General features: G+C 38.5%; 5 protein-coding genes and 1 non-coding gene across 8 annotated transcripts; 2 read left to right on the forward strand and 4 right to left on the reverse strand.

Moving 5' to 3' along the window:
- Positions 1-7,168: 7,168 nt before the first annotated feature.
- LOC134676829 (O-acyltransferase like protein-like) lies at positions 7,169-51,483 on the forward strand. The gene is made up of 13 exons (XM_063535213.1): positions 7,169-7,279; positions 23,438-23,586; positions 23,997-24,167; positions 24,675-24,831; positions 25,240-25,342; positions 28,247-28,334; positions 43,696-43,862; positions 44,933-45,118; positions 46,052-46,231; positions 46,586-46,736; positions 49,150-49,330; positions 49,754-49,896; positions 51,221-51,483. The coding sequence occupies exons 1-13, from the start codon at positions 7,213-7,215 to the stop codon at positions 51,425-51,427; spliced, it is 1,950 nt and encodes a 649-aa protein (XP_063391283.1). The 5' UTR covers positions 7,169-7,212; the 3' UTR covers positions 51,428-51,483.
- Positions 51,484-56,200: 4,717 nt separating this feature from the next.
- LOC134676817 (cleavage and polyadenylation specificity factor subunit 1) lies at positions 56,201-90,745 on the reverse strand. Its single transcript, XM_063535202.1, has 29 exons — positions 90,386-90,745; positions 89,948-90,168; positions 89,556-89,729; positions 89,050-89,213; positions 87,872-88,011; positions 87,261-87,371; positions 86,494-86,675; positions 85,577-85,721; positions 84,075-84,262; positions 82,679-82,880; positions 82,084-82,199; positions 81,595-81,733; positions 80,426-80,565; positions 79,585-79,701; positions 75,659-75,799; positions 74,811-75,002; positions 73,397-73,579; positions 69,298-69,451; positions 68,178-68,356; positions 67,445-67,659; positions 66,788-66,934; positions 66,245-66,317; positions 65,764-65,916; positions 65,055-65,249; positions 64,113-64,227; positions 61,654-61,770; positions 60,534-60,663; positions 58,295-58,403; positions 56,201-56,327 (listed from the first exon to the last, which is right to left on the reverse strand). Exons 1-29 carry the CDS (start codon positions 90,546-90,548, stop codon positions 56,247-56,249), a joined length of 4,386 nt encoding a protein of 1,461 aa, XP_063391272.1. The 5' UTR covers positions 90,549-90,745; the 3' UTR covers positions 56,201-56,246.
- Positions 90,746-91,397: 652 nt separating this feature from the next.
- LOC134676840 (MIP18 family protein galla-1) lies at positions 91,398-96,258 on the reverse strand. Of its 2 annotated transcripts, XM_063535231.1 has the most exons (3): positions 96,038-96,258; positions 95,693-95,956; positions 93,900-94,149 (listed from the first exon to the last, which is right to left on the reverse strand). In XM_063535231.1, exons 1-3 carry the CDS (start codon positions 96,180-96,182, stop codon positions 94,052-94,054), a joined length of 507 nt encoding a protein of 168 aa, XP_063391301.1. In that variant the 5' UTR covers positions 96,183-96,258; the 3' UTR covers positions 93,900-94,051. The 2 variants fall into 2 exon arrangements, with proteins under 2 accessions (XP_063391294.1, XP_063391301.1); XM_063535224.1 differs by lacking the exon at positions 96,038-96,258 and having other exon boundaries at positions 91,398-94,149; positions 95,693-95,834.
- Positions 96,259-97,650: 1,392 nt separating this feature from the next.
- LOC134676857 (small ribosomal subunit protein uS17) lies at positions 97,651-100,398 on the reverse strand. Of its 2 annotated transcripts, none has more exons than XM_063535249.1 (4): positions 100,320-100,398; positions 99,356-99,472; positions 98,246-98,451; positions 97,651-97,795 (listed from the first exon to the last, which is right to left on the reverse strand). In XM_063535249.1, the coding sequence occupies exons 1-4, from the start codon at positions 100,329-100,331 to the stop codon at positions 97,672-97,674; spliced, it is 459 nt and encodes a 152-aa protein (XP_063391319.1). In that variant the 5' UTR covers positions 100,332-100,398; the 3' UTR covers positions 97,651-97,671. The 2 variants fall into 2 exon arrangements, with proteins under 2 accessions (XP_063391319.1, XP_063391312.1); XM_063535242.1 differs by lacking the exon at positions 99,356-99,472 and adding an exon at positions 99,519-99,647 and having other exon boundaries at positions 100,320-100,360.
- A 2,818-nt stretch (positions 100,399-103,216) lies between these two features.
- LOC134676945 (S phase cyclin A-associated protein in the endoplasmic reticulum) lies at positions 103,217-121,676 on the forward strand. Its single transcript, XM_063535327.1, has 15 exons — positions 103,217-103,533; positions 105,266-105,432; positions 105,536-108,262; positions 108,359-108,530; positions 108,673-108,748; positions 110,590-110,692; positions 111,012-111,101; positions 111,333-111,491; positions 111,791-111,961; positions 113,226-113,387; positions 114,175-114,302; positions 115,224-115,815; positions 116,384-116,493; positions 116,965-117,085; positions 121,513-121,676. The coding sequence occupies exons 1-15, from the start codon at positions 103,449-103,451 to the stop codon at positions 121,657-121,659; spliced, it is 5,010 nt and encodes a 1,669-aa protein (XP_063391397.1). The 5' UTR covers positions 103,217-103,448; the 3' UTR covers positions 121,660-121,676.
- Trnak-cuu (transfer RNA lysine (anticodon CUU)) lies at positions 112,517-112,589 on the reverse strand. Its single transcript has one exon. It is a non-coding gene; the product is annotated as a tRNA-Lys (tRNA).
- Positions 121,677-123,437: the final 1,761 nt, after the last annotated feature.

Below are 123,437 nucleotides of genomic sequence, written 5' to 3' on the forward strand. Positions count from 1 at the left end.
GGTAGTTCGTACAGTGGGCATACCAAACGCACTATTGCCTGCAGAATTAAAGACCACATCGCTGCGGTCAAGAACAACGACGCTCACAAGTCAGCTATTGCTCAGTGTCACCTTGAGTCGAGTATAAGTCACTGGATCGAGCTGCATAGTCCCAAGGTCATTTCGACAGCACGCCACTATATACCAAGATTGGTAAGAGAAGCCTTAATTCACAAATACAATCGTGAAGATGGGTTTTTAAACTGTCAAATGTGTGGAATCTTGTGATTTGTTTGACTAAAAAACAACCAGTGACATCCGAATCAAACTCGCGTAGTGACACTGTGAGTGTAGTGTGCTTGGATAGACCAACAAGTGTGAACGTGATTGGACCAACGAGTGTTAATCCCTCGTATGCTTAGACACGGATCCGTGCGCGTGAATTTAAATGCAAAACGTTTACTTTCAAAATGATTAAATGAATAAATAACATCTTATTATAATATTTTTTTGTTTTATTCATTTACCCCCTTTTTATAAAACTCTACGGGCTTGATTTAGTTTAATTATGTTTTATCCCTTTCTTTGTTGTTATATTTTATTTACTACTTATTCGTTTAAATTTTATACATTTTCTTTGTGCTAGTTTTTATACGCGCCGTGCTGAATAAATGCTGGTCCTCGTACTCGCATTATACTCAAGGCATTAGTCTTAAATACTAAGTAGGTAATACAGATTACAGATTTATTTCAGATCTTTTTGAGGATCGGCCTAGGCCGATATGGCTTCACATTTCACAAGCACGCCTCCTCCCGTGTTTGTAAAGCTAAACCGGTCTAAGCCGATCGCCAAAAAGATCTGAAATAAATGTATAATGTATATTTTAGTATTTAAGACTAATTCCTTGAGAATAATAACGAGGACCACCAGCATTATTCAGCACGGCGCGTATAAAAACTAGAGATCTGAAAGAAATGTTTTAGTAAATGCGACAAAGTAAGTCATAGTACAATTGAACAAGAATGGTATTGTACTAAACAAGCTTCATAGTTGAAATGATTAAACAATTAAGATTCAAATTGAACAATATCTTAGTTCAGGCTAATAAGATGCATAAGTCGATGTAATCACGTTCTTAGTTGAACTTATTTAGGTCAAATAGTTAATACAGTAATTCTTCATGTTAACATTGATTTACATCTTAGTTGAAATGATTAAACAATTAAGATTCAAATTGACCAATATCTTAGTTCAGGCTAATACGCCATAAGTCGGTGTAATCATGTTCTTAGTTGAACTTATTTGGGTCAAATAGTTAATACAGTAATTCTTCATGTTAACATTGATTTACATCTTAGTTAAACTAACTTGTTTGTTTTCATTATCAAGCCCTTAGTTGATCTTACTAGGATCAATTAGTTAGCATAATTATTTTTCGTGTAAATATTGAACAAGATCTCAATTGGTTCAGTTACCTAACAATAGTAATAGCAATCAGAATTACCTTGTTTGATGTGTTTAAGTTCTTGTTAGGCTCGTATGGAATCAAGATGCTTGATTACGGCCATCAAGATATTGATAGGGCCAACCAAATTTTTTTTAGAGTGTAACAAAACGCGTCTGTTACGATCAGCACAGATATGGCCGCTAGGTGCCGACAGCGCGACGCGCGGGTTATGGCTTTCCCCAAAATTGGGGTGGGACGGATGTACTTTTAGCTACCTGCAGCAAAGCGACGAAATCGCGGAGTGAGTCACGCCTGGTATGGGGACCCCCAAAATTTATTGATGTTTTTCTATTTTTGTGTGAAAATCTTAATGCGGTTTACAGAATAGACCTACTTACCAAGTTTCAACAGTATAGTTCTTATAGTTTCGGAAAAAAGTGGCTGTGACATACAGATGGACAGACAGACATGACGAATTCGTAAGGGTTCCGTTTTTTGCCATTTGGCTACAGCTCCCTAAAAATCGTTATGCACAAAAAGTGTGAGTGTGTTGATCGTCAATATTTCTCACCTCAACAAAATGACAGAGTTATTTGAAAGGCCCTTGGACAAAACTTCTCATTATTTTAACCAAACAGCGCCTGTCGCCTGAATTTATTGTCTGCAGTCAAATCCTCCAGTTAATGCGGATTAAATTGATGAGGCGTTATAAATTATAACTGTGCATAAAATTAAATTAAACGATTTACGAGTATGACATTCAGACAATACAGTGCACTAATACAATATAATAAATACAATGAAACACAATACATTAATTAATTATATACATTAAGCTAATCAATTTAATATTTATTAGGTAATTAATTAAATACGTGCCGATTTTTCAGTAAAATCCCATTGTATTTAAAATAATCGGCCAAATGCGTGTCGGACTAGAGTACTAGGCTCTGTACCATCAAGCAAATGTTTACATTCATGCGTAATTTTTACTTTTGAAGACATTTGCCCAGACTTTGCAGTTTATGTATTTAGTAGAAATAAAACAAAAATTAGAAAAGTTCTTATGTTATAGGCCTCTTACTTTTTCATTTTAGTTTTACTATAGCTACAACAGAAATACATATTTTAGTAGCAGTAGAGCGAGCTGACAAACATAATATCGTAAAAACCACAAAAAAAATCATTTTTTATGTTTGACCTCTTAGTAAGGTCTTTAATAAATAGTCCGGGATTTAATACTTATAATTTATTTATTTATTATTTATTTGCTAACATATGAATAAATTCGATTAGATAAAAGTTTAAATATAGTCTCTTGCGAAAAAACCAGCTGTTTAGTATGGCCAAGGTCAAAAAGATGTTTTCTTAAAAACTGTGTCACTAAGCTTGCTAAAACCGAGGTGCGGGCTGCGTGACACTGCGCAACTTTTACTTCGGTTTATTAGCTTAGTTGAAGGTAAAAGATGAGCCGTAATATTGAGGTAACACCGTCACTCGAACCTTAAGGCGAGTAGTAATTTCCACAGCTGGTGGGGCATTCCACGAGACTGTCGCTTACATAACGCAATTCTTCTAATACTTCTGGAAATGCTGAGTAAGCGATATTGGGTCAGGTAATATTTCATGACTTGGCTAACAAATTGGCAGTATATTCTCGAGGTTCACGTATTTTATTGAGGTAGCTGCCATACAAGGCAAAAGGGTTATGTAAGCGACACTCTCGTGGAATGCCCCTGGTTCGATTCCAGCTTGAGCACTGGAGGCCTTGGGTCACTTTTTATTTCATATATGATATTTAAGTGAGTATATCAGTTTTATTTTTCATTTTATTTTATTAATTTTCACCAACTATTGTTGACATCGATACATTTAAAACGTACAAGCTAATACATGAAGGGAGTGATGTCACAATCACTTACAGGCAAAACACCGCATGAAAACATATATAAGTAAACAACTAGAGAAATATCTAAATTAAACTTATTTTCTAATTATTTATGTTTTAGGAAATATTTTCGGACAGATGTTATAAATTTATTTAGTGGGTCATAGTGCATATCCGCCTTGTCACTGCAGCCATTAGTTTTGTAAAATGCTAAACTGTAAGTAAGTATAAACTTATAGCAACTAAATGCAAGAGGAGAAAGAATACACACTATAGCACACTACAGAATGCTAATACTTACATCCTATTAAAATAATAGGACCCTATTAAAATCGCATATTGTCTGGCTTATACCAATATCATAATATTGTTATTGAAAGTCAAACGTTTCGAAGGCTCAAAGCCACGAAAGGTTTTATAATTACTGCTCAAAGTGCTCTTAATTGTTTGAGTTTACTTAGAAGCAATAGAAGCTGACAATAACCAAACTTTCAAACATGAAAACAACTTCATAATTAAATTAAGTAATATCTTATACTCGTAGCCATTTCAGAATGAACTTTACGATCTCATCAACATTTATTATATTTTCTTCAACATTGAAATTAAATAATTATGCTCTTTTATTAGCGTAGTTAGTCCTAAACATATACCTACTTTAGTTTGTTACTATCACGTTGTTAAGGTTAACCGCTTAAGCCGCGGTTAAAGTCGCTCTTTTCGCGCACTTCTTGACATTATCATAGCGCTCGTCTGCTAACTACTAACGCGTTCCAGAGACTGGCATGTGAAATGTGAATAATATTTTCATTCCGCTATACACGGTGTAACATGAGTAAACCGAATAATTTTAACAGCGTATTCCTGATCATATTTAGAGACAAAAATGTCCTATAAACTTTTTTGATATTCGCCTAGTTTCAGAGATATTATTAATTAAAAAAAAACACAAGTTTTTATTGTTACATAATGTAAAAGGCCTTTTTGATGGTGATGTTGCTGCTATGGGACGTAGTCTAAATATCCTCATTGATAGATGTCAAACAGTGACAAGTAACACTGCAAAAAGTCCGTTCAACGAAAAAAAAACGTAAAAATTAATTTTAAGTGACAAGTTTACCAATAACATTTATTTTTTATGTACAAATACATTCAAATAATTGAAAAAAACAATACAAAAAATTTTTTTTTTTTGGCGGAATTGACCTAAACTCATATTACATTTTTTACTTTTTTTTGAGCTCAGAAATGCGTGGTTAAAATTATTCGGTTTCCTCATGTTTCACCGTGTATTCCTGACATATCATTTTATTTCAATCTCTACACTGTCAATTACATAATAATAATAACGCTGACGGCTTCCCAATAATGTTATTCCGTTTTCATAAATATTGTATTTTGAATTGCTGAGTTTTTAACTATTAATGGAAAAAGAAGGCCCTAAAAGAAGAGGAAATTATTGAAATTGTGTTTGTTATAAATCGATATAATTAAATGCTCACTAACTATTTTTTCCTTCATATTATAAATTATGCTTTAGAATTGGTTACTTTTTTCTGAGATTTAGTCGTTAGTGTGATGAAGATACCTCCTCATCATCATCATCATCTTAGCCATAAGACGTCCAATACTGAACATAGGCCTCCCCCTTGGACCTCCATTCGTACCGGTTGGAAGCGACCCGCATCCAGCGTCTTCCGGCGGCCTTAACAACAAGATGGACGGACGACCTTGAAGTTACCTACTTACCTAAAATTCTCAAATCTGAGATGGGGCTCAGCTGGTATTTATTAGCGACACCATATTAGTTTCCTAAAAAAGTCGGTCCCCTTGTTCATGAGAGGCGGGTCGATATTCACGGTAGCGATAATAAAAATAATGTACGTAACATTTTATAAAAAATGTTTAACTAACAATAATAACTGCATTTATTGTATTCCCGTATGAATAAACTTTTATAAGTTAACAGAACAAGGCAAAAAAGGTTTATGTCCTTTACCTTAAAATACAAGACCCGTAACCCTTTTCTAATACGTAGGTGGTAGTAAGTATAACTAGAATCCAATATTTAAAAACATATTTTGCATGTATCAATACAACATTTACCTACAGTCACAACGTATGGTGACACGAAACAACATAGCAACATTTAATAATACAACAGGCACAACAGCCAATACCTGGGAAAATATTATATTATAATAATCTTAAAATATATGTATAACTATTTTGCCTCATAATGCCTCAGGCAACTAAACAAAAGTTCAAAGCCCCCTGGTAAGTATTGGCTGATATTAAATTCCCCTTTCAAAGTATTTTTCTCGAGAATCGAGATCATAATTTTGAAAGCTTCTAGATAAATTATTATTTGTGATATATTTAATATCTTGTGATGAAACTAAGTAGAAGCTTTCTTTTATATAGATAAGAGACTAACTGAAGTCTGAATACAAAATAATCTAGATACCTACTTACCCAAGTGGTTCTAAACAAAAATATATTTATCAAAAACAGACCGGTTTCTTTGAAGATAAACAGTCATGTACCTACTTCTTTCCCCAAAATCAGATTATTGAAGATTTTAACAACTGTTAAATTATTTTTATTTCTGAATAATATTACCTACACTAATTTATACAGTGAATCTAAAGATTCATCGAAATTCATTCATCGAAAAGACAAATATATAACTTAGGAACTAATATATATATCTATGAATAATACTAAATTAAAACTAAGAACCCTAAATATATGTAAAATAAAACAAGGAATATAAAACTACTAAAAGAGGCCTCCCCGCGATACCCCCGGTGCAAAGGTGCCCATCACACTCGCTGTGTTACAAAAAATATTACACAGTTGGTTCGTAATATTAAGTATTGGCTGTTATCACAATCAAGACGTAATCAACATACATTCACCACCAAGAGATGGTCTTAATATTCCCGAATAACGGCCACATTCACAAACAATTTCTTTCTTGGAATGAAGTATGCCTTTCGATGAATGCCTTTTACACAGCAAAATTCAACAGAATCCCGCACCCCGAAGCACCTTTAATAAAGCTTTGTAGCATCAGAGCGGCGGCTATTGGTTCCGTAGTTTGGATTTATTTCATACCTGCTACCTAAATGCAGCCATGACGAGGCATATTCCAGGTTGTACTGGATTAATTTGTTTTGGTTCAGTCAACGGTAAAAATATGGGTGTAGACAACTTACTCAAAAATATGTCCCATAGTTCTTAATTCACTGACATAAGAGTCATATTTTTGAAATGATTTGTACACCCATATTTTTACCGTTGACTGTCCACAGGTTTTACACAAATTAGTTTACGTAGACAAATGTATTACGGGAATTTTGAGCGAGTTTCCAAATGTATGGCGCGGGCAGAATCTTGTTGAAAATTAATGAAAGTTAAAAATCCTTTCCCCTTCCTAAAAAGGTCCCTTGATTATAGGGTTTCTATTATAAAACATGAAGCGTAGATTATTTCTAATCACAATTTTAGTTCATATCATGACTGCGCATAACACGTGGTATCAAAAAGTGCAGCCGGCCTAGCCAAGGTTACAATCGCTATCGCTTCGTCAACGAAAAGCGTCATGTCTCTCTATCACTCTTCCATATTAGCGCGACAGTGACAGTTGCGTTTCGATCGTTACGGAGCGTAAGCGATTGGCATCTTGGCTACGCGGCCAGGTATCCTTTCATGCGCTATAATCGCGCGCCTAAAAATACACTAGATTATTTACAGTTCATATGAAATATTGACTTTTGACCTTGTAAAGTTTCGGAAATGTGTAAGTTTCCACCACCCAACGTTTCGCTGGCTGACTCTAGGCCGCGCGGCCAGCCAGTCGCTTCGAGCGCGGGCAGTCGATAGTTTGCCAAAATGCGGTGGTTCATAGCAGTGTTTTGTTTAGTGAATCTCGTCGTTGGTCAGAATAGTACTAATGAGGGTAAGCCTTATTTTTTAATTGACTGAACGATCGTCCGACCAAAACATCAATTAGAAGATTTGAGATTGAGATTAGAAAGTTTGATACTGAATCTGGAATAAAATAAATTGCTCATTCAAACGAGTTTTCAAGTGCTTTTATTGAATTTGCCATTTGTTCGAGCGTTGTTTGTACGTCGTTTGCCGGCTTTGCTGCAAGTTAAACCAGTCAATAAAGCGATTGAGCTGCCAATTAGCTTCCCGTTCGCCGAATTAGGATTTAACAGTTAATAATGCTTGTTTTACTGACATATTATTATTTAATACCCAGATATACCCGGCTCTGGTAAACGAGAACAAATCGTGTACCTGTTAACAAAATATATATCGACGATGAGCTCCTCTTATATCTTGACTACTAGCAACCGGAGATCAGGCTTACGCTGGTCTGCTAGAAGCCAACTGATCTATTAGCTTTATGAATTCCGGGGCCCGGACGGATAGCACCCCTAATCGTACATTATGTCCCAAACTACCGACCCCCTGCCTTCAGCAGATCCGTTACACTTATAGTCACATTACGTATGATGGGGGTCACGTTTATCACGGAGATAACAGCATCCGTCTCGTTCTAACCTGTTTATCGCATCACTTTATTTAATGAGAATATTTCCATGATTCAACCTCGTGATGGATTCCCGGTTAACGTGATCGGGCTGCTAAGGGTGGTATTCTACCTGTCCAATTTCTTTGTCCGATGTGTACTTTGTCTCACGTTTTGCTCAATGAGAGAGTGAGGCGCATTGACATTGGACCAAGATATTGGACAGATGGAATACCACTCTAACCGACGTGTTTCTATCTAGCTCGCGTCTTACCCACATTAAAATTATTTCTACACATCTCGCTCGCACTAACATGTCAGTTCGAGCGAGATGCATAGAAAGTAAGTGAACGTATCACGCTAGCGTTTATGTCAGTGCCAAACTGGTGGTAGCCGTACAGGAGCCGGATTCGGAGTTAACAATTTGTTATGGTTTTGAACTCGTTTTGATACGACTTTGTAGATCGCTCACGCTGATTGGTGCATGGGAAATGACATGAAAGTCATGTAGGTAGTATCAAAACTAGTTAAAAACCATAAAACAATTGTTTAATCTGAATTGGACTCCTAGAAGCTAAAAACTAATTCAAATAAAGAAGCCATGTTTATTTTGAATTAACCTTATTTTGATACTATACAGGGTGATTCAGGAGACGTGAGCAGGACTAACACTGCGCATTTCGTAAATTATAAGGAACTGTTTCGTATCAGTATTAGTGAGTTTAACGTTACCCATATAACCATTCCAGTCGCAGAATCATCAAAGTGGTAACTAAATGTCAGATGTGTCGTAACAGAGTCCACACAATGTGTCTAGAATTGTTTCGAAACAAAGTGTCGTCGCCGTGTGTACACTTTTCCGTAACAAGGTGTCGACACATTTGTGTGCACTTTGCGTGCGGTTTGCGACTAAATCTGACAGAAAATTTGTGACAGCAAATGTCAATATAAAATACCTCTTGAAAACCAAGGTTTGTCAAACTACTATTAGTGTCTCGTGTGCTCGTAAGTAATTCTAGTAAGTCATCATGGGCGATGCAAATGAAAACCATATAAACACCCAACACCCGTCAACCTTTTACAGAAAAGTTTTTAAAGAAATGCAATAAGCTACTTAGGTCAGCCAACGAATGCTCCAAAACGTTGTAGAGGGAAATGCTCGGAACACAATTTTTGACTCTGTAACTTGGTTTGGACAAGTTAGGAGGTGAACATATCAAAAGTCCCCGGCCGTAGCCCTTGAGCAGGGGGAAGAGAGGGGGCTTTGATGGTCCCATTTTCCGGTTTTTCGATTATATCTCGGAAACTATGCATCTTAGCGACATGGCCACTTATACAAAATGAAAGTTAATTTAATTTGTTACAAGTTTATTCAATCAATTTTTTCGATATGTTGAATAGTTTTTGAGATATCCGCTCTTGAAAGTTTATTTAGGGCTCTCAATATTATCTTGATATATCTACATCAGTGAAGGTGCTAGGCCGTGTATGGTATCGTTTTCGTATAAATCTGGGTTGCTGAATCCATTTAAGGTATCACATTGACACCATTCCACAAAATTAAAAAAAATCTTTTTAGGGTTCCGTACCTCAAAAGCAAAAAACGGAATCCTTATAGGATCACTCGTGCGTCTGTATGTCTGTCCGTCTGAATACACAAAATAGTTCTTTACCTATAGATGACAGGAAAACCTATTAGAAATGTGCAGTTAAGCGCGCGTCGGACTTAATGTACGGAACCCTTAATACGCTCGTCCGACTCGCACTTGGCCGGTTTTTTTTAAACTCCTCTTGACGCTTAACCGCTGAACCGATTTCGTTGAAATTTGGTATAGAAATAGTTTGCGTCCCGGAACAGGACATAGGATAGATCTTATAACCAAGCAACCTTTTGAAGGTGTGAAAAGTGGCGTGGAAATTTGTACGGGAAATCAATAACCGCTGAACCGATTTATATTAAATTTGGGATGGTCTACATCTTTGATTTAGTTAAAAATGATAAAAAAAACATGACTTCAAACCTAAACTTAAACAGTATTAACTTCAAGAAGTCAATTCTGAATTCCCCCCTACACCTCATTTCACACCTTTAAAGGATGATTTTTGAGATAACTTTTTATGTCCTGTCTCGGGACTCAAAATATATGTGTACTAAATTTAAATTAAAACTGTTCAGCAGTTTAAGCGTGAAGAGGAGTTTAAAAGAAAGTAAGTTTATATGTTTTTACTTTGGAATGGTGTCAATGTGATACCATAACTAAATTTGGTACTGCGCATTTATACGAAAACGATACCAAACATGGCCTCGTAGCTTTACTGTTGTAGAAGTCAAAATAAAATTGAGAGCCCTAAATTCTTATTACTTGACCAAACTTGTGTAGAAGGAAAAGGAAAAATAAAAGTCTTCGGCAGGAATATAAACACAAATATATATTTTTTTTTTGCGTTACTATTTCAATCATCAAATATAAACATACCTTGATTATATTATTCTAGTGAGATCCTCATAGATAAACAAAAACATTTACTTAAAAAATTACAAGGTCGAAATGTCACGGAACTTGTGAGAGTAATATGTGAAAAATAAAAACTTTTATGACAAAAAAATCTGGACACAATTTAAGAAGCATCCAATTGCGTCGAGGAATCATCTGTATTTTTGCTTGTTTCATTACCTCCTCGCTTCTTTTTTTGTCCTTTGTATTCTGTAGCAATTTGTTAGATCTGAAAATAAAGATAACTTGCGTCGTCACGGATGTCGATTTATAGGTTTTAGGGAGTGCAGAATTCGAAAACTATGATCATTTTATATTCCAAGATGGCGGCTACGCATTTTGTCATAAAAGTCGTCATGGATATCGTTTTATAGGTTTTAGGGAGTGCAGAATTCGAAAATGATGACCATTTTGGATTCCAAGATGTCTGCCGTGCACTTTGTCATATAAGCCGTCATAGATGTTGATTTATAGGTGTTAGGAAAAGCAGATTTCGAAAATGATGACCATGACCAACAAAACGACATCCATATCGACTTTTAACATAGTGCATGGCCGCCATCTTGGATTCCAAAATAGTTATTATTTTCGAAATCTGCGCTCCCTAAAACCTATAAAACGACATCCATGACGACTTTTATGACATAGTGCATGGCCGCCATCTTGGAATCCAAAATGGTCATCATTTTCTAAATCTGCGCCCCCCAAAACCTATAAAACGACACCCATGACGACTTTTATGACATAGTGCATGGCCGCCATTTTGGATTCCAAAATGGCCATCATTTTCGAAATCTGCGTCCCCTAAAACCTATAAAACGACATCCATGACGACTTTTATGACATAGTGCATGGCCGCCATCTTGGAATCCAAAATGGTCATCGTTTTCGAAATCTGCGCCCCCTAAATCCTATAAAACGACACCCATGACGACTTATATGACATAGTGCATGGCCACCATTTTGGAATCCAAAATGGTCATCATTTTCTAAATCTGCGCCCCCCAAAACCTATAAAACGACACCCATGACGACTTTTATGGCATAGTGCATGGCCGCCATTTTGGATTCCAAAATGGTCATCATTTTCAAAATTGGAGCCCCCCAAAACCTATAAAACGACATCCATGACGACTTTTATGACATAGTGCATGGCCGCCATTTTGGATTCCAAAATGGTCATCATTTTCGAAATCTGCGCCCCCCAAAACCTATAAAACGACACCCATGACGACTTTTATGACATAGTGCATGGCCGCCATTTTGGATTCCAAAATGGCCATCATTTTCGAAATCTGCGTCCCCTAAAACCTATAAAACGACATCCATGACGACTTTTATGACATAGTGCATGGCCGCCATCTTGGAATCCAAAATGGTCATCGTTTTCGAAATCTGCGCCCCCTAAATCCTATAAAACGACACCCATGACGACTTATATGACATAGTGCATGGCCACCATTTTGGAATCCAAAATGGTCATCATTTTCTAAATCTGCGCCCCCCAAAACCTATAAAACGACACCCATGACGACTTTTATGGCATAGTGCATGGCCGCCATTTTGGATTCCAAAATGGTCATCATTTTCAAAATTGGAGCCCCCCAAAACCTATAAAACGACATCCATGACGACTTTTATGACATAGTGCATGGCCGCCATTTTGGATTCCAAAATGGTCATCATTTTCGAAATCTGCGCCCCCCAAAACCTATAAAACGACACCCATGACGACTTTTATGACATAGTGCATGGCCGCCATTCTGGATTACAAAATGGTCATCATTTTCTAAATCGGGGCCCCCTAAAACCCATAAAACGACATCCATGACGAATTTTATGACATAGTGCATGGCCGCCATTTTGGAATCGAAAATGGTTATCATTTTCGAAATCTGCGCCCCCCAAAACCTATAAAACGACACCCATGACGACTTTTATGACATAGTGCATGGCCGCCATTCTGGATTCCAAAATGGTCATCATTTTCTAAATCTGCGCCCCCCAAAACATATAAAACGACACCCATGACGACTTTTATGACATAGTGCATGGCCGCCATTCTGGATTCCAAAATGGTCATCATTTTCTAAATCTGCGCCCCCCAAAACCTATAAAACGACACCCATGACGACTTTTATGACATAGTGCATGGCCGCCATTCTGGATTCCAAAATGGTCATCATTTTCTAAATCTGCGCCCCCCAAAACCTATAAAACGACATCCATGACGACTTTTATGACATAGTGCATGGCCACCATTTTGGAATCCAAAATGGTCATCATTTTCTAAATCTGCGCCCCCCAAAACCTATAAAACGACACCCATGACGACTTTTATGACATAGTGCATGGCCGCCATTTTGGATTCCAAAATGGCCATCATTTTCGAAATCTGCGTCCCCTAAAACCTATAAAACGACATCCATGACGACTTTTATGACATAGTGCATGGCCGCCATCTTGGAATCCAAAATGGTCATCGTTTTCGAAATCTGCGCCCCCTAAATCCTATAAAACGACACCCATGACGACTTATATGACATAGTGCATGGCCACCATTTTGGAATCCAAAATGGTCATCATTTTCTAAATCTGCGCCCCCCAAAACCTATAAAACGACACCCATGACGACTTTTATGGCATAGTGCATGGCCGCCATTTTGGATTCCAAAATGGTCATCATTTTCAAAATTGGAGCCCCCCAAAACCTATAAAACGACATCCATGACGACTTTTATGACATAGTGCATGGCCGCAATTTTGGATTCCAAAATGGACATCATTTTCGAAATCTGCGCCCCCCAAAACCTATAAAACGACACCCATGACGACTTTTATGACATAGTGCATGGCCGCCATTCTGGATTACAAAATGGTCATCATTTTCTAAATCGGGGCCCCCTAAAACCCATAAAACGACATCCATGACGAATTTTATGACATAGTGCATGGCCGCCATTTTGGAATCGAAAATGGTTATCATTTTCGAAATCTGCGCCCCCCAAAACCTATAAAACGACACCCATGACGACTTTTATGACATAGTGCATGGCCGCCATTCTGGATTCCAAAATGGTCATCATTTTCCAAATCTGCGCCCCCCAAAACCTATAAAACGACACCCATGACGACTTTTATGACATAGTGCATGGCCGCCATTCTGGATTCCAAAATGGTCATCATTTTCTAAATCTGCGCCCCCCAAAACCTATAAAACGACATCCATGACGACTTTTATGACATAGTGCATGGCCGCCATCTTGGAATCCAAAATGGTCATCATTTTTGAAATCTGCGCCCCCCAAAACCTATAAAATGACACCCATGACGACTTTTATGACATAGTGCATGGCCGCCATATTGGATTTCAAAATGGTCATCATTTTCTAAATCGGGGCCCCCTAAAACCTATAAAACGACATCCATGACGACTTTTATGACATAGTGCATGGCCGCCATCTTGGAATCCAAAATGGTCATCATTTTTGAAATCTGCGCCTCCTAAAACCTATAAAACGACACCCATGACGACTTTTATGGCATAGTGCATGGCCGCCATTTTGGACTCCAAAATGGTCATCATTTTCAAAATTGGGGCCCCCTAAAACGTATAAAACAACATCCATGACGACTTTTATGACACAGTGCATGGCGGCCATTTTGGATTCCAAAATGGTCATCATTTTCGAAATCGGCACTCCCTAAAAGCTATAAATCGACACCCATCTCGACTTTTATGACAAAGTGTTTGGCTACCATCTGCATGCAAGACATTTCTATTATTTTTACGTACATAAATGGCCCCCTGTCAACTTCCAACCGAGATTTAATCGATAATTTATTCGATTAATGTTCAGATTAATTCAATTTCAATCTATGTTAGGTCGACTAAACTAATCGTGATTAAAATTTGAGAATTAACTTTTTTTATTCCATTAATTAGTCGAATAAACAGTTAATCTATTAAGTCCCATCTCTGACCACGGCATTTTTACACTTTGAGAATATCTGAAAACAAATGAACACAAGGAGCCATTTTGCAAATCCAATAACTTTGTTATTACTTTTGACAGCGCGTGTCATGTGTCTACACAGAGTCGACACAAAGTCGAAACATTTGCGACTACTTTGTGACTGCAATATTTCTCAGCCTTAAACCATATTTATACATCATAATTAACAAGTTTCGTAGTATGTAAAGCGTTATTTCTGTTATTTAAGTATAGTATACGCATCGAAGTACTAAAAATACATCAAATAATATATTTATGAACACAGGCACTGAGAAGTAAACAATTGCATTTCCGGCTAAACTAAAACAATTTGGTGGCGCGTTGATTATATTACACTTAGTTTATCAAATCACTCGAGCAGTTTAATTCCCCATAATAATTTAAGTCCTATTGTAATATAAATGCAAACAATATATAATTACGTCTTGTAATCCGTTTTAGAGATGGCGTATTAATGTCACTTATTTTTATTTAACTATTTTTCCATCTGACAGTTTCCATTTGACAGGAACAAAATGAACGAATGAACGAATGATTTTGGCATAAAGTAGTCGCAAACTAGTAACAATGTGTGCACACGGCGACCACACTTTATGTCACTTTGTGTCATGTGTCGACCCTTCCCCATTTCTGGTAACTGTGTCGACACGGCGACGACTCTGCGACTGGAATTGTGACCGAAACAGACGGTGTCGACACAAGATGTGTCTACACCGCGTCGTAACGGCGACTGGAAATGGTTGTATGGGTAATTTAGTAGTCGTGTTGAAAAAAAAAGTTATTAATTTATTTACGACATGCATGGTCACCCTAAAATTAGAATACCAAACTACCGATATTCTGTGTCAAATTGAATGTCATCACTGTCATCGCGGTCTGGTTACTTTTGAAAACTCGTATCTCACCAAGTTTGACAGTTCATTTTCTTCGTAATCAAAATTACCACCATTACGGTAAAAGAGGTTTTATGTTTATTAATTAGGTTTTGTAGGGTGACCAAGATTGTAGAGAATTAAATTTGCCCTCATCAAAAAGTAAAAAAATACGAAAAAGTGTGGTTGTTTCACCTAAATACTCCGGTGATCGATCAATTATCAGTTACTGAGTGTGTAGGATTAGTCCTGCTCACGTCTCATGAATCACCCTGTATATCTTTGGCTATTAGTCATCTATGGGCAGTATTCTACCTGTCCAACTTCGTCCAATATGTATTTTGTCTAACATTTTCCTTAATGAGAGAGTGAGACGCAATGACATTGGCCCAAGATATTGGACAGATGGAATACCACCCTTAGCCACCGCCAGTTCACCAGCAGCATAGGCTATGTAGTTTATTTCATTTCCAGTTAATTGTGTTAACTGTAAATATGATTTTTAATGACCTCAAATACCTATATAAAATTATCGACTACAATAGAGCATTTCACTTAGTATACATGCCGATTACGACATATCCTTGATACCATTCACAAATAATATACTTAATATGCTCATGAATTAATTTTGATAGTGTTCTTGAGGATTGACGTCACAATAAAGTTACTTAAAAGGGCAAGTAAAATGCAATCAGCAAGGCCAATTGGACGTGTTGTTGTCTTCGAGATCAGTACCTACAAATATTTAAAAAAAAATTACTCGTATTGGTCATTTGCTTCAAGCCATCATATATCTACCATAAACCGACTATGGTTATTGTAATTTCTTTACGTGAAATGTTGTTTTAAGACAGACATCTTAATTTTGTATACATGGTGTAACATGAGGAAACCGAATAATTTTAACAGCGAATTCCTGATAGATGTCAAAAAGTGACAAGTAACACTTTGCAAAAAGTAGGTTTTCCGCAAAAAAATGGAAAAATCAATTTTAAGTGACAAGTTTACTTAGTTTAGTAAGTATTTTTTATGTACTTACAAATACATTAAAAAAATTGGAAAAACAAAATAATTTTTTTTTTACGAAATTGACCTAAACTCATATTAAATTTTTTCCTTCTTTTGACCTCAGAAATGCGTGGTTAAAATTATTCGGTTTCCTCATGTTACACCATGTATGATAACTCGATTGTTTATGCACAAGTCACTGTCATCGATATTTTCCAATTCATAATCGCGCGCACTTATTCCGTAGTTGCAACTGTTGTTGTCACCGTTGTCACCGCTGTCAATTTCCTTCAGAATTGATTAACTCAATCAATCTTTTCCCGGCATCCTGCCACTCTAATTAAGGGTTAACTCAATTAAACGTCGGGCTGTGGCCACCAATCAAATTATAAAATAAAACAGCACGAATCTATATTATATTTTAACTGCACAAAAATCATAAAAATATTGACATGGCCAAACTACGGAAAATAAACATCTTGATATAGCGGAAGCAGTTATAAAGTTGATCCAAATTTTTTTTATTAAGCTATGAGCTTCATCACATATGTTCCTTGAGTAATTCTAAGCATTTCAAGCCTGGGAGGCAATAAGAAATGTGTGTCTACTCGGATTTGTAATGGATTCAAACTTTCAACCCCTTTTTAACCCTGTTAGGGATGACTTTTACAAAACGCTGAAATTACTTTTCCTGTCTTTTAATAATATTCCTAAATACAAAGATTCAAGTCCCGCGTTCGAAAATTTTTTTGATATCCATACAAACTTTCAACCCCTTTTTCACCACCTAAGGGGATGAATTTTCAAAAACGCTGAAATTAGTTTTCTTGTATTTTAATAATATATCGTTTTACGAAGTTTCAAATTCCTAGCTTAAAATAAAACTTGAACCCCATACAAACTTTCATCCCCTTTTTAACCCCCTTAGGGGTTGAATTTCTTAAAATCGCTTCTTATCTCTTGTACACTTTATAAATGTAATCTAGTCTGCAAATTTCAACTTTCTATCTTTTGTAGTTTCGGCTCCGCGTAGCAAAAATCTCCAACCAAATTTTTCACCTTTTTACGTTTTTCTTGTAAAATTACTATGAAACTGAAAAAAACAAATATCAGCAATGAATTCTACGTCTTTGGTTTATACGAAAATGATACCAAACTTGCCCTAGTACCCACCAGGATCAGAATAGATTTTTTTAAAGATGACGGGTGGCGGCCGTATTTTCACAGATGATGTAGGTACCTATTTCTATTGCCGCTATAACACCAAATACTAACAAAATAAAATAAATATTTATGTAAATTTGAAATCACGTTTGTAGTATGGGAGCCGCCGCACGTTTGTAGTATACTACAAACGTGATTTTTTGGCGTAATGGTAACCCTTTGTGCGCGATTCCGACTCGCACTTGGCCGATTTTTAGAACATACATACCTAATGCATTTTGAACAGCTTAAAATTGACAGCTCTCTTGTGGCATCGCCATCACATCATGTGCCCATCAATATTAGCATTAAATAAATCGAATACCATTGACCATGCCATTAGGAAATCACTAAACGATTTTATCTATCATGCATTGTTATTATATACTTACCTATAATTATAATACATTTACTGTACTGCACCATAATGGTAACATTCCATTTCTTACCGCAGCTGCACTACTGGTACTGAACGCGTCGGTGTTATTGTCAATTCCATAGTAAAATGAACAGTAGTGCAGCTGCGGTTAGAAATGGAATGTTACAAGGATCATCTTTACCGTCGGTAGGTACTCTAATGAGTTCTACACTTGAAAGACGCGCTTAGTGCTTAGGTGAACATAGGTCAGTAATTAATAACCAATCACGTACTAAAACGATTTATTTGCCGCGTATCTAATGTCATTCTTCAAGATTAATATTGTAACCTATGACAATAAAGTAATATATTATGTTGGCAATAAATTAAATGCTATTTTCGTATCATCAAAATACAATAGGTACCTCGGGAAATACCTAAAAATGATCATCAAAATGCACTCGCATCCAGCATAGGTCCATTACAAAGTCCACCAAATACAATTTTATAGGTATTAAAATATTAGGAAGAAATTTGGTACCTACCTACGAAAGTTAGACCTACCTTTGAAATTGATAGTTCATGCGTGCGCCACAGTGCTCCTTAAGTTAGGCAAAATCCCTTTCGTCTGTGCCTACTTTTTCCGCTGGATTACCCCATCGCTTAGATTAGAGCATTTAATAACCGGAGTCGCCTTTAAGAGCTTACCCCTCTGTCGTAAACCTAGCACGATTGAGCAAACTTTGTATGAACTGACGTTTATCTGACATGGCTATTTGTACGTTACCTACAAACCATGTACAAATAGCCATACATTTGACGTACCCCTCCCCCACAGAAACCGGCAGACTGTTTTGTACAGAAAATGACAGCCAAGGCGTCTCCAGTTACTAAATGCTCTACGCCCCATCGGAAATCATAGAAACCTACAATTTGCATGTATCGGTTTCGTAACGATATTCAATATTGACGAATGTTCCAAAAACAATAACCTTGTCCGAGCTTGCTCGACGCGTCCTCGACGTTGAGACAGCTACATTCACCGCACTTATAAATATAATTATATGAGATAAACAAACAAGGTAAAGCTTCTCGTTGTCTGATTCCGGGAATCTTGAGGAAAAATGGGAAATTACAGGGCCATCAGTTCAAACAAAGCTACTAATATACCTACAAGCAGGAAATCGGTGTTGATATTGTTACCATCATGTTGTGGTCATTTGTGACAACTGAGCCACCTACTCGTATTTATCTCCAATTATTTACAGTAGTAATTAGTATTATGTTTTTGGTAAAAAAATACATTTTTGATACAAGATTTTCTCGCTGACTGTACTTTTCTTAACTTAGGCTTCAAGTAATCGAGACAATTCTAAAAACCCCAAACACAAACACTATGGGCACTATCAAAGTCAGAAGAGCAGGAGGCTATAGAATGAAAGACATACAAAATATGGTAGGGCCAAGAGCAGGAGGCTAGAATGAAGAAACATACAAAATAAGGTAGTGCCAAACTAAACATTATGAAACACGCGGCTTGTTATCAGAGCGTCTTGTTGTTCAATAGTCTGCCGTTACAATATAAAACTATTACCAACCATCGCGTTTGCAATGCAAGACTAGAGGAGTTCCTTTTAGAAAAATGTTATTATTCTGTAATAGATTTTATAAATGATAAAAATAATTAGTTATGTATTTTTGTCTTGTATGTATAATATATCCCATGGGCCTAATGCTGTTTGGGAACTTCACACCTTTTGAATTTCTTCGCGGATGTATGCATGTTTTCTCACTTCCGTTACCGAAATAAATATCATTTTTATCTTTATCACTAGGATCAATATCAAATGATATTTATTTCATTCATAAGTTCCAAAAAACTGATTGGAACGAGCCAGGATTTGAACGTGAGACCTCGGGATTGATAGTCGGACGTCAGATCCACACGGCCACCACAGCTTACTAACGTAACCTTGTTATTAATTACCCATTACTGATTTATACATCTGCCAGAACATTCTTTTAAAACGTATGTTGACGCGTTCAAATGTTATGTTATTTAAGTAGGTAGGTAAATGTAGTGTTCATGATAGGGTCCCTTTGTTTCCCATAAAGTTTTAAGTCATAATGTATTGTTTGTCATATTATCGTTAGTTATAAAACTGAAACCGTTATCTTTTCAGGATTTTCGTAAAGTTATTCTATAGATAGGTTAGGTTTAGTTTTTTTTTATGGCAATATTGAAAAATACGCGTTTCTGAGAAAAACCAATTATGACTAACGAAAATTCGGACAAACAATATATTATGACTTAAAACTATTTGGGAAACAATTGAGACCTGTTTATGATCAGGTAAATTTTATATAGTCCTTGTTTTGAATTTAAAATCACGAAAGATACTATCACCTACTAAATTATCACATTTTGAACCACGGCCAAGGCCTGCAAAATTGCACTTGCGTAAATGCCAGATAGTGGTCCTTGCGAAAGCGCCGTCGCGGACCGCCGCGGCTTACGACACCGCATTCCCATTCATTTATTAATTCTACAAATTATAACTATTATCATTAAACTTTAATAACAACTGTATCTGCCAACTAATAAAAAAACCGGACAAGTGCGAGATGGACTCGCCCACCGAGGGTTTCGTACTTTTTAGTATTTGTTGTTATAGCGGCAACAGAAATACATCATCCGTGAAAATTTCAATTGTCTAGCTGTCACGGTTCGTGAGATACAGCTTGATGACAGACGGACGGACGGACGGACGGACGGATGGACGGACAGCGGAGTCTTAGTAATAGGGTCCCGTTTTACCCTTTGGGTACGGAACCCTAACAAGCGGCCCAGCCAAGGCGACAATCGCCTGCGCTTAGCCATCTAATTTTTGTTTCTTTCGCTTCATCATCATCATCATCATCTCAGCCATAAGACGTCCACTGCTGAACATAGGCCTCCCCCTTTTTTGGGGGGTGAATGCCATAATCGCCACGCTTGGCAGGCGGGTTGGCGATCGCAGTCGAGTACACCGAATTTGAGGGACGCTGCTGCCCGTCCACCGGTGGTCTTGGACGTGGTTTTTAAGGACATACCCGGGTCCTGGACGCAGTTTAAGGACATACCCGGGTCCGGGTTCTTTCGCTTTGTGTTTCTCTATCAATTTCAGTCTTCCATATTTGTGATAGAGACAGTTGCGTTTCGTTCGCTACGTAGCGTTAGCGATTGGCATGTTGTCTACGGTGCCTTTTCTGGAATTTGTCTCAATTTATGTCTTATTGTTTTAGATCAAATTTGTCTCTTTATTTTACGGTTGGCATGAGCTCAAAAGGTGACCCAACAGATAGGGATAGAAAAAAAGAACTGTGTCCCAACTGCAGTTTGTACGAGACTGCTGCTCACCGACTGAATGCCGACGATGGAGTTAGCCGTAGGCTTTGTCGTACTAGATTTTTCGTTGTTTTTTAATTAATTTTGTTATAGTACTTGTTTCAACTATTTTCTGAGCTAGCCTTTACACGCGGCTTGATCAATATTAAGTTTTTCTACATATTCCTTACATAATTAAATGAAATAATTAATAAATACTAAATAACGCTATATTTTCCTTGAAGACGGTACCTATACCTATGTTTAGTGTTTACAGGTTGTTGAAACAATGATGTGGTTCCGGTAACAAAACCTTGTGCAATACAAGTGAATGAACTGCATTGAACTATTGTATTGACAACTAGGTGTTGTGTTTATTTATTGTATATTGATATTTAGAAAGTATACCTATGTCACCTTAATAAGTAATAACCCCTTTTTAGAGAAACCGCGTTTTCTAACACTATAAGTATTCTGTTTTTACGGTATCATTACATAATCTAGTACCTAGGTAAAGTAACTATAAACTACCCAGCACATATAAAACAGTCATTGGAAGATCAGTGTTATTTGTTTTTTGCAGAATAATATTGTAATCTAATTAATGAGTTTTCCAATAGTTGATACCGTGCTGTACTTGCGCGTAGCTCAACAATTTAAAAAATAACTTTACTAATCGTACATTATTAATTACTAAAAGTACTCTATTTAATAAAACCGTCACAGAATTAAACATCTGTATACTGTGTTTTTGTGTTAATCATTTGGTATTGGTTCGTATTTTCCTAGAATGTATTCCATTCAAAAAGCATATTTGGTCGGGTGGCGTTAATATTGGTTGATATTTTCCTAGAAATATTACATTCAATAAGCACCTAAAATACTTTCTTTCTGGGAAAATGGTAAGCAATGTAAGCATACACAAAAGTAAAAGCAATAAAAAGAAAAACTTAAGGTGCCATAGGTTCACAGAGAGCGGAGTTTTTGCATAATTTTAATTAGCTAGCAATTTTGAGGATTTTCTCTAGAAACTTCATCGATTCAGATCCTGATTTTTAGGGTTCCGTACCCATAAAACATGCGTGATTTTTTTCCCATTTTTTGCATAATGGTACAGAAAACGCACGCACAATGTCTAAAACGCACTACATATATTAGTAACAATATATGCACAAAAGCTAAAAATATGAAAACTGCTTCTAAAAATGCGCATATATTTATTTTTGAGCGAACTCATCGATTCCTTTTTTCATCGTCAAAACTTATAACAAATAAAATTTTAACAATATGATAATCATAATCATTTATTCGATGCAATCCATGGTGTATCCACGGTCGCGAGCACGCACATCCAATGGGATACGAGTGAGAGTGAAAGAAGAGCATGAACCTACGAGGCGTTAATTAAATTACAATCCCGGAATTTTCACCCAAATATTACAAACGTTACACGAATTTGTCTGTAATTATGTACCCACATATTGCATTTTTCCCCTATCGGATGTTGAAGAGGAGTAGAGTATAATACTATGAAGCAACTAGGTAAGCATTAGGCTTACTTAGGATGTGTTGAAACGCGTTTCGAATGGCAGGTTTGCTTACAACGCTGTTGAAAGTGCAAAAATGCCTTACGCAGCAGGCTCAGCTTAAACTTGTTTGTATCATGCTCAAGTGTGCAAATAAAATAAGGAGTGCCGATTGGAACAGGATTGACTGTGACATGCAAACGGGTAGATAAACAGAGTTTAATAGAGATCATTGTATTTCTTTATAGGATTTAACTGCTTTAGACTGAATAAAACCGTCATTAAAATTACGCTCATAAAATACGGTTTCGTAACTACTTAAAAATACTGCCCCACATTCCTAGGGATTATAATGCCGTCTCTAGGTACTACTGAATATAAGTTCAGTCAATACAACGCCAAATAAATGTTTTATTTTCCGCCGATTATCATAAACTTAATGACAATATTTGTACGCATGCTACAGAACTTAATATAAACGGGTTTATCAGGCCAATTAATCTTTATAACAAGGTAAAAAATAAGAAATAATTAGATTGACATCCAATGGAAGTAAACATAAAAATTGTCACAAAGTTTTTCCGCCATAGCGTTTTCAACCTACACCAAACAATTAAGACTGCCGATGGCTAATAATTCTGCGGTTCTGTTCCTGCGAGTGGCAACTTCACGCTGCTTAACTACAATCACCTGTAATTACCTGTATTAACGTACGTTGCCTTCACTAGATGGCGCCCACGAATTCGATTACTACTCCATGCCCGTGCTCTCCGAGCTGGACGACTTTGACCTCTGCCTGCGGAACCCTGAGGCGGTGTACTGTATCGTCGACATGGAGCTGATGGAGGATGAGACACCGCTTTATCAGTTCATCAAGGTCAGTACTATCTTTAATATAAGGGCCCATGCCCAGGACCCCATCCTCAGGGGGCCCCAAAGTACAGACAGTAAGAGTATATTTGATTAGCCATAATAAATAGAAGATCATAGTAGAAAAATGTTAGTTTAATTAGCGTTCTGTAGTTTCCAAAAGGGCCCCAAATTCTTATGCGCACAAGGGCCCCACCATAGTTTAAGACGGCCCTGATCAAGGTACAATATAAAAGTTTTATTGCGGAGCTGCTAAAAAAGTTGCCATTGAGAAGTGCCATAATTTGCTGATTACATACCTACATGATTAAAATTCATGCTTCGCTTTTCAAGTGTAGACAACAATGTTCTCTAAGATTTTGTCGTAAAAGAAAGAAAAAAATCCTAAAAGTAAAATAAGCTGTTATTCTTCCCCAGAACTTCTCAATGAACATTGCAAAGCACTACAAGCACTCGAAGCTCCACCGCGGGGTCTGCGCGAATCAGCACTGCGGTCTCAACCTCACTCATGCCGCAGGAGGAGAGTCCGCCGAAATGGCCCTGAGGGACTGTCTTAACGCCTCCATACACCGAGGCTACGGCCTGCAGGTAGGTCTGCACTGACCAACACCGTGGACTCAACCTCACCCATGGTATAATAATATACTCCGCCTGGTACTCTCTTCACGTCTTTTCGTGATCACGTGACTGACACAAGCCTACGTCATCATGCGAGAGGGCTATATGATAATATACGATAGCGCTATATATATAGCGGCCATGTTATTGTGACGTCGGCTTGTGTCACTCTGGGAAGAGAAGACCATGTTTTATTAGACTATGACCTCTCCAGCCAGGAAACTCCAGCAAATAGCCCTGAGGGAGGCTGTGGCCTGCAGATAGGCCAGCGCTAACAAGCACTTGCTAGAGTGGTTAGTGAGGAGAACCTCAGAAATGGGGCTCCTTATCTAAAAGACTGCCTGAACCCATCCGGGATATGGGACTGAAGGCTAATCACTATATATATGTATCCAAAACGTACGTTTCTGTCGTCCGCAACATGATCTGTTTTGAATTTAATCTTTTAAATGTCTTTTAAAAGTTTTTAAATGTCAGGTGGAAACCCTGTCCGTGCGTTACTGCAAGACGCAATCCGACAGCTTGCCCATAGACGTGCTGGACTGGGTGGTCGGCGCCATCCTGTTGGTCGTGCTCCTGACCAACCTGGCCTGCACCGCGTGGTACTTCCTTTGGCCTAGCGAACAACTCGAAAGTGAGTATTCAGAACATTGCAATACATTTTAAGTTGCATCTATAATTTAAATGGCAGAGTCGCAATTTTGTGTAAGTCCAATAGGTTTTCCATGTATGCAAGTCGCACTAAATAAATATCCAGGTTAAAAAAATGGACAATTAAAAAGATTGCGGTCTGAAAAATTTAATTTGTTCATTTCATCACCGCAGCTTTTAAAGGCTCTCTTTATTCTTCAAAAACTGATAAGAAAATTGCAATTTATCCACAAGGGAATAACGTAAAACATGGAAGATATTTCGATTAGTTGAAATTTCCCCGCATAGTGCAACGTGTGTTTTAAGTAGGAGAAAAGCTTGTAGTCATACAATTATTAGTATTAGAATGGATATCGGACTAATTAATCTAATTATGAATTTCTTTTACTAGATAACAAATTCGTGATGGCATTCTGCGTGCAGAAGAACTGGAAAGCGCTGAAGAAAGGAGGCAACGCCGACGGCGGCGTGTTCAAGTGCTTCCAGGCCATGAGGTGAGATTGGTTGTACGTTGTACCTACATTTCATTAATACGAAAGTGGACGTCCGCGAGCAAATGCTTTTCCATACAAACGTGGACCTTATTTCCCTCTCTGGAAATTAACATTATTGAAAATAATTTGACTCAATTTCATGTAGGTACTCGTATATCAGTCACAGCTTGCCCCTTCGTTTTATTTTTCGTGGTTTTATTATTGATTATTATACGAGATTGTGCTCCAAGCATTTAATAAAAAAATGTATGGAATTTTTGCTCCCATTTCTCATAATATACGTAGATACATCAAAATATGTAAAAATATTTTCCATAATGTCAATATCCAGAAAGGTAAAATGGGGACTACGTTTGTAAGGAGAATCGCACGTCCCCTTTCCTCTTAAAAAGCTTAAGCACCACAATCACAACATACACACTAAACACAGCTGTACTCAGATTCAAAAGAGTAAAAACATATATGAGTAATTAAATATTTAAAAAACCCTTACGCAAAAAATACTAAATAATATAGGTATTTGATGAAATACGAGTAGGAACTCGCTCGCTAGCGTAAATTGACTCTCTCTAGTTCTGAATACGACATAGTACGTGTTATTAATAAAACTGAACAACCTGCTGAAGAATCTAAGCACTCACATTCTTTTTCATCTCTCCTGTTCGGAAAGTTTACCTTTCATAAGCTGATAACCGGGTGGAAAATTGCATTTCCCACCCTAGGGTGGGAATTTTGTTTTTTTTTTTTTACTTCGAGCAACGGCTAACAGCAATATATGCCATAATATAAGCTCTCATTCTCATATCAGCTTCAGCATGACTGAAATTGGCGCCTTTTATATTTTCAAGTGATTCGAGTGACTTATAGTTATGTGGTTTACCTATATATCTGTTAATAATTTGTTCTAAAGAATTATACTTACCAATAATAAAATTTTCTCGTGTTTGACTTTCCTCATAGTCGAAATGAAAAGTAGAGTGTTTAACTCGGGTAAAAGTAACCATCTCACCCTCGAACTATTGGCGCTCTCTCTTCGTTGTAGCGCCAAAATACCTCGGGTGAAATGGTTCACTTTCCACCCTTGGTTAACAATCTACTATATCTAAATACCTACCCGTATTCCTAGAAATGTTTTTCGATGAAAATCCGCATTGTATTGTTCAATTTGTGATATCGCACCTTATAACCACACCAGCGCGTTTCGGGGAACTAGGTTTAACCGGGAAAAAATGTTTTCACTTGAACGGATTTTTAAGGTAGCGTATATTTGGATTTGCGGAATAAAACCAGTACCTACAAGCGTGTACAAAAGAGACAATTCGCCGGTGATATCAACATTGACACTTTTATAAAAACATTGGAACAGTCTGGCTCCAATCAGAATTGTAAATAAAATAGCAAATGCGAATTTCTTTTTTAAAGTGATTCTGTTTAACTGCACCGATTCTACCCCTCGAGCGTTCTTGCATTTTTATCTATTTTTCCTCTCACTCAACCGAGACAATTAACTTAGGTACCCAGAAAACTTGTTGCTTTTTTATTTTTCGTGTTAACATAATTGCCTGTTATTTTTAATTGTGTGTTATTTTTAGTGGGTATGTTTATAGGGCTTTATACATTTAAAATTAAAAGGTTTCAGCTTTGACATGGGTATTTGTACAGTCAACAACAGAGCTATGAATACAGGCAAAGTGCCAAAAATATGTAGGTATACACGACCTTAATGTACAGGCAATAAAGTACTGTATACATATTTTTGACACTTTGCCTGTATTCATAGCTCTGTTGTTGACTGTACTTTACGTACAAATCATGTAGAAATAGCAATACATTTGACGTCCCCTCTCCCGCAAAAATCGGAAGACTATTCGTACGGAGAATGACAGTCATGACGTCTCCAGTTACTAAACGCTCTAAGGGTTTTAATAATTAGGTACGTTTTAAAGTAATTCATGAGAAAAAGTTATACACACATAACTAATAATCAGTCGGATACATTAAAACTGATTTATTCTAACTTTCAGTATTTACGTTTGTGGATTAAGACCCTTAGTATATTAGCTGGTATCAAAGCCCTAGTTTCACTTTGGATTACGTCTGCGAAATTTGGCGTTTGCTTTTAATTAGGTTAATAGCCAGCAGTCAAACGCTTCTCACTAGTTACTGATTTAGCGTATTTAGTCTGTAATTAAACGTAACATACTACAGTCATTATTGGTGATATAGTGCAGAAATTAACTTCGCCAACACATTTCATAATGATCGATAATTGATAATATATATAATGTAGGAGTGACGTGTTTGCAGTGAATATAATATTAACAGCAGAACTACGTACGAATTTATTTAAAAGTTCTGAAAAATAAAATGGAATGTATGTTGTATGTATAATGCTGCGTGCGTGAGTTCCGACTTCGAAAATAAATAAATAAGAATAAATGATACGTAATATTTTATTTTAGAGACATTAGCGTTTCTTTTGCTACGGCGCAAACGATTGGCATTGGACTAGGCCCACAATTCTAGTTTAAGTTAGAATTACAGTTTTATATTAAATCGATGTAACAATGAGATATTTATGAACTGTCATATTGCATTGTGGGATTTCATTAAACGATCATTTTTTTCGTGTTTTATTGATGTTTAGGACAACAGCAGCCGTAAATAAAAGTTTTACATATGAATGCTTACATAAAAGATGGCCAATAAAGGATGACTCACGTTAGACCGGGCCGTGTCCGGGCCGGAGCTCTCGGTGCATCGTTTTCTATGGAAAGCATCACGTGATCACCCGTCATGTCATAGAAAACTAAGCGCCGGAAGCTCCGGCCCGGACACGGCCCGGGCTAACGTGAATCATCCTTTACAGTTATCCACATTAGGTACTTATTAATTTTGTCTCAGATTCTACACGATGGTGATGATCTTGGGGCTGCACTCCATGATCTTCATCGGCTACGGCTACACCGCGAACCCGGAGTTCATTGAACAAGTAAGTTGCATTTGGATATTTTATCGATTTAGATATTGCTAACTTGCAATATTAAATCATTTACGTTTACGGAACAATAGGTACCTACATAATATTGTTCCAGCCGGAACCAAATAGAAGCCAATACGTAGAGGTAGAGACTCTTTCAAAAATTATTGAAAAAGCAGTCTGCGATCAACTCACAAAGTACTTGGAGGTAAACAATCTACTACCGTGTACGCAGTCAGGTTTTCGGAGCAAACACGGAACGGCCACGGCATTGGCCAAGGTCACAGATGACATCATTACAGCGACAGACAGGGGTATGGGATCTGTCCTCGTCCTACTGGATTTTTCCCGCGCATTTGACTGCCTTAACCCGACACTGCTGCTCTCTAAAATGGATTACTATGGCGTGAGCGCATCTTCATGTACATGGTTTCAATCATTCCTCACAGGTCGAAAACAGTACGTAGAAATACCAACGGAACAAGGCAAGTTGATAAAATCGAGAACGGAAATAATCAACCGCGGCACACCGCAGGGATCAATTTTGAGTCCGTTGCTCTTCATTCTGTACACAGCTGATATGATTAGTAACCTAAAACACTGCAACGTACACTTATACGCAGATGACACGCAATTATATCATTCATTTGATCCAAAAAATCTGAATGAGTCCCTTAATAAGATAAACGAAGACTTACTAGCTATAGCAAAGTGGTCGCAGAAAAACAATCTTGTGTTAAACCCATCGAAGTCACAGTATATAGTTCTAGGAAATAAATGGCAGCGCGCAGCTATTAAAGAACAGAACCCAAGCGTACAAATTGGTAACGAGCCTATCACCCAAGTCGAAAGTACAAAAAATCTGGGTCTCGTTTTGGACGGCGAGCTGCGTTATGTAGAGCATGTTAATTTAAAAATCCGTAATGCCTACTACCGACTCAAGGTACTATATAATATCCGGAAATACCTATCAGTCAAAGTGAGAGAGATACTAGTGGAATCGCTGGTACTCTCTCATTTTAACTACGCAGATGTGGTGTACGGGCCAAGACTGTTAGCAGAAACTAAAAAAGCTATACAACGCGTACAAAATGCATGTATTCGCTTCTGTTATGAGGTGCCTAAACGAGCACACATCACCCCATTTCTTAATGACAAGAAACTACTAAACATGGAGAACCGTAGGCATCAACATTTGGCTTATACAGTTAGAAAGGTTTTGGATCTCCAGGAGCCCTACTATCTATATGAAAAGCTAAAATGGATAAAAGACACACGCACTAGGTCGCTAAGAAGCTGCACTAAACTTGCTATCCCTAAACATAAAACAGCATTCTTTAGAGGGAGTTTTAAATTTGCTGCTGCCAAAGTGTGGAATGACTTGCCTCCACCTCTCCGTGAGCCTATGCCGCTGTTTAAATACAAATGTTTAGTACACGCTCACTTATTAGACAAACAGAGTGGAACTTTCCCTCCCTACTAAAGTTTTTAACCACGTAAGTGTCCACACATCACATACACATAGACAAACGTACAATCCCCGCCTCCACACACAGGCATATATATATATATATAAATATAAATATTATACACACACACACACACACACACACACACACACGCACACACACACACACACACACACACACGCCGACATACAAACATAATCGCGAGCATGTGTATTCTCATAATATTATTTTCCATTTATTATAAATCCAGTGTTGCAATATAGTATGACTGTTACTTCTAAGTGTACAATGTAAGCAAGCGTATCATTTTTTCTCTCATGTCAATTCAACTTTTTAATATTTTTTAATATATTACTGTTAACTTGTAACTTATCTGCTAAAATCAATAGGTAATGTTAAATACATTCGAAATGTTAGTAGTAAAATTTTAAATGTTAGTAGTAAAATTTAAACGAGCACCAAAGTACTGAATTTGTCATAAAACTCATAAATTATGTAACATTCTCCGACCGTCCTTAGTCTGGGACCGGTCTGAAAACCAGCGCCGGGCATCTAGGCCTGGCACACGCTGAGACTGGAACCCTTTGCCTAATACAAAAATCTTCTCACCTTTTGCTCTGTATAATTTGATAATTTAACGGTTGTATTTTATTATGTAAGTAATTCTAACTCTATGTTATTTTCATGTATGTGGCAATAAACCATTCTTATTCTTATTCTTATTCTTATTCTTTCGACATTTTAGTGAATACCTACATATTAGTTCTTTTAGCATAATTGTAATTTGGGATGAAAATTGAAATTTTGATTATAGTCGGTTTAATTATTTTTGCTTGATATATGTACGTAATCGAAAACAATTTCCACCTTTCCGGTACATTTCAAACTGTTTAGTGAAGTCGTTTTTTTTTCTATTATAGATTATTTGCAATACATAGCTATGTCGCGGCTTATACAGACTTACGTAGCTGTTATTGATGTAATTAAGTTAAGTACATCTAACCCATATGTAGTTTTTAATAGGCCGGCCGGCAATCAGCTCAAAATGAGCTTTGACATTTTACCTGAACGTGCAAACATACTTACTCATACCAGTCGTATCACTTGTGTACCTAACAAGTCAGAAGAGAATAAAACAGTTTGAAAATAAAACAGCCAACACTCGTAATAACGCTTCGAGTGTCTATTACAAAATATACTCCTAAAGTACAGAATACAATAAAATACAAACGTTCGCTTGAAAAAGCCATAAATTACCCGACGCTCCCGGAAATCCAGGAAACGATTGGAAATTGCTAACAATTAATCATGGAGCTTCCTCTCGATGCAGCGTGTTCACACGATAATTGCTGCGCTGTTTTGTTTTAACGGCGGTCAGCAGTATTGCAGATTATAAACGTAGATACGCCACACCCTCGAAAATGATTCCCGATTTATTATAATTATCTGCGCGGTCCACTCTCAGCGAGTTAAGAAAACGCGCGCACGTCTGTCGTGCGTCGTGCGGTTAAAACCCGCGCCATCTCCATATCTACCGTCGAATGTTTGCCGCGGCGCGCTATTATGCTTTCTATTAGAGTTATTATCAATATCCATAAGCTTATTTATTATACCATATATAGGATTATACAATATTTGCTCGTCCGTTTCACTGTTACATAGTTCAGTTGGAACTATATACCTACACTTGGGCCCATGTTATCTAATTGTTTATATATAAGCTGTTTAAAAAAAATGTGGTTAATGAAATCCAATCCCTGAGCAATGCCGCAGCAAGTCGAAGGAAAAGGCAAGTGAAATGGCGTAAGAGCGCAGTGGGCGCTCGCTCGGGCACTGGACCGGTTACCGACATACTGCCCTTGCGGCCACACAGCGAGCGGTCTGCTCCGCGGACCTACTTGATTTACTTAGAAACTAAAAATGTAATACATCGTAGGCAAATGACAATCAATGCGCCCCGCTCGCTCTAAAGTACATGATGTGGAAGTATTAAGTATTAAAAAGTTACGCTTATTTTGTATGGCCGTAATATTGACACTGACCATAAATAGTCACAATTTCTAGCCAATTATAGAACAGCATTATAATTCAAATTAGTATTCGCTCCGGCGACTTTGGGACAGTTGATAATAATTTTCAACCGTCCCAAAGTCGCCGGGCGACATCATCACACTATTCTACAATTATTGTAGAATAGTGTGATGATGTCGCCCTATAATTTTAATTACAGTTCACATTTCTCCCACGCTTGTATTTCCACTACACACTTCGCATCTAAAGTATAACCAACCTAGTCGCTGTCGTTGTGGCCCGACACGCTAATCGGTGTGGAGTTCCACACCGATTAACCGAGTGGTCGAAACGAAATGTCGTTTACATCATTGCATTTTCGTAATCATTCACGATTTTCTGCCTCTCGATTCCTATTGAGTTTTCGTTTGTAAAAAATAAACTATTTAGGTACTTTAGTTACTTTGCACTACTCTACAGTAATATTATTGACTGAGTAGGTAACATATCACCTATTAGGGCTTTTCGTAAAGAAATTGTTGACCTAGTAACATAGTTATTTACGAGTAGGTAGTTAGTAAAAAATATATAATGGAAAATATTCAAGTAGAACTAGGCAAACTGTATTATTGCTTACAACTTCATTTTCGTCAAAATGGAAGTCAGAATTTAGTCAGATTTGACCGAGTAAAAACCTACTCCGCGCGTGTGTGCTCACGCCTCATGTGGCGTGAGCACACACAACGTTCGTTCGTTTCGTTGTCATGACAACGTAGTTTCAAATTCTCCCATTCTTGACTTTAGGTTGGTAATTGGTAAGTATTACTAGGTAATGGTAGTAATGATTGGTTTATTGCACAAGTAGGTATCATAATACCTATCGTTTATTGCAGTCAATAAAATAGTCATGCTCGCTTGCGCTCGCTCGCTCGGTCTTCTATAGTCATCATCATCATCTCAGCCATAAGACGTCCACTGCTGAACATAGGCCTCCCCCTTAAGGGGGGTGAATGCCATAATCGCCACGCTTGGCAGGCGGGTTGGCGATCGCAGTCGAGTACACCGAATTTGAGGGACGCTGCTGCCCGTCCACCGGTGGTCTTGGACGTGGTTTAAGGACATACACGGGTCCGGCCTTCTATAGTACACTCGGCAAACAAACTCTTATTTCCCGACTCTAATTGGTTTTACCTAAATTAAGGTACATCATAAGGTACTTACTTAAAAATTAAAGCTTCTTCTTACAACAAATAATATGCTAAGAAAATAATTAAAACTAAACTGTTGTCCTAAAAATTAACAAACTAAGTTAGGGCTACAAAGAAAACGGTAAACGTCGAAGAGTCTGGAGCAAATACAATGTATTATACTTTTATAGATGCTGTTACTTTAAATTAACTTAGCACTGGAGTATACAAGTTATACAAAGTTTAACTACAGAAACATGACAATATAAATATAATTACCAGTTTCTTGATTCTTATTTTAGTAAACGCCGCTAGAAGGTTTACTTACATTTTTTAGATCTAAATGCAAATTATATAAAGCATTTATTACAACAATCATATGTAATACATAGGCAAAGGGTTAGGTAATATGGGTAGGGTAGAAAAGTGGTTTCAATCGATGTGTGGAAGGGCGGCACCGTCGTCGAACCCAAGCCACCTGGCGGTGGACTTAAACCGGTGGCGTGTGCAAATTTAATTATTTTATTTTAGAAGTGAGAAGGAGGAAGACTGGGCTCTGGAATTGTAGTTTTATCCAGGTCCCTGTCCTTTAACGACTATCGTCGAATACGTAATAGATCACATTAAGGTACTGTTTGTAAAAATATTGCGGACTGATAATGGTCTGTTGAACAAATTGTTCGCCTACAGTGCCCGCGCCGCGAACTTCTTGCTACACCAAACTTTGTAATGAACTTCAATACAGTTTTTAAATATAGGTAACTAACAAACAACAAAACAAGCAATATTTTCTGTTAAAAGTAACATAGACATTCCACAAGGAAAACTATTTATATCTCTTGATAGTCTAGTTTAGATGGCCTTTTAACTTTTGGATTGCATTGACTTTGACACAATTATTTTATTGCTTATTTATTGTAACCTATGTAAATAGACCTTTATTATTTCTCTTGGTTATGTAGAAAAAAAATTTATTCATTAAAACACGCTAGACCGGGCCGGGGCCGGGCCGAAGCTTCCGGCATTTCGTTTTCTATGTAGCTAGGGTTCTAAGTGACAAAAAAAGGTCGAACCTTTGTTTTCTTGATTAAAGCATGAAACTTGACACAGTTGTTCCTTATATCAAAACAAGCCGATTTCGATCGGTAGCCCGAAGGAGCCTCCCCTCTGGTGCCCGAGAGGGGGGGGGTCAATGTACCGCTCCGCCCGGCTTCATTCTTAAAATTCTAACAGGCCCCGTTTAGCTAATAGGTCATATTTGGTATCAATTTCGGATAAATCAATAACGTAGAATTCATTTCTGGTATAAAAATTTAGCAATTTGTAGAAAAAATTAAAAAAAAACTCATAGTATCTAATTTTTCAAGTGTAATTTTTGTTTCTTATTTATTGTCAAAATTAAACTGCCTGGTTTTTCTACATTAAAAAAATATGATGATAAAGCCTATTTAATGCAGATTTTAATAACATAACTTTTACATACCTTTATTTAGAGGAAATCGCATAAAAAAAACTTTTATCGTCTCGCGCCGGTGAATATCTTTTTACTGACATCGGCATCGATATAGACAACATCCAAAGTACACACTCTGGAGGCCGATTAAAAGTATTGTTTATTGTTGTAGATCCTATTATAAAGATAGAAAAGCGTACAATTATTTTTTTATGTATCGTTCAGTGAAAAAAGGGACCTTGGAACAAATTATCACAGAGCCTCGCGTTTGTATAGAAGCATACTCGTATTTAGTTAGTGCCAACCACTCCATGGACTCCATGGTCGCTGTTCTCAATATGGGATATTACTGCAATGTTCTGCCGCCAGAGTGCAGCACTACCGACTCTAGTAAATTCATAGACTAACTTATACATGTAGATGTAGATGTAGTGTAGGGACGCCCGGTCAGAAGCAGGCGGGCTGTCGATCGCTTGTCGCGTTCATTCAGCCCAGTTCCCTGGAGTTGGAGCTTCAGGTTACTGTCCCGGCGGCATTCCCACACTATTCTCCTCAAAACTTCTTGTTTTCCTGCAGAATAAAAGGACATCTTTGAGTTCGACGTCCTTTAGTTCGTTTTCTTTTAGTGTGTCTCTACCGTATGTATTATATCGCGGTGCCGCGTACATAGTACATTCTGCTAGTAAGTGTAAGCTAGTCTCCTCCTTACCACAATGTGGATAGGAGGCGTCTCTACTAATTTCCATTATCTTGAGGTGTCTGTTGAGAGTATTGTGACCTGTAATGATACCTGTCAATAGTCTCAGACTGCTCTTACCTAGTTTCAGAAGATACCTGGTTCTACTGTGGTCTATACCTTTGATCATCATCTTCGACTGTCTGCATCCAGTCTCTTCTTCCCATTCTCTCTGTGCTTCCATCTCTTTTACCTTCTCTATGACTCCCTTCGTGACATCCGCTGACATAGGCAGAGCCGGTTCCGGACCTATGTATTCCGTCTCCGCCCTTATCCTCGCCAGCTCGTCAGCTTTCTCGTTTCCCGTTACTCCCTGGTGTCCTGGAACCCATGCCACCGTGACACTTCTTTGCTTGCCTATCAAGTTGAGCTCCTCTCGCAATTCTCTCACGAGAGAGGAGGTAACTGATATTTTCTTTAGTGCCTTTAGTGCTGCCTGGCTGTCTGTGTATATTACGACAGCGCCCTCTTGTTTTACGCTCTTCTTGATTATGCTTGCGCAGCGCGTTATAGCACATACCTCGGCTTGGAACACGCTAGCATATCTACCCAGTGGTACTGATTCTCTCCCAGTTTGAGGATCACTATGCCCGCTCCTGCTAGTTTCATCGAGCTTCTTCTTGAGCCATCCGTGAAGCAGATGGTCGTCGGGTGTCCGACTTCCACCTTCCAGTTATCTCTGTCTCCTATGTGTATTCTATATTTCTTGTCAAATATCTCCTGCCTCTTTATAAGGTCATTATTGGCCATCAACATTTCAAGTTTTGATAGTGCCTCTCTTTGTATCAGCGCGTGTCTCTTGTCTACGCAGCTTCCTCTCCATTCGTTGCATGCTTTCATTCTGTACCACTGTTCGGTGGCTCTTTTCTCTACCTCAATCCAGAGTGGCTTCAAGCCTAGCATTACCTCCATTGCGTGTGTCGGGGTCATTCTCATAGCCCCCGTCATCATGAGGCACGCTAATCTCTGGATTTTGGTTAGGTGGTCTCTTTGGTTTACTTTAATATGTGCTCTATACCACCATGTCACGGCTCCATATAGCACCCTGGGTAGTATTATCGCCTTGTAGATCCAGTGGATCATTCCTGGCTTCAGTCCCCAGTTCTTTCCTATTGCCCTTTTGCATTGGAACAGTGTTCTTATAGCTTTAGCCGTCTGCTCCTTGATGTAAGTTTTGTACCTGAGTTTACTGTCTAAAGTAACGCCCAGATATTTCAACTCCTCCACCATGTCTAGTTCTATACCTTGTATCTTTATGGGTTTCATATTTACCCTGTCGGCAGAACATTGCAGTAATATCCCATATTGAGAACAGCGACCATGGAGTCCTTGGAGTGGTTGGCACTAATTAAATACGAGTATGCTTCTATACAAACGCGAGGCTCTGTGATAATTTTTTCCTAGGTCCCTTTTTTCACTGAACGACACATAAATAATAATATATGTACGCTTTTCTATCTTTATAATAGGATCTACAACAATAAACAATACATTTAATCGGTCTCCAGAGTGTGTACTTCGGATGTTGTCTATAACGATGCCGATGTCGCTAAAAAGATATTCACCGGCGCGAGACGGTATAAGTTTTTTTATGCAATTTTCTTTTAATAAAGGTAAATAAAAGTTATGTTTTTAAAATCTGCATTAAATAGGCTTTATTGTCATATTTTTTGTATGTAGAAAAACCAGGCAGTTTAATTTTGACACCAAATAAAACATAAAAATTACACTTGAAAAATTAGATTATTTTTAATTTTTTTTAATTTTGTTCGACAAATTGCAATTTTTTAATAACAGAAATGAATTCTACGTTATTGATTTATCCGAAATTGATACCAAATATGACCTATTAGCTAAACGGGGCCTGTTAGATTTTTTAGAATGAAGCCGGGCGGAGCGGTTCTTTGACCCCCCCTCCCTGGCCCCAGAGGGGGGGGTCCTTCGGGCTACCGATCTAAATCGGCTTATTTTGATATAAGGAACTGCTGTGCCAAGTTTCATGCTTTAATCAAACAAAAAAAGGTTGTTGCACTTAACATCCTCACTAATGGAAGCACCACGTGATCACCGATCACCGTCATAAAAAATTACATGACGGACGCCTCGGCACGGGGCCGGCCCGGTCCAACGTGAGTCATACTTTAAGTAGGTTGCATATCCATACCCATTTGGCACCATCCAATTATATAATTCAAAGGTAAACTACCTTTGCTACTTAGAACGCTATCGCTGTTATAGGTCAAACAACTTATTAGTCGCTTGATATATTTAGTGGTACTTATTTTAATTTCGTCGTCTAGCTACTCTTCTCTTTCACGATGTGCATTAACCAGAGAACCGCGAACCACGTTCGACGTGTTACCTAGCTCCCTGTCACACTTACGTACGAATTAACAAATGCGACAAAGAGGCAACGTCGAACGTGGTTCGCGGTAGGCCCTCAGTATTTGCATGGTATCGTTTTTAAGTTCACGTTCTCGGTCACCTTGTGGTCTTTTTGGCTAAATATAAACCACCAAACCGAATCATGCACATGCAAACATAATCGTGATGTCGAAACAAGTGGAGACCGTTATTGAGAATAATGGCGTCCTTGACCGGAATGCGCGGCCGATGACTTTGTTAATTCAGGGTTCTGAGGTTCAGAAGACCATTATTCTGCACCTATTTGATAAAATTTGTTGTTATATACCATAAAAGCATAAACCTTTGCCCACCGCGTCACAGTTCAGTAAAAGCGAAATATTAACTTAAAAGTTGTTACAGATACTCTTTCTTCAGAAAAAAGAAAAAGGCAAAAGAAAATAAGAAGGGCAAAGTTTTATACTTTTACGATACATAACAATTAAATTTAAGGGTTATATATATTAGAAAATTATCAAGGATTTCAGTTTCATATGGTCGATGTTAAAATCCTGTAAAATATCTGATTTAAACATTCACATCTCGTTATTATTTACTTCATCGGGACTTATCTCGACTAATGTGTTCGATGTGCAAAACTTTTAAGTTGATAAACAAGACCAACTAAGGGTACCTAGTTCCAAAAACTCGCGCAGCTAGAAGATTTTGACGTCAACTTTACCCAGTCTCTCCAACAAAGGTTTTGGCATATTATTTTGCAATATCAATCTGACGACCGCAGACGACCTCTGTATTGTAAATTATTACCTAAATAATCTAGGTTTTACAACTTTTAGCGAATAATTATAGTTTAGGTACCTATCTCGTGGTTTCGGCAACAAAATACTTTGCAATAAAGATGCAACCCAGATTCTACTACGGGGTGTCATACCTCTGTCATTTAATTTTTAAAATTATTTACTTAGGTATATAATATATATGTTATCTTTTCAATCGCGTATTGGTCAACCGATCAGTTTTAGAAGGATTTGGTTTAAATATAAATATCATTATATACATAAGTTTTTTTAGTCTGTAAATAAAACTTTATTTAACAAAACTTTTTGTTCTTTGTCTCAGATTATTTCGTCTAAATTTTTATCAACAGAAATATCAGGATATGAAAATTACTCACATTTACTAATAGATAGGTACGTAATACATATAACAGCCGTATAAGTAATATTATCTTTATACAATTGACTGATCATCAACGGAACCCTCTAAAAGCATATTCCAACATCACATCAGGTTTTAAGGTCCATAGGCTCCATAGCAAATAACAGCCATCTGTCGATAGACTAAGTTGTCAAACTGATGCACCGACCAAACATGATTATGTTGTGCAACACGTGACTGCAAAGGTCATTCTCACGAGTCTCACGACTAACCGCGCGATTCGGGAAATGAATTAGAGATTCACTAGATATGAAATAGTAAAGATATGTGACGTCCCACAGATAAAGGTACCTTATGGCAGTTGGCGATTATTAACGCCGCACCAATAGTATGCGCTATGCGACGTAAGCGCCAGCCGCCATAAAGTACCTTTGGAAGTTGGAAGGTCACATATCTTTACTATTTCATATCTAGTGAATCTCTAATTCATTTCCCGAATCGCGCCGTAAGTTAATTGAAGAAAAATGATTTCTAACCACATCTGCACACGAAACCAAACCATGAGTATAGAGTATGCCTACACAAAACCGAAAAACGTTGGCAATTTGCGAGGGTGAGTAATTTTAAATTAAATTACTTACGGTATCGATGTGGAACTTTGGAAGGAATAGTTGTAAACGAGGCTAACCTAGACGCGCCTAGAACTAAAAGTTATTTTAATGTCTAATATGGGAGGTGGGGCCAAAATTTCAAAGTCAAGTACCAAGTACAAGATATTATATGAAAGAGCTTGAGTTAAATTTTATGTAACAATTTTTATTTTTTGTACGGCGCAAAAAGTTAATTACTCGTATTAAGGTGCAGTGAGTTCAGAAAACTGAGTTTTTTAAAAGCCGTTGCTCTTTTTTGGATCACAATACGGCTGCCATACATTCAATTAGCAAACTTGAGGGCTTTCTCTAGTAACTTCAGGGATTAGAATCCTAAGTTTTTGACTTTTGCTCGATAGAAATCGATCACGAACATAGGTCTAAAACGGACTTTAAAGATTCGTAACAATTTATGCACAAAAGATAAAAATATGAAAACTGCTTCTAATGACGCGCAATTGTATGCTTGAGCGACTACCAGGATTACTTTTTTTTTTAATTTCACATTCAATAAATAAGTTCGAAAATATGATATCAGCGGTTCCGTGCACGCAACTTCTTTGATCAGATGCCCGCTGGGCTCGGATCAAAGCACACGTATCGCGAATTTAATTAAAATGACAGTTGCTTTTATTTTGACATTAAATCATATACATATACGAAAAAGTATACCAGTAGACAAATAGTATTTAAAAAAACAGGGTAAATAATTATCACCACATGGAGCTCGAGTCTCATCTTAGATTTGATTTGTTGGGGCATAATGGTTGAAAAACGCAGTAAACTATCTTAAAACAATACGATTCCAATATCATTTAAGTAATTTGCTCCTTGAAACCCGGCTTAGAATGAAAAAAGTTTGAAGACTCATACTTACTGATTGGAATTAATTTTCATTATGCTGGTAATAATATTGCATACCTATTTGACGTACTTTTGTACGTCAACGTCAATGAACTGTGATGACAATGTTGTGATCTTGTATTTATGTTAGAGAACTTTTGATCTTCAAATATTACCTATTAATACGGAACATTATGTAAATATTTCGTGTACTACTTGAAAATCGTGCAGTGGTACACCTATTTTGTCGCTGTGAGGTCCGTCTAAGATAGATGTATAATGCGGTTACGTGCTGTTCTGCAAACCTTCATGAAATCAAGAATAAATAAACGGCTATGGTCTAGCCTCAGTCCTAGCGAGTTTTTGCGGCTTGTGAGGCCGAGATATACCTACTGGCCTACGAGGCTTACAGCCCAAAACCGCAGCGGCCTGGATTGTGATTGCCTGTGTATCGAGTGTTATACTAATTTACTATAAAATAAAACAAAGTTTTTAATTCAATGATATTCTGTGCATATTTAATTTTATTTTTTATACCTCGTCGCTGACAAACAAACATACGGCCCGTCTGATGATAAGCAATCTTCGTAGCCTTTGGACGCCTGCAACTCCATGCGCGTTGCCGAGTCTAACACTCCGCACCCCTCGTTGATAACTGGCAATCATACTCACCGGCAGAAAGGACACTATGAGTAGGGTCTAGTGCTAGTGTTATTTAGCTGCAGATTTCTGTAAGGTTGAGCTCTGCTCTAGATCTGGAATGACATCCGCTGTGCTGTGCCCTACCATACAAAGCGAGATGTCATTCTCAGTTCCCATTCCCATACCTCTCTTTGGACGTAGTTCAAGGAGCAGAGGTATGTCCATATATCTTAAATATTTTCGTCTTAAATAACTATAGAGATTCAGAGTCTGAATATATAACCGTAAGTTTACCAAAAAATTGCCGTAATAGCTGTAGGTACAGTCAGATGCAGAGAGACAGAATCCGCCAAAATGAAATTTCCACCCTGTCAGGACTTAATTTATTGATAAAGATAACCATATATTTATTTGCAAAAAATATAGTGATGAACATAGGTGGACAGTAATTTTGGACGCTTAGGGTAGAGTGGGGAGAAACGTAACACTTTGTACTTTGACCTTAGTTTCTGGTTAACCCTTATTATTTTGATGAGTTTAATGTAGTCATATATAACGTCAGTGCATGTTCTGTACATTAACGTCTTGACTAACATTATAATTGTGTATTTTGTTTAAAAAAAAACCGTCTTTTGTTACTAATGACCCCGTTGGCGTGCAGAAAGTAACACGTTGTGGGTCAAAAGTAACAAGACCCAGTAGGCTGTAATTTAATATAATATGACATATCAAAATTATCAAATCAAAATAAAAACCGGTCAAGTGCGAGTCGAACTCGCGTCCCAAGGGTTCCGTACTGCACACATTTTTGAACGAGCGAGCAAAGCGAAGTTCTTATTACAGAGCAATAGTTACTTTCCACCCGCAGTTACCTTTGTCCCCGCTCTCCCCTACATTTCACTTGAAGAAGCATGCAAATTTTGCTTAGTAGCTAGGTAGTATAACTAAATATATACAAATTGAAGCTAAGCTAAGGTAAGTTATATAATAATAACATCATCGGAATACACATATGATTTTAATGAAATTGTCATTGAAAGCCCTATTGATTAGAATAGTACCTAAATAACGTTTTTCATTTGACGACTTCTGTATTTATTCGGTTTATTTAGTTCGAGTATCTAATGAATTCGATTATTTAGTTAATTTATATTTAAGTATGTCACATGTGACATGAACAGACAAGGAGAGCAAGATAAAATATATTGTTTTGTCTTCCTTCTTTCAATGGAACTTTTTTAGAGTTTCTCTTCCTCAAAGGAGGCTAGTGGTTAAGACGAAACTTAAAAAAAACAGGATGGGTCACTGACCTGTCCCGGTAAAGTGAGGTAGTGTGCGTGACGTGTGCTTGTGTGTGAAATGGGGTAATTTGACAGAATCTGAAAATTTTCCCCGGGCATACCTCACCTTAAACGAGAAATAATACGATAAAAAGAAAATTAAAAAAAAATAGACAGAATATCTTGCACAAATATGATTATTACATTATTTTGAACAGTTCCGTAGACGTCTGCCGTTCAGGGTATGTACTTATGTAGGTAAAGTCGGCAAACAAATATCGGCCGCGTTGGGCAACTCAAGGCGCGGCAGCGGCGGTTGCACATTTCCTCACGGCGCGCCGGACACGCACGATAAAATAATTTAAAACAATTATACTTACCTGTTCAAGTTTATTACCTTACGTACTACATTTGCAAATAATAATATTTAAATACAAGGGAGCAACCATATTACCTATATATTTAGAAGTTCAAGTAGGTCATACAGATATTATTGCCCCGACGCTCTGTTGGTAATGTCCCTACAATAGTGTACAGGGACGCTCTTATTATACATGCATACAATATTTAAACATAAGTAGTGTGGGTCACACAATGTGTACCTACCTACATAATATTAAATTAAATGAGGTACCTATGTAAGTATAAAATATGTAGATTGATTCACGATACTACAGAAACGGCATTCAGAAACGAAAGTTTACAACATAAGTATCATAACCATCATAAGTATGTAGTCATGTCTATCATATACCAATGTTGTGTGGTGTACTTACTTATATGATTTCATTTTACGGGGGCCGCCAAGAAAACTACAAACGGCAGAGAAGCCATTCAGAAGACTCGTAACTTCCAATTTGGTTCTTCGTCGAATTGTCCCAGAAGCCTCTTTCAGAAACTGTAACCTTTTTCCAGCAGATCGTAACATTTATAATGAAATAATTAGACTTTAATCCGGCTAAACATACTTAGCTAGATTTGTTATATGTATATTTATTACTTATACTTAATAAAATTATTAACGTAATTAGTTTAGTTGGTAATGTTATTACAAGATCAACTAAGCCAATTTTTCCGTTGCTTTTTCAAATAAAACATCCTTTGTATATTTTATTTTTTATTGACGTACCTATTTTCATTACTTACCAATATTTTGATTTATGTACCGGGGTGTTCCGACGCTGTATTTGACGTGTATGTACACAAGTACGGGTCAAACAGAAAACTGTGTTACGTCTTTCCTGTAGACATACACAAGAGTTAAGGGCTATAAAGGTTAAAAAGGAGAGAAAACTAGTCGCGCGAACTGTACATTTTTATCTCCTGTGGGCAATAGTTAACAGCTTGTGGGCATGTAAGTAATGATTTTATCATAGTTCTCCAAATAAAAGGAGGACCTTTTCACGTGTTTTTCAGTTTTCTCTCCTTTTTAACATTTATAGCCCTTAACTCTTGTGTATGTCTACAGGAAAGACGTAACACAGTTTTCTGTTTGACCCATACACGTCAAATACAGCGTCGGAACTTACAAAAGTATCAAGTAAAAGTAAGCCTTTTATGATTGTGTGTTGTTCTTTGCAGTCCTACAGCGACTTCTTCAAAGCCCTGCTGTTCAACGCGCGCGTGATCGTGCAGATCTTCTTCGTGATGGGCGGGTTCCTGATGGCCTACAAGATGCTGGTCTACGCGGAGACGCACCCCTTCTCGCTCAGGACTATCCCTATGGCTCTCGTCAACAGATGGTTCAGGTAGCTTTTATAATAAGCTCGTATACTAAGGCCTCCTTTGCCCAAGGCACAGAATAAATAATAGTACTAGGTACGATTCACTCTCTAACAAAACGCGTCTGTTACGATTAGGACAGATAAGACCGCTAGGTGGCGACAGCGCCACGCGCGGCTTATGGCCAGCCACCAAATTTGGTGTGGGATGGATGTATTTGTAGCTACCTGTTGCCAAGCGACAAAATCGCGGAGTGAGCCACGCCTGCCCAAGGCTGAATTCGAATCAGGGTCTTCAGCATTCCCAGCTGACACCATAACCCCTAGAGCACCTACTAATTAAAAAAATAAACGATATCCATCAGGTAAAGACGCCTGTGGCGGAATATTCATAAAAATCGATTCCCTACGGCTTCTTCATTTTGAAGCAATTGAGCATTTTATTTTAATAGGTCTCGAAGGAAAAGCTTCGGCTCATCAAAAAACTTTTACGCTATGTGGCTTAATAAATGTGTATTGATGTGGGTAGTAATAATGAATAGGTACTTATTATGCAAAATATGTTAGTAGGTAGGTAAATTATAGGTACAATTCAAAATGATTTCTATAATGTTGATATTTGGAGAGGAAAATGGGGACTACTTTTGTCTGAAGAAGCAGTCACAGTGACTTCGTCCATTTTCGATCAAGTCAGGTTAGACTTGATATATTGATGGACATACCTAATATTATATATGACATGAAAATGGCTTATTTACTCGTCACCAGACTGATTCAAATATCTATAACCTGAAAGAAAATCTAGAAATCAAATACAATAACCTAATCTAACATCTAATCACATCAATGTCCAATTGTCCAATTTAACTAAATTACTACTCCACGTCCAGCCATCTGGTTCAATGGCTTGGCTGGTTGTTCTTCAGCCATTTAATTTGATGCCGGCGTTTAATAAACGGCCAAGGCATCTAAATAGCAAGTTAATTTAACCAATTGGCTGCGACATATACCTACTTAAGTAACATAAGTGCTTACATACGTAATTGTTTTTATAAGTGATATTAAATAATTTCTATAAATAAATAATGCGTTTCCAGACTAATGCCAGCCGTGCTCGTAGTGATGGGTTTGGCTATGACCTGGGTCCCCCACCTGGGGTCCGGGCCCATGTGGGACGCCGTGGTCAAGCGCGAGCGGGACATGTGCCGCGCCAACTGGTGGCAGCTCGTCATCCTAAGCCCCAATCTCTTCCCCTTCGAGCATCTATGCCTGCCGCAGGCGTGGTGAGTACAGGAGTGTACATTGCGTCTTTCCACAAAATATTTTATATTTAATGCTGCTGCTGATGAACGTAAAAAGATTTTTACTTAAGTAATATCTGCTATGGATTGAATCCCAAAATGAAGCAATCAGTCAGAGAATTACAATGGCCAATGTAGCCGTCAGCAAGTGGAAATGGCCGCGGCCTGCAGAATTAAGGCGGTCTAGCATAAGTTGCGTTCTCGCGCGCGAGTCCATAGGTACTTGAAGTCACGCGAGATGTATGGAGTCGCGCGCGAGAACGCAACTCATGCTAAACCGACTGGTCACATATTTCACTAAACTAAAATAACGTGGTGTAATTATGTTATGCATGACCTATTCTTGAGGGGCCGCGTCTAACAAATGTTTTGTGGCGAGACGACCGCACACAATATTTCCCTGCAACATAACATAACGCAATTAACATCCAAAAAGAAGGAGCGTATAGGTCGTCCCCATTCTTCAAAAGACACCTGACAGCTGGAACCTCAAACATAACAAAAATAAGGTAAACGTACTGGTGCTGGACGTGGTCCCAATACATGTCATCTTGAGACTTACGGCTCGATTCGGAAAATGAATTAGATTTCTACTAGACTTCAACAAGTTACGATACGGATAATTTAAAGACATTTGTAAGATAGATATGTCAAATTTGACGTTTCCGCGATTCTGGAGGTCCTCTTGAACGATTTCGACAAGTTATGACTTAGATATCCAAGTCACATCTAGTCGATATCTAATGTAGATCTAGTTGATCTCTAAATCGTCTCAAGATCTTGTGATTATCTCGAAATCCGAATAGGCCTGTTAATTCATTGTCAATATAGGTGACAGCAAGGTGTCATCTATTGGGCACTTGCATGTACGTTTACTTTAATCGTCACTATCGCGTTTGCATTTCATCGTTTCAGGTACCTGGGTACGGACACGCAGCTCTTCCTTGTGACGCTGGTGGTCATGCTGATAATCTGGCGCTGGCCGCGCTCCGGCGTGCCCGTGCTCACCGTCGTCATGGTCGTGGCGCTCCTCATCCCCTTCCTGCAGAGCTACTTCATGAAGCTGATGCCTATCCGAGTCAGCTTGTTCCCTGAGTGAGTATCAAATGTTTCGGGTTTGCTCGTGCTGCTAATACAGCGCACCCACCTTGTTGTCTTTTTTTCACTATACTTTAAAAAAACAACGGGTTGCACTCCGTGAGTGCCGGCAGAAGTGAAAACTCAATGACATTGTAACAGTTTTTCGACCAGGTCACGTGTCCGTCTTATTACGAATTTTCAATCTGTCGAATCTGTCGGTCACGTGACCTGTCGCGAGTTTAACATTTTTTCTTCATCACTAAAAGTGCACAGCGCCGCTAAAGAAGTTTTCACTTCAAAAATATCTACTAAATTATCTTCAAAAATCCTGACTTTTACATTCAAATTGATATTAAACTTTATTTTTAGATCAATAAGAGACATATTCGGATACAATGACACGTTCTACCATGCGTACGTCTCGGCGCAAGGAAACTGGGCCGGCTACCATCTCGGTGTCATCACTGCCTATTTCTACCACCGCGCGCAGACTGAGAAGTGGAATCTCAGGGAATCTATGGTAAGCAAAACCATTTTGAGTCTTATACCCGGATCAGTAAGAGGCATATTCGATTACAAGTCACCTGCCGCGTTTCCAGACATATTAATTACTTAACAATCGGCAAGTCGTGCTATGAAACTTCGGTAGCCACATCAGTTACGTTTTAATTAATCTAACTTTCCCAGCCACGCACTGAAAGCTAGTTTGTTTTTTCATTGCACAATTTTATTTTTGAGGGAGCTTTTTTGTTAAAAAAACTTACAATAAATTAAATTCCAAAAACATGATATCCGCGGTCCGAGCACTCACATCCATCTCGCTCCCGCTTACGCTCACTGAGAGTGAAAGAAGAATACAAATCTACGGCCCGTAGGCTACGCACCTTATTTTACACAATACATTTTAGCTAATAAGTAAGCCAAATAGAACCCGAATGATCACTAAATAGTTACACGATCATAATCCATTGTTCCATTAAAATAATTATTGCATGCTTAATGTGAAAATTATGTATTTGAATTAAATCCGCCAATAATTGAACGGATACGCATTGCATATCAGATAAGCAATGCAAATTTCGTGCTATTATGATCATTTGAAAATTACTGGATTAGAATGCTAGGAATTGGTCGACAGTTATTTTGTAATCTAACACGATGCCAAATAGTTCCGAACCTATACTAATATGTTATGTTATCGTAATAATATTTCAGTAGCTTTAGATGCACAGACATTACAACATGTTGATCAGTGCACTGAACATAATTATTACCTCTATGCCCACAACCACGAAATTAAAAAATACTATAGTTACCTTAGAAAAAAGTCGAAATCACTCACTCGAAATTCATGAAAGTGCCACCATTTTTACCAATTAAGATGAAAATTTTAAATCTTAGTAAACCTCCAGGCTACGATAGAAGTCATGAGACTCATGGGTTAATAATTAATATGTAGTAGGTACTCTCGCAATTTAGCTGCATTACCCGAAGGTTGACTGGTGTCGTTTGGTACTATGGAATACTACATAACCTAACATGAACTTATTTATATCATAACCATTATCATAACAAAAACAAACAGTGAATTTTAAAGTCACCAAGCCAAGTTTTCAAAGTCAGGTATTAGCATAGAAACTCCAGTTATGTTATGATGACCGTACGCCCAAGTTATCCGTAGGTACCTACTCCATAGCGAAGCTAGAATCAATTTTATTTAAGTAGAGTAGATAAGTCAGATTTAACATTTTATATTCTGAACTTGGCACCAAATTAAATTAAAAATATTTTATCAGGCAACTGGATAATCCTGCTTTTCGTTTTTCTATCGAATTTGACCTATTTCCACATCCTGCTAAAACTCAACGGCTAAGAAATATCAGCTTATCCGTTTTAATGAAATACAAGTAAGTAGATCAGTGTCGCGTCTGTTTTGGTTTCCTGGATTTTAATATAAAACAAGTTTATAATTTCCTAGCTAGATGTTTATAAACGCGCTACAAGCCACAATTAGCTATTAATTGTTTGTATTGTATTAGTGAGAAAGGGATTGTGAGGGGGAAGCACGAACGCTGTAAAGGGTTCGAAACGTCGGGGTATATGATAAATTCATTATATAATAGCAATATAACCAAAGAACATATTATGGATAAAACAAAAATTGAATAAGACTTGTAAAATTTTATAAATAAAGCACTAGCTTCACTTATTATAGTTAAACGACAATGCATTTAATAGCCCCATTTCTCAAGCTAAAGGCAGTTAACATTTTACGCTTAATTCTAATCGCCCCGACCCCCGTCTTATTAAAGAAACTGTACCAATTTGCGATTTCAAGTCGTCCTATTGTCCTGACGATCTCATTTCGAGATACTCAAGATTCCTCGCTCGAGATTCGGGATTTCAGACTTTAATATAAGAAAAGCGCTTGGACAGAAGGATTAGTCCGTTCTGTTTTCCACTTTCCAGGAGTACGAGTATAAGAACGCTAATCTGGACGCAAGCCTTTGAATTGATTTATAAATTGTTTTAGATTGATAGGTTTCAAAGTTTATGTTATAGCCTACCTTATATATTTATATTTGAAACACTAAATAATCTAACTAAATAACCACAAGATAGGTACGGATGATTTAGAGGTTTCTGTACCTGCCATGAATCAGAAGCTTATTCAGAATATCTATTCATTCGCCACATCTTTATTTTATAGTTCGCCACATTTCAAAGACAAATATGTCCGCAAACCTAGAAGTGAAAAGAAAAATCTTTTCACAAATATAATCCCGTCGGAATGATATTATGTACCTACTAAGTACTTAAGTAAGGACTTAACAACTTAACTAAGAATGAAGTTACCAATCCCTCAGCATTTAACAACTTAGTGGATAATTCAAAAGAAATAAAAAAGTCCTACCAATTTTGAATGATTACAGCTCCTGCGCCTGATGATGCTGGTGTCGATCCCGGTGGCGTGCGGCGCCGTGCTCATGGGCTGGGACCTGCACCACCGCGAGGCCTCCGCCTTCGAGGCCGCTGTCTTCAATGCGCTAAACCAGAACTTCTTCGCTTTCGCCCTGTGTATTTTCGTCATCGGTTGCTTCTACAGGTGTAACAGTGAGTGTTGTGTTTATTCTATTCTTTATTCTGTTGGCCAGGAAGACTGGAGACAACCTGGAAAAGCTAATGGTCACAGGTTCGGTGGGAGGAAAGAGAAGGGGCCGCAGTCCAACACGATGGTCCGACCAGAATAGCAAATCGCTATCCAGGAAGGTCCATGATGCCTTAGAAGTCGCAAGGGATCGGATAGGCTGGAGATCTGCAATCCGGAATCATGTGCTCCATCCACTAGGAGGTCACGACCCTCAGCACTGAGGAGAACGAAGCAAGGGATTCTTTAGGCATGCCGTACTCATAGCCCTGCACCACCGTGAAGCTGGACTTTGTGCATCTTCATGATTGAATGCTTCTACGAGTACCTCGTGGGTGCCTATCAATACCTTATCTCGAACTTCAAAATGCACTTGTTGTTGTTTATAGAGCTGTACGTCGGTGCCGTGGAATGGGGTCCTCTGCAGCCGCTCGGCCGCATGTCCTATTGCGCGATGTTGCTTCACGCCACCGTGCTGCGGACCTACGGCGGTCAGATGAGGCGCTCCTTCTACGCCACCGACTATACCGCCGTAAGTATCCCACCGGCCATTCATTCTCTTGTTGATGATAATATTCAGCTATTGTTGATAATGGTTTAAGGATGACTCACGTTAGACCGGACTTACGGAGCTTCGTATTCTATGACAAGCATCATCATATGTGATCGCTGATCGACCGTCATAGAAAATGATATGTCGGACGCCTCGGCTCGGGCACGGCCCGGTCTATAGTTTGTTTTTTATCCGACTACGGCAACGCAAAAGGAGGGTTACTAGCATTAGAAAGAAGGTAAGCGATCTTGAAATGTCTTTTAATTGAAAAACGCTTTTTAAAAATCAGTAACTGTTACTTATCAAAGCAGAAGAATATAAATGATCGTATTAGATTCATTGTTACATATTTGCCGAGACTTAGTTTTAAAACATGTTTTTCAATAAAAAGACATATCAAGATTGTTTACCTTATTTCTAATGCTAAAAAAACGAACTATAGCGTGAGTCATCCTTTACTCATAACTTATTAATATTAGTGGTCATCATTTTCCAATTAATCTCAAATTGAAATCATACATCAGTGATATGATATTATACTCTCGGTTGCCAACCACTACCAGTTAATTCCCTGACTGAGTACTTATATTATTAAACCGCGATGAGAATGGGATTTAGCACATATGTATATAACGATAATGAATAATTATTGTTATGTAATGATATTGCCTTGGTAGAGTATACAAATAAATAAAAATCAATTGCTCGAAACACCATAATTGTATTTCTGGAACACTTTTTTCTACTTTTGTGATCGAAAGAGCGTTTGTGAGTAAAAAAAATACATACATAAATGCAAATAAATAGCCCGCCTACCAATAAGTATCGGCGCTTAGATATCTTTGATTGACTAATTAAATACATTATTACATTAATCATGGATACATTGATATACATTAATCTCTCTTACTCTCGTGCTGGCGGAACTTTCGAATCCCGTTTCCATTGCGGTTTAATAATATCTCGTTGCTAATCAAAATTAAAGCCTAATTTCAACCAAATCCTGATTAGGTAGCAATCATTGTTACTCGCTTCAACACGAACAATAAGCTTATGCATTTTAACCGATTCGGGGCTGATGACACGCCTAGCTGCCGTGTCATCAATGTTTTTACGTGTGGCGTATGACACGGGAGGAGTGTCATCATATTCTATGGCGCATGGCCTGACTGCCGTGTCATGAAATGATTGTTCCGCGCCAAAGCCAAAAGTTTTCAAAAATGGAACACGCAACGAATCGGTTAACTTCATCAAAGTTGCAATTATTAACTTTCATAATGTAACGATCATGTGACGTCATCAGATCATGTTATTCGCCGGCATCGTGACAACCACGTACCTCTGGTCCCTACCCCTATACCTGTTCGTGGAGGCGCCCGCCTGCGCCCTGCAGAAGTTCCTTCTGGGCCCCAAGAGGAGACCCAGGAAGGAGCAAGAAGCCAACGGCAACGGCCAGGTGAAGCCCGGGCAGTCCACTGTGTCCGTCTCCACTGTGTCCACGCATATTTAAGTCTGAGTAGATTTTACTGGGTGAAATTAAGTTTTTAAGAGTTTATCTAAGTGAAATAAAAGTATGTACGTTAATAATATTCTAATTACACCGGACCGGACCGGGTTTGTATAATTACGTCGGAGGGGTGCTGACCTGCAGCGAATGTGGCCGCAGATTTGCTGCAAAGATTGGCTACGTCAGTCACCTGAGAGCGCACGCACAGCTGTAGCATAATAGCAGCTAGGAGATGATGATGATGAATTACACCACGATACGAGTAAGATTACTAAAATAGCAGATTTTAAACGTTATTTTATTGATAGAGATGATTTATATAATGTGTTGTTTCATGAAATGGCCTAACCAGTCTCGATGTTTTTAGTTCAAGTTTGACGTTTATAGTTCGTAGATTCGTAACTGAGCCCGGCGGCTAATCCTATTGTCTATTGTTAAGTAAAACCGCACGTGCTACTTACCTGCAAAAAAGGGTCATCCTTATTCAATTTGGCACCTGAGCGCAGGCTAGTCCAACGCTCAAAAAACCAGTGTAGTTGCGCTCTCCGATAACGCGCCTTTGTTACGCATCTCGATGACACATTTTAGACTGGTTCTGTAGCGTTCGACTCGCCGGCACTCAGTAACCGAAGTACGCAGGTTTTTATGCAGGTGGTGATGGCACGTGGCACGAGCGGTTTTACTTAACAATAGACAATAGGATTAGCTCGGGCTCAGTTACGAACCTACGAACTATACCTAACAATGATGCGACAATACACGGAGAGGATTTAAAAATATTACCGATTTATTTTCAGGCGTTTTATTATTTACGTACCTATGATTTACTTAAACATATTAGGTACCTACACGTATTTATTTTTACGAACAAAATGCAATAGAAGTTTATGTTTAAATGTCTTACAAGCTCAGACATTTTTGGCTCCTTCATAGTAAGCTTGCCTAGAGTTTAGCAATTAGTCTCTCTTTTCAAGAAAAGTAGTAGGTTATGTCCCTCATTAAGTTTACTACCATTTCTATGGAAGGTATTTTCTTATACTTTTAATGCTTTATGTAACGTAAACGTGTAAAAGATAAATTTAGATTTGCTCAATAATTTGTTAAGGCATATACTCGTCTATCCTGTGATTTTAGATAGTTGTAAATAGTGACGTATAATATCTCTTAATAACTATTAGTAAGTATAAATATCGATATTAACAATATCTAAAAAAAAAGACATGTCTTGTCGAAATATTGCATCATTTGGAACGTGTCTCATAAATTGGAACATACTTATTACGTAATCGTAATAATCAAGAGCGATAAATTCGTGTCATTTTCAATAGAAATCTCAATGAAAATGACTTATTTTCATTGCTATCGTACTTAAAGAACATACTTTTATGTAGAGTACAATTACCTTAACTCGACCGTTATTTCGGATATGTTACCGTTATTTATCTAAATAATCATTTAGATAAATCAAGCTCGAACTTAAATTCTACCTAATGTCAAAATCGTTTAATGTACTCGTATAGTAATCTATTGTATACATATATAATTTCCTGGAATTGGAATGATGGAGTTTCGGTGAAACACTTTTAACTTCTGAAATCCGGTATAATTTAAATGCATAGCGTTACGTTGAATTGCTTTTGAGTGAAAAATTACTCGCGCATTCGCGTTTTGCTACGCTTCTCTTCAGGAATTTTATGGTAAGATTTTTCAATATTATAGCGCTACTTAGTAGACGTTAAGTGGACTGATGGCATTCAAGAATCGTATTCAAAATGATTTTGTTAATGTCACCTGTGTAATAATAATTGTAGTCTTAAGGTCAGAGTTTTGTACCTACATATTTTTATTAATAAAGGTTCATATTTTTATATACAATCGGCTTTTGTTTTAAATAAGTTCCATTCGAGTTTAACATTAGTATTAATCTTAAATTTAAAAGTTCGGAAGCCCCTGCTAATATTTTAATCATTAATTAACCCTTTTCCATCCCGCACCAAACTGCAAGATTTCCCAAAAAATCAAATTCTTATTACTTAATCCAGCTTTCATGATTCATTTGAAGACAAGTCACATTTCCCGAAAGTGCAATCTATTTGGAACCTTAAATCGGAATGCTAAAGTTAAAATTTTATTGGCACGTGGGTATGTGGTCGATAAATCGTACTACTTATGCCTTAAAAAGGATTACGAGAATTTTATCAAATATCCAGATAGGAAAATGAGGACGTTTGTATGGACAGGCGATCGTATCAGTATCACCTTAATGCTTACAATCGTTTTGCACATATAATGTAGAAAAAAAAACACTAAAAGATTTACCTAGCCAGGTAAGGTGTCTAATAGGCAAATTATTTCATTGCCACAACTGAGACGCCTACAGGGGGTCGATTTTTGATATTCGACCGCTCGATTTCGTGTATTTCGTTCAATAATATCTCCACTACTAGGCATTTAAATTCTACTAATAGAATTCAAAACGAGTGGCCAATACCATTAGATTGCAAATTTCTATCGCTAGTATTTCAAAAATTAGTATATCGCTGTTTTCCACCGATTTTCGAGTGACGAAATCGAGCGATCGAATTTCAAAAATCGCTCCCCAACCGGCATTCTCACTTATCTATATCAATGTGTCTAAAGAAAACAAGAGTTATGAACAGAGGCAGTTTTCATTCTAGTTGATTACAGTATGCCCGCTACCCGCCCCTACCCAACAAACCCCTATCCACAATATCTATCTTAGGGTGGTATTCCACCTGTCCAATTTGTTTGTCCAATGTGCAAAGCGTCTCACTCTCTCATCAAGCAAAATGTGAGACGCAAATACACATTGTACCAAGATATTGGACAGATGGAATACCACCCTTATCTATAGGCATTCATGGCCCGTTCCATTCAATGAACCACCGTCTAATACAAACCCAAGTGTAGTGCTAACTAATTAATTGTGTTAAGACAATAGGCAGTATTATCTGTTGAAACAAAGCGGAAACTAAATGAAAAAACCGGCCAAGTGCGAGTCGGACTCGCGCACGAAGAATTCCGTACCATTACGCAAAAAATCACGTTGTTGTATGGGAGCCCCACTTAAATATTTATTTTACTTGTTTTTAGTAGTTGTTGTTTTAGCGGCAAAGAAATAATTAATGTGTGAAAATTTCAACTGCCTAGCTAACACGGACATCACGGTTCATGAGATACAGCCTGGTGACAGACAGACGGACAGCGGAGTCTTATAGTTCGTTTTTTTTAGCATTAGAAAGAAGGTAAGCGATATGGACATGTCTTTTAATTGAAAAACGCTATTTAAAAAAACAGTAACTATTACATATATGAAAGCAGAAGAATGATCTTATTAGATTCATAATTGTTACATATTCGCCGTGACTTATTTTTAAAACGTGTTTTCAATTAAAAGACCCATCAAGATTGTTTGCCTTTTTTCTAATGCTAAAAAAACGAACTATAGTAATAGGGTCCCGTTTTTACCCTTTGGGTACGGAACCCTAAAAACCGCCCAAGCACGAGTCGGAGTCGGACTTGTCGGAGTACCATCTCACAATATAGTAAGATTAGTACCTAATAGGCTAATAGGTTGTTTATTTATGTGACTACTACATAACGAATTGCGTTAAAATACGAGTAGCTAGGGTTAATCTGTTTATATCTTTTAGTAATTTATATTAATAAATGCTAAAGTAATATATTTAATGTCAATCAGATGTAGGTACAATTACTCTAAGTACGAGTATTAGCTTAGCAACTTCACTAGAATTTCAAACAAAATTAGAGAAACTTTTTATTGAGAAATCAATTGGGCAAGTCAAATTCCTTTGTTTTTAGATATATTCGAAATTTGCATTTAAGTATTAAATCGACAAAATAAAACTTTTCACATAACCAATTTGTATGTAATTCACACACACGCACGTACGCGTGCACACACACACGCACGTACGCGTGCACGCACGCACGCGTTTTTAAATTTGCCGCTCTACTGTCGAAAATAGCTTGACAGAGTATAAATTTGCCGTTTTTTTCTACTGGCGGAAATGGCTTGACTGACTATTATTAAAAATTTCGACATATAACATCGACCGTCTGGTACTTAGTACCTACTTCCATTTGGTGCCAAATGTATTAACCATAGACTAGGAATCCTCTAGACCGAGTATAGTCGCCCTACCCCCTCTGCCACGCATACGGTAATTATACTCCATGTTCGAGTCGAAAGTGTCTTTGTGTGACGTCTGTGTGTTTGAACGGACCAATCACGGCACGGGACTTCGCTCGCCTCGTCCTGCGCACCCCGCATTTTTGGCATCATCGGTTGCATGAAATAATTGCTCTAAACTCGGTCTAGAGGATTCCTAGTCTATGGTATTAACTCATACTAACACTAATCAATGTAAACAGGCCCTAAGGCAAGTGTCGAACACGCTCGCAGGGGCCTTATGAGAAGATAATTAATTATTGATTACCTTCAAGACGGAGTTAATTAGAATACCGGTGTATTTGGGAAAGTTACTTAATATAATCTCAGGAACGCACCCTTGAAGTGAACGGAGTCGAAAAACACACGGTGTATGATGTACAGTCGACGTCAAAAATATGTTTACACTTTTGCACTTTACTCCTTTGTAATAAGGCAAAAAGTGTAAACATATCTTTGACGTCGACTGTACAATGAAATCACCGTCAATTTCATTCTGGGTTGCAGAACAGACCTGAAATCAAGAAAATAAGAGGAGATTGTTTGAAAATTAAACCAACGGATAGGTAATAATACTAGTTTATTGCTAAAGCTATGTACAGTAAGGAGTTAGAAGTGCGCTGTCAGTCTATCAATCTCGAAGAGATCCGACATTATCTCTTCAACTTTGGTGCCGATTTTCTTCGCAATCTGGAACAAATAAACAAAGTAATAATAAAATTAACGGTAACCAAAATGTAATGAAATGTAAATCTTTATTAGCATACATATTATATTAAGTTTTAACTAAAAACTATAAATCACATTATGGTTACGATGAATTAACCCGGCAGTGTCAGGGAGCCGGCCGCGGTACAGTCAACAACAGAGCTATGAATACAGGCAAAGTGCCAAAAATATGTATACAGTACTTTATTGCCTGTACATTAAGGTCGTGTATACATATTTTTGACACTTTGCCTGTATTCATAGCTCTGTTGTTGACTGTACCGCCGGAACTTGACGCCCATCGACCAAAACTCCTCCTTGTCAAAGGTTAGGTTAAACCGGCGGTCGGCAACAGGCGGCCCGTGAGCTTCCTTGGCCATTTTGTATGTAATATTGACAAACAACAATGTCTGATAAAGTCATAAATATTAACAAAGCGCGGCCCGCGTCAACTTCGTTAACTACTATGTGGCCCTTGGCTGCTAAAAGGTTGCCGACCGCTGGGTTAAACGAACACTACCTTGCATGTACATTTTTGAGGCAGCAGTTTTTGTAAAAAAATATCCAGATCTATTCAAAAAGGCCAAAGATGTATAACTTGTATTAGATTTTATTCCGAATAGTTCCCTTTTTATGAAAAATAGTTATTATTTATGTATGAAAATATTTAATGCCCTTCCGCAAAACATCAAACCCCTGCCTCTAAATCCGTTTAAAGCACAGCTGTATCGTTGGCTCAAAAAACAGGTGTTTTACTCTGTAAGTGAGTTGTTCGATATGTAATACCTAGTATTAAATAGAAATATTAGTTTTAAGTTAACAATGTACCTACCTATTAGATTAATAGCTTCAAGATAATATTTGCATGCTTAACCAGCAATAGTACATTATTGTCGAGGCTCGGAAGTAGCTACTTGCAGGCTGAGGATTCGTTTTAAACGGACAACCTTGGGAGTCCGTTTAATTGAATCCGAAGCCAGCAAGTAGCCTTCCAGCCGAGTCATATATAGTGCTTTTCTCAAAAATGGTGCAAGAAATATAAATATCATAGAAATATTTCACAAAAGCAACGTTGTTACGTATATATTTTCACAGAAAAAAGCCCTTGCCGCCTTTTTATTTTTTTAATAAAAAAATAGAAGTGTATTTTTCTGCCCAAAATACGCCAACCTATTTGAGACAACTAAATAGTCGCGGTACTAATCATCTGTTTGGCTGTTTAATGGGCCTGTGCCTTCATTTGATATGGCCATTTCAACTTTTAAAAAGTTTGGAACTCGACAAATAATGGAATTTGTATGCAACATTGCAGTCCCAAAATCGAGACTGCAATGTTTTTAACTTTTTAATTTTTGACTGACCATAAACTACGCGCTTCGCGACCTATTTTTTAAACGGCAAAGTCTACTTTGCCGTCCATTTTTGAGAAAAAGTATATCCGTTCCACACCAATTTTGGTGGCTAGCCATAAGCCGCGCGTAGCGCTGTCGCCACCTATCGGCCATATCTGTCCTGATCGTAACAGACGCGTTTTGTTAGACAGTGAGTCTTCTGTACCTAGTACTATTATTTATTCTCTGTCACTAGTACAGTCGCCATCAGATATATCGGAGCAGCTAAGGCGCTCACAAATATCTGAACACGCCTCTATTGTCAAGGCGTTAGAGTGCGTGTTCAGATATTGTGAACTCCTTGGCCGCTCCGATATATCTGATGGCGACTGTACCTAGTACTATTATTTATTCTCTGTCACTAGTACAGTCGCCATCAGATATATCGGAGCAGCTAAGGCGCTCACAAATATCTGAACACGCCTCTATTGTCAAGGCGTTAGAGTGCGTGTTCAGATATTGTGAACTCCTTGGCCGCTCCGATATATCTGATGGCGACTGTACCTAGTACTATTATTTATTCTGTGTCACTAGTAAGAGAGGCGGGGAGGTACTCACGTCGTGCTTGTCGGCCTGCGGCAGGCCGGTGTAGAGCGCCACCAGGTCGCCGTCCAGCACGCCGCGCGCCGCGCCGCCGCCCGCCGGCTTGCGCGCTGACTTGTACGTCCTGTGCACACATACACACATCACACTCTATTATACAGGGTGATTTCGGGGTCGTGTGGCTAGAGAACAAGACATCATACAGAAATCAAAGATGACCACAATGATGTTGTTAATTATTGTTTATGACCAATAATGGTGATTATTTTTCAAACGACAAGTAGAAGAAAACATTTTTGCATACAATTTGGTCACCCTACTCAATGTGGCGTCTTGTCGTTTTCCAAACAGCGTACTTATGTCAAAAGTCATAGGGTGACCATGATTACTTAATATAAGATACATTTTACTTGAAAAATAAGAAAAATAAAAGTAGATCTATTTTAATCAAGTACTACCATATGATAATATGGATCACTTACAGAGCAGAAAAAGTGAATTTGGATCACGACCCAGAAATCATCCTGTATAGTTGGTCAAACCAATTTGTCAGTAACAACCGGAAAAACTATACTCATCCTTTTCTTTTGGGTGCTAGTACTAGTGTAAGACAAAGATCTATGATTGAAATGAGACAGTCCTTTGACAAACTATATATATGTACAACCGAGGACAGCGCGAGAATCTGTAAAACGACACGTCCATGCCAAACGATACCCACACCTATTACACCCAGAATATACGATTTGGGGCAAAAAATCGTATGGCATTATCGTAGGCACTTTTACTTTTTTTTGTAGGGACTTTTTCTTAGTATATGACATTTATTTCAGTTTATAGTTTATATAGTGGTGTTTCTACTTGAAATAAAAACAAATTAAAATATTTTCTGAAAATAATTTAATTTTCTCCAATATGCTCGGAAATGTTCACCTTACTGTAGCAAAAATAGTACGGGAAGTTCTTCGTTAATGTCAAACTCTAACTAAAAAACATCAAACTATCGCTGTCCTGTTCTAGCGGACGGGAAGTAAAAAAACACTACAGTAATAACTTATTACTGTAGTGTTTTTTACTTTTTAATAATAAAAAACGCAAACAGCCAATTATTATTGCCGCGAGCCGCTTCTACACGACCCGATCAGCTATCATTTCACGTGTATGATCGTGCGAATAGTGCTTAATAAAATCAAAGATTATTTTTATATTTTTTTTAAATCTCATCCGTGTTCATAAAGCTTACATAGTTTGTCAAAGGACTTTCTCATTTCAAACATAGACAAAGAGAATCATACTATCTTTGTCTTACACTAGTACTAGCACCCAAAAGAAAAGGATGGGTGTAGTTTTCCTGGTTCTTACTGACTGAAAAGTTGGTTTGACAAACTATATTGCGCAATTATATTGAATGAACGAATATTGAATGGTACTGAATGGCAGAATAAGTTTGTGCCTTTAACTTTTAAAAATTAATTAAAGAGGGAAATTGTTTTTGACATTTTGGATGTGAAGGTTTGATTTGAGTGATGCTTGATGCTTAAATAATAATTATTTTAGCTTATTTCCTCGCATGTTTGGAGAAAAGCACTATATATGCCTCGGCAGGAATAGCAATTCGTGGATTCGTCTTCTTTGTCGGACTCCGCTTCGCGTCGTCCGACAAAATCGAAACTCATCCACGAATTGCCCTTTCCCGGCCTCTGCAATAATGTACTATTGTTCTAATACTTCTCATAATAAAGTTATCGTAGGCACTCAGCATATTGCCTCAGCAAACCATAGCGGTAGACCGAACTTAAAACAAAAACAAAATTCGCAAAAATACTGCACGTGGTTTTTTTGTCATCAGCGGTAATCTCTGTAACCTTCCTGTATTTTATTACTGTAGACAACAAGCTTTCTCAGTATCAGTAGAACAAAAAACAATATTCATCCTTAATTGGGGTTAAAATACTAGCATAAGAAAAAATCAGGTTGATTCTCTTTTTCTATGCTCCACTGCAATACGACTCTTGCCAAACTATTAGTATAGTTGAATTTTTTTATGCTGACCGTTTTGGACTATGAGAGCTCATAGTTCTACACAAAACCACTCTAGCCTCCTAAGTCCAGAGTTCCTTTAATTAGAATTTTAACTATAATGGAATAAATGAAGCTTCCAAATTCAAAACTGCATAAATGACTCTGGGACTTGTGGAGTGTTTGGGGGGGGAGGGAGTGTCTTTGGGGTGTTTATCTACTCGTATATTGTTACCTGAAAGCGCGCGGGTTGAGCCCCGCCAGATGGCAGCAGTAGTTGTTCATAACGTTTTGCAACATGAGAAGCCGTCTGTACATTTTCTCCGACAGCGGCAGCACATATCCGACGCCGCCATCTAGTGTGGCTGTGGGTAAACAAATAAAAATTGTAAATCACCGTAATAAAACTGTAATAAATCTAATATAATTAATTATAAAAGGGATCAGTGTTTTTAGAAACAATAAAATGCCAGTTGGCGAATGCAAATTTATTATATGATGCACCACCATCTTTTTTTAACCCAAAGGTAAACCTCTGATATACATAAGCCTAGAATGCACACCAAAAGATGGACTAAAGTGGCCACGCTGTGGAAAGGACCAGACGGCAAAAGAAGACACGGCAAACCAAACGCCAGGTGGTCAGATGAACTTCGTGACATAGATAAGGACTGGCCCAATACTGCACAAGACAGAAAAAGATGGCAAGAACTGGAGGAGGCCTTTACCCGTGAGGGGTCCTAACCAAATTATATAATTTAAAAAAAAAATATATATATATAAGTTTAAGTGTACAAAATATATATTAAAAAAAAATAGATTTTAATTAATTAATTTTTTGGTTATGGAATAAATGGGCTTTTTTATTTTTTATTTTATTTATTTATTTATACATAAGCCCATAAATCTTTATTGTTATTTCATTGTAGTTTTCTGCCTGTAAAAGCGATATATGGCTACTTGGCTAGTTAAAATGTTGATGTTTTAATAGTAGAATGAGAGTTGTCATACGCACAAAGCTGAAACGCAATTACTTATAAACAAATGGCGCTTTCTACAGAAATGATGAAAATGACGCACGCGAAATGTCGATGATGACGATCATCGCAAGGAGATCGATAGACATGATAATTTTCTTGCCCCTAATATACGAACGCAGCTAGATTTTTATAACCAAGTGCGGCAGTGTCATCAAAAACGTCAAATTTTTATTAGCACATGACGTTTATTCACTCTTCGTCACATCATAACCGGGGCAGAGTTAACTTAGGGTGGTATTCCATCTGTCCAAATCTTGGTCCAAAGTCATAGCGTCTCACTCTCTCATTAAGCAAAATGTGTGACAAAACACTCACTGTACATGGTGACGTGCCGCCGGTGCACGCTGTTGGGTATGGAGCGCGCGTTGATCCGGAACATGGCGTGAACTTGCTGCCCGAGGTGGTAGTCGCATTTCCTGATCAGCCGCTGACCTGCAAATAAATAAAATAAATAAACGTTACAGGACATTTTTACACAAATTGACTGAGCCCCACGGTAAGCTCAAGAAAGCTTGTGTTGTGGGTACTCAGACAACGATATATATAATATATAAATACTTAAATACATAGAAAACAACCATGACTCAGGAACAAATATCTGTATCATCATACAAATAAATGCCCTTACCAGGATTCGAACCCGGGACCATCGGCTTCATAGGCAGGGTCACTACCCACTAGGCGAGACCGGTCCGGTCCGGTCGGAACGAAGCATTTATATACTGACTTAAGGCAGCGGGGACACTCCTGACTACGGGCAGGCGTGGCTCACTTCGCGATTTCATCGCTTTGCAAAAGGTACAAGTACATCCGTTTCACACCAATTTTGGTGGCTAGCCATAAACCGCGCGTGGCGCTGTCGCCACCCAACGGCCATATTTGTCCTAATCGTAAAAGACGCGTTTTGTTAGAGAGTGACCCCCTAAACGGTTACTAAACGTTTACTAAAGTTGACAAACCGATAATAATCATACCAATACGTCGGAAAAGGACAAACGATTATTATCGGCTTGTCACCTTTAGTATACGTTTATGAATATGGGGGCTAGTCGTTTGCTCTGGGTATTTTTTTAGTTTATTTTTTACATGCATGCCACTATTGGAAACCTCTAGGGTTTATGTAATAGTTATTACTATAATATTCACCAACCGATGCAATCTTTCTTAAAAAATTAAAAGAATATCTTCTAGGCATGGCCTTTTATAGCATTGATGATTTTTTCGAATCATAGAATATCATCACTAATCCAAAAATATATAGGTAAAATTTGTCAGTAAATAAGAACAAAAAAACTATACTCATCCTTTTCTTTTGGGTGCTAGTACTAGTGTAAAGCAGGCCACTGACGAGCCTTCCAAATGGATGCCGTTACAATGGATTCATCCAAATGGACGGCATCCTAATATTAAACATTGTACGTTTTTGACATTCACGGACCGATTTCGGATTGCAGCCGAGCTATTTGGACTGTTGGAAGGCTCGTCAGTGGCCACCTTAAGACAAAGATAATATGATTCTCTCTGTCAATGTTTGAAATGAGACAATTAAATGCAAAAATTTATGTAAATATATAATATTAATATCAATATGTAATAATAATTAATCAGTAAATACCTGAAATGTAAATAACAGTAAGATATGGTACATTTATATTTATTGACTTGTAAAATGATTGCCTTTTACCAATAAAACATCTGAATCTTAATCTGAATCTATTCGCTCTGTATGGCTAATGGCTATAGATGGAATTGGTATTCCACCTGTCCAATGTACATTGCGTCTCACTCTCTCATTAAGCGAAATGTGAGACGCAAATACACATTGGACAGGTGGAATACCAAGTATACCGACCTATGGGAAAATTACTTATTTGATAGTTCACATCTGTCAGACAGTATGCAGACGTTGTCCCATGAAACAATAATTTATTTCCACACTGTTTCAAGTCATTGGATCTATTAAATAAAGGGAAAATTTAATGATACAACACAATGAAAACAAATAGTATGGACAGTTGGACCCCTAGGTCCACTCGAGTAGAAGAGACAAGCGCGCAGTCCCTACATCAAAGTTGTTCCAAAAACCCGGTAGATGGCGCTGGGAACAAAATACATGCCGCAAACGTTTGTACATCACAGAAAGTACTAGTAGTTTTAATTACATAACCATACTTTGACAGACAGACGGAATTAGGGTTCCGTATTTTTGCTTGTTTTTTTTGGAAAGTCCTAATATATCAGGACTTTATATATTTAAAACGTGCCAGGGGTGCGAAACTCCTCCCTTCGGACAAACTCGGCTCTATTCGGCTCAGCATTGCTCAGAGCAATTATTAGGGTTATTTATTATTAACGCAATTATTATTGACGTCCCTGGCTTGACTTTAATTTTCACAACCCTATATAACCGAAAGGGATAGTGCCATATATTAGAAAGGGACAGCATAATTCGACCCTGAACCGCTGTCAAACTTCGGCTTTGTAGAGGAAGTTCCCTTTCTGTACGGTAGTAAAATTATTTATTCTGTGAATAGACCTTGTTTGTTTAGCGGTTATGCTCTAGTTTTCTAGGATAACTGTGCCGTCATATAGTGGCCGTCTCCATACAAATACTACGATATCCATATTTAGCCATATTATTTAGTATGGAGACGGCCGCTATACGAGTATGACGGCACAGCTATCCTAGGAAAACCGATCTTTAAACCATAATGTTGACTATTTTAATTTGATCAATGTTTTATGTTAATGTTAAAAACTCAGTCGTATAGTACCTCCGTAGCTCTCGCGGGCTTGCGGCTGGTACATGAAGATGACGAAGTTGCCCTCCGCCTCGGACACGAGGAAACCCAGGTTAGTGTTGTCCACCATAAACTCCATGTCATAAATCTGAAACCAACATGCGTTTAATAAAACTATAGATATATAAAAGCGTATAAAATTATCAAAAAAATATATATATATGGATAAATGATTTTATTATTTTTATATCATTTTGACCCATGTTCATCTATGTGTTAAAATTGTTAAATATGAAACGGTGTCGTCACGCCATCTAACTCGAGCATAGGCCAAAGGTGTGTGCGCCATCTATCCGAGAATGACTTTTTCTTGATTTTTGAAGCACGCTTCTTTCTTAGACTTTATTCATCTTATACGAAGTTACAATGTCTTTGCTACGACTAAAGATCCGTTTTCCTAGGATAGCGGTGCCGACATATAGCGGTGCCGACATATAGCGGCCGTCTCCATACTGAATAATACGGCTAAATATGGATGTGATATTATTTGTATGGAGACGGCCGCTATATGACGGCACCGCTATCCTAGGAGACTAGAGCATAATGGGGACATAAAACACGCATAATGGGGACATAAAACACGCATCATGATGTTCAGACTGTTATTTTAGTCCGTGAACACTGCTAGTTTTTAGTACTTGATTAACTATTTAATTCAGGTCAAAACATAGAGCTGTTTTGCATGCCTACTCACGCCTCCTAGCGGTGAGTAGCAAAACTACACAGAATAAACCTGGTTTGTGAGATAGCATTTTACTCCATTTAGCCGATTTTCATTATTTTCTGAGCAGCTTCAATAATTTTTTGTAGGTTAATTTCCTGGAATTTTGTAGTTTAATTTCCTAGAATGCCCTTGGGGGTCATGAGGCCTACAGCACACAGAGCCAGTAGTAATTGAATGGTAGTCACACGTACCTGAGCAGTCCTGAGATCTCTGGAAACTAAGCTGAGCGTCCGATGCTGCGCCTGGTACCGCAGCAGCGACACGGACTTGTACACGTCGGCCACCAGCACCAGATTCTTCACGGCCAGCATGCGGTGCACGTATATCTGCGTGTCGATGAACGCCACGCCCACTAAGTCGTTGTCTTTTAGTTGCCAGATGTAGATCTGAGAAGGCATAACCGTCTTTTACGTCCTTTCAAGGATAAACAAGAAAATTGCTCACGGTTTTAAAGTTACGTACATCTGAACTTATTTTATTCATCATTCAAATTTCGTCAAGCATACAAAAGTAGCAAGTGTGATAATTACATGGAAAACGCGACAAGCGCCCAGCGTGCTGGGAAAACGGTGAATACTGGACGAGGGGGGATTTAAAAGAATTAAAAAAGAGGAGGTCACGGCCCGAAATAAAATAATTTGTAACTGTTATGTCACAGGTGGTAAAAAACAAGAAGCAACTGCAACTTAAAAGGTGCAACTGATTTCATTTCAGGGTGGGACGGTTTTAAGGGTAGTATTCCACCTATCCAATTTCTATGTCCAATGTGTATTGCGTCTTACATTTTGCTTTAAGGAGGGAGTGAGACGCACTGACATTGGACAGGTGGAATACCACCCCAAGGCTGCTCATTTATGAGCTTAATTGACAAGAACAAATATTATCCCTCTTGCGTATTACCTTTTGTCCAACAGCAGATATGAGGTAACCCAGCACTTGTGTGAGGGCTGTCACAGGGCCCTTCTGTTCTTTGGCGTACAGCTCCTTGAAACGATTCTTGGTCAGAGGCTGCCCCGGCTCGGGCACTACGTCGATAATATCGTAGATTATTATCTGAAACAATCATTCAATGTACAGTAAAGTTGCTAAGCGGGCGAGGTGTTCAAAATTACCTTGAAACACTCTTATTCTCTTGACAGTAAAGTCGCGTCAAGATCATTTTCAACACGTCCCCCGCTTAGCAACTTCTGCTTCTGACTGTACTCTGGATCTAAGATGGAGTATTTACATTTTAATTATGGCAGTAATCTTTATTAGCAGGGATTACGAGTGCCTGTCGTGGCAATAAAGGCTGTCACTGGTGAGTTTTTATGCAGTGTTCTTAACTCAACAAAAAAAAACAAGAATAAAAATATTATATCGTATAAATAGATTTACTTACTCTTCCTCGTGACGTAATATCTTCGCTGTAGTTGTAATTTGTTCCTATTGCTATGTACCCGCGCAATCCCGACCTAAAATTATATAAACGGTAATAAATACGAATTCAACAAAGTAAATTAACACCATGTAAAGATAGTAAATGAAGGATACCACTAGCGCCATCTAACCAGCCAGCTGAATATATACATACGAAATAATTGTCAGTTTTCGACTAGCGTCGAATTTAGCATAAATATGCAGCCCTTATTGCCATATTAATCGATTCTACAACACCACGTAGTATAATTTTGTGACAATAAATCAGGATGTAAAATTAAATCCTCAATGGAAACTACTAAGGAACAACTAACGCCATCCGGTGGCGAATAGGTGAACTACACTGGAGACATTCTATCAAAGATTCTATATACATAGTAAATGTTATAATATTATTTCATAGCAATAAAATTAAAATAAACATGAACATAATAATTATGTTTATGTTTACCATTTCATATAAATACTTTTTTTTCATAATTAATAATTGATTTCATAGTTGTACCTGGTTCCTTCGTAAGACAGCGCCACATTCTTGAGACAGGTGACATGCTCCCACTCGTCCAGCTCGATGTTGGTGTTGGGGATGATCTCCCACGACACCGGCGAGAACAGGCACACGCTGAAACGCTCCAACATCGGATACGGGAACCTGAAACATTCAGACGGTGACTACTAGCGACATCTTGTGGTGAATAGATCAACTACACAGGCGAACTTTTTTTTCATGTATTTACGCAAATGAAATTATGAAGTATTAAAGTTATGAACGATTTAGCATTAAGGGTGGTATTCCATCTGTCCAATGTGCATTGCGTCTCGCTCCGTCAGTAAGCAAAATGTGAGACGCAAATACACATTGGATCAAGATATTGGACGGATGGACCGATGGAATATCATCCTTCGGGGGGTATTCCACGTGTCCTATTTCTTTGTCCAATGTTAGTGCGTCTCATTCTCTCATTAAAGCAAAATGTGAGACGCAATACATATTGAAAAACAAAATTGAATAGGTGGAATCCCACCCGGTACATGAACCTAGAAAACAGAGCTAGGGTCTACTACTACTAGCGACATCTAGCTGGAGAAACTACCTGTAAACATAAAAAATGATAGAAACAACATTGAAATTAAATTATCTTCGATTTAATAATAAAATCACCTGTCTCCCTTATTCTCCTGAGATTGCTCCTTGTCCTCCCCATTAAACTTGTAATACGTCTGCGTGGACTGCGCCGTGCTGGCCACCAGGCAGTAGGTCTTGGACTCCATGTGGTACGTGACGAAGTGCGGCGACATTCGGATCGGGACCTTTCGCACCGGCCACGGCGCGTCGTATGACAAGTGGGTAGGTAACGCGCAGATGCGGAGCTCGGACTGTACGGAACAAAAAACGTTATGTTTTTAATATTTCACGGCTCTAATAGTTGTTGGCAATTTTTAATGAGATCAAAATCAGAATTCGTTAGGCACAAAACCCATCACACTTTTGTTTTTTTTTTATATAGCTTAAAAACCGGCATATAACAGATTTCTTGTCATCATGAAACGCTTACATGTACAAATGCGATTTGAGAAATTTTGTATAAAGTTCCTTGACAATTCTATTATTATAGGAAGATTCAGGGAAGCAGTAACGCGATGAATCTGATGTACGCATTTATTTCATTTGTCAACAAACTGTTCCGTAGTTTGGTGAAATTCATGTGGTAATGATGACGCGCTAATTGTAACTATTAGGCTCCTGCGCAGACAGAGAACTGTCAACAATACTTGACTGCTTGCCGATCGTCTAATTTACAATGGAGTACTAACTCGCAGTGTCTGCAAACATGCGTTCCACTTCGAGTTGTCTTCGAGTTGTTCGAGTGAACGTATCGTGGAATATTAGGAACCTTAGCGTTGAAGTAGAGCAGGCCCTGCGGGCAGTTGGTGTTGTTGAAGGGCGCGAAGGTGGAGACGGGCGCCTCCTCGGGGCAGAGCGGGTGCGCGCGCAGCTCGCCGCGCGCCGTCAGCACCAGCACCAGCGGCGTGCGCCCGCACACGAACACGCCGTTGTAGCCGCCCACGTTGCCTGGGAAACCACATCCACACTCACTTAGGGCCAGTTGCACCAACCGGATTTGACAGACTGATCAACATCAGCCAGCGCGCCCCGGCACTTTACTATGAAACTTCCTATACATAAAAATTTAGCGAACTCTTTAACGATACGAACAGTTTGGTGCAACCGACACTTAAGACCAGTTGCACCAACCACATTTGACAGACTGATTAACGTCAGCCGGCGCGCCCGGCGCTTTACTATGAAACTTTTCATACATAAAAATTTAGCGAACTCTTTAACAATACGAACAGTTTGGTGCAACCGACCCTTAGTGTAAGGCCTGAGTGGACGCTCGAGTTGGGCGTGCAGCGGGCCGGGGCGTGCGGCGTGCATGTTAAACAAATGCAAACGCATAGGAGCAGCCTTAGTGCACGCTGCTCGAATCACTTGTGAGCCCGACCACGCGGCACGCCCCGCCGAACGCTCCGCTCCGAGCGTCCACTCAGATCTTACACTTACGAAAAGATTTTCAATTCGTTAGATTTTTTCTTTTTGTTTTTGTATGTTCCCCGATTATGTACATAGACTACACGGATTATTAAACAAAAACCGTCTCCAATTTCACCAGGTTAAAATGAGTTGGTAGGATGCTGCAAAACTCTAGGAAACTCTTCAAATATTATTATAATATGGGTATTTTCATAGTAACTTGTGCATTTGCTTTTGGAAAGCAATATTTAATGAAAGGCGGATGAAAACCGTAAAACGATGACACATTAAAGTTGGTTTTACGTTAAATCACTTCTTTTGGAGTAGATTAGGGTGGTGTTCCACCTGTCCAATTTCTTTGTCCAATGTGCATCGCATCTCACTCTCTCATGAAGCAAAATGTGAGACGCAAACACACACTGGACCACAAGATATTGGCCAGATGGACTATCTTTACATAAAAAAACATGTCTACATACCAAAGTACCTCATCTGGCGGACATTTTCGCGGAGGATGGATGCCTCGTAGCTATCCTCGCTGGACGTGACCGTCGCGCTCTGGTAACCGAACGGGAACGACACGTTGATCCGCGAGAAACGTAGCTTTAGGTTGCCGCGGGGGTATTTATAAGCCTGTAATTATTAATAACATCTATTTAAGGGGCTACCCGAGGTTTTCATCGATTTTTGACAAGTTTTGAATCGTATCTTCTTTTTTTGCACTACAGATAGAATTATAAGACAAACGGTTATCGGTTCTTCAATCTTTTATCTCCGATTTTGTCCACCGGATTTTGAAAAAATGAATACTTATTTTTTTATACATTTTTTAAACATTGTCTAAAAAACACTTATTTCGTATCTAGTTTGCAGTGAAGGATGTACGAAATCTACATATTTGGGTTCGTCTTTGAAGTCCCGAAAATCATGTCCAAGGTTTTAATTTTAAACTAATTAACACAAAAGTCATGGCCAGAAAACCAGTTTTTTAGCCTAAAATTGTTCAACTTTAATGCCAAATATCTCGAAGACAATGAAGAAGTAAATATGGGATACTATATTGCTTAAAGCCGTTGCTGTTAATATGATAAGCTACAAAAAACATTAGAAAACTAAGGGATTCAGATCGAAGGTCATTGGCGCGGGGGAGCCCCTTAAGAGCCCATCAACGTGCACACTAGCGCCACTGCTAATCAATCGTGATTATTTAAATTTAACGACAGTTATTTAAAAAACCGGGCAAGTGCGAGTCGGACTCGCGCACGAAGGGTTCCGTACCATAATGCAAAACAAAAACGGAAAAAAAAAAAACAAAAAAAACGGTCACCCATCCAAGTACTGACCTCGCCCGACGTTGTTTAACTTTGGTCAAAAATCACGTTTGTTGTATGGGAGCCCCATTTAAATCTTTATTTTATTCTGTTTTTAGTATTTGTTGTTATAGCGGCAACAGAAATACATCATCTGTGAAAATTTCAACTGCTAGAAAACTATCACGGTTCGTGAGATACAGCCTGGTGACAGACGGACGAACGGACGGACGGACACCGAAGACTTAGTAATAGGGTCCCGTTTTACCCTTTGGGTACGGAACCCTAAAAAGGGGGCCGCTACAGACTGTATTGTGTATTTCAGTACCGTTTGAATACACCAAAGTAGTTTTTATGTTGCTGGATTGCAGTAATGCCATCATTCGACACAAATGATTAAAACTTTTAGAACGCCATTTGACTTTGATTCTTATTTTTTCATTGAGATGCGTTTTTCTATGTGTTCAATTGGTTAAATGTCAAAAAGTATCGTCATCTACTCGAGGATATACCAAAGGTATGTTGCCATTTTTTCGAGCGATGGCGTCAAATGCCGTTCAAACGTATTAATCATTTGTTTCGAAAGATGGCAATAAATGTACTGACTACATAATTTACTTTGACAAAATTCCTAGACGAAACAGGAACTGAGTTTTAAATATTTTAGGTAAATATAACCGTCTCGCTAACGGAAGCGTCTCCTAAAACTAGTGCGATAAGGACAAGGCGAAAAATCCTGCGTAAAATCTGAAAAATCGAGGTTTCGTACTCGACTGTTTCCTCCTCCAAAACTTAACCAATCGTAGCCAAATTTGGAAATCTAAATGCCGCTCTTATTCACCTTTAGAAATTTTATGAAGTCCTTTCGTATTGTAAGGACTACCCAAAAAAAAAATAACAACAAATACCTATTAAAAGGTATGGTACGGAACCCTAATCTGTCCGTCCGTCAAATAAACGCAGTAACCCTGAAATCACAAGTACTTTCTACGATGGACTAACGTTAGCGAGATGTAACTTGCTCACAGCGCCATCTACTGAGTTATTGGGACATCTATTTTTATCCCTCCCTGCTTTTTATAAATGCGAGAGTAACTCTTGTTGTTGACGAATTAATTAATTAGTGGATATTAATAGTAGATTGTACAATAAGGGCATAAAGCAGAGATGTATATATATATATATATATATAACTCCGTATAAGATAAATAAAGTCTAAGAAAAAAACGTGCCTCGGAAGGCCAAGAAAAAGTCATTCTCGAATAGATGGCGCCATTACCTTTGGCCTATTCTCGGCTAGATGGTAACGACGCCGTTTGGTATTTAACAATTTTAACACATATCAGTGAAAGAACATGGGTCAGTATGGAACAATAAAAATTAAGAATCATTTATCCGTAAACATATTTTGATTATTTTATACATTTTCAATTTTATTTTAAGTTTTAATCGTGTGTCCATAGATGGCAGTAAATGTACCGTGACTACAAAACTGACAATGACAGGACCCCTCTATACTATCTATTCTTTTTGGCATAAAGTGACCCACTCTTTCCCAAAGCAATTTTTTTCGCTTCGCTCAGACCAAAATAGTAGACGAGGGTAAAAATGGACATTTATGCTTTTGTTGTACACTTGTACACTCTGCTTTTCACTTCGATTGCGAGGAAAATAAAATTATATTTTTCACGGCAATTTACACCACGAAATTGTCGTAAAGCGAAAGAACATAATACATAACCAATTCCCGCCAACGAACTTTTTTTTTTTTTCAACATGTGTTAGAGTTTCAGACGCTTGGTTTTCTGTCAAGTCAAACATTTCGGAGGATTTTTGAACGATAATCGACTCCTATTTTATGTGATTTAGTAAATTTAATGACAGAAAATACGGATTTCTAATAAATTGTAGCAAAAATAAAATAATATAAAGAGTTTTGACATCTACTACACAATTTTATTGCTCAGTAAAATTGTGCAATATGTTTTAACTGTTTGGCTGTTGAGACCGATTACCTTAGTCTTAGAAGAAAATTTTACTTTTATGCTCTAGAGCATAAAATGCGATTTTATGTCGTCTACGCACGACATACAGGTGCACTTTTTGAGCATGAGAAGTAAAAATTATATTGTTTTAATGTGCGTCCAGTGTCGCCAAACGACCAAACTCACACATTCATAGTTAGTTACAACACGGCATACAACATATTATAATTACAAAAATATTTTGGTTGTTAGCAACTTCACATACCAATAGGGTATTACCGTTTGATTTGATCGCTTTTTTTTCCACTTCCATTCTTTGTCCAATGTGTATTTTGTCTGCGCAAATACACATTGTCAAAATGTGAGATGCAAATACACATTGGACAAGGATATTGGGCAGACGGAATACCACCCTAGTATAAAAATTTGATTGTTTTATTTTCCAGGTGAAAGGCGAATTCACGGGCAAGATGAAAGGCAAGAAGAACGTGAAGGCCGAGGGCTTCCAGCCGGACACGGTGTACGAGCTGAACGACGAGGACGAGCTGCTGTACGGCGGCGACCAGACGCCCGCCTCCATGGCCAGTGTGAGTGTGCTTGTAGCATCACTTATGTTAACTCACGAGCAAGGTGACAGACAAGAACGTGAAGGCCGAGGGCTTCCAGCCGGACACGGTGTACGAGCTGAACGACGAGGACGAGCTGCTGTACGGCGGCGACCAGACGCCCGCCTCCATGGCCAGTGTGAGTGTGCTTGTAGCGTCACTTATGTTAACTCACGGGCAAGGTGACAGACAAGAACGTGAAGGCCGAGGGCTTCCAGCCGGACACGGTGTACGAGCTGAACGACGAGAACGATGAGTGTGCTTGTAGCATCACTTATGTTAACTCACTGTAGCGACACGGTGAGGAGTCAGTAACTTTTATGATAAATATTCGGTATTTTACCGAAATACCTGCCCGTCTCACGTGCGTGTGATTTTATTTCTAAGATTATATTTGCTTTTTTGGCTAATTGATATCAGTTTTGAATACTACGCCTCTCATTGCGGCATAGTCAATGAGGCCATTTTTGCCATTATTGAAGGGCTCTAGCGCCATAAAAAACAAAAATATCAAAAAAGCATAACGGTCCGACACAGATATTGACAATATTAATCCGTGTTGAAAAAACCATTTCTCTAGCATCAAAACCCACGGAGGAAACAGTCGAGTACGTTTGTATGGAGGAAATGACCACTCTTGCTGGCTCTTAACCTAAATTCTCTATGTTATAAGCTTACCTGGTATATCATGAGGGTGTCTCCGTCGCACCGCATGAGCAGCAGGACGCGGGAGCCCTTGTGCCCGACGCCGACCACCAGCATTTCTTTCAGTTTGTCCACCTCGGTGTTCTGAGGGACGGTCATTTCGTCCTCCTCGGTTTGAGACGGTTGAGGGACGGACTCGAGGCTGTCGGCTAATATCTGGGGAAAAAATTCGTTCAGATAATTATTTTTAAATTATTATTGATTTTTTTAACACAATTATGTTTACACGGCATTACAGTAAAAATACCAATGCGCCGAGAAACGCTTACAAAATATTTCATTACAACAAAAATATAACACAAAGTAGGTACAAGATACAACATACACAGGTAGAACAGAAATAACAAATCACATAACATAGTATTACCTATACACGGACTGTGGAAGGCCTGTCATCCATCGTCTCACAATACTTCAGACACTCACGGTACACAGTCGTCCATCTCCATGCAAACAGATCACAATCAGGTGCTGACGTCAGGAGCGCATTGAGTAGTGTCAATGCATGAAGGAGCGGGGAATTCCTGCTTTTAACAGTGCGCGCCGATGGCACCGCCAACAGTGGACGCACCCGCGGTCTTAGATTCATTCTGGGAATATCCAGCACGTGCAGTCTGAGCACACGTCTCACGAGGTCTGAACAGTCGGATTCCCCGCGCAGCATGCGACAAACAGTAGCCAGTAAGTTGCAGTTACGCCTTACTTCTAGAGAGTTGTAACCAAGTGCTCCGAGCAAAAACTTAGTCGGGTATAAAAATGGGTAAAACCCATACATTTTCTTATACTATGATGAGAATAAACATGCAATGCAAAACTAAGTTCAGATGAAGTCGCAATTGTAAAAAAGAGAACAAGATCAACTTGTATTAATGCAGTTCGTCGCTCAGGGCTATAAAATATCTCAGAAAATTAGTACAGCTGCAAAAGTGCATACCCACTTTATGAATGTTTCCCATTAACAAAGTTGGTATGTACTTTTGCAGCGGTCTGTATCATGGTTTGCGAATTGATCTTCTAATAAGAATCACAAAAACAAGCGGATCAAAAGGTATATCATTCATAGACTATGTAGTCTATGGTATACCTTTCGCTCCGGAAGGTTCTACTTGGAATTGGAACCATAAGGGTTCGTTTTTAACCTTCATTGATTCATTCAGCGCACCAAAGTACAGATAGCCTGGACAAGCGAAACAATAGTATAGTATGTATGATCTCACCCTCTCGCCCGCGCACACGTCGCTTCAGCTCCGCCAGGTGGCGCTTCCACCAGCGCGACACGCGCCGCGGCACGCTGGGGTTCTTAGACTACTCCGCTAACATGATCTGTTAGTTCCCTACCTACATAACCTAGAGAAGCGAAGCAATAGTATTGTATGTATGATCTCACCCTCTCTCCCGCGCACACGTCGCGCACCAAGAAGCTGAGCCGCATCTCGGGCAGCGAGTATATCTCGAGGTTGCCGTTGTTGCGCACCACGAACAGCCAGTAGGTGGGCTTCAGCTCCGCCAGGTGGCGCTTCCACCAGCGCGACACGCGCCGCGGTACGCCGGGGTTCTTTGACTGCTCCGCTAACATGATCTGGAATTGGTATATGGACAGATACAGTGGCGTCCTACAAACCAATCGTTTATAGTATTTTAGTTAAGGTAGGTTGTAGGTAGTATTATCATCATTATCATCATCATCATCATCTCAGCCATAAGACGTCCACTGCTGAACATATGCCTCCCCCTTGGACCTGCATACGTGCCGGTTGGAAGCGACCCGCATCCAGCGTCTTCCGGTGACCTTAACAAGGTCGTCTGTCCATCTTGAGGGTGGACGTCTTCCGCTGCGCTTCCTAGTCCGTGGTCTCCACTCGAGCATTTTTCGACCCCATCGGCCCATCCCCATCGAGTAGTATTATTTATAACCTATCCAATTTATTATTTGTCCAATGGGTATTGCGTCTCACATTTTGCTTAATAAGAAAGTGAGACGCAATGACATTGACAAAGTTAATTGGACAGGTGGAATAACACCCTAACTCGCGTTGTTTTTTGATGAAAAAAAGATATGAAAATAAGTCTAGTAATTATAGGATAAAATTATGCGTCTGGTTGCCGCCGTACAGCAGCTCGTCCTCGTCGTTCAGCTCGTACACCGTGCAGTGCGGCAGGAAGCCCTCGGCCTTCACGTTCTTGCCTGTCACCTTGCCCGTGAGTTAACATAAGTGATGCTACAAGCACACTCACACTGGCCATGGAGGCGGGCGTCTGGTCGCCGCCGTACAGCAGCTCGTCCTCGTCGTTCAGCTCGTACACCGTGTCCGGCTGGAAGCCTTCGGCCTTCACGTTCTTCTTGCCTTTCATCTTGCCCGTGAATTCGCCTTTCACCTGGAAAATAAAAAGCAATCAAATTTTTATATTAGTGTGGTATTCCATCTGTCCAATATCCTTGTCCAATGTGTATTTGCATCTCACATTTTGACAATGTGTATTTGCGCAGACAAAATACACATACAAATACACAACCCCCAAATTGTATTGTTTTTCTTTTCTATTTTTGTGTGAAAATCTTAATGCGGTTTACATAATACATCTACTTACCAAGTTTCAACAGTATAGTTCTTATAGTTTCGGAAAAAAGTGGCTGTGACATACGGACGGATGGACAGACAGACATGAAGAATGCAGCATAAAATGTGAGACGGAATACACATAGGACAGGTGGAATACCGCTCTTATCAAATTTATGAAGTCCTTTCGTGTTATAAGGACTACCCAAAAAAAACAAGAAAACCTATTAGAAGGTAATGTACGGAACCCTAGTCCGTCCGTCTGTCAAAGATACCTAGTAACCCTGAAATTACAAGTACTTTCTACGATGGACTAACGTTAGCGAGATGTAACTTGCTCACAGCGCAATCTACCGAGTTATTGGGACATCTATTATTATCCCTCCCTACTTTTTATTAGGGCTCCGTTTTTTGCCGTTTGGCTGCGGCTAACAATAGATGTCCCAATAACTCGGTAGATGGCGCTGTGAGCAAGTTACATCTCGCTAACGTTAGTTCATCGTAGAAAGTACTTGTAATTTCAGGGTTACTGGGTATTTTTGACAGACGGACGGCCTAGGGTTCCGTATATTACCTTCTAATAGGTCAAAAATCCTGTTTTTTTGGGTAGTCCTTACAACACGAAAGGACTTCATAAACTTAATAAAGGCGAATAAGCTCTTATTCGGTATTCCACCTGTCCAATGTGTATTCTGTCTCACATTTTGCTTAATGTGCGAAAGTGACAGGCGATAAAAAAAATGGAACAATGTTGCGCCCCCTAGATAATATTGCAATAGGTCTATAGTTAGAAAAGGATTTACGAATTTCTTTTTTGTAAATCGGAATAGCTTATTTTAGTTTACTAGGGAATTTATGATGTTTTACAGATTAATTAATCAATCTGGCAAGAATCTGCGACGAGTTTTATGTTCGTAGCCGCTTTACACTACAGAAGTGAAAATTAATTACGATTGTACCCGCGCTAGTAGTGATTGCGAAGCCTAAGCAATAAATAATAATAAACTTGTCAACAGACTGGAGGTCGAGAGCGGGAAGTTAGGTCTTGCAATCAACCGAAGCAAAACCAAGCTGATGATTGTGGATCGCGCCGGCCGCCTGTCTGCAGCTCCTACAATCCAGGGTATAGACACTGTTGATGAGTTCGTATATCTGGGGTCAAAGATATGTAATGATGGCAGCTGTGTTCCGGAGATCAAAAGGCGCATAGGAATGGCTAAAGATGCCATGACGCGGCTTCAGAAAATAATATGGCGTAATCGGGGAATATCCAGAAACACTAAAATAAGACTTGTACGAGCCCTTGTATTTCCAATATTTATGTATGGAGCCGAAACGTGGACAATCAAAAGCAGAGAGAAACAACGGATCGATGCCTTTGAGATGTGGTGTTGGAGGCGTATATCCGGTATCCGGCCGCCGAATATTCGGCCAACGGAACTATACCTACATTTCGGTTTTTCAGGTGCGCATTCTGCAGGTTTGACCTGTTTCCTAGTAAACGTTCACGCAGACTCATTTTTAGGTACGAATGATTAAATTGTTTTAAAATAATAAACAAGTACGATTATGACCGTGTCTGTTTCTTAAATCCAATTGGTTTAAGTACTCCGAAATCAAGCAATTTTACTATCCGGTATCCGGCCGGATAGTAGGTCACTATCCGGTATCCGGCCGGATAGTAAAATAATGGTTGGATAGGATATATAGTATAGTAACCGGATATCCGGTGCATCTCTAGTCACAATGACGACTATGAATTTTGAACAATGTAAAATCAACTTCTCTCTCTCCTCGACACGGGCAGGCCTCACTTGACAATCCAATTAAATAAATAAATCTGACTCAACCCGCCGAGGGTTCCGTACTTTCTATATTTGTTGTTATAGCGGCAACAAAAATACATCATCAGTGAAAATTTCAACTGTCTAGCTATCACGATTCATGAGATACTACAGCCTGGTGACAGACGGACAGTGGAGTCTTAGCAATAGGGTCTCGTTCTAACCCTTTGCGTACAGAACCCAAAACTAAGGTTGCACAAAATAGTCTAATCAAGTAATTAATCGTACTACTATAAATTTGGCAAAAAGCTGGCAATCGAGTATCCTCGCCGCCATAGTTATGGAAGTGCTCGAAATTTAACCGGAGCTAAGCTAACGTGTAACTAATACCGCGTGACTTAAGGCCGCCCGAGGAACATGCGCCGCTAAGACGTCGCAGCCGCGCGGGCGACCGTCCGCAGCGCACGTTACAAGGAGCGAAGCCAGGCAACGAGCGCGTGACGTCACGAGCTGTTGTAGATCCTCTAACTAGTAGCGATCTATACGGACAGTAGTGGCATCACACTAAAGAACACACCTCCGACAGTTAATACACCGCTTCTGTATATATACTCAGAGATCGAAAAAACTTCTAAAGCGCGTTGTAGAACACGAGTGTAATTTTGTATGAAAAATGCAAACAAAATAAAAGTTATATTGACAAAAAGCATTTAAAATTACGAATAAACCTGATCAATTAATAATAACGTAATTTATCGGCCACGATTTGCGATATTTTAGAAGATATTTTTAGGAAACTGAGAAACTTATCGTACGCGTTGCTTGTGGCGCCATCTGTTGATGCACCCTGTAAACAAGTGTTGAGCTAGGAAGGTGGATACGGCGAGTTGCGGTATAAAATCCGCTTCATAACAAAGGCGCTACTGTGCAACATTTTGTTTGTTATTGGTTAATTTATTTATGAAAAAATTACATGGCTATGAGTGGCAATTAAATTTTGATCTTAACAAATGCGCTCAACATTATTTTTCAATTGTTCGTTTGGCGCTCTAAATGTTAAACATAGCCAGTAATAAATTAAGTTTAAAAGGTAAAATGTATAGTTATTTTTAAGTTAAGTTCATGGCCATAATAATAATACGATAGGTGCCTTATTTTATTTAGTTGAGGAACAAGTTGAGACTAAACTTATTCGAAATACTTTGGCATATTACGACGATGATGGGGTTTTGGGTGCAGGAATGACATCGTTTATAACTGGGTCATTCTACTCTCATTCCCCTGACTATATGTACCTATTCGCAAATTCCCAAGGGACTCCGCTTAGCTGCTTCAGTTGTTGTTGAAACTTGGCTCGAGTTACACAGTCACTAAATATGCTATGATATATCATATATCATAGCATATTAAATAAAATAGCATGTGAAATATGCTATGATATATCATATATCATAGCATATTTAGTGACTGTGTAACTCGAAGTTGTTGATGAAACTTGGCTCGAGTTACACAGTCACTAAATATGCTATGAATGCTATGATATATGATGCTAATAAAGTGGAATTTCCTGGAAATTGGCAAATAGGTATGGCCAGAGGAATGAGATTTTTGTAGAATGACCAACTATCTTTATTGTAAAATAGTTATCAGACTATGAAATAAAAATAGGCAGTAAACTCCAAATGCTTAAAAATGTTAAAATACTTTCTGTTTTTACCTATTTTTTGGCTAGTGTAATACATTCTCGCACCCAAAACCCCTGAGAATGCATATGACGGATGTGTTTTGTATGTTAGTTGAGATGTTTGACCAATCTCACCTGAACGCTATCCAAGTCCGCGGATGTGAACAGCCCGCTGAGATCCCTGTACGGCACCGCTTTCACGAGCGCTGGTCTGTGTGGCACTGGCTGTCTGGTCGGCGCCAGACGGGCGGACTGTAAACAATAAAAAAATCGTGAATCGCACAGAGTAGACAATTTAATTTCAAGCAGGATTAATGAGAACCGGCATAAGATTTATAGTAATCTGACATTTGTATTGGATCGAGAGAATATGAAGATGGGATTTAACATCATTGACATGTCCTGCCGTTGCATATTTTACAGGTTTATGCACAAAACACTACTGTGCTCTTAATACAGTGCTACGTCTATACCGCCCTTTCTTGGCCCTGGGGCAAATGAACTCAGTTAAGTATGAGCCTGAGGACTCGCATTTGAAGGACACTTTATTTTCGAATTTAACACATTCACTGTCACGAAGTACTTACGCTCGTAGCGTGTAGCCACGGTTAAGCCGTATTTAGTGCGTAGTCGCTACTAACAGTGTACCCGACAGTCGGGTTCTTGGCCCTGAATGTGTTAATATAAAGGCACTTGGAAGATGAATTATTACGGGCCCTCAGCCGTTGAGCAACGCGTAGCGCAATTCATTATCACGCTTTGTGCCTCGTAGGTTCTTACTTGTACCAGCAGTAGTTACGTGGCTTCCCTCCCAAAGACCTCAAGAATGTACCTTACGTTGCGTTGACCTTGCGTTATATAATTATTTCGCTTCTCAGAGATTGACCGCCGCAAATAAGTCAGTTTCGGAACTTATTATTTCAATAGATGTTGTGTAAGAAAGTAATGTATTTGTCAAATCACAATTTATATTTACCATGGACTGGTTGGTACGAAACTCGCGGAGCGCGAGCACGAGCGCGCGGCCGCAGGTGGACACGACGCACACGTAGGGGTCCGCCGTGGCCGCGTACTGCGCCGTCCACTCTAACTGGAATGACTGCAGTTGGACGCCGTCTGCAAATATTCAGCGAGAACATTCAACCTTTTGACCAAAGACGTCAACTGACGCGCGCAGCTACACCCCAATATCAACCTTCGTACATTCCAGGTAGGTTCACGATGACGCGCGGCGTTCAAAAGGTTAATGCCAGCAAACATGACCGTATGTGCTCAAATATCTGGGTTGCTCTTTCCTTGAACAAAAGTGACGCAGCTATAAGTGACAGCAAATGACGAGGGCTTGCGGATCTCAGTACGCGCTACTCACGCGAGAATATCTTGTATGAGAGATATGACCTAAATTGTTAACGATACACATTAACACATAAAAACATTTTAAAAAAATCGTTTCAAAATATCGTTAATTTTTGACGTGAGGCATAGAAAACAAATACCTATTTGACATACAGCCATGATTGGATATTATACAGGCTGGCTAAATAATAACTGCATTCCCGTTGCCATGGAGGTTTTGGGATTATACTGAGCAACTTTTACTATTGGACCAACCCCGAAATCGTGAAAAAAATTTTGGCTGTTACATATATTCCATTTTCTATGGGAGAGTAATTTTTTTTTCCCGATAGCCAGCAATCAAATACTCCATCTGTCCAATTTCTTTGTCCAACGTGTATTTTGCCTCACATTTTGCTTCTATATATATGAGAGACTGAGACGCACTGACATTGGACAAAGAAATCGGACAGGTGGAACACCACCCTTAGATAGTAATGAACCCAGCCCAAAATTCCCATGTGATAAACGTGTGATACGCCAGGTAATGTGTATGAGGGCCATAAACAAGACATCCTCCAGACTGAGCATAGTAGCGCTACCCCCTCTGCCACAAATATGTATATGGTAGTTTTACTCCATTTTCGAGTCAAGTGTCTTTGAACGGACCAATCACGGCACGGGACTCGCTCACCTCGTCCCCCGCACCCCTGTATTTTTGGCAGCATCGGTTTCATGAAATAATTGGTCTAAGCTCCGTCTAAAGGATTCCTAGTATGAGGCTGAGGGCTAAAAGCGGCGTGTACTCACTCTTGATGAGCCGGATGGCCGTGGTGGTGACCTGCACCATGAACTTGTTGTTGCCGAGGTTGCCCGCGAACACGGTGGGCGCGCCCGTCATGAACCCGCTGTTGTCCACCTCGTTGATCTCCTGCCCCGTTTGTAGGATCTGAAGAAAGCGTGTTAATACGATTTTCATGTTTTAATTTGCTAATTAAAACTCATAGATCATTTCAAGATAGAATCATTTTACCTCTTTGGCTCGGAAGATTGCGGGTCACTTCAAGATGATCAGGCTCAGGACCGGGATAAGTGGCATACTCGAACAGGCGATAAAATGCTGATATGATGAATACCTCTTTACCTTCTTAGTAAAAAAAACGCATTTAACTGATTTGCAAGGCCGAAGTGTTCCGCGAACAAAGTTTTGTACGAAACACTAAAAAAACTGTATTGTATGCAAAAGTTTCCTTGTAAAAGTATCAAAAATGGAGAATGGTGTAGTTCTTTGTATCTCACCATGCTGGAGTCCTCTTGCGTGAGTATCATGTAAGCGTGCGAGCCCTCCATGTCCCGATGGGCGTCCCGGCTCGCCTCGGCCGGCTCTCCCATCACCGTCCACATGTCTATGCAGCCTGGAACAGTTGGGTTAAGTATTCAGTCTAAATCTATGATGATGGATAATAAGCGTACAGCTTACTGTCCATCATCATAGATTTAGATAGAAGTGATTCCACGGCTACTTTATGGATGAATTAATCAATAGTAAATCTAGGCAATTTTGCAGCTTTGGATAGAACCCCAAAGCTATGTACCATCACGCTTCGCGATTGTTGCGCCATTTAGGGTCCTAGCTGAATTGGTTGTTCAATACTTTCGCTAAAGAATTTCCAATTTAGCAGGGAATAGAATTAGTAGGGTGCCAGGAAAACATGGCGGAATCGTATCGCGTGATTCTGGTGATTCACCATCATGGTCGCCCTTATGGCTGTGTGTACCTGATTGATTGACATTTCTTCAACTCAGTGAAGCGTTTTGCGCATCTCTAATGGAACGCAACTGCTGTATAAAAGGTGCAAATTTCTTTAACTGTACTCATTTGTAAATACATTACCCGGTAAATTAAAAGCCGTGATGAGCTGCGGGCGCACGCTGCGCTGCAGTACAGTCAGCGCGCCGTTCTTGCCGCGGCCGCTGCAGGCGACCAACTCCACTGCGGGCATCTCGGCCGTCCGACTGTACTCCTCGGAGAGTAGTTGCGGCTCACCCATGGACACGTCGCCGATTGGGCAGATGTTGAGTAGGGAGTCGCATACCTGGAAATCATTTGTTTATTTTATATCATTAAGTCGCGTTCCTTAGAAATATTGATACTTTCCATATCCGAGACTAACGCTGCGTCTTACGTAAGCGAACAACTCGCGAACGCGGCGCGGCGGGCCCAAGGCGTTCGCGTTCGCAACGAGATCGCCCACGTAGAACACTTCTATAGATATCAAAGGATGGATTCACCCCGCGCCGCATCGCTTCGCTTCGCGTTGGCGTGTTGTTCGCCTACGTAGTACGCTGCGTTAGGATGGTATTCCTCCTGTGCAATTTCTTTGTCCAATGTCAATGCGTCTGACTCTCTTATTAAGCAAAATGTGAGACGCAATACACATAGGACAAAGAAATTGGATAGGTGAAATACCACCCTTAGAAATGTTGATACAGTAGAACCCGGATAATACGATCACGTTTAAAACGATTTCCCGCATAATACGCCGGTCCCTGCAACTTTAGGCCTGCTTTCATACATTTTTTCACGGTTAAGACGACTCGCGTCCCGCTTAATACGCCATCTAAAATTCCCGTTACGAACCATCTGCACGTTTGTGTTATTGCCATAACCATCGTACGGTCGTATTGTTATGCAATACGCCGTTAGTCAACATTTTTTAATGTGTTTATTACCAACTTTAGGTTTTTTGTTTTGTCTTTAATATCTTTTGTCGGGTCCTTGTCGGTGTGGGAATGCTATGCCATCTGCTTGACGGTTATGAACTACGGAGTGCAAGCTATCGCTCCCAGATTTTTATTTGCAGTTAGTTACTCCACGACTTTATAGTTGAGCCTATTGTTAGTGTACCTAATCGAGATTATTTAACCGCGTGTGAACCTACCCACACTTAGATATCATTCGCTCATTATCACCGCTGCGGTGTTTGTACATGAAATAATACTAGTTTTTATTTCACGTTTAATACGATTTCCCGTTTAAGACGCGTATTTTGCTAGGTCCCCTCAGAATCGTCTTAAGCGGGTTCTACCTTTCCATATCAGAGAGAGAGACTAAGGGCCAGTTGCAATTCGATTCACCTATAAATAGAATTCATTTAGTATAAGGTGGCCAGTTATTGAAACCTCATACTAAAATGAATTCTGTAGGTGAATAGAATTAATTTTTAGTTTAAGGCGGCCAGTTACTGGTGAATCTACTCCTTCTATTATGACCAACTACATTCACGTACCTCAAACACATAGCTGGTCAGCTGAGTAGAAGTCCTAATATCGCTCCCGTACACTTCCAACTCATCTTTGTCGCTAATTTCGATGACGTTAGTTGCAATGCAGTCAGACAGACTATCCAGGCGACGTTTTTTCGCCGCGGGATCGGAGTCTTTATCTTTCTGTTGGGTTTGATTTGCGTATTCTTGCTCTGTAGTATAAATAAATAAATACATTTACAAATCCTCTACATAAAATTAAGACATCTGAATAAATAAATTGCGAAATCTGATCAGTTTGAAGGCAAATTTTGGGTCATTTAGACAGGTCAAGAACTTGCATGGTATTTGGTAGAGCGACTGAATTCATTGTACTAGACCAGCGGTCTCCAAACCCCGGCCCGCGGGCCAAATCCAGCCCGCGACGCGTTCTCGAAGTCCCATTCGAGTGCCCACTGTCCGGCCCGCCGGAGCGAGGCTCCAGGGGTTCAGCATTCATTGAGAGCGGAACTGTTCCTAACAGCTGCAACCAGACACCCTCCTCCGGCGCAAAAACCGACGGTGGCCCGCGCGAAAGTTTCCGAGGCGCAATATCGCTGGCCCAATATTACAGGGTTCATGTTACATTTTCAAGATTCTCGAGATTTGAAATTCGACTTAATGTCACAATGACAATGTTCAAATTTCAGTTCGATAAAAGTGAAACAAAAAACCATAGGCCAGCGATATGGCCCTGAAGTAAAAACCGGGCAAGTGCGAGTCGGACTCGCGCACGAAGGGTTCCGTACCAAAAAGCAAAAAAAAAAAACAAAAAAAAAGCAAAAAAAAAACGGTCACCCATCCAAGCACTGACCACTCCCGACGTTGCTTAACTTTGGATAAAAATCACGTTTGTTGTATGGGAGCCCCATTTAAATCTTTATTTTATTCTGTTTTTAGTATTTGTTGTTATAGCGGCAACAGAAATACATCATCTGTGAAAATTTCAACTGTCTAGCTATCACGGTTCGTGAGATACAGCCTGGTGACAGACGGACGGACGGACGGACGGACGGACAGCGAAGTCTTAGTAATAGGGTCCCGTTTTACCCTTTGGGTACGGAACCCTAAAAAGTGTGGAGATCTCTGCATCGCACTAGACTACTAGAGTACAAAGTAACTACACATAGAAAATTCGATACATTGCTAGCAATGTATCGAATTTTGCATACAAGTTCTTGAACCGTCTAAATCAGGGGTCTCCAAATTTTTTTTGTCTGAGGACCATATTGTGCTTCACAATTTTCGCGCGGGCCACCGTCGGCGCCGAGGGGGGGTGGGAGTGTATCTGGTTGCTGCTGTTAGGGCTGAACATCTGTAGGGCTGAACATCTGGAGCTTGGCTCCCGCGGATTGGAACGCTGTCGGCGGGCCGGATTGGAACGCTTCGCGGATTTGGCCCGCGGGCCGGGGTTTGGAGAGCCCTGGTCTAAATAGTCATTTTGTACAGAAGTAACATTGCGTTTTTAATACAGACGATTCACATACCATTCTCAATAGTCAAATCTACGGTGGCTTCCAAAGGTTTGTCCACAGAGAACAACATTCGATTCTCTCTCTCTGTCACTCTCAGTAACAGAGAATTACCGAGACGTGAGCCGAGAAACAGGAAGTCTTCCTCTATTACACACATCTGAAACCAATACATTAATTAAATCAGCTTACCCCTATCAACCCCCTTCCCCTTAAAATAAGAAATGTGCCTTTTTGGTGTTAGTAGTAGCAGTTGCTATAATTGGTCCAAATTTAAGGTCTCTCTCTACGTCATACGATCTCCGAAAAACGCATTTAATCGATTTGCAAGACCCAAGTGATCCCATAAGGCCCCCCCCACATCTGGCGTCTTTCGAGCGTCGGCGTCTGTCGGCGTCGGTCCAGCGCTATGGAAAATGACGTCGCTGCGCAGTTGCGTCGACCCTGCGTCGACGTTGCGTCGACGTCGGCCATAGAATTGTAGACGCCGACGCTCGAAAGACGCCAGATGTGGGGGGGCCCTAAGTGCTCTGTACAAATATTTGTTTACGGAGCACTGAAAACTAAATTTCCAGCTTGCACACCGACTTTAACGTGACAAAGTGTGGAATTACCATTACAAACACCATATTTTCATAGTAATTTGACGTTTATGGTGACACACACATTACCACATTTATTTAATTCCAAAATGTGTGCAGAGTTAGCTTGGTCCGACTCTATCCTATTGTAACTTCAGAAAGGTCAAATACGAAATTAAATAACGATCAAACAGCCTTTTCGAAACACATAAGACGGGTACACACAGAACTTGCCGCGCGGAGCAGCTCGGTCGGCGGAGAAGTGCCCTAGGCAATGCGGCCGAGGCAGGTCTATACACAGGCTGAGCTGCTTCGCGCGGCAAATTCCTCGCGAGGCTTCTATATACGCACAGTGGTAGTAAGCACGGAGGCGGCGGCACGGTCGAGATGCGCACTACGCACGCTGCGCACGGAGTCCGCGAGCAACGTAAGCACGTACAGTTGACCGCCCTTCAGCGACAGCGCCAACCGGCCCTCCCCTAGCGGGGCCACGCAGGCCCCATCTAGCGTGATACACACGCCTTCTTGAATTCCTATAAAATAAATAGGTACATAGTTGGAGTACAAAGGAGTGCCTAACATCTGATCTTAGGTATGACCATGACACTTTATTGCCCAAAAAATCTGGTAGTTTCGAATATCTAATTGGACTTTAGTAATGAACGTTGAGGGGCCGCCACAATAGATAATTCTTGTTGATCGATCGAGTGTGTTTAGGTATAAGTTTTAATTTGTATTCTTGTTTGAAACTGCACATTAAAATATTACAAGGCAATACAAACAAAGAAAAGAAATAGATACATCCGTAAAACAATGCACGCAGATTACATGAAATACAATTCCGTCAATATTTGTGGCGCGGTCGCAACTATTACACTTTCATCTATTTGCGGAGTAGAGAACATTGATACTAACCATGGTATAATAATGTACTCCGCCTGGTACTCTCTTCCCGTCTTTTCTAGGTCACCTGACTGACACAAGTCTACGTGTCATCATGCGACAGCGCTATACGATAATATGCGATAGCGCTATATATAGCGGCCATGTTATTGTGACGTAGGCTTGTGTCACTCTGGGAAGAGAAGACCATGTTTTATTAGACTATGGATACTTACTGAGAGGAAAGTTGGTTGTGTGCGTGGCAACACTGTTCAGAGACACACCATAAGGCGGCACCGATTGGTTGAGGTAGATCAGGGAGTTCACGGCCATTATCAAACAACCACCTAAAAGTTGAAAAAAATTCCACAAATAGTAATGAGGCGAAGGGAATGAAAGAATAAAAACAAGTATGGAGATAAGACTTAAAAATTTAAAAGACTGTCAAATGTCTATACACGACTCAACGTGTACCTAGTTCTGTGTTGTCTAGTTTAAACTGTTTTTTCGTAATCATTATCATCTTATATTTAAGATCTCTCTCATCAGATCAAAGGCATTCGTTTTGTTATGTAGTGACGAGGAGGCTTTTACCCAAACGGGGTCCATATAAAACTATCATTATCATCAAATAATATATTTATAAAACTGTTAAAACTATGGAAGAAATAAAGCTTTAATAAATAATAAAATAATAATTTAAGATCTCAACTCATTTAACGCCGAAATCGGTAGGAAAAAACTCAGCGTGGCACCAACATCCTTGCGTAATAAATCGCCTTCTAAAGAAATATTGCTGGCCAGGCTGGCATGAAGGGTGTCAAAACCAGGGATGGGATAGACTTACCCAGTGGGCGCTGGATGGGCACGGCACGCAGACAGTCGAAGGGCAGCCCGGACGTCGCCCAAATCACGGGGTGCACGCGCGCGCTCATGTTCAAACTCACCCCCGCCATGGCGCAGGTGTCGTTACGCACTGCTGTACGACTGTGGAAGTTCATACAGGTAGTTAAATAGGGTCAACCGGGGTAAATGCGTCACTTGAGGTAAATGCGTCTTTTAAAGATATCTTCCAAACGCAACATATTATAACAATTATAGATGTCTACACTAAAAGTTCAGTGACCACATGTCGAACAGGGAGCATTTGGGAATGTTCGCTGACGCCCACGTAGAGGATTTCCACGCCGTAATGCGCAAAAAGATGGGGTCTATTAGAAGCAGAATCCAGGGTAGTCCCAACAGCATTCTAAATATGTTAGCGGATAGGCCAGACAGTCCTTTGCAAAGACACTGGATGTCCGCACTAATAAACCCCCATATTAGGGATGTTTATTATATCAACTAACCCCGTACTACACATAAAAAAAAAATTGAAAGTTTGTTTTAAATTTGATCATTAATAGCTGTCAATAGTTTAATATTATATCCGCCATAAATGGCTTCGTATGTGGTAAAGGGTTAAAAATGTATAAATGTAGTATATTTACATATGTAAGTACAATTAACCTAGTTTATAAGCAACAGACTAACAAATGTGGACTGTATTTGTCTGAATAAAGAAATTATTTATTTATTTATTTATTTATTTATTTATTTATTTATTGCAATAGTTCTAAAATGTTCCATTTAGAAGAAACGTTTAAAAGACACATTTACCTCAAGAGACGCATGCTTTTTCATGTTCGAGAATAACATTGATAATATTGATATAAGTATTGTGAGGTACTTGGTCTATTTACAAAAACTTTATGCCTGGTCATGATAAACCACAAATTTTATACATGTTAACATAGTTAAATCATGTTAATCACTGCACTTTTACCTTGCAATACTTAGAGAAAACGTGTAAAAGTACCCAGTGACCCTACCTTGGCAGGGTCGCCATGAAAGGTTGGAAGTTCACATATTGATTGATACATCAAACTTCAGTTATGAACTGCGTTTAATATGTACTTGCTTTTGTTAACTTCATACTGTACTGCAAGATTTTCGAATTTATCAAAAAACGATAACCTAACTCACCCAGCAAAAGTCCTCACAGGTTCATACAACAACAGTAGTGTAGGTTCATAGTAACCGTGCAAGAACTGTATGTCCAGTATGTTGTCTATCTTCTCGTCCAGGTCTTTGAGCACTATTACGTAAGATGCGAGTGTTGGCGCCCGGACTACTGGCGTTGTTGGTGCCTGTGACATGAAAATATTAATTAACACATGACCCGAAGCTCTGTCTGCAAAGGCATTTGGTCTGTTCACTTTTAGTTCTTTCCCTCAGGGTATGGTTTTAAAACCATGAATTGGCCTAAAACATTGAATTGGCCTATATCCTATATTTTAAGAAATGTAAAAATTGGTTCATTATTTTAGCCATAAAAATGTAAACAGACAGAGCTTTCACATAAATTCAAAATGTTATAGGTAATGTCGGTAGTACTTTTAGTTATTCTGTGGTAATGTACTACACTTAAAGTCATGGTTTTTTTTGTACCAAAAGCAAAAGTATTTTTGATGGGAAGATAGACAACTTACATTCTTCTTCAAGTCAGCGAGTGGCTTAGCTTCCAAAGGGTCACCGTCCTCCGAAGTGACATCCTTCCGAAATGGAAGTACTGCCAGCTTTTTTCCATAAAGTAGCATGACAGCACACCGGGCCTCTGGATCTACACGGATCCAGGGGATGTGAGGATGAGTTGTCCAACCATTCTGCATTTTTTTAAATACATAGTATGAATTTGTACAGTAAGACCCTTAGGGAATTAACACATTCAGGGCCAAGAACCCGACTGTCGGGTACACTGTTCATAGTGACTACGCGCTAAGAGCGTAACCCGTAGCACTTAGTGGCATTGAATGTGTTAATATACTTATTTATTCAAAAACAAATGTGTCAATCTTATCATACATAAGCAAACATGACCTACCTTCATATCTTCTTCCTCAAAATAGTGCATGCTCAGGGTGATCAAGTTATTTGTCTGAGGATCATACTGCAAAACCGATAGCTTAGCCTCCCTGAAAGATACAAGCAGTAAGTCCCGCCCAGAGCTCGGACTTTTTACCGAGGCCAAAGACATCACATTTCCCCACAGTGTGTATGTTGCAAGACATTCTAGCTTCATTTTTGGGGGTATTGGCTGTCCAGCTGTAAAAATGGTATAAAATTTAATCTTAACACTTTCAGTGCCTAGAACCCGCTAGTCGGGTTCATTTTGTATTGGTAATTGGCAATCTCTAATAGAACAGCAGGCTTTTGCTTTAAATTAACGCTAGCAGACCTAAGCGATGATGATACTTTATTTAATATCAAGCTCAAAATACAATAGCCGCTAAAAGTTTGTTTACGTAAGGTAAAAACTTACCGGCGTTAACCTCCCTGCTAGGTCCTTCTGGTAGCAACCTGAAGACTTTAATAATGTTAGCGCCCGCCGTAACCAAGCAGGTCTCGTCATTGTTGAAGAAACAACAGCTGACGGCATGTTCTATACCCGTGGCAGGATGCGTTTGACGGCAAATAGAAAACATTTTTGCTGTCGAGTCTCCTTATAGGTTATGTTTGGAAAATATCACTTTGTGTGCACTTAAATAAACATTTCAATTAACACATATAAGTTAATGTAATATTTGTAAAGACACGTTATATTTCACATAATAGTTATTAAATTATACGTATGTCGTAAAGAACTAGTATTACATTTGTTATGAATTTGTAGACGCTACCCTACTACAAATTAGCAGAAACAAATCACACGCTTACTTCTATGAATAGCCATCCATTCATGTAAACTAAAATAACTCGTATGGTAATGGAATAGGAGCGTTATCTTTTTCAATCTATCAGTAAAATAGTGTAACTAGTAACTAGCGTCCATTTGCATGACATTGGCAGCAACAGCATTGACAGTTACATATAAATGTTGCCAGAAAATAATGCGATTTTTATCTGACTGATGCATCCGATCAAAGAATATCATCCGATGTCCAGGGGAGGATGATGAATTGATGATGATCCATGATGCAAAGGGGAAGGTAAATAAATGCGTAATTTTTGCGGCCATCGTTGTACTATATTTGGCACAGCACAGGACTGTCACATTTCAAACATAGACAGAGATAATTATACTATCTCTGTCTTATACATGTACTAGCACCTAAAAGAAAGGGATGAGTATAATTTTCTTTGTTCTTGCTACTGACAAATTATATTTGCCAGAGTATAGGTAAAATCAAATATAGATGGTCAAGCAAATCTTGTCAGTAGAAAAAGGCGCGAAATTCAAATTTTCTATGAGACGATATCCCTTCGCGTCTACATTTTTCATATTTGCCGCCTTTTTCTACTGACAAGATTTGCTTGACCAAGTTTAGATAATAATTTCAATAGAATTTTATTAATAAGGCATAAGAGCAATATGTTTACATTTTCTATGAACAAAATCAAAATTAAAATAACATACCTATTCCATTTATAAGTAACTATTTGTACAAAATTAATTACATTTCACATTACCATTGGTTTATTTCATTTAGGTATGCACATGTTATAATAAAAAATTACACCAAATCGAAAGCAAGTCAAGTACTTAATACAGACATTACAGACCCACATCTCATTTTTAATTGATATTGTACCCATATAAAGATGATTAAAGAAAGACCCACCTTGCCGCAATTTTTATTACATACTTAGGTAATTCTATTGTTGGTCAAATGGTCACCAAAGCTCAAGGATCACGCAAAAAAAAGCTAATTAATACTTGGGTAACTATCCAAGTAGGTTTAGGTTGCAAAACTTATTAATATCTTACGTGTGTGTACATTAAGTTTTAGAGTAAAGATAAAAATAAGTGGTAATAACACTGGTAAAAGCATGTTTTATTACTAAAACCTCATACATTTTACTTAAGTTTCACCATGATTATTGGTGTGCTTTTCAAGGCCAAAATTTCGCTAATTTATGTACTATACATGGAGCGAAAGGTATAGCAGACGACTGAGTATGATAATGGTTTTCTAGCAAAAAAAGAGCAATTGATAAAATTAAGTATCAAAACCTTTCTGTGTGGTATTCCACCTGTCATAATGTCAGTGCGTCTCACTCTCTCATTAAAGCAAAATGTGAGATGCAATACACATTTGTCAAAGAAATTGGATAGGCGGAAAACCACCCTTAGGTACAACTCATTATCATTTTCTTTTATATGTTTATCTTCAGTTGTCAATCCCTTGTTTTTGCTAGATAAAGTTCTATGTATTAAAATAGCAGTTGACGGAATTACATTGGCCAGCAATTAAAATAGGACATCAAGTATTTACTATAAAATGACTGCAATCTAATTTACATATTCATATAATAATATTTAACTATAGCAGTGAACCGGTATATAATTCATTATTTACATAAAAAGTTACTAGTAAATTACATTATATGAAATCAAAGGTTTCTATAACATAAAAAGTGTAACAGGGCAGTTTGGCCATATTTTTTAGGTGAATTAAAATTTATAGAAAATAAAGACTAGATATTCTCGAGCTTTGTTCTATTTCATGCAAACAAATGCAGTTCTTGAATTGAAATGGCTTTTAATACAATCTATACGGCAGACTGCAACTGTTACACACTCATTATTTTTGCTACCTTGTTATTCACATCAAGTAGTTTATACCTGGCTTAACATTAAAACCTTTATAGTAACCATTCAATATCAGTCTTTTCCCATCACCAATGTTCCCTAGTTCCCACTCCATTCTGCCGAACGACACATCTCAGCTAAAAGATCGTCAAACTCTTGCACGGAACTCTCATACAGTTCCAAGTCTTTAGATAAATCATCATTGTTTTCAATATTCTCCTTAACTGACTCGGAGCTCTTAATAGAGCCCAATTCGTCAGCTAACTTCAAGTGGGGAGCATTAAAGAAATCTTTGTAAAACTCCGCTAAATCTCTAATAGGGTGGTTGTCAGCGAAAGGAAATTGAAGCAATTTCAATGGGGGTTCAGTTTCGCTTCTGAAACCGGCAAATTTTCTAGGAGGCATCTCAAAAGATGTTGGACTCTTAGAGAGTATAGTTGTGTCCAAGTCCTGTGTGCTCTTTGATTCTATGGGGTATTCTTTAGGGGGCGTTTTGACTCTGGGCCTCTCCCTCTGCCTACACCTGGGGATAGGTATCTTTTTAAAGAATTCCTCTATAGCTCTCTGAATTACTTCTTCATCAACAAAAGCAGCTAACCGTAATGGTTTATTCAGGTCCACTTGTTTTAATGGCTTGTATTCTTTGTCTTTCTGTTCTTTTTTCTTTTTGCACTCAAATATTACATGCTTAGGACTCAGTTCAAAGTGATCACTCTTTAAAAGTAATGTCTTACTCTTATCTGTTCGATTAGGTGATATTGAGAAGTTGGTTCTATAAGCAACGGAAAAACATAGGCCTCCTAGAGGAGTTTTCAGAGTTCCAGCTTGGATGTTTTTCACAGAATCTCCCAATGATTTAATTTTAGGTTCTCCATTATATACCCTATAGAATATAGTAAAAGATTCCATTCGTTGTTTTCGTGATAAATGATAGGCTGGCGTTATCCTTGTGATAGTTATCAAGGACTTTAAAAGTATGCCCATTCGGAAATAAACAGTGTTCATTGCTTTGAGAGAAGTATCAAATTGTGTCTCATCAAGTCCCAAAGTCCACAGTTCCAGTACCATTTCATCACCATCTTCAGTTTGCACAGATATTTCAACATGCAACTGTGATCGTATAGTTTCAAGTACTCTGTCTGACGGCAGAGCATTTTTGGTAGCTTGGTTGACTTCTGGCGAGTCTGGTATTTGGAGATTGAACCAATCAGAGTCAGAAGTTAGTGGCTTACTGCTTAGCTCAATTTTCACTCCTTTCCTAGACTCTACTATGACCTGAACGCCTTTATAGGCGAGGAATCTAGTGAACTTAGTAAATTCGTTCTTGTCACTGAGGTTTGAGAATGCTGCGTCCGGTGCCATGGTAACTACTCTAAAGTTTTGTCTAGTAAACTTCTATTCTTCGTCTGCAATACAGTTCTCAACAAGGTTCCTTAAATTAGGATTCTCCATTGCGGCCGCAATACGCTCCTTGTCGTTGATCTGTTTGTTGACTGAAACAAAGATAATTTTTCTTGTTAATTAAAGGTGCAGATGGTAGTTATTTTAGCAAAAGACTAATGCCCGTACCAATTATAGGAACTAAAGCCAATTGCTGGACCCTGGGCTCCTTTAGATTTAGAGTTAAACTCGGGAAATACTAATCCTAGGAAGTCTCATAACGGTGGTATCTCTGTTGCGTCTATTGTGTACTTGGTAAGAGTAATAAATGAATAAAATAACAGAAAAAGGGAGTCATTGTACAGTCGCCATCAGATATGGTCGGAGCGGCCAAGGTCCGTGGGCAATGTCCAAAATTAAAGGTTCTTTCATTTCTTGTACAGTCAGCAGCAAACGTTGCTAAGCAGGCCAGGTGTTCATAATGATCTTGACGCTACTTTATTGTAACGAGAATAAGAGCGTGTAAGGTAATTTTGATCACCTCGCCCGTTTAGCAACTTCTGCTGCTGACTGTCAAATTTTCTTGAATGTGTCGAGATTTTTTATAATTAGACTGGCAGCTCAGCAGCATGGCCAAGCATTTGATGTATTTCAATATAGTCTGTTGACCCATTTAATAAGATAAGAATATCATTGTCAGAGGTTTGAAGGTCATGGTGGTAAAACTTGTATTTCATATATTATATATACATGGAAGTGTCTTAAATCTATGTCAAACAATATTATAAGACATTTCATTTGTATGTGCATTAATCTTTAAGTCAATCTCTAATTTGCGTTAGCCTTTGTCGAGCAGAATATGGTGTCCAGCTAATACAATAATGATTTTGTTCAATTACACTTATATTTTAATAAGATTTATATTTCAATAGATTCTAGCAAAAACAAAAGAATTGTCGAGCTAACATGTGTGTGTTAGTAACTTAATATAAATATATGTAAATATAATATAATATATGTATAAGCACTACTTTATAGGTATGTTTCTACAACTTATAGTTTTGTAATTATAAAGGTGCCATAATAGGCATATATACAGTATACAGTGTTGTTGCAGTGATTTGAAAGCATATTAAATTAACATTAAAATGTTACAAGACTATAAATAGCATTTTTTGTTATCTTGTAAATTATCACCACTTGACCTGCATATCAAACATTTACTTCTGATGCTGATAAACACAATTTAAACAAACATTGCAAAATAGTTATAACTTTCATAGTTTACTTAGGGTTACTTGCATCATTCTACTTACCTGGGGCTAACCTGTTAAAACTGGAGTTACCATGCTTGCCAGTACAATTTGACACTGGGTTAAAGGTTTAACCGGTTAACCTCGGGTTAATGGGATGGTGCAAGTGGCGCTTAGTGGAGTATAGGTAGAGTACTTAATAATATCAACATAGAGGTAATAGCAACGAAAATAACCATATAACATTTTATTGTTAGTAAAATCTGTTCAGATATTATTTTGATTAATATTGAAATGTTTTCAATGTGAGATATGATATGAAATTCAAGTCTAAATATGAGTTTTAAAAGTGCCACAGGGAATAAATATATTGCAATTTGCGATCTTTCGAGATCTTACTTACTTTCATCTTCAGTTGTATGTGCGCCTTTTTTGATATAAATATCCAGTTTCACAGGATGGTGCAGCGACCGCTGGATCTTAATCCTTATACACAGTCCTATGAGGGTTGCCAAAGAACAGTGAGGCACTGTCGGATTGTATTCAACGCGAATAACAGGCACTTTGTCTTCCGTTGGGTCCTTCACAAAAATCCCTTCTTCGTAAACAACCTTCAAGTCTTCGAGCGTATTTGGCTTCTCAGGGTCTCGTATGGTCCGCAAAAAGTCTAAAAACACCACAGTTCAGTTAAAATATCACGTGGAATAACAGTCTAATATCCACATAATTATACTTCATAAAAACAAACCATAAATTGTCTCTCTCAAGTCATTCTCGTCATTGTATCCGAGCTCTTGTAAACTTGCACTTTTGTCCATATAAGCTGGCCTAGCAAGCTCCACTGGTGGTTTCTGTGTGTTATTTAAAGAGAGTTTGGAAAAAAACGATATCATATCGTTTGTTTTGTATTTAATTTATACCTTCTGTATTATGCACAAGTCGGACATGTTTGTGTTGTCAGACGTTATATCTATGGTCAGGCGCAAAGTGCAGCTATCCATAGACAAGCAATTTTTTTCTACGATATGATTGGCGCTCCCTTAGGGTTTTGGGGGAAATGAGCGAACGGGATAGTCTTATGAATCTCTCAGTAGGAGTAGCAGAAAAAGCGCTATTATTGTTTGTCCTTGTCTCACTTTTTGAATTCCCCACCGTAAGTATGGTTTATGGTGGGCAACAAATAAACTCGACCAATCATAATGTCGCATTGCGTTATTTTTGTCCCTCACGGACGCACGCACGTCTATAGGATACTACCGTCAATGGCCGAACTGCACCAAGGTCGCGGTCCGGTACGGCAGTCTATTAGACGCTTAAAAAAAACTTTAAAATGACGTATATTGTTTATGGTTTTTTAGTTATACTACTCGCTGACAGATGGCGCAATTAACACAATTTTATGCATCAGCTCGTAGAATTTCCTCCGAACATTCGGTTCGAACCAACGATTTTTTTTATTCGCTGGCGCTCACTGTGTTCCACAAGCTAAAATATCAACCAACTATTTTTTCTTGGCATTGTATGGCTTGGATGCCTTTTAAGCCAAATCTCTTAGAACAAAACTAGAGATGTGTAAAAGCTATGCTGGCGCCATCTATAAAAAACCTTTGACAGTTGCCGACCCCATTCTTCTTCTTCCTCGCGTTATCCCGCCATATTGCCACGGCTCATGGGAGCCTGGGGTCCGCTTGACAACTAATCCCATGATTTGACGTAGGCACTAGTTTTTACGAAAGCGACTGCCATCTGACCTTTCAACCCAGAGGGTAAACGGCCTTATTGGGATTAGTCCGGTTTCCTCACGATGTTTTCCTTCACCGAAAAGCGACTGGCAAATATCAAATATTTCGTACATAAGTTCCGTAAAAGTCATTGGTACGAGCCGGGGTTTGAACGCGCGACCTCCGGATTGAAAGTCGCACGCTCTTACCGCTAGGCCACCAGCGCTTCTTGCCGACCCCATTGTTAATGCTAGTTTTGATACACCATAACTACCATAAGAGCTAACAATGAAAATAAAAAGTAAGCGAAAGCAGAGATGGTGGGTAATCCCAATTATTTTGATCGTCTGTGTACGCCAACGAACGTTCAACCGCCCAGAAGTCCTACCGTGAACCACGTTCGACGTGTTGCCTGCCTCCAGTCACACTTACATACGAATTTACAAGTGCGATAAAGAGGCAACACTTCGAACGTGGTTCACGGCAGGCTCTCTGACAGCATTTAATTAATCGAATTCACTGTCTTGGCAAATCCCTGTTTTATACATCAATCGGTGTTCAGTGTGAGTTCATACATTTGCATTTACTTTAGTTTTACTAATCAAATCAATGTACAAGGAAACAAAACAAAGACTGAAAATACTTAATAAGTAACTTTATTTTAAAACTTTCTGAAGGATTTCTTGGAGCCCTTGCCCTTCGAGACCTTCAGCACGTTGAACCTCACGGTTTTGGACAGAGGTCTGCACTCGCCGATCGTGACAATGTCTCCGAGTTCCACGTCTCTGTAATTGAATAATTTCTTTGATAAGATATTGTTATTTAACATTTGCAAGACAGGTATTAATCGGAGAAATCAGAATTGGGTTAAAACACGATCATCGTCAATTGGTTATTCAGAAGACCGTCGTGTGAGTATCATCATTTGAGTACCTTCAGAATATGTAATAAATATTTAAGTGGCCCCCATACAACGTAATTTTTTTGGCGGTTTTTTCGTAATGGTACGAATACGAAACCCTTCATGCGCGAGTCCAACTCGCACTTAGCCGGTTTTAATAAATACCTACTCCAGATACATATTATGGATTTTAAAAGTAGATAAATCTAGTGTCTGGCAGCAACATTAAGAATCTCAGCTACTTTTAAGACTCAAGGTGACTCAAGAATTTAATTTGTTATATTTTATTTATATACTTTACACAATGTTGTTACTACCATTACAATGAACTCACCTGAAGCATGGTGACAGATGGACTGACATATTCCTGTGCCTCTTCTCGAAACGGTTGTACTTGGGGAGGTAATGCAGGTAGTCGCGGCGGATGACGATGGTGCGTTGCATCTTCATCTTCTGGACCACACCAGTAAGGATACGGCCACGGATGGACACATTGCCAGTGAACGGACATTTCTTGTCAATGTAGGTTCCCTCAATGGCCTGAGAACATAAGTAAAAGATTGAGTCGATAACTAATGATAGGTAATGATTTTCTTCCACCACATAATGAATATTGGGTTAATATGGAAATAAAAATATGGATACATATGGATATGGACAAAAATAAGAGGGTAAGTCAATATAAAACACCTGACCGACCGCCGCCAAAACAGCCGTTTGAAAGCATGTAGGTACAAGTGTGTTTTAGTTATTTAGTATTAAATATTTGGACTGTGTAATCAGAGTTTGGGTTAGAAACACGATTTTCATCAGGTGTTGATCAGAAGACCGTCGTGGGGTATCATCATTTTACACGGTCCTAAAAGTTTATTGGATTAAATACAGCATTCAGTATTTGTAAATTGGTGACATTTTTGGGTAAGTAGATATACATTAATCAGTATACAAGCCAATTTTAATACGAGACCTTTTTTGATTAATAACTTGCAGTTGATTGGTTGTAAATTATTAGTAAGGTGTTTGCAATAAGTGATACATCCCACTAAAATAACACATTCAGTATACATATTACATGTGTTACTGGTTAGTTATAATGGTTTTCAATATATATATAAACATTATGAAACATGCAAGGTTAGTCCTTTCAACCACAATTTTAACTGCCCCAATTGATATTGTATTGTTAATCTTAGAGTGTTACAGGGCACGGACAGTGAACATGTTAATATTGTTGATGAGACAAAACCAATGAAATTAACATAGATTATTCTTTTTATACATAGATACATAACAAAGTAATAACATTAGAATATCATCTGTTAAATTGTTAAGAAAAAAAGCCATTCCCACTCCACAAATATGAGCAAAATGACATGATTCCCTGTATATGAACCGTAGATAAGCCACCACCAGCGAGCACCAGAGACTGAAAAAAGAGCCAAACCTCACGGGGAGTCTTGAAGCCTAACCCAACATTCTTGGAATGCCGCATGTCCTTCTTCTTCAGCCCCCCCTTGCGGTTGAGGAAGACCGTAGCCTGTTTCTGAAACGCTTTCTCTGTCTACGAAAGAAAAAACACACATTAGCAGGCACACTACATGCGTTACCTCTCGGGGCGTCTTGAAACCAAGCCCCACATCTTTGTGGTATCTCAGAGGCTTGCGACTCCTCTTCACGCCGATGCCCTTTTTACGGTTCAAGAAAACCGTTGGTTGCTTTTGGAATGAACGTTCCGTCTGCAATTTTTAATTTATATTGTACATGTTCATTGCAATCCTCTTAATATAATAACGCATATTATTAGCTAGAAGCAAGAGCTAATAAACTTAAAAGCGCAATCTTATGATACGTTATTTTATCAAGGTAACACTATATTCATTCAACTACTACATGTATTAACTACGGAAACGCCACTGAGATAATTTTAGGGTACAATAACATAACCTCATCTTTTGAAACTACTGTTACAAAGGGATTACTTTTTTTGGATAAGCCTTAGATAAAAATGCGGATACAATAACACAGGTAATTTAACTGCAGTTGGAAAAAATATAATGTAGATTTGTGACTGTAGATTCACATCATTAACAGATCTAACCTATAAAGATACATCACGATTAAAATGTATTGGAGTTATAATACAACTAGGCAACAAAATTAATATAAAAAAGGGGAAACTGGTGAGTATCAATTATATTAATCGTGAAAGTATATTTTGTTCATAAAACCGGGTAAAAATCGATTCCCACGTGGATGAACACAACATGCACATTATCACTTCTAACACTTTCATTTTTCACAGTAATTTATTTGAAACGTGTTTGCACAGCATTGATACATATTCTGGTAGTAAAACTCTATCATTTCCACGGAAAATTTATTATTTTCCCCAGAAAACCAGAACGTACCTGATCCGCCATCTTGCTTGACAACGAAAAGAAGGCTGATGTTGCTATACTACAATACTTGAAAAAGATTATGATATTGTTGCCAGTTAAAGTTTTTTTTTTTTAATCTTTTAATTGCACGCGGTGCATGAAGTTTACGCATGTATGTAGAGTTTTGATGTAGAGGTAGAGTCTAGCCAAAAATTGTTGACAGATATTTCGTCGTTGTATCACCAATTGTCTATGATTTAAAAAAAAGCTAAAAGTCAGTTGTCAATTTATGTCATTCATTCAAATTGTTTGCGGTTTTTATGGGGTTTATTTTAAATAATATTAATAATTTCTATGCTGAGTGAGGTTCACAAACTATTATTTAAGCTCGTAAATAATTACGACAATGTGCGAAGTCGACGTGTAGCGTTGTATAATGCAAAAGTGCAATGTTTACAACTTCTAACCAAATGTAAACAAATTAGGAGGTTGGTCTCTATAAATATTTTGATACTTTAAGTACTAGTTCTAACATTTGCCGATTACTTTGATTAAGTACGTGAATTTATTAATGCCTGGATCTCATAAATAGGACAAGTGTATAAAGAAACGGATAAATTAAAAGTTCTGAAAAATATCTATAAAATCTAAATATTGGAACGTAAACATGTGTGTTTGTCGTTGACTGTACTTTAAATAGTGGTAGAAATTATGTGAACTGACTTTGAGTGCACTTAAACGTTTATTTAGCTTATTTCCTTAGGTACCTTACTCAGGGCGTAGCTAGCATGGATGGCACCCGGGGCAGAAATTGTGGGTGTCACCCCAAAATTCAATCAAAATTGTAAAATATAATTAAGTGTTTAAAAAAGTAATAGTAATTTATGTTTAATACTCCATAGCTCACAATTTACTCCATCGCTTTCGTTTTAGATTCCATGAACTCTCAATAATCCACCCCTGGCGGGTGTTGCCTCTGCGCGCGTTCTATGACACGGGCAAGGACAGCATCCGGTCGGTGTAACCCACATTTCATAAGTGTCATCTACGTGTTGGCTTGGACCTTGGACTCCGCGCACGCCTCCCAAAGGTCCGAGTCATCAATTCATCATTATCCCGTGAAGGATATACAAATAATTTATGTTAAAAAAAACAACGAGTTGCACTCCGGGAGTGCCGGCAGAAGTGAAAACTCAATGAATGTCTCACTTCAAAAAAAGTAGACTTTTTTGCCAAGTGCGAGATTTGGAAGAGATTCTGTAAAATCCAATCCCATTTCACAATGAATTTCAAATAGTTCAGAGTCATCCAATTAGAAACAGTGACATAATTTCTCAATTACAGAAATAATCACAACAGATATCAGAAAACTTCAAATTGATATCGAAAGTGCGTTACCCAGTGAGTAAAATTTCATTAAAAACTTTTTTTTAAATAAAAGCAGAAATATCCCAAACATTAACTTCAAACCCTCTCATAGATTTAGTACGACGACTCACCCCTCAAAGAACGTCGGGGTCGTAAGAGATAAAACTGCTGGAGATTCATTATTTGCGATAATAAACTGTGATAAAATAATAAAACTATACCGTTTATGAAATAATAAATCTAACATTATAGATGACAGGAAAACCTATTAAAATTGTGCAGTCAAGCGTGAGTCGGACTTATGTACGGAACTCTAGAAACGCGAGTCCTACTCGCACTTGGCCGGTTTTTTTTATAGATGACACTACTGATGTTCACGGTCGGGTGTCACCCCTAAACGGGTGACACCCGGGGCGAACCGCCCCCGCCGCCCCGCCCTAGCTACGCCACTGACCTTATTTGTGCACAGAATATCAAAGATATTGTCTAGTATCAAAACTATAATTCCTACTACACAAAGTGTGACCAGCCCAAGATTTTTTGAATTTCCCGCCAATAATTTAGGTAAAATTTCAGTAGCCAGACTCTAGTCGCGCAGTTCAAGGGCCCCCCAACGTTTTCTGTTCTCTTTCACGGCGCAGCAACTAGTATCATTTCTCTCTCAACGCTCTTTAAAAAATGCCGTTTTTTCAAAAAAGGACAACCATACTGTTGACAAGGTGGACTTCAAATCAAGTGTTGCCTTTCTTGATGCGCCCAGGCTGTGTATGTGTGCGTAAAAGCGTATATGTGTGCTCTTTTAGGGATGTGAAAAGTCGATTTTAATCATGTTATATATCGATAAACGCTACACAGCGGAACGAAATAGCGATTAATTGAAGCTTCAATATCTTCGTTAAACATAAACATAATTGAAATGCTAATGGATAATGAATATATTATAATATAATAATATAATTCAATTATTGCAAAACACCTATTTTAGGAGGTATTTATGTATTTTAATTAAATATCTGAACTTTCCCTTGGTTCCCTGCTGGGGCGTGACTATAAAATTGTGATCTGATAACCACAATAAAGAATAAAAGCGTTTTTGGTCATTTTAGGTATCGTTAAGCCTTTGAAGTAAAATTAAAATTGCAAGAAATGTCGATAGTTTATCGATATGACTTTATCGACATGGCTACAGCAAGGTGGGCCTCATTGTTAATCGTACACTAAACAAAAGTGGCAACAGTGACAGCTCGCTGAGACACCGTCTCTATATATAAATAAATCATTTATTTACATACAATATATATACAGTGGTACAACTAAACGAAATTAATAACTAGCTTAAATCTAAAATAGGCCCCTGAGGCATTGTACCAAGGATGCTGGCGGCATTTCCCCGCTGTATCGCAATATCGCAACTCTATATATTATAAGTCTATGATGACAATCATGAGCTATTCATTCATGTAGCTATTATAGCGTCTACTTGCTCCAACTATATGCGCTGTGTGCGCGTAAAATTTCTTGCTCTTGGTAGAACTGGCAACATTTATGAACTAAACTGTCAAACGGGAATTGTTATGAAAATACCCATCGTTTTTGGTAATTCGAATAAAACCTGGAATTCTTTAAAGAATCTATGATTCCTACGTTTAACGTAATTGCGTTTTTATAACTACTTACAATTGCATAAAACTTCTATGGATAAGGTAGTCTTCCGTGCCCTTAAGCACGGAAATGATCTTAGAATTGCCTTTTTGTTTTCTTCGATTAAACAGTGTTTCTTACTAGTTTAACATGGAAGAAGTGAGGCAATTGGTACAGGAAGAAGGCAGAGAAGCGAGGAACCTCGTAGCTTTTCATGTGGCAGTCGATACACCCAGTAAGTTTCTAATAAACCATAATTCTTTTGTTAGTTCGCAGCTTGAAGTTTAGGTACTTGTAGTTTGCCGTGGGCGTAAGTAAGACTTGTATTATACGACGTTTTAGGCAATGCCATTTTGTAATATCACGCTTATTGGTAAACATTAGCATTTACTGTGTGCTTGATATTTAACCTCTATAATAAGAATTACCTATACTGAAGGTATGGTATATTAAAATCTAATAAGATTTTCGATGTAGATTGTATTACTGTGTTTACTTCATTGTAAATTTTCAGCTGAGTAGTAATATTATTTCCACATATATAATCTAAGACCGTGTTCAGCTTAAACAATTGCCAGTAAATCGTAATATCAAGCTTCAGTGAACACCATGAAAGAGGTAATAAAAATGTCTGAATTTCACTGAACCATACTGTTTATAAAGTTATCAAATGAAACTGTTGTAAGATTGTGTTATCTCAAAAGCAATCCTGCATCCGCCTTAATAAAGTTTACATTTATATTTACCTAGTATTCATGACTCACCATCTTTTCTTAAAATAAGTGAATAATGTAAGTAAACGAAGCATAATGCTGTACAGTAAATCGACCTTTTTACGTGTGTCCACTTTCCTAAGATCAAGTTTGCCATAGATTTACTTTGGCAAACTTGATCTTAGAGATCAGACAAGCTATATTATTGTCAATTTTAAAGTTCATTCTTGCTGCATGGCATGTAATATGTGATTATCATACCTCGCAATCGGGGCGGCAAAACCGTAGCAAATGACAGTTCAATGTAAAGGTTAGCGTTCATATGCCATGAATCATCATCATGACTCATGATAACATAGCCACTATTTTGAAAGTTATTATTAAATTACTTCTTTAAATTCTTGTTTATTTGATCACAATTTGTTTACCTACTCTTAATTTGAAGTCCAAAATAAATTCTACCTACTTATAACGTAATGATGTGTGTATAGCATAAGGATGTAAATACCTTATCCACTTGACCGTCCGATAATAGCATAGTATCCGAAAAAAATATGCTCTTAACCGTCCGCGGGAACCTTACTATCCAAAGGGGTGGGTGGAAGAAAGAATTGATTTCAGAGCCATCTAACGAAATATTTCGGCATTATTTACTAATTCTCTTGACGCGACAACGTAGCCTAACTAAATAGTTAGCTCTAAAAAAATTTAGGTGGCAGTGTAGTTATAATTTTTGTAGAAAATTGTGAATGTGCTGCGCGGGGCGTGCGTCGCTAAAAAAACCCGGACGGTTGACAGGAAAACAGTCTCGCGGGCCGGACGGTTGAGCGGTTATTTAACGTAATCATAATCACACGCAAACAGATCTTAAATAATTAATTTTAAATAAAAATAAGGTAAACAATCTTGATGGGTCTTTTAATTAAAAAACACATTTTAAAAATAAGTTACGGCAAATATGTAACAATTATGAATCTAATACGATCATTTATATTCTTCTGCTTTCATAAGTAATAGATTTTGATTTTTAAAAAGCGTTTTTCAATTAAAAGACATGTCAAGATCGCTTACCTTCTTGCAAGTTCTTTCTGATGCTAAAAAAACGAACTATAGTATAGGGATAGTAATAAAATCACATCTTATTCAATTGTGATGTTCCACAGGTAATGGTACCTTATGGCCGTTGGCGCTTACGTCGTCTAGAATTTATAAAGAAAAAGTTTGAATTGTGAATTTAACGTAAACGTGTTGCAGCCGCCCGTTTCGCCCGTAAACCTCCGCGCTCTACTCTCCCGCCGCCTCGACGCGCTCCTCCGCGGGCCGCCGCGTCGCGCCTCCGCTCGGCTTCTGCCGGACGCGACAAGCGCTCGGAGCTGCGGGCGCGGTATTGGGCGCTATTGTTTGGAGACCTGCAACGAGCGGTAAGCTCCCTGGGATAGGTATTCAAGATGTTCATTTGACCTTGATACAATATTCTCAAACACAAAAACCTAACATTGTTGTGAAATTTTCCTTTATCCACAGGTTGGAGAAATATATAATACAGTAGAAGCTCACGAAAACCTAAATGAGTGCCAAGAAGTTATATTAGTGCTAGAAAATTATACAAGAGACTTTAAAGCCTTAGGAGAGTGGTTTCGACTGAAATGGGAGTATGATAATACTCCTCCTCCTCAAAGGCCCCAGAGTTTAGCTTGGGAGATACGAAAAACAGATTTTGTCCGCCCAGAATCAAGACGTGCTCATTCTGTTAAAAGTTCCCCATCTGTGTCAGGCAAAAATAGTCCTTGCCTTTCTGGACATAATACTCCAAGTGGCAAAATTAGCCCAAACCTAACTGGCAAAGCTAGTCCAGGTAGTGGTAAGATAAGCCCTAGAGTTTCCTCAGGACATGCAACTAGCCCTAAAGCTAATATTGAATTCTTTAGCAATAAAATAGCAGCAGCTTCTAAAGTTACTACTAACACTAAAACTGAACTAAAACAAGAAACAAAACTAACAGATATTAAAGAGAAAGACATTATTAACGTCGAAAACCATGTTGAAAAACAAACGCCGGTCTTGCAGGTTCAAAACGAAAAAGCCGAGAAACTGGAACCGCTCATAGTTGAAATAGGCAAAGCAAAACAATGTCCAAATGTTTCACCTAAACTAGTAGTTGTGAAATCTTCCAAAAATAAAGCTGTATCCGATAATGCCAAGAAAGTGCCTAATAAGGAGTTGTCCACACAAGCTAAGGCTACTAAAGCTACATTAGATGCCATGGAGAATGATTTTCTCAGCAAGCAGTTGGTCAATAATAAAGTCAAAAATGATAATCTTATTAACCAAGATATAGATGCGCAAACAGAAAGAGTAAGAAATGAAACTGTTGAGTCTAATATCGCAGATAAGCTAACTGCTAACGAGAAAACCAACGGTATAGTCAACTCAGACTCAACGAAAAATAATGATGAAGTTATTTACAAAAAAACAATAAATGAGATTATTGTAAAAAGTCCGACAGTAACTGAGTCTGAAAATAAAGTTGCAATCGATACTGTCACTGATAATGAATCTCCAACTAAATCAGAAGATGATTTTGCAGATGTTTCCAATGAAAGTTCGACAAAATCAATTGAAGAAAAGCACAATAAAGCTGACGAACTGCCTAAAAAAGAAGCAATAAAAAAAGAGAAACTGGTGTCTAATCCGAGTGGGATGGAAAATAATACGACAAATACCCAAGAAGTTAAAGATGCTATGTTGGAAGAAAAAAAAGTTAATGATGTAATCTCCCAAGACTGTCCAGAAATAAAAGATACTGTAAAAAGTAAGGACGAGCTCAAGGATGATAAGGATTTTAAAAAACCTGAGCCGAAAGGTGACACAAAGACCTTTGTAAGACCAGCTTATTCACAAGCAGCTGCTAAACCTAAAGCAACTGCTGCCAAAATAGAAATAAAAACTCTTGCAAGATCCACACCTTTAGCTAGGAGTAAAACTGTTGTAGAAATTAGACCAAATACAGCTTCTAAAACACAAAAAATATGTCCAAAGAGAAATCAAACGAGCAAGTGTAGCTACCCATTTAATTTGACCACTGGTCGCACCAGTCTCTTTGATGCTTCGTCCAACGTCCTGAATAAAAGTACCGTTCCTAGGAAAGTTATGAATAAAAATGTCCAAATGGGTTCAGGTGACTCGAAGTTTAATCAGCCCAAGGTAGAAGTGAAAAAACGTCCTACGAGGCCTACGAGTCTAAAACTTAACGAAAAGTTAGATAAAAAAGAAAAGTCAAGCTCTGCACTTGAAAACATTAAAGATTGCGAGGAATATAGTAGTTCTGATACAATTGTTACACAAATTGATAGGTCACGTCTAGAATCGAGTGAGAGCTTACGGACTCTAGTCCCTGATGATTTAGAACTGATTCACGATGCAGCTAACTCAGTAGAAGTGCTTAACATAGATAGCAATAAGAATGACAATGATGGCTGGCTCACAGTGAAATCTAGGCGTCTGAGTCGCGAATCGAAGAAACAATCTAAATCACATTGGTCTAATAGATTCCATCAGCCTTCTGCAACTACCAGCCTGCCTACATTAAACATGATAGAGTCTCCTAAACAAGAGGTCAATCCCATAATCAACACAACAGCTGCTAATAAGGTAGACAGAGCTAAATCTGAGCAGCCTCAAATAGTCAAACCCGAAAAGGTTGTTACCGTAGCTTCTAAGAATAGGGTTGACAGTAAAACAAAAACTAATTTAGCCATGATTAGACAGAAATCAGATGTCACTGGTTTAAAAAGATCAGCTCGAAGCAAAGCACTCTCCAAGAAAGCCGAAAAAGTCAAAGACGCGCCTAAAGATTCGGAATCGTCTGAACTGACTAAGAACCGCCTGCATTCCTCATTAGAAAGTCTGACCACGGGCTTAGCCAGGTCCCAAGAGAGTACTGAAGAAGTGTTCGACTTTGACAAATGGAAGGCAGAATTCAGATCTACCTTCAAGTATCTCGAAGATGACGATCAGATGCCGAATCATAATGAGATATTAAAATCAGCCGATCCATCGGAAATGTCAGAGATCGCAGCGATGACGTCCCAAATTGAGGAAAACGAGAAGAAGATTAGTTGGGCGTTGGATTTCCAATCTGATGTAGACCAGAGGAAACTGTGCGAGGAAGAAGACTTGTTGAATCGTCAGATAATGGAGTTACAGCAGGTGTCGGACATAGACTTAGATACCGAGACGGATGATACTGAGGTGAGCACTTTTAAGTACTACATTAATTTATTTTCAGCACCTAAAGAATTGAGTTGGTTTCCTTTATGATTAATATTTGTTATCTATGTTACCAAGACGGATGCGGAAATTCTCTGTGAAGACGTGACAGCGCTGGCGGCACCTGAAAACCTGGGTGCACTGGCGGCCAGCCTTGAAGATCAGTATGAGACGGCCTTAGCCGGGATGTCCTGGGCCGAGCGCGTCGATACGCTGGTCGTCCTAGAAGCGCTTGTTGCTAGGGACCCAGGTATTTTGGAATTTCCTCTTTCTATTGACTGACCTGACTTTGACGTAGACGTTGACCTGACTTTATTTTGATATACGCTTGTTTTAATTTAATGACAAGAGAATGATCACACTAAAATACGTCTTTAAAACTTTAATGGCAGGTCGCGCTCAGCAACTTCATGCCAAACTCTCGCAAGGTATCAAAAGACGCGGCAGCTTTCAAGATGCGCTAAGAAGGTAAACTATACTTTATATCTGATAGTGTGATGTTCAATCCCATCAAAAACATAAATGTAAAAAAGGAGAGCCAAGTTCAATACAAAAATTATGCTTAGCTGTGGGGTTCGCCGCAAAAAGAATGGAGATTTAAATGAGTGCCAAGTTCTATGCAAAATCCAAATATGTATTTATAGGAACAAAATAACATTATAAACAAGTATTAAACTCTATTTCTTTGCTTTATTGGATACCTATAACAGTTGCTATTATTTAAAAAAATGCGAGATCTTAAAGCAGGTTAGATTTGACTTGGCCAGTTTTCATTACATCAGTCATTTTATAAAGTTATTCAACATATATATTTTGTAATTCTGATAAAAACTGGCCAAGCCAAATCTAACCTACTTTAAGATCTCACATTTTTTTTAAATAACAGCAATTGTTATAGGTATCCAATAAAGCAAAGAAATAGAGTTTAATACTTGTTTATAATGTTATTTTGTTCCTATAAATACATATTTGGATTTTGCATAGAACTTGGCACTCATTTAAATCTCCATTCTTTTTGCGGCGAACCCCACAGCTAAGCATAATTTTTGTATTGAACTTGGCTCTCCTTTTTTACATTTATGTTTTTGATGGGATATCAATAATTTTTGTAAAGAAAACTAGGCAGGTATTGAGATTTAATGTTTTTTCTTGTGTTTCCGCTGCATGTTTTTTACTTCTGTTCTTTGTATTAATTATGTGGTGCCGCGCGCCGCCAACGACACACCGTTGGCCGGTTGTTTAGCGCGTATTACAAGTTTTTTGTATGGGGACCCCCCCTATTTTTTAACTTTTTTTATTTTTTTATTTTTAGATTTTTTCCTACGCTTACACACAATTACCGAGCTGGATTCCAAATTTCATCCTTCTAGGTCATCTGGAAGTAGGTTAGGTTTAGGTACTATATGTCAGTCACAATAAAAAAGAAATTTGTATGGGGACCCCCCCTATTTATTAACTTTTTTTTGTTTTTAGATTTTTTCCTACGCTTACACACAATAACCGAGCTGGATTCCAAATTTCATCCTTCTAGGTCATCTGAAAGTAGGTTAGGTTTAGGTACTTATATGTCAGTCACAATAAAAAATGGTTTTTTTTGTATGGGGACCCCCCCAATTTTATAACTTTTTTTAATTTTTAGATTTTTTCCTACGCTTTCACACAATAACTGAGCTGGATTCCAAATTTCATCCTTCTAGGTCATCTGGAAGTAGGTTAGGTTTAGGTACTTATATGTCCGTCACAATAAAAAATGGTTTTTTTTGTATGGGGACCCCCCCTATTTTATAACTTTTTTTAATTTTTAGATTTTTTCCTACGCTTTCACACAATAACTGAGCTGGATTCCAAATTTCATCCTTCTGGGTCATCTGGAAGTAGGTTAGGTTTAGGTACTATAGGTATGTCAGTCAGTCTTAAAATTTACGATTTTTTGACCTTCATATCTTTATAACCGTTTGAGCTAGCTTCATGAAATTTGGGCTTCTAGATGTCCTTATGGATATAATTAAACACACGTAGTTTTATGTGTTTACGTTAAAGATGTTTTGAGTTATAGAAGGGTCAAAAGTGGCACCAAGTGGTTCGTGTAATATTACACTTGGCGCTGGCTAGCCAGTTCCTTTGCTTGAACTTGGCTTGACACGCTGCCGCGTGTCTAGATTTACGTCACACAAATCACATAAAACATTTCTATATCGTCAATTCAACCTTATTTTATTAAGTACACGTTATTGACCAAAACCAGGACATGTCAAGGTTCATAACATCGGTCTTTTGCTGGCTAATACATCCGTTCCTTAATCTTTCAGGCTACAAGCTAAACAGGCGCGCGCTGAACGACAAAGATTGGAATATCAGACGGAGAGGGCTAAGAAAATTCACCTACTGCTGGCCAGAGTTGAAGAAGTCAAGGTACAAGACTGCAGTTAAAAATAATAAATTATTTAAATTAATAATGTACCATCACCCACACTGTTAACTATACATCGGTGGACCTTATGCTTTTTGTAATAAGGTTAGGAGTGTTGCTGTTTGTACAGCGCACACGCGATTTGTTATTCATGTATTCGTAGAAGCATTCTTTGAGGCTTATAAGTTACACGGCATAGTTATAGCAACAAGCTACGTACGTACTAAGCTTACTAACCGTTTCTACATACATTTGCAATGATTGATAGTATATATTATAATATAATAGAATATTATTATATTCCATATGTTTATCTTGCAGGTAGCTAAGAATCAGCTGATTGAGGAGAAGCGTCTAAGAATGGAACGCCGACTGCAAAAGGCGACAGAAAATCGGGATCAACATTTAAAAGTAAGCGAAAGTACCTTTTTTGAGATATCTATTGTAATAATTCAAATACCTACTCTTATATGAGGCACTTAGTGTATTTAATAGTAAATTTATTTCGTTCAATCAAATAAATAAATGAAATCGAAATAACTCTCGCGACCTATGCTAAGCAAATGTCAGGACACTTGAAGAAAAAAAGGTGTCGTTGCTTTTGTACAATAGAGTAATTAACCAAACACGTTTAACGTTCAGGATATCGTCCGCAAAGCGCATGACGAAGAAGAGAAATTGCGAGAGATTGCATTCATCAAGCAGCTAGAAGCGGAGAACAGAAGACACGAGTTTCTGGACCAATGTCGGACGCACACCACTCGCCTCAGGCGGGTGAGGCGAGACCGACTTAATAAACTGGTATGTTCTTATTTTTCACTTAATTTTCGTCACGCAAAATCGTCGCTAGTCGTCCGAGTTGCGGAAAATAGGGAATATAACGCAAAACTTTACGTAGAGAGCGTCACTAGCACAATCACACGGCCTACCGCCAAACACGAAAATCGAAAGTTCGGTTTTTGGCTATCTATCACTTGCCTATTCGATCGATAGAGAGGGAGATAATGAAATTTCGATTTTTGCGTTTCGCGGTGGGCTACCTGTAAAGAAACCGCCTCCGTCAATTTTACGTTGGTAATGTAATATTTATGATTACACAGGAGCAAAAAGCAGCACGCGAAGCGGCCGTCGGAGCTAGGAGGCAGGCCCTTGAAGCAGAGAGACAGCGGCATGTGCAGACCTTGTTAGAGCGTAGGAGGGAGCGAGACAGACGCGTTGATGGCCTGCGCGAGATGAGGCGGCAGGAGAGAGACATTGCGGCGAGAGAGAAGGTACGATTAAATACTTCAATTTAAAAAGGAAGCGTTTGTATAATAACCGTTAAATGTCAGCATTGTGAATTCAAAAATTATAACGAATTTCGAATAGGGTAATTCTCCAGTAACTGGCCACCTCAAACCAAAAAATTAATTCCATTCACCTATAAATAATCGTTTTAGTATAAGGTGGCCAGTTATTGAAACCATAGACTAAAATGAATTCTGTTTATAGGTAAATAGAATTCAATTTTCTGTTTATGGCGGCCAGTTACTAAAAGTGGCCAGTTACTGGCGAATTATGTACTAAAGTTAAATTGAATTTGATCTCATTTGCTTTAGTCAAGCGAGACCTAGTTAGTTTGGTACTAAATATAAATACATTTCTGCCATAAAATTCATTTAAAAAAATACACTTCATTGTTGTCGACTGTACTTGTTACCAAATTAGGTTGTAAAATGTCTCTTTTTTTTTTTACATCAATTTACATAGAGAAAAACGTACATCGCGTAATATACAAAAAAGAAAAAAATACAGAACTATTGCGTAATTTTATTTCAAAAAGATATCGCCCAACGTGGGGCTCGAACCCACGACCCTGAGATTAAGAGTCTCATGCTCTACCGACTGAGCTAGCCGGGCTGTGGGAACTTCGGCGAAATTACGTAACACCTTCTTTCAGTTATTATTATCTATGCCTGTTGTGTTTTTTTTGGCGAGGTGTCAACGGTCACAACAAAGGCCGGTTCTTACTCGAGGCACGGGTTTTTTTGACGAACAATAAAGAAACTTAATGCTATGATTTTAAAGTTACTAGTTCAATGGCCATGCCGCACAATTAAGATGTAATAACATAAATTGCACCTTTGCACCCGGTACAGCCCGCGGAGGCCTTTTAGATTAAAATATTTTAATATTTAGATATATTTAAGTTACTTTTGTATGATTATTTATGTACCCTGTATATTCTTAATAAAATTGGTTTTCTTCTTAAATATAGAATAACATAAATACATAACAGGTAATTAAACTTGTGTAATTAGTGTAAAACAGACAAACCTGTCATTTAAATTATTTTAATAGGTAGCTCAAACATTTTGTGTGGGTAACATGGATATTAAATTTTTTGTTTCGAGGGCTTAGTACTAGTATGAGTAACTTGACTTAAAAATGGGAAGCCTATATGAAGTTAGTTCGACGTTATTGTCCTATGTTTGTACTTGTTTTTTTATTGAATATATATTAGTGTTTTTTTTAATTTGTGCCGTATTCTTACAGGCGGAAGGTGTAAAGTCCCGTCTATCAGCGTTAGCCGCCGCCGCAGAGCTGGAAGCAGACGCCTTGAGATCCAGAATAAGGGACAAGCAAGACGCCAGTCAGCAGAGATTAGAGTCCCACCTGCAAGCTATCAGAGAGAAGGCTACAGGACCTAGGCAGCCGGTAGGAATTGTTGTATTTTTTTTTTAAGTCTGAAGGTGTCAAATCCGTTCTACCATTGCAATCCTGGCGTCTGATGAACAGTTCACATAGTTCTTTAGAAGCTATTATTGTGCTTTTCTTTTTATGCTTAGATCCGTTAGATACATTAGCAAGCAGTGAGTCACGCGACTTTGTGTGACGTTTGATCGTTTTTATTATTTACTTCATTACCCCTACTATAATTCGCAGGAAATATATTGAACGGTAATTAAATAAGCGCCCGGTAACGGTAATTAAACCCAGTGTCGAATTATACTAATAACCATGATAACTCCAGGTTTAACCGGTTAATCCCGGGTTAGTGAATGGTGCAAGTGACCCAAAGGCCCTCTTGCACCATTCCACTGACCCGGGGTTAACCGGTTAATCCTTGCGTTACCATGGTTACCAGTACAATTTGACACCGGGTTGACGGTTAAACCGCTTAACCCCGGGTTAGTGGGATGGTGCAAGTGGGCATAAGGGTAATAATTTATTTACCAATCTCGGGTATAATATCCGTACACGGCGGGAAGAAGTTGATAACTTTCGGGAAAAAGTTGAAGAAATTTGAACCTTATGCAGTTTTATTTTAAGTTCAAATTTCTTCAACATAACATCTCGAGTTATCAACTTCTTCCCGCCGTGTACCGATATTTACATGAGTATTTATATTTAAAACAGCTTCAAAGTCCGTCTAGTAATTCCGAAGTTTATCATGCAATATTGTAAAGATATAAAAAGAATAGAACATAAAATGTGATTCCAGACGACATCGGAGAGCCAGGACAACGACCTGGACGAGGCGGTGCGGCTGGAGCAGGAGCGGAAGGAGAGGGACAAGATAAAGGCGCTCAAGAAGAAGGCGAGGAAGGTCAAACAGAAACTCTTAGCCTCGTAAGTGCATTTTGTATATTTGACTGAATTAAGTTTGGGCTTGTGCACAAATCACGCGAGGTCCGATGGGGGAGGGGGGTTCACGAAAGAATCACGATAGATCACGTTGGGGGAGAGGGGGTATAAAGGAAACCTCACGTGTATTTTTCTACAGTGAACGAAACTAAGAAAAAAAACCTACCACATAAGTAGATACTTTTTCTCGGTTTCTTTAAACATAGATCTTCACTCCGCACTTCAAAATAGCGAGTCTATTTAACGAAAATATAAAAATAAACAAGATTTTCTATGTACAATACAATTTATCTTAAAATTAGGTCGAATGAAAAAAAAATCAAAAAAATATACGTGAGGTTGCCAAAAACCTCACCAAATATCACCAAGGGGGGGGGGGGGGGTGGTAAAAAAGTAGCCGAAAACACCTCGCGTGATTTGTGCACAACCCCTTTCCGTCACACAGGCGGGCTTTCCGGGCGGGGCATGAGCATTTTATGTATATGTAAAAGCGGCGCTCACGCCCCGCCTGTGTGACGAAGCCATTGTTTTGGAAACAAAACTACGCACAAAGAAAGATTCTATTCTGCAAGGAGGCAAGATTTGATTCGACCCGCAAAACTGAGCTACTTTTATTATGGCACCAATCACGAAATTGGAAAGAAAATGTTAGCTCTCCAATAGAAAATATCGTCATCTGTGTGATCGACTACCAAAATGTGTGAAACAGCTAATGTTTATTTCATTTCATTTAAAACCCCATAGTAGAAGGCAGGTTGTATCAGTTGTATTAGTAGTTGCATTGTTATTGTAACATTATTTTACTGATGCTGTAAAAATAACTAAATACCGACCTACAATATCTTAGTTTCTTTGTTATTTTTATACAAAGTTATAGATTTTTCATTCTCCTGTTCTTTTCCGCAGTGGAAACGATCAATCGGCCAGCGAGCTTCGCATACCCATCGACGCTTTCCTGTATCCCGCCGCCAACAAAATGTACAAAGTCTTCCAGCAAATCAACAACATTCTCTCACCGCTGCTGGTCGCCGAGAACGACGAACAGAAAACAGATAAACGTGAAACAAATACTAAAGTAAATGAAACAGACGTCAAACAAATAGACAAGACAGAGATTAAAGTCAATGGAGATGTCTCTAAAGAAGAAAAAACGGCTGAACCACCGGAAATCAAAGTAAATGGCGATGACGCCAAAGAAACTGCCGAAAAAAAGAAAACTAAAAAGAAAAAGAACGTCGACAAACAAGAATCATCGGAAAATAATAACAACAATAATATTGCCACAGAAGTAGTAGAAGTAAAAGAAGGTAAAAAGAGTAAGAAGAAAAAGAAGGATGATAGATCGAAACTGAAGAAGACTGAGAGTATCTGCAGCTCGCTCAGTGATATGAGCAAGACCAGTGATAAGAATGAGAGGAAGAATAAAGTGTCGCTGGACACAATGCATCTGGAGAGGTTGCTGAATGAACTACACAGGATGCTGGAAAAATCGGATAAGGTAACTGAAGTTAGATGTGATAAAATGTTCTTTTGAAGAAATATTTAAATCCTCTTATATTAGAACTATTACATTTGCTTTGAATATCTAGCTGTCAGCTATGCTGTCTTTCTAGGTAAAGTAGGTATTTAACCTACTTTCAATACGAAGGAAAACAATTATGCACTACATCTGTATGTATACTTTTAAGGGCCACTAGCACCTTTCCACTAAGTCGGGGTTAACCGGTTAAGCCGTTAACCCAGTGTCAAATTGTACTGGTAACTATGGTAACTCCGGGTTTAACCAATTAACCCCTGGTTTGTAAATGGTGCAATCGGCCCTAAGAGAATCCACACTCAATAAAGAGTCAAAGAAAAGTGACAGATGTGTACAAATTCAAATTCAGCCTCTAAATATGTTCTTACGTACAGCATCTAGTGTTATTATAAGCTTCTTGAGTAGCAGTCGCCATTTATCTGCGCGGTGCTCTCAAATATCTGAATATAGCCTCTATTTTCAAGAAGTTAAAGTGCATGTTAAGATTTTTGACTGTAATTGGTGTCACAGTGACATTATTCGTTGGCAGCAAGCATCAGACAAGGCCGTGTTCAAGAGGCTGCACGGGCTGAAAGCGCTGGAACAACTGCTGGCTCTGGCGGCCGAGCGAGAAGACCTTGCCAATCAAATCACTTCCAAGTTAGTGTAAAACACAAAAGCCCAGCCCTAAAGGGGTTTTATTTAACAATAATAACATTTTTACAAATAAGAAATTTGTTCTGACAAAACAGTCTATTTTTATGGTGGTCATAATGTGCGGTTCTGAAACGCATCACGGAGGATTTATGATATTTGAGTAGATAAAAGCGTAATTAGTGATAAATTGGCAGTTTTCTAGCCCCCTTAATCTACGCCACAGAATAAATAATAGTACTAGGTACAGAAGACTCACTCTAACAAAACGCGTTTGTTACGATCAGGATAGGTATGGCCGCTAGGTGGCGACAGCGCCACGCGCGCCTTATTGGTGTGGAACGGATGTACTTTTAGCTACCTGTAGCAAAGCGACGAAATCGCGGAGTGAGCCACGCCTGTCTACGCGCAGCTTAGTAATCACACCCACTTTACACTAGTGGATTAATTTAATTAAAATGAAATTCTTCTACCCAGATGCCTATCCACGGCTGTGACTATATCGACGCGCGGCGTGGCGACGGACCCTGAGAGCGCACGTAACCTTTTGACTTCCAACGCCTCCGTCCACGTCGTCAAGCTGTTGGCCAACCAAATGGTAAGTGCAAACGATTCTAACGAAATACCGTACCGTTTGGTGGGTCGTGAAACAAGTTGAAATGTACCTAATACATTACATACACATTTACATTTATTTTAACGCCACAACATAGTATATACATAAAAAACATTTGGACGCTAAAATAGGATCCCATAATCAGCATATTGCCGCGGCAAACCGTGGCGCTGGTTTGCTGTGGGGACCTGACTTAAACTAAAGTTGATGGCGACACTTAACCCAATGATAACTCATAGCAATGCATTAATTTTAGACGTGGAACGTGGACGTTCTATACTTTACAAAGTCTGCTCTCCGTGAACGGCGTCGCTCGCGTCTCAGCAATTTCAGCATACGCTTAGCCTGACTGAAGTAGCATGATAAATATGAACGTTTCCGAGGAAATACGATGGAAAACAATTGTACACTACATCTGTACGTTATATCCATTGATAAACTTGTACTGATGCTGCCATCTGGCGGCTACTGCTGTAACTATGAAGCGCGTTTATGTTTCTATGTTATCAATATGAACATGAGCGCCATCTATACTTCTTTATTTGGTTAATAGATATGTCAACTTTATGTAATAGGTGGCGCACCATGTCTCGAAAGTTAAAATCCGACGTGAAAAGATAAATAAGATAATAGTTATAGTAACTAATAAAATAATTGCTTGCATTCGCAAGTAGGTAGTGCTAACAATGTTAGTAAAGGTGGTATTTCACCTGTCCAATTTCTTTGTCCAATGTCAGTGCGTCTCACTCTCTCATTAGAGCAAAATGTGAGATGCAATACACATTGGGCAAAGAAATTGGATAGGTGGAATACCACCCTTAAATCGTCACGTCCGTCCCATACAGTTTTCCAGTTGTCGCTGTCTTATTACTGGAGTCAGTTATGTAACGCTGCCATACATGACCCAAAAAAATTTTTATTAAGCTATGAGCTTCATCACATCTGATATTTGAGTAATTCTAAGCATTTCTAGCCTGAAGTGGGGGGGAGGGTGGGGTATAAAGACGGCCGCCACCCGTCATCTTTAAAAAAAATCTACTCTGATCCTGGTGGGTACTAGGGCAAGTTTGGTATCATTTTCGTATAAACCAAAGACGTAGAATTCATTGCTGATATTTGTTTTTTCAATTTCATAGTAATTTTACAAGAAAAACGTAAAAAGGTTAAAAATTTGGTTGGAGATTTTTGCTACGCGGAGCCGAAACTACAAAAGATAGAAAGTTGAAATTTGCACACTAGATTACATTTATAAAGTGTACAAGAGATAAGAAGCGATTTTGAGAAATTCAACCCCTACGGGGGTTAAAAAGGGGATGAAAGTTTGTATGGGGTTCAAGTTTTATTTTAAGCTAGGAATTTGAAACTTCGTAAAACGATATATTATTAAAATACAAGAAAACTAATTTCAGCGTTTTTGAAAATTCATCCCCTAAGATGGTGAAAAAGGAGTAGAAAGTTTGTATGGATATCAAAAAAAATTTCGAACGCGGGACTTGAATCTTTGTATTTGGGGATATTATTAAAAGACAGGAAAAGTAATTTCAGCGTTTTGTAAAATTCATCCCCTAACAGGGTTAAAAAGGGGTTGAAAGTTTGAATCCATTACAAATCCGAGTAGACACACATTTCTTATTGCCTCCCAGGCTTGAAATGCTTAGAATTACTCAAGGAACATATGTGATGAAGCTCATAGCTTAATAAAAAATTTTTGGGTCAACTTTATAACTGCTTCCGCTATATCCTAAAATGTGACGTTATTTTTTTACTTTTCGTTTATCCCGCAAAATGTAGTATAAATGTAAAGTGTAGATTTTTTTATACATCCTTCATGAACTAAATTTTCGTTTTAATTATTAGGGATGGAGTTCCAAAGCAATAAAAGATTATTCAGATTCAGCTATAAAACTATACTTTATTGTTATATCCACATTCCCTTTCTAACTTTTTCTATTACAGTGAAAGGGGTACCAAACATTACATGGTCGATTAGGTTTGATGTCCGCCCAATATGACGTAGACAACCTTTGCAAAGTTTCGCAATCTCCTTATGGACTTGATTGGGTTTAGGTTTACGACATCTGATCTTTGAAAGGGTTATACACTGTTGGCAAGCTTCTGTCTATGTTTGTGATGAACAAAAGCTATAGTAAAATTATTGATCTATTTGTCGCTTTAATAATGAACCAAGTACTTTTAGAGGCACGTGACACCAATTTATAATTGTCTAATTAATTGGATGTTTTATATTTTATAGCACATATTTAACATGTTTATGAAAGTAGTATGAAAGTAGCTTGAGACGCTCTTATTCTCTTAATAATAAAGTCGCGTCAAGATCATTATGAACACCTGGCCCGCTTAGCAACTTCTGCTGCTGACTGTACCTTGAGTAATCAACAAATATATATCTGGTTGTCCCTTGAGTAATCGATGAAAACCCCCTTTCGTTATTGTATCTTCGCGTATTTGCAATTTGTTTTATTTTTCCTTTTTTCGATTGCGATGGACTTTTTTATGAACGAAATATGGTGCATGATGCACTTGGTCGGTTTTTTATAATGCATCGGTATGTTCAGATTCTAAATTGTTCACAAAATATCTGTGACACATTTTACTAAAACTTTGTTTTAATTTTGTCATCCATTAGCAAAGCTGTAGCACTGTAATTAAGCTAAAATGTAATTGGCGAAAATTACAGTAAAATGCCGCACGTTAATTTCCTGTTGAAAATAAATACACATATTTGGCTGTTGAAACGAGTAATATGTTATTAACAGTTTTAAAAATTGCATCTTTCTGAAAACTGAAATGTATAAAGCATGTACCAACTTAATGTGCTGTTTAAAAATCAATTGCTATACTAATTAACGCATACTTTCCGTCATACTTTGTATTTTGTAACGGTTTTCTCAATAAATTTGGTTTAATTGCATGAGAAAGCGGGACAATTAATGTAAGAGGTTCTGTCATTTCGGAAGTTAAACAAATTTGACAGATGTTTGCGTTTACAAAGTAAAATTTCTTTACAAGTTCGGAATCTGTTGCCCCCTATTTGTAAAACAGGTATCTGAAGAGAAAAATATTGCCATTTTACTTTAATTACGGCGAAATTATACTCGTTGATTTAATTCCTTTTTTTTTATGGTATTGTTAATAAGGTTTAGCTTCATCGAAACTGCACATTCCTTGTGTGTAAGAGATTGCATGATGGCATGCCAAAAAGTCTTGAAACAAGTGCTGTTACTATTATTATTAATAATTTTTTTTCAAGAATTTGTGCTTTAGTTAAGGTTCAAAGTTGTAATAGTGTGCGCAACTAGGTAGGTTTATTTTGATTAGGTGCTAAATTTCGCGTTCCTAGTTTTCTGAATGCAAACGTTGGGTAAAAACGTCAGTTATAAATTGATATGTTAAATAAAAGTTTAACCACGAGCTAATAACTATTAAGGTAAACGGACGAGGCATTACGTGATACTGAGAAATTATAATGTAAACCCATCTTAAGACGATTGTAATAGCCTATAATTCTATAAAAATAAAGTAAAAATGTTTATATTAGATAATTACACGAATAAACAGATTAACGTGATGATAATTTGTATTTAACAGTCACAGTTAGAGAACAGGTGGTCAGAGGACCACCTATAAACCCTGTTGCAAATGTTACAATGAGATAAGGCCTACCTACTGGTTAGCTAAGTCACTAAGTGTGTTGCTACTAGAACCTAAACCTTGCACAGTAGATAATAATATTAATAATTAAGTTCTATGAAGTGCTGCGACAAGGCACTAAAGTGTATAGCGTATTCCCAGGCCAACTGTACATCGACCGCCAAACGAAACGTTATGTGTAATTAAAAGCTTATAATAACTCGCCGACGTTAATTGAACGTTATCTGCGACGCCATCTTTGAATTGTCGAATATTTTTGTTTTATTTCCCCTGAATCATTTACTTTACGAGGGTTTGCTGAGATTGCAATCTCTGTTCATTTGCAATGTAATAGTTGTATCCAACAGATAAGTAAACGCTCTTAGTGTTCGAAAAATAAAGTTTAATATAGATTTGATCCGAATTTGTTACTGTCACGAAACGACCGTATTTGTTATTGCAATAGTCCTTTCACTTTTTACGTTTGCAGTGGCAATAAACGATCGCGAGACCATGCAGTATGTATTTTTGAACATTTGGTCCATTTTTGAAATCAGAAAGTTAATAATGATTACGAAATTTGATGTTCCGATGCCATGCGGAGATCCCATGTTTTGTAGTTTTGTCGTCTGACAATAATTCTGTTGAGGGCATTATAATTTGTAAAAAAAATCATAGTTTGCTCCTATGGCACATGTTAATTAGACTTTATCTAGTAGTAAACAAAGTGCATTTTTTAAGAGTTATCTTATTTGCAGGAGAAAGACCTCTCCGATCCGCGGGAGATGGAACTGGCATGTCTCCTACTAGACTGGTTGTCGGTGGCCCTGGACTCCGTGACGCAGATAGTCTCGCCACCGGCCACTTGGGCGAGGGCTCACATGCTTGTCAGGTTAGTGGTGTAGGAGGGACTTCACATATCCTCAGGGGTTGGAGCTGGCGTGTCTCCTACTAGACTGGTTGTCGGTGGCCCTGGACTCCGTGACGCAGATAGTCTCGCCACCGGCCACTTGGGCGAGGGCTCACATGCTTGTCAGGTTAGTGGTGCAGGAGGGACTTCACATATCCTCAGGGGTTGGAGCTGGCGTGTCTCCTACTGGACTGGTTGTCGGTGGCCCTGGACTCCGTGACGCAGATAGTCTCGCCACCGGCCACTTGGGCGAGGGCTCACATGCTTGTCAGGTTAGTGGTGCAGGAGGGACTTCACATATCCTCAGGGGTTGGAGCTGGCGTGTCTCCTACTAGACTGGTTGTCGGTGGCCCTGGACTCTGTGACGCAGATAGTCTCGCCACCGGCCACTTGGGCGAGGGCTCACATGCTTGTCAGGTTAGTGGTGCAGGAGGGACTTCACATATCCTCAGGGGTTGGATATGGCGTGTCACCTACTGGACTGGTTGTCGGTGGCCCTGGACTTCTTGACGAGGGCTTGCATGATTTAGATGTTAGTGGTGCAGGAGAAAGCTATCATATGTTCGGGATACATAGCTGGTGTATTTCCAGCTGGTCTGACGAACTCTGGCTGACTCTGGTCTTGACTCGGTCGCGTAGATCGTCTAGCCACGGGCCAGTGCCTAGGAATCATTATGCTTATCCATCCGAAGGTGTATTTATTACAGATGGCTTTATCCAACACCACGCGATTGAGAGAGACGAACACGGAGACAAAATTGACCGTCATATCCATACAGACTGTATCCGTATCCGTTTATTATCATCATCAATTCACACAACACACATTTTTGCGTATACAATTTGGCGCGAGTTTGCTAGGTTAAAGCCCTGGAGTCTACAGTAAGGCTCCGATTGAATTCGTATGTACGGTCACGGTGGTAGACCATTTTCTTGGCTGACTGTACGTACAATCAGCATCAGAAAAAAAAGAACGCCAAACTGATCAACATATGTCGTTTCCAAGCAAAAAGTCACATTTTACATACAAGCAAATCTCGTCCTTATGGTAAGCGATAAAGTGGGACCTTTGAATAGACTTCGACACGAATGATCTTTATTTGCCTTTGTTCTTTGAACAATTAAATTCGTGCCAAGTTGATTGTGAACACCTCGCCCGCTAAGCTACTGAATGTACAGCGCACTTAAATTTATTTTTCGCTAGTATACAAAGATGGTGTGTGTTACAGTTACACACATTGACATCTCCATTACAACCTACAAAGCAACTCCCTCCGCCAACTCTCCTGCGCAGTCGGGTAAATATTGACACAGTTGGATGTGACGTTTCCTTCCTACCCTACACTAGAGGCCCACTTAAAACGTGTCGTCATTATTACTGTATAGAAATTATTGATAATTTACTTAAAACGACATTCATTTTAACCACCTAACCTTAGAGGACATTTTCGGCCTTGTTAATATATTTAATCGTCCTGATTCGAACAATGCTTACAAGAAGTCACAGCGGTACGATCTGACAATGACAAAAGTGACATAGACAAAAAACATCACTCTTGACATTGACAGAGTCCTTATTTGTTCGAATCGTGCCGAATATTAAATTTGCAAAAATTTGTTATCATATGTACTTACTTATTGTTTACTAATAAGTAAATACATATTTCTGTCATCTCAATAACGCTCCAAAGCATCTAAAATCTAATAGAAGCGTATAATAATATTATGACGAGTTCTTTGCGTCATTCGGTTAGCGTAATGAAATTTGCGACG

Source organism: Cydia fagiglandana, chromosome 2 (assembly GCF_963556715.1).
Source record: "Cydia fagiglandana chromosome 2, ilCydFagi1.1, whole genome shotgun sequence".
Lineage (NCBI taxonomy): Eukaryota > Metazoa > Arthropoda > Insecta > Lepidoptera > Tortricidae > Cydia > Cydia fagiglandana.

Coding starts and splice junctions, on each gene's coding strand:
- LOC134676829 (XM_063535213.1), top strand. CDS start 7,213: ATGCGGTGGTTCATAGCAGTGTTTTGTTTAGTGAATCTCGTCGTTGGT. Junction 25,343..28,246: donor AAGTGCTTCCAGGCCATGAG/GTGAGATTGGTT, acceptor ATTTTGTCTCAG/ATTCTACACGATGGTGATGA. Junction 43,863..44,932: donor CTCGTCAACAGATGGTTCAG/GTAGCTTTTATA, acceptor ATGCGTTTCCAG/ACTAATGCCAGCCGTGCTCG.
- LOC134676857 (XM_063535242.1), bottom strand. Junction 98,452..99,518: donor GTTTCAAGACGCCCCGAGAG/GTAACGCATGTA, acceptor TTATGTTCTCAG/GCCATTGAGGGAACCTACAT. Junction 97,796..98,245: donor CATCTGTCACCATGCTTCAG/GTGAGTTCATTG, acceptor ATTCAATTACAG/AGACGTGGAACTCGGAGACA.
- LOC134676817 (XM_063535202.1), bottom strand. CDS start 90,548: ATGTTTTCTATTTGCCGTCAAACGCATCCTGCCACGGGTATAGAACAT. Junction 82,881..84,074: donor TGACCAGCTATGTGTTTGAG/GTACGTGAATGT, acceptor AATGATTTCCAG/GTATGCGACTCCCTACTCAA. Junction 75,800..79,584: donor CGGACTTGGATAGCGTTCAG/GTGAGATTGGTC, acceptor TTTATTTTCCAG/GTGAAAGGCGAATTCACGGG.
- LOC134676840 (XM_063535224.1), bottom strand. CDS start 94,018: ATGGCACCGGACGCAGCATTCTCAAACCTCAGTGACAAGAACGAATTT.
- LOC134676945 (XM_063535327.1), top strand. CDS start 103,449: ATGGAAGAAGTGAGGCAATTGGTACAGGAAGAAGGCAGAGAAGCGAGG. Junction 108,531..108,672: donor GCTTGTTGCTAGGGACCCAG/GTATTTTGGAAT, acceptor CTTTAATGGCAG/GTCGCGCTCAGCAACTTCAT. Junction 114,303..115,223: donor AAACAGAAACTCTTAGCCTC/GTAAGTGCATTT, acceptor TCTTTTCCGCAG/TGGAAACGATCAATCGGCCA.